The sequence below is a fragment of the Molossus molossus genome, unplaced genomic scaffold, assembly GCF_014108415.1.
Source record: "Molossus molossus isolate mMolMol1 unplaced genomic scaffold, mMolMol1.p scaffold_m16_p_2, whole genome shotgun sequence".
NCBI classification, from domain to species: domain Eukaryota; kingdom Metazoa; phylum Chordata; class Mammalia; order Chiroptera; family Molossidae; genus Molossus; species Molossus molossus.
The window spans coordinates 41,330,620-41,474,798 of record NW_023425355.1 but is presented as its reverse complement, the minus strand read 5'-3'; the positions used below and the strand labels follow the sequence as shown (position 1 = coordinate 41,474,798).

The 144,179-nt window shown below is 39.4% G+C and overlaps 1 protein-coding gene and 1 pseudogene across 1 annotated transcript; one reads left to right on the top strand and one right to left on the bottom strand.

Annotated features, from left to right (window-relative positions):
• Window positions 1–14,745: 14,745 nt before the first annotated feature.
• On the bottom strand, window positions 14,746–15,616 carry LOC118636521 (annotated as a pseudogene).
• Window positions 15,617–33,250: 17,634 nt separating this feature from the next.
• AMOT (angiomotin) lies at window positions 33,251–106,484 on the top strand. The gene is made up of 14 exons (XM_036270807.1): window positions 33,251–33,617; window positions 41,536–41,613; window positions 48,035–48,183; window positions 50,370–51,303; window positions 57,830–58,349; window positions 62,437–62,581; window positions 63,410–63,502; window positions 74,804–74,949; window positions 90,248–90,397; window positions 91,136–91,326; window positions 99,456–99,578; window positions 100,239–100,471; window positions 101,582–102,241; window positions 102,751–106,484. Exons 4-14 carry the CDS (start codon window positions 50,432–50,434, stop codon window positions 102,846–102,848), a joined length of 3,231 nt encoding a protein of 1,076 aa, XP_036126700.1. The 5' UTR covers window positions 33,251–33,617; window positions 41,536–41,613; window positions 48,035–48,183; window positions 50,370–50,431; the 3' UTR covers window positions 102,849–106,484.
• The last annotated feature ends 37,695 nt before the right edge of the window (window positions 106,485–144,179 follow it).

Sequence of the window (144,179 nt, the reverse complement as noted above, 5' to 3'; positions counted from 1 at the left end):
TGTTCTTGTTAATCTTTACCTCAGCATATTTTTCCATTGTTTTTTTTTGTTTGTTTGTTTGTTTTGTTTTTTAGAGAGAGAGCAAAACATCGATGTGAGAGACACACATCGATTGGTTGCCTCCTGCATGTGGCCCAACTGGGGCCAGAAATCAAACCTGCAACCAGGTATATGCCCTTGAGCTGGAATCAGTCCCATGACTCTTCAGTCCATGGGCCAATGTTCTAACTACTGAGCAAAATGGCTAGGGCCACAATTTAATTTTTTTAATTAGATTTTTTAAAAATTAAAATAAGTAAATTAAAAATGTTTCTCTCCCTTCTTCTTTTCCTTCTTAGAAGATATGTTTCCCTTTTGTCTCCCAATCAACTCATTTTCCATAATGCTACTAGAATGTCAAATCTGACCACGACACTCCCCATTAACTACTATAGGATAAAATGCAGTCTTCAGTCTGACATGAAAGTCTCATCACTTAAAGTCCCTGACTAGCCCCATCTCCTAACACCATCCTGTTTTGTATTTCTGGTCAATTCATACAAAATTCTCTTGTTTTTCCAACCATGTGGTATTTAATAACTTCTTATCTCTGCCTAAAAAGCCTTCTCAGAATCCCTTATCTACCTGAGAAACACTTCATTCTTCAAGACTCGGCTTAGTGTCTGCTCTGTGGAGCTTTCTTTGACACTCCCTGTCTAAGACCAAACAGAACATTGCCTCTTTTTTGCCCCCACTCTACTTAGTACAGCACTCTATCACTACAGGTAGCACACTGCACTGCAACATTTTGATTATATGTCTGTGTCCCTTACTAGACTGGGAGGACCTCAAAGACTCATTTATGATGTATCACCAGAGTTTAGAGCACAGTGCCTACTACATAGAAATTGATTAATACATTTTTGAGTGAGTGAATGAATATAGAAAATTGGAAGCACAGATCTGTTCATTTTTATCCCCATTTCCACCACTACTATCAATTAAAATTCTTTTTGAAAAATCCTTAGACTCTGTTTTGTCAGGGCACCATTCAGACCAAAACCTGATGATGGAAAATAAAAGGGGTGACCAGCCTCAAATGCCTGAAATCTCTGTCTTCCTTCTTTCCTCTTGCCCCTAAAAAACCACATCAGTCTTGGAGGCAAGAATGTTTCCCTTTCACACTGACTGAGTGATAAAGAATTCAAAATTAAGGAAGGGGGCAGCAATAGAGAGGAGCCACTGAGGAAAGAACATGTTATTCTGATCTTCCTATGTTGGAATTGACTTTATTTTTCATAGAAGTACTATTGTATATGTGTATAAACTACTTTACTTCAAGTACATTATGGGTTAAGTAACCTTGGGTGGACTGGTTTGGGAATATGCCCATAATGTATAACATTGTTTATATGGAAAAATTGTTTCTGAGGTCAAAAAATAAATAAATAAATAAATAAACCTTTAGAACTTAACTTTGAGACTTCCTGAATTCCTTTTGGAAGTACAGTGAGTATCTCAGTGGGAATCTAGAGATATATGAAAATGAAGAGTTTTAATCAAGGGAAAAGTGATCATGGCTATATCTAACTGCAACAGGGCAGGTATTGTGACTATATTAAACTGATCTTATTCTGCAGTTCTGAAAATACACATTATTGCAACTAGTATTATATTCTATAACAAGATAATTGAAATAACGTGGAAAAATGCGTGTTCTTTCTAACCTAGTCTCATAAAGTTTCATCATCTGATATAACCTATGTGTGTCACACACAATGCCTGCAACTTTGCTTCAGGACACAAACAGCCTGTAAAAGTGACGCACCCTTTCTGAAGCACTTTCACAGCAAAATATTCAGACTATGAAAATGACTTACTGACTTACATTTTGTCATCAGGGTAAAATATTCCCTGAAATAAAAGTCTTCTGTGTAGGGACCCTCTGTGCATAAACAGATGCATTTGAAAGCCCATATGACCTAAATGGTTATTTCTGGCCATTCCCCTTCCCACATCCAAATGTTTGTGATATATCACTGTGAAGTTGAAGGCTGCAAGGCAATATGCATGATTTGACAGAAAACAGTTCATTTACTGACACTACACAGAAGAGTTGAAGAAAGAGGCTTTCTTCTTAAAAAAAATAGCAGCAAAAATCTAAAATTGCTTTAAAGAATCACCATTCTCTTGTTGGAAAAAAACAAAAATGGATATCTGTCAAATACCAATAACCATCTGTCAATCACACCCCAACCCCACCCCTTTGTGTTTTTAAGAGCTTGTCTTCTTATTGTAAAACTAGCTTTTAACTATTCCAAAGCAACAGAATTATATTGCTGCTATGTGTGAATGAAATGTGTGACAGGTTGTTTGGATTGTAATTCCAAGGCCCCAGTTATGTATGACCCTACCAGTGAACACATTCTTCTCATTCAATAGAGCCTTGTGTCTACATAATGTCAAACAAAGCGTAGAGCACTAAACAAAAATGAGCTGATTGAGTAACCTGTGGAGTGTCTCCGGTTGTGCCTACACCATAGGTTGGCAACTTGAAATTATTCTGAGAAGCACAGTCAGGCCTAACCCACAGCAACACTGAAGTTGTGGAATTGTCTGGGGTACCCTTTCACATTCCCTCTGGATACACAGTATTGAATAAGTAGAACACATTCACTTACTAAATATTTAAATGAATGAACCTTAAGAAAAATCTCTCATGTCTTTGTGATACGGACTAAAGTCACATGATATCTTTTTTCATAATTTAACCACCTGTTTCATACTTATTTAAAAGAATCACCTACTCAGACATATAATATTTTCTTAAATGTTGCCAAGGACATTTTAGGCAAATTAAGGGGATTTCTCTAGTTGTCTACTGACTCGACAAGGCTGAATTCAAAGAAATGTATATATTAAGGGTGAGGCCTATGGAGGTGGAAGGGGTAAGCAATAAACTGAAGTGTTCAGGGAAGGTGACGGAAGATATGGGCCTTGGGCCCTGCTTTTTAAGGGGGATAAACATGACCTCCCTACTTCTGCTTCTCTCTGTCTCTGAATCTATGTTTTCATTATTCCTTCCAATCTTAAAACAATATGTGCACCCAGTCATTGTCCAAGTTTAACCTTCCTGCTTTCCTATGAACACTTCTAGCACTTATTGTCACATTTAGTATGGACAACTCTACTGACTAATAAAGCCAGTGCCATGGATTGATGGCTTGTCAAAAGAACTGAATTATAATCTACGTGAAGAGAGGGGTCTTGATTTCTACTTATTAAAATAGCTATACAATGTTTCTCTCACAGTTCTAGCTAGATGTTTTAACTTGCTTTTTCTTTTTCTTTTTTTGCTTACCAGCATGTACTGGACCTTCTAACTGGTAAAACAACAAAATATGACTCTGCCTTCCCTAAGATTTTATCATCAACCTGTTTCTCTTCTTACTATGTTTTTCCCTCAGGTGATATTATTCAACCTCAGGATTTCAGCGATCAACTATGAAGATGGTTTGTAAGTGGTCATCTTCAGCCCAGTTTTTGCCTCAGGATCCCAGTCCTACCTCTCAATAGTGATTGATGACTTAGATAACCTGCTGTCACCTCAAACGTAGCCTAAGAACAAAATCCTCTTGTACATTCCAAACTGACTTTTGCTCCCTGACAAACAGATTTCTACTAATGGGACATGAATTTAGTTTATTTCAACAAATATTAATTAGGTACTTACCATGAACAAGACAATGAGCCCAGAAAACATGCTGGAATCTTTAAACCTTCCTTCTAAATCTCCCCTCATTCTCTGTCTTCAGTCTATCCTGAAGCTCATTAAGTTCTTCCTTTGAAATGTCATCCATATCCCCTTTATCCTTTTAGTCACCCAGAACCCATGGTCTTAAGCTTGCTTTATAATAGCCATCTACTTGATCTCCATACTAGTATCTCCTTCCTCCACTACAGTGTTTCTCAAACTTTGATGCACATTAGGAATAACTGAGGATCTTTTTAAAATCCCAAGGCCCGGGCAATATTTCATACCATTAAATCAGAACTTCTGGGGTTAGAACCAGGGCATCAGTATTTTGTAAGGCCCCCAGTTGGTTTTAATGTGCATCCAAGTTGTGAATTAATACTTATTCTATTCTACTCACTACTGCCAGGACTTCTACAAACACTGATTTGATTCTGTAACATACAGGTTCAAAACTTTTTTTTATTGTTGAAAGAACTACAGATGTCCCCCATTCCACCTTCTTCTGCCCCCCTGGACCCCAGACCTTCACCACGTTACTCTCTGTGTCCATTGGTTATACATATATGTGTGTAAGTTTTTCTGTTTATCTCTTCCCACCTCCCCAACCCTCTTCCCTCTGAGGTTTATCAGTCTGTTCCCTACTGCTTCTATGGCTCTGGATCTGTTTTGTTTATCAGTTTATTTTGTTCTTTGGAATCCACGAATAAGCGAGTTCATGTGATACTTGTCTTTCTCTGACTGGCTTATTTTGCTTAGCATAACACTCTCCAGGTCCCTCCATGTCATCTCAAGGGATAAGAAATATTTCTTTCTTACAGCTGCATAGTATTCCATGGTGTATATATGTACCACAGCTTTTTTATGCACTTATTTATTGATGGACACTTGGGCTGTTTCCAGATTTTAGCTATTGTAAATAGTGCTGCAATGAACATGGGGGTACATATATTCTTTCTGATTGGTGTTTTGGGATTCTTAGGGTATATTCCAAGAAGTGGGATAGCTGGGTCAAACAGAAGATTATAAGGAGTCTTGAAGTTGGTCAATGGAGGCTTAATTAAAAGTGTAAGTCTCCACTGACCAACTTCAAGGCTCCATACAATCTGACTCAATTCTCTCTTGAAACCTATGCCTTCCCACTTTCATGACAATCTGCTGTAATGCCTTTTCTTTGCCTATCCAAATTTTAGTCAACCTTCAAAGTCCAGTTCATCCAAAATGAAGCTTTCTCTATGGAATCCAGATCACAGTGATTGTCTAACCTCTGGGCACCTATGGCAATTTTAGCCTATATAGTCATTTCCTAAGCATTATCTTGTACTGGAGTAATATTTTCTCTTTGTATATTTAATTTTTTTAATTAGTTTTTAAATCCTGAGGATATAGTCTATATGTAGCACACATGCCCACTTTACTTATATAGAGGTATGAACATTATATTTATTCAATAAATATATTAATTGGTTTATGTTCATCCAACCATAAAGAATGTCTCAATCAGATGGGATTGTTTTACACACCTCCTGAGTATAACTACGTCATGTAGATATTCTTTACAGAATAAACCCAAGGGAGGCTATTAACAATTCAATGTTTCCTGTTCATGTGGGAGGGCTAATTCTATTTATTAAAGAAGGACAGAAACATTGTTCCTTTAACTGATTCTCCTTTTTGGTTCCCCAGGGCCTAAGTCTATAATCTTCAGTGGAACCGGAGCAGGAGAAAACCACTGGGTTAGAAAGTCAGGCTGACAACAAAGATTTCTACATTCAAAAATGTTGAAATGAGCCATTTGTAACTGGAGGTCACTGTAGTATAGTGTAAAAATCACTAGATCTGGTGTCAGAGGAGCTGGATTTAAATCCTAGCTCTGTCACATAATTGTCCTATGACTTTACCCAAATCACTGGGCCTATATGGACATCAGTTACTCCATTAGTAAAATGGAATTCGTAATAAATAACATAGTGTTTGGAATTATTAAATAAGAAAATATATGTAACTATCTCTTGAACATAGTAGGCACCCAATAAATGTTACCATATTTGAATAATAACCCAAAAGCATGTTGCTTGCTTATTTAGCATAAAATACAAATATTTTAACAAAAGGGAGGCATCCAGTTCCCCAATAAATGTTTCATACATTTAAAAAATAGTTTTTATTTTAAAAATAATTTCAAATTTAGAAAAGTTGTAAGAATAAAATGGCACAAATGATGCATCAGATAAAGGGTTAATTTCCAAAATATATAAAGTGCTCATACAACTCAAGAAAAGAAAGAAAAAGAACTCAATTAAAAAATGGGCAGAGGAGCTAAATAGACACCTCTCCAAACAGGCAGGACATACAAATGGCTAAGAGACATATGAAGAAATGCTCAACAGCACTAATTATCAGAGAGATGTAAATTAAAGCAACTATGAGGTATCACCTCACTCCTGTCAGAATGGCCACCAACAAATCATTAAACAAGTGTTGGCGAAGGTGTGGAGAAAAGGGGACTCTGGTGCACTGCTGGTGGGAATGCAGACTGGTGCAGCCACTATGGAAAACAATATGATGTTACCTCAAAAAGTTAAAAATTAAACTTCCATTTGATGAAGTGATCCCACTTCTAGGAATATACCCTAAGAAGCCTGAAACACCAATCAGATAGAATATATGCACCCCTATGTTCATAGCAGCACTATTTACAATAGCTAAGATCTGGAAACAGCCCAAGTGTCCATCAATAGACGAATGGATTAAAAAACTGTGCTACATGTACACAATGGAATGCTATGCAGCTGTAAGAAAGAAAGATCTCTTATCCTTTGAGATGGCATGGAAGGACCTGAAGAGTATTATGCTAAGCAAAACAAGCCAAGCCGAGAAAGACAAATATCACATGATCTCACTTATTTGTGGAATATAATGAACTAAACAAACTGCTGAACAAAATTAACCTAGAGACATGGAAGTGGGGTATAGGCTGACAAGTCTCAGAGGAGGGGGGTTTGTGGGAGAAGAGATAAACCACAAAACTTACATGCATATATACATGACCAATGAACATAGACAACAAAGCTGGGGATGGGGGTGGAGGGGAGGAGAGCGTCAATGGGGGAAAAATGAGAAACATTTGTAACAAAAACAAATTAATAAATAAAAAAAATTTAAAAAATAATAAAATGGCACATAAAACATCCACATACTTTTTACCCATAGCCACCTATTTTTAGTATTTTATCCCATTTTCTTTTATGTAACTATAAAATCTATCTATATTCCTAAACCACTTGAGAGGAAGATGCATACATCATGACCTTTTACCCTAAATTATTTGGTGTATAGTTCCCAGGTATACAAATATTCTCTGTCTTTTTTTTTTATCCTCACCCGAGGACATTTTTCCATTTTTTGTTCAGATAGAGCGGGAGGGAGAGAGAGGAAGAGAGAGAGAGAGAAACATCGATGTGAAAGGAACACATCGAGTGGCTGCCACCCGCATGACCAACCAGGGCTGGGGACAAACTGCAACCGAGGTCCGTGCCCTTAGCGGGAACGGAACCCGGGTCTCTCTGTACCGCAGGCCGACGCTCCAACAGCTGAGCCAAACCGGCCAGGGCTACAAATATTCTCTTACATGCTAGAGTACCATTAACAACTTCAGTGATTTAAAATTGGTACAATGTTTTATACAATCTATTATTTGTTTTCTAGTTTTGTCAATTAACACAATAATGTCCTCTATAGCATATTGTCCCCCTCCCATACAGGACCCAATCTAAGATTTTATTAGTAGTCATTGTCTCTTTAGCCTCAAGTAATCTGGAAGATTTCTACAGCTCTTCTTTATTTTTTACAACATTGGATGTTCCATAAATTTTATTTTATTTTATTTTTTTATTTACCAAGCAGAATGCTTTTATTTATTTATTTATTTAATTTTATTTTTGTTACAGATGTTTCTCCTTTTTTACCCCATTGACACCCTCCTCCCCGTCCCCCCTGCCCCGTCCCCAGCTTTGTTGTCCATGCCCATTGTTCATGCATACATGTATATAAATTCTGTGGTTTATCTCTTCCCTCCTCCCTCCCCTCTTCTGGGAATTGTCAGTCTGTACCCTACTTCCATGTTTCTGGGTCTACCCTGTTCCTCAGACTGTTATGTGCATTATATTCCATAAATAAGTCAGATCATGTGGTATTTGTCTTTTTCTGCTTGGCTTGTTTCACTTAGGATAATACTTTCTAGGTCCCTCCATGTCATTTTAGAATTAAAATGGAGTACTTTCACAAAGTATAGCTGTTAAGAACACAGGCCCTGAGAGTCTAAGCTTTGCCACCAATTAGCTGAACAACCTTATGCAAGTTACTTAACATCTCTAGGTCTCAGCTTCCTCACATGAAAACTAGAGTTGATACTAATACTTCTTAAGGTTGTTGTGAGGATTAAATGAATCGATGCACATACAATACACTGAATAGCACCTAGCATATTATAACTTCTCAGTAATGTTAGATATATCAATTTTTCCATGATCCCAGTGCCAAATCAAATGTATATAAATGTACTGAGTACCTCTGACTTGCAAGATATTTTACTAAGGCCAAATCACATTTACCTCACTATTTACAGAATCATAGAATATTGTACTTCAAAAGTCCTTAAAGATCATTGTTTTTAATTTTTCTCTGTATCACAGACCCTTTAGAATCTGGTAAACTCTATGAAACTATCATCTTACCAGGAGAAAACAACACCACTAGTGAGCTTAAAGGTGGCTCCCTAAAAGTATGTTCATGTTCTAATCCCCAGAACCAGTGAACATGACATTTTTAAAAAGTGTTTTTGCAGCTGTAATTAAATTAAGGATTTTGAGATAAAGAAATCATCCTGGATTATCCCAATGGGCCCTAAATTAAATGACAAGTATTCTTATAAGAAACACAAAGGACATGGGAGAAGAGGAGGTAATGTGAAGATGGAGGTAGAGATATAGCCAAAAGTCAAGGAATGCTGCATGCCACTAGAAGATGGAAGAGGCAAGAAATGGAATCTCCCCAAGAGACTTTGGAGGGAACATGGCCCTATTTAAATTTTGATTCCAGACTTCTGGCCTTTGGAACTGTGAGAAAATAAACTTCTGTTGTTTTAAGTCACCAAGTTTGGGATAATGTGTTACATCAATGACAGTAAACTAACAGAAACACACAATCTTGTAGATTTCAGTTAGTCTGTGAAACCCAGGTTGAGAAACACTGCTCTTATCCTTTTTTATTTACCCATCAGGAACCAGGGATTTAGGTAGGACCCAAAGCAAGGTATTGAACTAGGAGGAGGGAGGGCTGAATGTGACGACCCGAAGACCCTGATGTGGGATAGGATACAAAAGAATCTCAAGGAACATAACCATGATAGCTGGGCCTACAAATCAAGGGGTAAGACTGGAACTTTTTCTGTGTACTTCATCAGCATCTCAGTTTTTCTTGCTTCCTCAAGAGTCCTCCTTTCCTTACTCCCAATATTTGCAAACTACAGAAAATAAATATATGGTCACATTGAAAGAATTTGAACAAAGAACACTTAAAAAAAAGTAAGCAAACCTAACACAATGGGGATGGGCATACCATTTGTCCAGGTAAATTAAGATATTAAAAACATAGCCATTCAAAATAGATTGTACATATATTTTCCTTTAATAAAAGAATATTAGGCAGAGAAAGTAGAAGCTTGGCCATAGCTAGGTTAGGAGAAAGATTATATTCTCCAAACATAGCAACAAGGAAATGTTTTTTAGGGATTTAGGCTTGTTTGGACGCTGTTGTGTGTTGAATTGTGTCTGCAAAAAGATATGTTTTTTTTTTTTTTGTAAACATACCCTTAGAAATAGGGTCTTTGCAGATGTAATCAATTTAAAATGAGGTCATTAGAGTGGGCCCTAATCTGATATGACAGTCTTTCTTATAAGAAGATAAGAAAGAGAGAGAGACACAAGAGGAAAACACTATGTGAATTCACAGAAACACACAGAAGTAAGATGGCCATGTGAAGACAAAGGCAGAAATTAGAGTTATATTACCAGAAGTGAAGGAATACCTGTGGATACTAGAAGCTATAAAGAGCAAGGAAAGATCCTTCCCTAGAAACTTCAGTCAGTGTGGCTCTGTCAACACTTGGATTTTGGACTTCTGGCCTTCAGAAATGTGAGAGATATGTTTCTGTTCTTTTCAGCCATCCAGTTTGTGGCACTTTATTAAGGCAGCCCTAGAAAATTAATACATGCCTTTATTTGGGTACCCATGAGACATTTACTGAATAACTACTATGTGCCAGACACTATGCCAGGCACTGGGGAACAGAAATAAGACAACCCTATTATTGTGTTAAAGCAGACTTCATGTTTCTGTGATAGACCAGGCCATTACTTATGCTGTGACGTGGCAAAACATTTTTTTTTTTTTTTTTTTTTTTTGCCTAATTTGCTTGTGCATGTAGAGTATGTGGGGTTTTTTTTATTATTTTCTTCTTCTTCTTTTTCTTTTTTAATTTCTTTATTAATTTTTTAATTAATTAAATAATTTATTTTTGTTGTTACACATGTTTCTCCTTTTCCCCCACTGATTCCCCCCTCCCCCCCACCCTGTCCCCAGATTTGTTGTCCATGTCCATGTTCATGCATACATGCATATAAGTTCTGTGGTTTATCTCTCCCCCACCACCCCCTCTTCTGGGGATTGTCATTCTGTACTCCAAGTTCCACATCTCTGGGACTACCCCTTGCCTCAGACTGTTATGTTCATTATATTCCACAAATAAGTGAGATCATATGATACTTGTCTTTCTCCATTTGGCTTGTTTCGCTTAGGAGACACTTTCCACGTCCCTCCATGTCATCTAAAAGAATAAGAAAGAGATCTTTCTTTCTTACAGCTGCATAGTACTCCATTGTGTATATGTACCACTGCTTTTTTATTCATTCGTCTACTGATGGACATTTGGGCTATTTCCAGATCTTAGCTATTGTAAATAGTGATGCTACAAACATGGGGGTACATATATTCTTTCTGATTGGTGTTTCAGGCTTCCTAGGGTATATTCCTAGAAGTGGGATCACTGGGTCAAATGGAAGTTCAATTTTTAATTTTTTGAGCTAACACCATATTGTTTTCCATAGTGGCTGCACCAGTCTGCATTCCCACCAGAAGTGTACTAGAGTCCCCTTTTCTCCACACCCTCGCCAACACTTGTTGTTTGATGATTTGTTGATGGTGGCCATTCTGACAGGTGTGAGGTGATACTTTATAATTGTGTTAATTTGCATCTCTCTGATGATTAGTGATGTTGAGCATTTCTTCATATGTCTCTTAGCCATTTTTATGTCCTGTTTGGAGAGGTGTCTTTTTAGTTCCTCTGCCCATTTTTTAATTGGGTTCTTTGTGTTCCTTTTGTTCAGTTGTATGAACACTCTATATATAATGGAAATTAGCCTCTTATCTGATACATCATATGCAATTATGCTCTCCCATACAGTGGGTTGTCTTTCCATTTTGATGATTTTCTCTTTTGCTATGCAGAAGCTTTTAAGTTTGATGTAGTCCCATGTGTTCATTTTCTTCTTTGTTTCTGTTGCCTTAGGTGATGTATCAGTGAAAATTCTGCTGCGTATGATATCTGAAATTTTGTTGCCTACATTTTCTTCTAGGATTTTTATGGATTCATGAGTCACATTTAAGTCTTTTATCCATTTTGAGTTTATTCTTGTGTATGGTAAGTTGATGATCTAGTTTCATTTTTTTGCATGTAGCTGTCCAATTTTCCCAACACCATTTATTAAAGAGGCTGTCTTTACTCCACTGTATGCTCTTGCCACCTTTGTCAAATATTAATTGAGCATATTGCCTTGGGTCTATTTCTGGGTTCTCTTTTCTGTTCCACTGGTCTATATGCCTGTTCTTGTGCCAGTACCAGACTGTTTCGATTATAGTGGCTTTGTAGTATAACCTGAAATCTGGTAATGTGATCCCTCTGACTTTGTTCTTCTGTTGCAACATTGCTGTGGCTATTCAAGGTGTTTTTTGGTTCCATATAAACTTTTGAAGTATTTTCCCTAGTTCTGTGAAGTATGTCATTGATATTTTGAAGGTGATTGCATTGAATCTATAGATTGCTTTGGGTAGTATGGACATTTTAACGATGTTAATTCTTCCAATCCATGAACAAGGTATGTGCTTCCACTTTTTTATAACTCCCTCTATTTCTTTTTTTTAGTGACCTGTAGCTTTTCTGTGAATAGGTCCTTTATTTCTTTGGTTAAGTTTATTCCTAGGTATCTTAATTTTTTTTGCCATGATGGTAAATGGGATTGTTTTTTTAGTTTCTCTTTTCGTGAGTTCATCATTGCTGTATAAGAATACCGTCAATTACTTGATGTTAATTTTGTATCCTGCTACTTTTTCAAATTCATTTATTAAGTCTAGTAAATTTTTGATGGAGTCTTTGAGGTTTTCTACATATAGCATCATATCATCTATGAATAATGACAGTTTCACTTCCACCTTTCCAATTTGGATCCCGTTTATTTTTTTCTTCCTGTCTGATTGCTGTGGCTAAGACTACCAGTACTATGTGAAATAAGAGTGGTGAATGTGGCCATCCTTGTCTTGTTCCTGTTTTTAAGGGAAATGCTTTTAGTTGTTGCCCATTGAGTATGATGTTGGCTGTATGTCTTTCATATATGGCTTTTATTATGTCGAGATATGATCCCTCTATTCCCAGATTGCTGAGCGTTTTTATCAGAAATGGGTGCTGGATTTTGTCGAATGATTTTTCAGCATCTATTGATATGATCATGTGGTTTTTACCTTTCATTCTGTTTATGTGGTGTATCACATTTATTGATTTGTGAATATTATATCAACCTTGCATCCCTGGGATGAATCCCACTTGATCATGGCAAATAATTTTTTTTATATATCGCTGGATTTGATTTGCTAGTATTTTGTTCAGGATTTTGGCATCTATGATCATCAGGGATATTGGCCTGTAGTTTTCTTTCTTTGTAGTGTCTTTTACTTATTTTGGAATTAGAATTATGCTGGCCTCATCAAACAAGTTTGGAAGTCTTCCTTATTCTTGAATTTTTTGAAATATTTTGAGGAGAATGAATATTAGTTCTTCTTTGAACGTTCAGTAAAATTCCACCTTGAAGCCACCTGGGTTTGGGCTTTTGTTTGCTGGAAGAGTCTTGGTTACATCTTCAATTTCTTTTCTTGTTATTGGTCTGTTCAAGTTTTCTATCTCTTCCTGGTTCAGTTTTGGGAGACTGTGTTTCTAGAAATCTGTTCATTTTGCTTAGATTGTCCAATTTGTTGCCGTATATTTGTTCATAATATTTGTTAACAATCTTTTGTATTTCTGTGGTGTCAGTTATTATTTCTCCTCTTTCATTTCTGATTTTGTGTATTTGTGTTCTCTCTCTTTGTTTCTTGGTGAGCATGTAAGTGTTTTAAAGCCCAAATTTATCCTGGTATTTCTGACAATTCCTTCTATCCAGGACACAGTCATTCATACAGCTCACTCCCTTTTTGGGTGGCCAAGGGAAAAGGGGAATGTTTCTAAGAATGATCTCATTTTGTTTTCCGTCCATATATTTCCTAATTAATCCATATTCTGAATGGCATTTCTTCTGCTCTAAAATGAGGAGCTCCTCACATACTTTATGAAACACTATGCAGGGAACACACTAAAGCACTGTTTCATTCACCCAAATTAATAAAATACACAGTTCATTTTATGTCACAGTATGAGGTCTTCACCTCAGGATTTACGTTGAGTGTGAAAAGAAAATGCATATCAAATGCCAAATAAATGTCAACCTTAGTAAAAGAGCCTAGGCTTTACCTCTTGGACCTTGCTGCCACCATGATAAACCCTTGGGTAATTGATGAACTAGGTAGTATTTGTCTTTATTTCACTCCCATATTTATGATTGGAGACCCCATTTGATATCATGTTTCATCTTCTCCCCTCTGCCTAACCCCAGTAAGGTGCCCTTAGTTGTATACTTGTCACATTCTTGGTTTGGCTCACTGTGGTGACTTTGCGTGCAAAGGTACTAACTGATAAGGTATCAGCATAAGGTATGACCCCCTCAGAGAATTTATGTATATATTACACATTCAATTTTATTGTAACAAAGCAACTTGTACACTTTTAATGTTTAAAACTGAGTATCATCTTTTCTTTCCAGTGAAACAAAAAGAAAATTTAAAAATAAACAGGAACAAAATTACAATAGAGAAATGTCCATTCCAAATAAGATCCTACAGGTTCTGCTGATTCTCCCATCGAGTGGCAGGGCTCAAGTCATCTTAGGAGAGAATTTTAAAACTGTCATCTTAAACTGCAGTCATGTCCATTAAACATCACAATTAAACATGCCAAAGGAGAAGCCATGTTATTAAAATGCCCACTTAACCCACCCAAATGTCTCAAACCCACCCTTTGCTGACCTTCTATAACCCCCCCTTTTTAAAGTTTTTTTTTCCTTTTTTAAACAAGAGAAAGTAGACAGATACATGTTGGTAAATACTAACTGTCCATATTCACATAGAGACACAGTGTAATCTCTGAGCCCGATATTCAGAGAAAGGAGGAAAAAAGCTAGAATTCTATGCACTACTAAACAGGGGCCTAGCACCCTCCAGCTTCCAGCAGCGCTAAGGGAGCAGAAGGTTTTTCTTTTTTCCCACAGAGCACGGTGGTGTTGATTCCATAAAGTTTCTTGAGACAAGAAGGGATAAAAATGAATTTGGAGAAGAAAGGGGCAGAGATTCTTTTCCCACTGTATTCTGCTCAAAGTACACCCCCCCCCCAAATAAGGTAAGAACCATGGTATAAAGGAAAGAAAAGATACCTCAAAAACAGGGTGACTGAGCACAAGAGGGGGAGAAGAAGAGATGGCAACTTGCTCCCAGACACTGGAGAAAATTTAAAAAGGTTGGAATCCATCAGTGTTCCATTAGTCATCTTCCTCTCCTTCCTCCCCCTCATCATCATCTTCATCTTCTTCACCTTCATCCTCATCACCTTCTTCATCAATATCTTCCAACCTTTCCTCCTCCTCCTCCTCCTCATCATCATCATCATCTTCCTCTCCTTCCCCTTCTTCATTATCCATGTCAGGAACCAAGTAGTACTGCAATGGATTTGGCCAAACATCATCTTTGATGACTTCTTCTAATTCATCTGCACCTGCATCAAAATGGTCAGTAAACCAGATAAAGAAGCTCTCTGGTTTCTCATGCTGTCCCTTCCTGCTGGCTTTATTCTGTGTTTGACTTGAACGTTTCATCAAATCCTTTCCAGATTCCCATTTGATTTCAATGGACTTTGAAGATGGATCACCACTCTCATTCAGATGAAATTCTTTGGAGATAACTTTATTTTCGAAGTAAGAATCTTCATCAAAATAAAAATCTATTCTGTAACCTGATTTAATATCTTCAAATTATGTCACTTCAACTCTTGTCAAATAATGCAGCACCTCTTCATCTTCTTCCCCAAGCAGTGCAGACACTTGTGGATGGTTGACAAATGTTGTTACCCCAAAATTTGGGATTTTGGCCATCAATTCTGACCTCTTCTGATAAAAATGGTTGGTGAAGTGTGTTATATTTCTGTTCTACTTTCCAAATCTCCTCACTGGCTTGTTCATTAAGCCTGTCTATTTCATTTTCTACTTCATCAATATGTTCAATTGCTTCTTGCTGTTCTTTTTCTCCCTTTGGCAATTCCTGAGGGGTTGACTTCTTCTCTGGCTTGGGGGCAGGAGGCAGTCACAGTTTCTTCATTTGAGCTGGCAGGGAAGACTGGTGTTTGGGGGCCATGCTATGAGGAGAGTCGGAGAATGAGACGAAAGGTAAGTTCCATGATGGGAAGAAGCTTTGAGAACTGAGAATATTCTATTTTTAAAGAAGGATATCTTAGAGATCACAATCCCTGAAAACCAAAAGAAATATAGCTCTAGTAAAAAACTGGCATGCAGCGAATAAATCCTTTGGGGCAGGGATCCTGTACCCTGTCATATTAATTTATTCAGTTCCAAAGGACATATATGGAGCATGTACTATTTGCCTGATCATGTCCGACATTTTATTTTACTCACTCAGCTCATTGCATACTTTCAACAACCTCATGAAGTAGATATTGACATCTTAATTTTAAGGAAAATGAAATTGAGGAACCGAATTGAAGTGACTTCCCATGGTCACAGAGCAGTAAAGTGTAAAAGTTAGAACTAGTTCCCGATGTCTGTCTGCCTCCCAGTCCAATACTCTTTCTTCTGTACCACATTGCCTCATTAAACACATTATAAATCAAAGAAATGCCTCCTATCTACAAGATTCTGCTTTGAGCCTTATGGGATGGTGCGGAAATGAGAACAGCATGCCCATGCCCTCTAAGAACTTGAATATATTTCCTTCAAACCACATTATGTAGTCAGTGCCTCAAGGCTAGCCCTTCATCCCTAGACTATCTCATAGATTTTCTTACAAAGGTCTAAGGAACTCTCATTCAGAGAGTCACTCAGGGTTAGGGAGAAAAGTGAGAGGTGGCTAATGATGCTTTTATTCAGATGCTTCTTTGTAACCAAAAGTCTGAAAATCTTCCATCTAAAAGCACTATTTCTCCCTGGGTAAGCAGTATCCTCCTATTAATCTGCAGGGTCCTGTTAAGCTCCTGCCTCCCAAAAGTCAGCTGACTCTACTAAATAGGTTGTACTTTTTCTGTTGAAATACAAATTCCTATATCATCAAGACTTGTTGTCCCCAAGGGTGGGCTGTTTTTGTGGTACCTTGAGTATGACTGTTTCTCTGCTCATAGCATGCCTTAATGCTCCACATACCAACATATCCGCCCTGCCCCCATATTTTCAATCCTCTGTCACCATCATGCTTTCCCTGCTCTGTACCTACCAAACCTGCTCTCCAGAAAGGATCAGGTCTCAAGGTTTTACATATTATATGAATATGTTCAAATGCATTCATTCATCCATTCCTGTAACAAATGCTCTGAAGGATGTACTATAATCAGACATCATTAATAGAAAAAAGACATGAACACTTTCCCTTAAAGAACTCATTTTCTAGTGGGAAAAATTGACAGATCTTAACAACATAGTAGTGTATTATTAATATTATATTCAAAGCATGACCATAGAATCATTTAAGACAGGGGAACATCAAATTCACACTAGGAGAATTGAGGAACTAAGCTGAGTCTCCGAGAATAAAGTATTAAACAAATAAACAAAGAAGAGGTTAAGGATTTCCAGAGAGAGAGAGAGAGAGAGAAATGAAAGAGAGAGAGAGGTTTGTAGGTGTCTCCTGTGACTCTGGCTTGGGTAAGTAGGCAATAAGGTAAATGGTGGTGTCATTCATGGAGATGGATAATACAGGAGGAGACAGATGAAAAGCATGGGTAAGAATGGAGGCAGATGATATGTTTGATTTTTATACATGTTAATTTTTAGATGTCTATGTAATATTCAGGGGATTTCAGCAAGCAGGTTGATACATGGATCCTATAAGGACTGTGGCAGGTGGTATTGATTTTGAAATCATCAGTCAACATGTCCCCTTGGTTTTCTGTGAGATCATAAAACGTCTTGGCTTCTGAATCCTCAACAGCATGTGACAGAGACATTTTTATTGGGAAAAAACTTCCATATATCCTTGAAACACTTTCGTGGTCTTGGTCACTGGCTGACCTTGCCCTCCCAGCTTAGTCTAGCTACTCTTGACCCAGGATAAGTGTGTGGAATTTGGTTGTGAAATATGATGTATGTAATAATTAAGGTATTTTTCAGGGAGTGGTGAAAGACACAATAAATTCAAACTTGGTACCTGCCAGTCTTGTTCCCTCACTAAATATAATTTATGCATCAATGAGAATAGGATAGAATAAATAAGAGGCTGTATATTCCTGGCTTTGGCCTTCTTTGTTCTTAATGCTTTGTAATATCTGTCTGACCTCTAGTTTATACACCCTCCAAATCATTCTGTACCACCACTAGATTACTCTTCATAAAGCACCACTTTCATCAGTCTCCCAAGCCTCCCCCACAAAAAGGTTCTGATTATTCTAGTTGTCATTCAAGTTCCTCAAAACTTGGTCCTACCATACCGTCAAATAAAGGTTGCTGCCACCAATCCAATACCAACAGGAATCACCAATCTGGGGTACAGTAAAAGTAGAGACTTTATTAAGGAGAACAGATTGTAAACCAGGACAATACAGCCTTCAGTGGAAACTGAAAGTGTGCTCCCAAAGAAAAAAGGGAGGTCTGCTTATATAGAGGAAGTGCCTGCCCTGATCTATGATTGGTCTACTTTTATGCAAATGAAGAATCAAAATTTGCACAGTTTGATTAGTGAAAGTAACACTGTCCTCATTTATTGAAATTGCACATACTGATTGGTCCCTGTGGAGCTGCTCTGATTGATTGTAAAGATGCAAATGAAGATATAGCTGCACAGCTCCTATTGGATGGAGCAGTGATCAGTCCTTTGGTAGAAATACAATCCACGAACTCCTTTATAAAGATAGATTCAGCCAGCAGGAACATTTTGCAGGAGGCTTGGCAACCCAGTCTGTGACTTTCTCCTGAAATGCAACATGAATAAGAGGCCCCCTGAAAACACTGGCTGCTGGACTCTGATTATAAATTTGGGCCCAATTAACCACAGGAGTCCTTTTTGACAAGTATATTCCTTCTACAGGTCAACATTAATTACATAGCTGAACTGAACTTTTCTTAGCCTCTACACAAACTGTCTACTCACATGTACTGAAAATAAACTAGAGTTTTTCAGGTTGTAAACCTGAGTGATGTATTTATTCCATGAGCTTGGAATGTCCTCTACTAACTTGTCTACATACAGTCATTCAAGGAATTGTTATTGAACACATATTATATACCTTCTTTGCCAATCGAAGTTCATACGGTTCTTTTCCTTATTATAACAAGCATGGTTACAGTGACCATATATTCAGAATAAAATGACAGTTTGACAAAAATATGTGTGCTATGGGACAATCAGGAAAGACTATTTAAAATTGAGGTTATTCCCTCATCTGAGATGTATTAGAGAACTCCTGGTATAGTTATTTTAGCATTTGTCCCTCCAGCTACACTGGAGATTTTGGAGGCCAAATTCAAGTTTAGATTTCTTTGTACCCCACATAGCACCAATCACATGCTAGATATCTAATAGTTGTTCAGTAATTATTTGTGTTTGGACTAACTGCTGATGTTCTTTGAGTCTGACAACACTCTTTAGGTGTGCCCACCTTCAGTAACTATGAAGGTATTGCACAAGGAAAACCCATGAGTAAGATTAAATTCCTACAAAAACAAATACATTTTAACAGAGGAGATTAGCCCTTTTGCTGAGTAAGTTGAGCTCTAGTAAACTGATCCTGCCTTCTCCAAAGAGCTATGGAAATAAATGACCTGGTGGGTGAAACAATTATCTCCCTTTGCAGGGGTATTTTAAGTGTCTCCATGGTTAGTCCTCCACAAAAATATTCCCATATTTAACATCTGTTCTGTCTTCAAATTACCTTTGGCTTTTTTCTAAGATGGTCGAAATAAACAAGGATCTTTCATTTTCCAAGTGTCCACTAAAGTCAAAGGGATATTAATTTGAGGCAGGAGGGAAGGGGGCTGGGAGCTGGTGTCACCAAAGGAAGTTAGTTTATTCCCTGGAAAAGAAATGAAATGTGAGTTCATGAGGTGCAACAGAAACCTTTTAAATGCATCACAGCTAGACTAGAAATTGAATGTAAGAGATAGATGAGATGGTAAAATGTGGCAATAAATAAGTCAGAAATCTCCTGTAACTTGGGAGAGAAGAAGATAAGGTTAAAATTGCTTCAAACTATGTGTTGATGCCCTTTTTGGTTTGGCTCAGCAGTTAGAGCATCAACCTGTGGTCCGGAGAGACCCGGGTTCAGTTCCCACTAAGGGCAGGTGCCTCCGTTGCAGTTTGTCCTGGGACCTGGTTGGGTGGTGCGGGAGGCAGCCATTTGTGTCCCTTTCACGTGGATGTTTCTCTCTCTCCCTCTATTCCTCTTTCTCCCTCCCACTCTATCTGAACAAAAAATGGAAAAATGTCCTTGGGTAAGGATTAAAAAAAACAAAAAGAAAAAACAAAACTATGTTTTGGAACATTGTAGGAATTAACAAACGTTTTGTGTAAAGGGCCAGATAGTAAATACTTCAGGCTTTGCAAGCTACAAACTTAGTCTCAGTTACATATTCTCCTTTTTTCTTTTAACAACTCTTTAAAAATGCAACAACAAAAAATTCCTAGTAGCAGTTTGTTCATCCTTGCTCTAGAAGATGGTGTGTGTGTGAATTTCAATTTGATTTTGACTTGAAGAATACTTATTGTGGTAAAATCAACTCTGCAGAATCTGAGGGTGCAAACCCTCTAGGAAAAATGTGAAGAGGATTTTGAAACCTGAGGAAAAACTAAACCCAAGACTAATTAACCAGGGATCATCAGCCTGCAAATAAGACAACTACTCCCAGCATGAAGAACTAGCTGGAGGAAGGGGCCAGGTTTAAGTGAACATAAGGGTCTGTGTAAAAGCTATTCAAAGTGAAAAAATAACTGAGGATTGTGATTTGAGCAGGGCATTGAGCATCTGATCAAATTGAAGCTGGGGAACTCCCCCAGTAGCTTTCAGAGCAGACCCAAATGCAATCTGGAAGCTGGGGTCAAGGAGAGGCAAACCCTCAGTTTTTTGTTTTATGATTATTTTATTTATTTATTTATTTATTTATTTATTTATTTATTTACCACAAAGGCAGTTGGAAAGTCCTGGGGTTTTTATCAAGCAGCCAAGACTGCACTTTGGTAATAAGTAAAATCTCTACAAAATGTAACTTATCTGCCTAGGATCAGTCTAAAATACATTGTGGGGTAGACCCTTAAGGATGTAAAGAAATTATGCCTGAAAAATTGGAGTCTGGGGATCCTGAGAGTTGTAATGCAAGAGAGGAAGAATTTAGAAATGTTCCCCTTTCCCTTCCCCCACAGGAACCACTTTTCCATAGGGAGGGGAAAGAAGTCCTGAAGGTAGAAACTACAGAGTATCTAAAAAGCATCTGATAAATATGCTTTTGAGAAACCAAAGGAGAGATTCCTCTGATGCTGGCTGAGCATACCTGAGGGCAATAAGCCTTAAACTTAGATCAACTTGTCACCAAGATAGGAAGAACAATGCTTTCCCTCACCCCCTCACCCACTACTGGGTGGGTAGAGCCTTTAAGACTGAGTAAGTGCTTGGTGCCTAATTGAGAGGAGAAAGTGTTAAGTGTGAGTGGTAACCACTGCTAACCAAAGGTCTCCTAAAAAAACATATATTTCAGTTTCCAAGGTGTTTTCACAAACATTGTTTTATCTGAAGCTCACAACAAGCCAGTATGGTTTTAAAATTGGAGAGATTTTTCTCTCTATTTTTACAAATAAATAAATTGAGGGTCAGAAGGGTTCAAGACTTATCCAAGTTTTCACAGCTTGTAAGTAGCAGCGCCACACTCAAATCTCTCAAGATTCCAAACCCAATGATATTTTTATATTACTGCCAATGTTCTTAGTGAGAAACACCAAGGTGGGAAATCGATGGCAAAGAAGTATATCCCTGGGAGAGGTGACTCAATTGGGAGCTGGAGAGGGTGGGGCAGAAATGAATTAGATGTTGAGAATGGTAGTTGTGAAAAAGAAACTTAAGGCTTTTAGAAGGCTGGGAATCAAAAAGCTTTTAAATTGAAGCAGTTCTGAATCCAGAATCTGTGTTCCAAGGCAACAGGGTGATGAGTTTTTTAAATGTTCAGGATAACCTGAGAAAACAATAAGATGGGGTTAGGATGGTTTCAAAGGGTTTCCACCTTGGGCAGAAAGATACACCAGAGTAATGAGTTTACCTTCTCAGTTTATCACAGATGCTGAGAAAAACTACTTTGACTTTGGATTTAAACACAAAGTAGGACAGGGGATTGAAAAGGATTATAAATGACTGATTTACACAAAACCTATGTCATGAAATACATGCTTCTTTCACACAACAAATATTTCCTGAGCACCCACTGTGTGCCATATGCTAGGTGTTGGGACAGGACAGCAAATAAGACACTGTCTGTGACTTAAGGGAAACCTAAAATCTGGTTGGGAATCCAGAGAATAAATAATGACAAATAATATGATTAGGAATCTAAAGAATAAATAATGACCAAGTAATGTGATAAGTAATCTAATAGAGATAGGAACTAGGATGAGAACTGAAACCTAGGGAAAGGAGGAAGAAAAAGTGAGGGTGCTGCTAGCCCACAATATACCATGTTTTCCTAACACCTGATCAATGCCTGCCTCCCTCCACTGGAAATGTGACACCTTATGAAATGAACTGCATAAATTGTGAAATAAGTCATTGTTCTATTATTCTGTAATAAGATAAAAACTCATTTTTTAAAAATCAAGCTAGAACTATGAACCATAAAGAACTATAAGCACATTCCCTTTCTTGCCCCCTTCAAACAATATGCTTCTAGAAAGGGGGCTACGGGACTAGAGGGGTGGGACATTGAACTTATGTTAAAAGTTTGGCTGGTTAATGTCACCTGGGTAGGCGCATGCCAGGAATGGTTGTAGGAGAATGTCATGATCACAGATTCATGCTCTTTGATCTCCTGGAGATAATGAAGGAAGAAAGTTTATCCAAATGGAGGTTAAACCTATTGGTCAGGGCCACTCTGGGCTAAATTTTGCTGCAGATAGAACTGCTACTGAGGAAACCATAGTAAAAAAAAATTGCCACCTAGGATGAAAAAACTCATACAAGCCATTTGCTCTTACTGTTTTACAAGAACTTTGTTCAAGTCATCTATTATCTCTTGTTCAGTAATTATCTGTCTTCACCTGAGTTTTTTTCTTTGTTTCTTTTTAGCAACCCTTTACATAGAAATTTGAGCATGTATGAAAATTACCTGGCTTCATAAATGGTAATTGCTTTGATAAAATCTACTACTACTGCTACTAATTATTATTATTATTATTATTATTATTATTATAAATAGATACTATTTATTAAATACCTACCATGTTCCAGGACTGTGTGGACAGCATTACAAATCCTCAAATATCTTTAAATGTTTACCCACCATTCCCACATCTTTCCAAAATGTAAGCTCCATAAAAGCGGGGATTTTGCCTATTTTGTTCACCAATGTATCCCAAGTGCTTAGAATAGTGTTGAACACATAGTGAGTACTCAACATGTTTGTTCAACCAAGAAATTTTAAAATTGAGACTTGAGAGTTTAAGTGATTTATCCAAGGTCACATAACTAGTGGAATGTGGGGATCTTATCCCAGGTCTACCTGAATGAGAAATCTGTGTTTCTTCAACTATACTAAGCTACCTTTTAGTACATTGATTTCTTTTTTTACAGTTCTGAATGGGGTACAGGAAACAACATCATCCATAAAGTTATGTGGAACCATCTTCTTGCCATTGAAGGCACTGAGCCAGCCAGTCACACTTTAATTGATGTACTCATACTGCTCATGCCTTCACTGTCTTTCTTCTGATCTCACTCATTTGCTAGGTACCAAATAAACATACCACCTTCTGCTTAAACAGTTCACACTCACATTTCCTCACCACACTTTAAAACTCCCTGTTATATAGGAAAATGAAGGAACTGGGAAACAGAAGGATGTGGTTGACACTTCTGATAACAGCTCCCCACTCTAGGATTTTATTAACATTCTGAAAACTGTCAGCAGTCAAGAGTTACAAGGAACCCTAAAGATTATATCTAGTTCAATACTCCCACCAAGGGCAGGAATAACTATAAAAACTACTAACTCTGGCCATCCCATGGATATCCCTAAAGAAGTAGGCAAGAAGGTGCCAGGCATTCACAATACTATAGGATAAGCCTGAAGCTTCTTCCTCAGCCAATAATTTTCTATATCAGGAGTCAAATTTTAACTTACCTATAAAATAATTTAAATATAATTTTCATATTAAAAACACTTCTGATGTAGTTTATCATAAAGAATATGCAATTCACATGAGTGTTTAAAGAAAAACATGAGACTGGGATAGAGGTTACGAATCAGGGAATATCTGCCTGAAGAAGTGACATTTAAGCTAAGGCCTGAGAAATAAGATTGAGTCAACAAGGTAAAGAGTGGGGAAACAGTGGAGAGCAGGGGGGTATGTGTAGTGTCACAGGCAGAAAAAATAATATATGCAAGTGTTCTAAGATAGGGGAAAGTGTGGGATTCGAAGAGCTAGAGGCATGAATATCCCAGGCCCACACTCCACAGTGACAATGTTCTATTATCCCATGATCTGTTTATCACCTCCTAAGAGTTCCTATTTTTGCGTACATCCTGCCAAAACACTGTGAAAATCTTGGGCAGGAGTAGGGGGAGGAGGTTCAACAGCCTGGGATTGAGATGTTTACATATGCTTCAGTACCACCCCAATTTCTTTAGCCAAAACCAGGAAGCCAGGGTCACATAGCTGTCATTGCTTAAGGATTTCCAATACTTTTACTAAAACCATTTAGTAATTTAGATTAGAAACTGCTTGGTATAAAAAAGTAAACTTTAGTCGGTCCATTGCAAAAAATATTAAAAATTACAATATCAGCTAATATTTGTATATGGCTGTTGTTTTATCTCCACCACCACTACCCTGTAAAATAGGTGCTGTTATTAGTTATTTTACAAATGAGAAAACTGGCTCCAAATGTGCCCAAAGTCACATAGCTAGTGAACAACAGAACAAAGACTGTGACACTAGGTGTTTTGGTGCTAAAACACCATTAGCTGTGTACCACATTGCACTGCTGAGCAGGCTTAGTAGGGAAGAGTAATTCCCAGGGCCTTGATCCCTATAGGCCACTAAGAAAAATCTATTGTCCTACCCCCCTAGAATTCCCTAAAAAAAAACTGGAGGGACAGAAAGAAATAAACTGTTAAGTGACTACTAAGTACCAGGCATCATGATAAGGCCTCTACATGCCACTTCATTTAATCCTCACAACAGCCCCTCATGCAGGAGAAATTATTATTCAAACTTTACAGAGGAGGGAACTGTGCCCCAGGGTGGTTAAGTAATTTGCCTCATTGGTAAGTACTGGAGCTGCAACCTGAATCTAGGCTTGAGTGACTCCAAAAGTCTATACCATTTCCATCAGAGCACACCAAAGATGGTTTAATATTTAACACTTCCCAGGTTACATATTTGCACTTTTACAAGGGCCTTTCCTGTGTAAATATCACAGGACCATGGCAGACCTGAAGAGAAGGCTGATTGGGGTCTGCAAAGTGGTCTTTAAAATCACACAAGAATGGCATTGACCTACATTCTGCCTGTAGTTCCTGAAGTTGGGCAGCGTGCCAGAGAAGAAAATTCTCTACTCCAGTCACAGTCTTCTTCTCCAATTGGGATAACAACTCTCAGACACTTTGGCAACTATAGAAACAGAGAGAACACAAAATCAATCAAGAGTTTATTTGCAAAGGGTAATGTTGGAGCTTGGACTTACTTTCAGTTCTGAAAAATTTGTACATTTAGAGTTACTGCATCAGGACTTTGATTTCTCTCTGACTAGCTTTCAGTGATTTGTTTTTTATCTTTGAATAAATAACATTTTCCCTCTCATCCCACCACCATTTAGAGTTCCTCAGTCTCCCTACCTCCCTCTTGCTCCAGCTAATCTAGGACTTTGCAAACAAACCCTACTGAGAAGTATGGCCAGTCTGGCCCTTTCCAGAAACTCAAGCTGCTGAAGGAGATATGGTATTTAGTTAAGCTGAAGTGAAGCCCTGCATAAATCATAAAGAGGCAAACCCAGGTTACTCAGACAGGACCCTAGGAGGTGCTTGGGGAATAGGCTTGCAGGCAGCTTTATTTTCTTACAGCCAATTTATTTCCAAAATGCTGGAGCCCACAAATACCCCAGGAGTAACTTGGCTCCCAAATGCTGCAGCAAGGTCTTGGCCTTGGAGCACAGTTCTGGTGCTGTTTCCTGAATTCCCACATTACCGTTTTCCACACATGGATCAGGCTTCAAACTTCCTGTGTCTGGACCGTGTCTGTGTGCATGGAAAGGGTGGAAAGGGGGGAGGAGGATCTAAAAGGAAGAGCATTTACCTCAATGTTTGTATTGCATATGTGTCCCTTTGTTCTGTTCACATTCAGGTACAGCTACTATTTTCTGATTAGCTGGCTTCTGCATGAGCAGGACTAGTATCCTCCTGAATAAATAGGAGACTGAATTCAGGAGGTGTCCTAGAGAAGGTTGCCTTTTAGATATATTTGTAGGGTGTTTTGTTTTTTTTTTGTGGGGGGGAGTTATGTAAAGCCATAAATTCTTAGGATTTATTTTCTCTAATATATGTGCTTGCCTCTGCTTTTCCTTCTAAATGCATTTAAATGATCTAGTTGTTCACCAGGCAATTAGAGGAAGATGTACTCATTTCACACTCCACACTTGACTTGGTGAGTGGGTGAGAATGTCACTTAATATGAAGCACCATAGTTTTGTGGTCTTTTCTTCTAGAAGAACTTAGCCAGGGATAAACTGTGAGCTGTGTTCTCCTTTCTACTTTCCTGTATATTGGGCAACAATATTGCATGCATAGGACAAACCTTTTAAATTAAAACATTTATTAGTTGCTAAAATTAAGAATCAGGAGATTTTACATTAAAGCATTTAATTTCTGGTTTCTCTTGAAAAATTAGAAGTCCTAGTTACATTGGACCTACATTTCCCATAGTGTTGACCATGAGAAAACTGCCTCCTTTACATAGGTCCTGCCTTCTTGGCACCTTCCATCATTGGTTTTGCCTCCTGACTCTAAGCCTGAGGGTTGTTACCTTTATTTTTATTGTGGTAAAATTTACCATTAGAAATCATTTTAAGTGTATAATTCAGTGCATTAACTACATGTAAAATGTTGTACAACTATCACTACTATTTCCAGAACTTTATCATCATCCCAAACAGAAACTGTGCTCATTAAATAATTTTCCATTCTGCCCTCCCCTCAAACCTTCATAACCAATACGCTACTTTCTGTCTCTATGAATTTGCCTATTCTAGGTCCCTCATACAAGTAGAATCATATAATATTTGTCCTTTTGCATCTGGCTTCTTTATTTAGCATACATTTTTTAAGGGAGAGTGATATTTTTAATGCACAGACATTGATTTTTATTGCATGTTAAAGGAGGAGTTGTGTTTAATTGAAAAAATAAATAAAAGAAAGCCATACAAGATAGGTAATTGGGAATGGAGACTCTAAACGTCTAAGCTTAAAATGATTATTATATTCATTATCAATATATGTAGGTGCTTAATGGACTTAGGCAACCCAGTGTCTTTACACAGGTGTTTTACAGTTAGTGGTTAAATCTCCTGGTATCCCACAGAGGCTTCTCCATATTTTACAGTCATCGAGATATGAAGACACAGGGGTGCTCTGGGTATTAGTTAAATGTGTGTGGCATTCTCTGCTGTATAAACTCACTCTCTAGAAATAGTTTTCGCTTCCTGCTTTCAACTTCCATAGCTTTTACTGTCAATCCCAGTCACTTACCACTTAACATATGATTGTCAGTTGTCTTTTTTTTTGTATACAACCTTGAAGGCAGGAGCCAAGTCTCATCCTTCTTTGTTTTTTCAGTCTTGTCCATAATAGCAACTCGATCAATGTTTGTTGATGTTGGCCTCCCCCCCCCTTCCTTTTAAATAGAGCTGGCAAAGCATAGCTTTGAATTCAAACTCAGTTTAAACAAACTGAAGGATTTTCAAGGTAAAAACAAAAGGAAGTTTTGAGTAGCAGGAGACAAGGTACACCTAAGATACTTAGAGACCTGGGTAAAGCCTAGGTGCCAAAAAACCTGTTGTTTGCCACAAGCTAAGAAGTGACTCACACACAACCTGATCCACCATTCATTACAGATCCGCTCATTCTATTCCATAAAAATTTGAAGTTTAGCAGAGAAGAGTAATTCCCAAGGCAGGGTTTGAGGAGGGGGTGCTAAAGGAATTAAGTGTTTTAGGATTTTCCATTGTATTAAGGCCCCTTAGCAGTGGGGAAGACAAGATGGAAAAGTCTTTTCAGGGCAACTTCAAGGCTGGGGACAGGCATCCTACAAATAGGCCTTTGCTACTAGGATTTGCTTCCCAGCATATTCTGCAATGGCAAAAGATGGGAAATGGGCAAAATAACCTCTCAATAAGGCAATGAGAAAAATAATTTTGGCACACCTATGCAATGGAACACTAAGCTATCATGACAAAGAATGAGGTAAAGTAAATTTTACTGAGATTGAAGGATATTTGAAAGACACAATATATTTTGAAGATTACACACAGACATAGAGAGAAAGTGGGAAAATGACTATGAGAATGGAATGGTAGAAAGGAACTCTTTACTCCTTTTAGTAGAGTTTTAATTATACCATGTCCATAATTTTTTTTCTTTTATCATTTTAACAGCATTGTTAATTTTAAAAATATTATGTTGCCTTTGTGAACATTAATAGTCTGCAGCATATACCCACACTGCCTAGCTCTGCTGCTGTCCACCCACCCCCTTCCCTAATAACAAGGCAGAAATAATCTTGTTTTTAATCTTTACCTGAGGATATTTTTTTCTTTGAGTTTTAGAGGGAAAGGAAGGGAGGGAGGGGGGAAGAGAGAGAGAAAGAAAAATATCAATGTGAGAGAGAAACATCAATTGGTTGCCTCCCGCACACGCCCAATCCAGGATCTAATTCACAACCCAGGTATCTGCCCTTGACCATGACCCTTGACCCTTCGCTACATAGGCAGAGGCTCCAACCAGTAAGTCACACCGGCCAAGGTAGGAATACTCTTTTTTTGTAGCCTTATTTTATTTTATATTTTATTGTTGACACTATTACATATGTCCCCATTTTCCTCACTTCTACCCAGCCCCTGTCCCCCTTCCCCCTGGCCATCACCACACTGTTGTCTGTTTTTATGGATTGTGTCTATATGTTCTTTGGTTAATCCCTTCACCTTCTTTCACCCAGTCACCCCCTTCACCCTCCCCTCTGACAGCTGTCAGTCTGTTTCCTGTGCCCATGCCTCTGGTTCCATTTTGTTTGTCAGTTTATTTTGTTCATTACATTCCACATATACATGAGATTATATGGCATTTGTCTGTCTCTGACTGGTTTGTTTCACTTAGCATAATATTCTCCAGGTCCATCTATGCTGTCACAAAAGGTAAGATTTCCTTCTTTTTTATTGCCCCGTGGCATTCCAGTGTGTATATGTACCACACCTTTTAATCCACTTATCTACTGATGTACACTTGGGCTGTTTGCAAATCTTGACTATTGTAAATAAAGCTGCTATGAACATAGGGGTACATATATTCTTTCAAACTGGTGTTTTGGGATTCTTAGGATATATTTCCAAGGTGGGATCACTGGGTCAAAAGGCAGTTAGTTCCATTTTTTAAACATTTTTTAGGAAACTCCATACTGTTTTCCACAGTGGCTGCACCAGTCTGCATTCCCACCAACGGTGCACAAGGGTTCCTTTTTCTTTATATTCTTGCCAGCACTTGTTGTTTGTTGATTTATTGATGGTACCCATTCTGGCAGGTGTGAGGTGATAGCTCATTATGGTTTTAATTTACATCATTGAGGACTTTTGTATATGTCTACTGGCCATCTGTATATACTCTCCGGAAAAGTCCTTTGCCCATTTTTAAAACTTTTTTTAAATTTTAAATCCTCACTGAAGAATATTTTTTCTTTATCTTCAAACAGGGAGTGGGGGACAGGGGGAAAGAGAGAGAGAGAGAGAGAGAGAGAGAGAGAGAGAGAGACAGAGACAGAGACAGAGACAGAGACAGAGAGACAGAGAACTGTGAAAGAAACACATTAACTGGCTGCCTCCCACACGACCCAACCAGGGCCAGGAACTGAACCCCAACCGAGAAACGTGCCCTTGACTGGAATCGAACCCAAGACTCTTTGGTTTGTGAGTCAAGGCTCGGACTGCTGAGCCAAACCGGCCAGGGCCCTTTACCCGTGTTTTGATTGGATTGTCTTACTAGTGTCGAGCTGTGTAAATTCTTTTTTTTTTTTTTTCCTCACCTGAGGACATTTTTCCATTTTTTGTTCAGGTAGAGTGGGAGGGAGAGAGAGGAACAGAGAGAGAGAGAGAAACATCGATGTGTAAGGAACACATCGAGTGGCTGCCACTCGCACGACCAACCAGGGCCGGGGACAAACTGCAACCGAGGTACGTGCCCTTAGCGGGAACCAAACCCGGGTCTCTCTGGACCGCAGGCAGACGCTCTAACCGCTGAGCCAAACCGGCCAGGGCTGTGTAAATTCTTTATATATTTTGGAGATTAACCCCTTATCAGATGTATCATTGGTAAATAGGTTCTCCCATGCAGTGGGTTCCCTTTTCATTTTGTTGATGGTTTCTTTTGCTGTGCAGAAGCTTTTTATATTGATGTAATTTCATTTTTTATTTTTTCCTGTATTTCTCTTGTCCTAGGTGACATGTCAGCAAACATTGCTGTGAGAGATGTTTGAGATTTTACTGCCTATGTTTTCTTTTAAGATTTTTTGGTTTTGCAACTTACATTTATGTCTCTTATCCAGTTTGAGTTTATTCTTGTGTGTGGTGTAAGTTGGTGTACTAGTTTCATTTTTTTTTTTTTTTGCATGTACCTGTCCAATTTTTCCAACACCATTGTCATGACGAGTGTCTTTTCCCTGTTGTATGGTCTTGCCTCCTTTGTCAAATGTTAATTAACCATATAGGTGTGGGTTCATTTCTGAGCTCTCTGTTCTGTTCCATTGATCTATATTCCAGGCTGTTTTGATTACAATGGCCTTTTAGATTAGTTTGATATAAGGTATTGTGATACCTCCAACTTTGTTCTTCTTTCTCAAGACTGCTGAGGCTATTTGGAGTCTTTTTTGGTTTCATGTAAAGTTTTGGAATATTTGTTCTAGATCTGTGAAATATGCCATTGGGAGTATGGATATTTTAGTGATGTTACTTCTTCAATCCATGAACAGGGTACATACTTCCACTTATTTGCATCTTCCTCAATAAGGCAAGGATAATCTTCTCTTTATTCACAAACCAAGTGTCTCCATGTCTTTAACACTCAAAATCTCACCTTGCCCATGAAAAATCATATGAATAACTTCACTTCACACATATGCAAAATCATACCAAGAATACATTTTGCTCATGTTTCTGCTTCGGAATCTTTCAGCAGCCCTAGCAGAGTGCTTTGCACACTGAGGCCAATTACAAAACATGGCATGACCTACTACTTTTCCCACACTCAGTAATATTCTGACACCTTGCTCACTGTGAAACAGTGTTTCCTAAGAGCACATTTTCTCTTGCTTGCCTTGATCCATGGCCCTTCACAAAGCTCCCATTAGAGAGGCTTGACTTAGATGTCAATTTTTCATTCACATTAGTTCATTATAATAGCTTTGTGTTGTCAAGGCCTTTACATTTAGACTTGCCTCTTCCTTCTAACATCTTCTAAGGAGTATGGATCTGTAGAGAATGGTGGTTTCCATGGTAAATGTTCTCTCATATTTGTTTTCTCAAGTTCACTTCTGATATACACAGCATGATTTCCTTTTTCAGTACCAGTACCACAATAGATTTAGGTTGTGGCGCCACTGTAGAACTGTTTAAAAAAGAAATCTCACCCACCCTGGTTAGAAAAGGGATAATTTATTATTCTAACTGCAGGGAGCCAACTTCCTATCCACCCTGAAAACTGCAGGAAAAGAGTTGAATTTAAAAATATAGTCACAAAATCTACACACCTTGCATGTAAATGCTTTAACAGATGAGCAAAATATTTGATTCTCAAACACATGTGAGACTCTCCACCACGTGACATACACAAGTAGAAACACATATATGTGTGAGGTGCTTTGTTGTTTACAGGGTTTTCACACAGAATTCATTTTATTTTCATATACCAGTGCCATTAAGTTAATAGAGTATATCTTATAGCCTTTATTTACATAGGAAAATTAAGGTTCAGAGATGTTAAGTGACTTAAAAATCACACAACTAGCTGATAAGTGCTAGAGCTAGATGAGTTATTCCTTTAGCTCCAAATTCCATGTTATTCTGCTTCTCCTACATTATTTCTTTGTGCTTTCATTTACCAGATGTAAAATGGTAGATTTTCAGTGCCCCAGGATGTTGTTCTTAACCCTGTGTTCTGAAGGAGTATCAGTTTTTCGCTGCTGGGAAATGTGAATGCCACATTGACACTTCACGTACTTTGCCACTTCACGGCCTAATGAATGAAAGGGAGAAAAAGTTACTTATTCCCAGACAGCTGGACCAGCTCCATAAAGGTGTACTGGAGCTGGCAGACAAGTGTCTCATCTGTGTCTTCTCAGTAGCTGGGGGAGAACCTAGAGTTAGACAATAGCCTCTTGTTTAGTTTTATACATTTTGAGGGCGGGTGGGACAAAAAGATCGGATCGACGGCGTAAATGACCAATCGCAAGCTAATCCTAGGCCAGGATTCACCAACGGGTAGCTGCAAAAGAATGGTGGGTGTAACTTACATTTCTCTGCCCGCTTCACCTAGGTCGGCCTTCCCGACCCGCCCAAGAGGCGGAGGTTCCGCAAAGCGCCGCCCCCGCCGCCCCCGCCGCCCCCGCCGCCCCCGCCGCCCCCGCCGCCCCCGCCGCCCCCGCCGCCCCCGCCGCCCCCGCCACTCCCGCCACTAGAGAGGCACGCTACGGGGAGGGGGGCAGGGACGTGGGGTGGTAGGAGGTAGGGGACTGCTAGGGAAAGCGTAGGAAGAAAAGAGGGTGTTTCGCAGAGCTGAGACCTGGTTGGGGGTCTGCTGGTAATAGGTAGCAAGCGAACGAGTGGAACGCCGTTCCTGCATTATTTTAAGTAGTCCTTGCGAGAAGCTGCTTTTCAACATTTCTATTTTTTTTCTTCTTCCTCTTGCTGTGGGGCGGGGAGCTGTACTGGATCTCCCAAGCGACTCTGCTCTGCTGTTACCATAAATTATTATTGTAGTATTTGCAAAACCCTTTCCTTCCTTCCAGCCAGTCCTTGCATAGACTCTTAGGAATACTGTGACTGAATTGTGCCACGTTAGTGGGAGAACGTAAGCGAGGGCCCCCAGTTCTGGCCTGAGGGGCTGGACCCCGCAGTTCAATTGTTTGAAACTTCCACGCCCCCTGGTCCCGCCTCTCTTCCGCCTTCCCCGCCTCCCCACCCCCGCCCTCCGCTCCAGGGTCCAGGCCGACTTCCCCCCTTTTTTCCCCGCCCTCTACTCCACCCCCCTCCCTAGTCCACCCTCCTGGGCGGTCCTACCGCTCACCACAAGAAGAAAAGCCACCCATTCGTTCCTCTCTCCTACCTCTCATCCTTTGCCCAGGAGCTACCTTCATTGCAGTCACGCCCCTTCCTTCCGAGGAAATTTCTGACTGCCCAAACTGGTAGACCCCTGATTTATTCCTCCATCTCCTCTCTCTTTCGCTTCATTTTCTCTTAGACCTCTCCACCACAACCACCAGTCTGTCTCGCCTCCGACCATCCGCTGCTCCACCCTCCGGCCCGGTATCCTGCCTGCCCACTGCCACCAAGGAGAACCCGGAGGGAGAAGCGAAGAGGGGAGCAGCCGGGAGTTGGGGCTTCCCCCCTGCCCATCCCTGGCTTTTGGCCCGGGACCGAAGCCACTTGAAGGAGCAGAGAGTCGTCACCTTATCTTCATTGCCTTCAGGGGTAGGAGACGCCTGGTTAATTTTCGCGGGGAAATGGGGCAGGATCCATGGTAGCATGAACTTGAGCGTGCCCTCGGTGTGAGTAGATTCACATGCGTGTGGGAATACCCATGTGTTCTACTCTCTTTGCAGCTGGCCATGAGTTTTCCGAGATGCGCAGCAAGTTAAATTGGTTAAAAAGTGTGTGCTCCTTTCCCATCCTATGGAGATGCTAGTGGGTACCACAACTTGATAGTACTTTTACTTCCTTGCCTCCTGGGGTCCTTGTAGGTAGGTCTCTAGTTAATTAAACACAAAAGAAATTAAAGACCTGAGGGAACTTAAGGTCTACATTTAGCTCAGCAAAAAACTCCGTGCTTATCTCAGATTGCTAAATGCATTCCTCCTAAATGCTTAGGGTTGGGGTGGGGGCTCACACTCCCATCCCCTGGGGGCCATGAATTCCTGAAGTGTTAAAGTCTGGCAGTAATCTAAAATGATACAGTAGTGTGTGTCAGTGTGTGTGTGTGTGTGTGTGTGTGTGTGTGTGTGTGTGTTGGTGAGGAGTTGCCCCTTTTCTGCTTTATATATGTTAGTGATTAGTTTTGTGGGATCATTCTGATGTCTTGAGGGTCCCAAGCCTGGGTCACTGCATGTCGGTGCTTCAACGGTAAGGTGGAATTACCCGTATATGAAAATGAAGAGAAGGAAAAGTGAGATGGAAAGTGACAATCTTTGTAGGCTGTGAACAATTCCTGGTAAATTACCACTAATAATAGTGTAATAATTATTTGCAGCAAGGGACTAAATACAATAAAATGAGAGAGGAAGAGGAAAGTTTGCAAGAAACAGCATGTCTGATCTCTAGCATGTATTTTAGAAAGAATTTTATGACACCTTGGAGTGTCTAATTTAGTTCTTCTTCCTCCCCCTTACCCCAACAAAGAGTGGAACTTGGGAGGCATTTTTAAACTTTTTTGAATACAACACCCTTCTTCCATTCAGAGAGGAAGATAGTCACCATAATCTTCAATAATAGAGGGCTAAGGTTATTTAAGTCTCTTTGAACCAGGCTTGTGAATACTCCTTTCTCAGGCCAGCCTTTGTGAAGCCTTCTCAGTTAGACCTTTCAGCACCCTCATTTAGTAGCTAAGAATAGTTTGAGATACCATTTGCGATACCGGATAAATCTTTACCCATCTCCCACCTATCTCCAACAGGGCAAGCATGGCAAACTTACAATAATGGTGGTGTTCGAAGACCTATTATCAGTATGTCCCCAACCCATTGCTTATTTGGGAACAAATTATTGACATATTTAAAATAATTTTGTTGGTTGATTTTAATGGGAAAAAAGAAAACAGGAAGGGAGAGAAGGAACCTTACAGGGTGACCATTTTAAAGGCTATCGTGTTTCAGATCAGCTAGGAGGGAAAAGTTGGCCTGCCCAAACTACATTTTATAACTAGCCTGGGATATTTTAATAGCCAGGTGGTTGTAGAGTAGTTGCATCTATTTACAGATGATAACTCAGGTTCCAGCTATTCTGTATGGCTTTATTCGGTGTCATTTACAGACACTTTCTGGCACTACATCATATTTAATATTAAGCTAGTTCATTCTTTGGAAAAGTCTGGGTCTGTAAAATTGAAAGTGTTTTTCCTAACTTCATAGTCCAGATATGAAGTAAACCTCTGACCATGCTTGTATGTAGAGTAACATTTATGTGAAAATTATGGATCTGTTCATCTATTTGAAAGTTTTTAGAAGGGAATTTAAAAAAATCATATTCAATGCTCTTTTGGATTTGGAAATTGAAATCTCATTTCTGGTTTATGAAGTAGGATTTATTAGACGAATGCACAACCAAAACATTTTGTGGAGTTGCGTTATCTGAAGTTTTATAAAGAACAAATAAGACTTTCTAGAATGCCTTAATAACAGTCTATTCAGAAAGTAGAGGGATGGATGCTATGACCTTGGGGTCCCATTGAGTGCCAGAATTCTAAGTGGGTACATCTGCTTCTGTGCCCTAAGAGTTCTCCTGGGGCCTGTGCCTTTTTTTAAAGGGTGTCTTTGTAATTAAGCAACCCTTCTCCCCATCCCCCTTTCTTCCTTTGATCCAACTTTTTAAGGCTTTTTTCCCATTTGGAGACAAGAGAAGTTTCTCACACTCTTCTACTCCCCTTTTAAGGTTTCTTTTTCTTTCCCCCCTAAAAAGTCCCCCAATATCCTCAGGATGGTTAGAAGTTGTTTTGTTTTGTTGTTGCGGGGCTACCAATGAGGATGAGTAGAGGATACATTCCCTCTTTGGAAATGCTTGTGACCAGGTAGCTTCCTCCATGGAGACTAAGCATTTGGAATGCATGAGAACAATCTATTCTTAGGGACTGTCTGGAAGAAATTGTCCTTTGCACCCATTAAGCCCAGCTTAAAACCACTGACGGGGGGGGGGGGGGGGGGAGGGCGGGGGAGGTATGTGTGGTCGGGGCCAAGTCTTTTAAGATGGTAAATGGGTAAATGTTCCCAAATTTCCTATTACATCACCTCTTACCCCCATGGATTCAGTGAGTTTGGAGATCTACTTGACAAGTTAATTATCTTGGAACTAAACCAATTTGTTTGGAATTGTGCTCCATTGATTTCCTGTCCCTAGGAATTTTTGTTGCTGGTTTACTATGACATGTTGTCTTTAGTCTTGCTTACTTCTTCATTCTTTGCTGTCTTTTGTAGACTTTGGTTCAAAATTTAGGGTCCCACCCCAAAGTCAAAGGTTAGAATTTAGTCCCCGGTATGAAGAGGGCATTAAACAGGCTGTTCATACTGCATTACTCTGCTCCGTGGTGGGTTTTGGATGCCGTTTAACCCAGAGAAAGGAGAGGAGTTACCCCTTTCATTCACAACACTCAAAATCTGGACTGAAAAAAGGAAATTAGGAGGTCATTTGCTTCATAAAAGAATCCACTATAGGTTTTTTTGAAAGAACTAGCTTTCCTAGTTAGTGCCTTTGAACTATTACTTGATATATAAAAATTCACTATAACTGAGCCTTCTCAGAAATATATTTATTGCAGAAAGGATGATATTAGAATTTTGTTGTAATGATTATTGCTTGAATTAAGTGACGCCATTAGTTGGTCTTTGAAATCTTTTTCTTGTATGGGATGGAGTTAATTGTCTAAATCATTTTGGCTTGTACTAATGCTGGCCACGTTTAGCCTTAGCCTACAACTACTTGTAGAAGGGAGTTAGTATGACTTTGTGGAAATAAATCAGACTTCACAGATTTTGATAATTGTAAGGATGGGACCCACTACACCATATAGGTGAAATATTTTAATTCCAGTTATTGTATTTGAATATCTTAAGGACACAGAAAATTGCTTCAGGTAAATAACAGCAACTTAGGCTTTTTTAGTGAGCTTATTATTGAGAAGGACCTGAGCTCTTGGCCCACCCTTGGCAAATTTTATCTTCTGTAAATTGTGAGGGTTCAACAGGGTGAGTTTGAGAACCAGTTCTCAAAAGTTTATGGTTCTCTTCCTAAGCCTCGGTTTCTAGTGTGAATACGAATGATTCCTATTAGAATGGGGTGCAACAGTATGCAATATAATCATGTAGTCATCTGAATAATTTGAAAAAGTCTGCAAGGATATAGCAAAGTAAATGCATTCTGTTTTGTATTTTAACAATGTATCTAATTAAAGAGCTAAGATCCTGCCCAAAACTATGTCAAGAATCCCATCTGAACAGATCACCTGCTTTCATTTTTTTCTGGTTCCTTTCAGTCTTTGTTTCTCAACTTACATGAATTTTACATAGTTAGAATCATAAAAATGTCCACTGTTGCTTTTAAATAAGTGCCCACCTAAGATTTATCTTTATAAACCTCTGTAGGAGAATGAAGCCAGAATCTGAATTTACGTGAAGAATTGCATACGTTTGTTTCTTGAATGCCAGGAGAGACTAGGTGTGATATAGGGGTGTTCATGTATCTAGAAAGGCTGTTATTTCTACTCCCTTGACGTCCTGTTACCCCTCCATCATTCATTTTAAGCAAAAAGAAACGGAGGGTTCACTGTTTTGTCTAAATCATTAGCAATGATCCTCAAATCATGATATCCCATCAGGAGGGTACAAATTTGTGTAGACTATGAGATATTCCAAATGAGAAAGGAAAAGCAAGAAAGTACAAACGTTTTGTTTTATAGCTTTGAAAATAATGCATTTAAATTAGACTAAAATAGTAAGGAAACCAAGGATTTTAGACAATTAAATATAAGATATGTAGGTGTAGTAAGATAACCCACACATAATGTTTTTTTGTTTGTTTGTTTTGACACCTTCAACATATAGAGTAAGTTCAGTTACAGCATTCTTTAATTTTCCTTTGATGGCAAAGTTATAATATAAGTATAATCTTCAATTTTGGATGGACTCATTCCTGGAAACCAATGGATCATCATAAACTAGATTAAATTTCTTTAACTAGAATATGAATGTGAAGTATGGATTTTTAGTACTTAATACCAAGTTTAGTACAGGGACTTTTTTTTTTATGATATGTATTCATGGGGAAAATGCAAATGGGTATATTTGCTAAATCTCCTAAGGTAATTTTTGAAAATCTTTGATTTATCACTGTCCTTCACATTCGTAAAGTCATTTTCACTATTGTCCCCACTCCATGGAATACCATGAGACTGTGTGACATGAATCTAGGATCCGAGTTTCTCTGCCCAACCCTCTCTGACTTGCCATGTGACCAAGGGTAAATAAATTAGCTGCTCTGAGCTTCAGTTACCCTTCTGGGAAGCAAGGATATTAATACTTCACAGAAATGTTTAGGCATGCTTCATATTGGGCACAGGCTTTGAGGTCATTGAATGAAAGGTGTTTGCATGATGGCAGAGCAGGCTTATTATAGGGTCCTGAGCATGTGTTGATGTTTAATAAGCTCTGCTCTCATGCAGTGTCCTTTGCTTCATTGCTTTATTTACTATAATTGATTGTACCATCATTTGTATTATTAACCCTATTGGTTCTTAAAATAATTAAACATTTTCATTCTGTGTGGTAAGTTGAAGTTCTAGTAAGAGGACACTTAGCACCTCCCAGGATGATGAAAATAGCTTCAAAAAGAGACTTTAGTCCAGCTAGTGTGGCTCAGTGGTTGAGTGTTGACCCATGCATCAAGAGGTCGCCGATTCGTTTCCTGGACAAGACACATGCCCAGGTTGTGGGCCCGATCCCCAGTGTGGGGCATGTAGGAGGTGGTCAATCGATGTTCTCTGTCATCGATGTTTCTATCTCTCTCTCCCTCTTACTTCCTCTTTTTCTAAAATCAATAAAGGGAAAAAAGATGAAAAAGAGACATTAGTTAGAATGTACCATAGAGTTTGGTGAGTTCTTCAAAGCTGTTCAGAAGATTAAAAGAGAAAGCAAATTTCTGTGTGTCTATCTGTTTGTGAGTGTGTGTCTCTGTGTGTGTGTTTTAAAGGAGAAAGTTTTGAGTAATATTTGCTTGTGACACATACAGATGATAGCCAGTAACTGAAACCCAGCCATTGTAGTGTTTTATACACAGCTGGTTTTTATTAATGATGGAATATTTATGCTTGCTGTACAATTCATGGCTCATTTCCATGTGTATGTCAGGACTTAAATACCCCCAAAAGCAACATTAAGATAACATTAAATATAAATGTGGCCAAGCTGTAAAGTGTGTGTTTTTATGAGGGGGGGTTGTGTCTCTTATTTTTATTGATATTGCTTCAGATAACAATAATTGCCCCCCAACTTTAGGCACTGATGCCGATCTTTTTTTTTCCTTTATATAACCCATAGCAAACTTTACATTTTGATCCTTTTGATATGGACAAATGATCTCTCCTCTTTTCATAATGCAGATGAAACTGATGTATGTGTTTTTTAAGAGCATATTTTCCCTGCACATGCTTCTCATTATCCGAGAGGCCTGGACTCAATCAGTAAAGGAGCAGAGAAACCACATAATTGAAAGGAGAAGGACGGTGGTGCATACTTGGAATATTTGTGGGAAGGGGATTGCTGACATCAGAAAATTTAGTGGCCCGAGTGTTAACAGCATTGAAGAGAAATAAGCTTTCTGTGTTTCTGTGCATTGAGACTTATTTTTAAGGGGATAAGAATATGTGCCAGGTTTGACATCCTTTTATGAAGTTGCCCTGGAAACTTTGATGAAGGTTATAGAATACGTAATTCAATTAAAACCTTCCCCATTAGGAATCTAATTAGCTTATTAACCATTTGGGTTGTTTTCAAGGGGCATGGGTTTGCATTGAATTAATGATACTTTTTTCATGTGATAGGAAACTAAGATAAAAATCATAGATGAGAAAATTATTTAGATTGCCTATATTGAAGAAATCTAATTTTCTCCTTATTACATTTGGTTTTTCAATTCAGATTTTTGTTTCACTCTGTTTATATACAGTGATCATATTTTAGTTTAGTAGCTAGCTTTACTTTCTGGATCATTGGCTGTAAACCAATACTTATTAATCTGAGTTTCCCATATTAATTGTAGAAATATGACAAATAACAATAAACCATTTTATTAAGGTAACATTTGTTTTGTTTTGTTTTGTTCTACAATTAGTTTATCCTTGCTGTGTGTGTGTATTTGGGAGAGGAAAATTGTTTTTTTTAAAAGCAAACAATTTTTGGAGCTAGGAAAATTTTGATGACCTCCCCCTTTACCCCCAAGAGCATTCTGTCTGCCTCAGGCTCTCAGTTAGGCTTCCATTAGGCAATGTGATGATTTTTCTGACCTGGTACTTTTTGTGACTAGGCTAGCAGTTGTGTCCCTTGGCAGCCTGAAGGAGAATGTTTATGATCGGAATTGGAGTGCAGGATTTCCTAGCACGTTTTTTCTTCTGTATTCTTCCTCTTTAAAGAGAATGAATACTTGCTCTTGAGGTTTCAGGGCCATTTGAAATAGAATAAGTGCTCAGTAGCTAAATAGGTAATGTGGGTCTGCTGTGGTGCTCCTTTTCCCCATAACTAGTAGAGGACAATCATTCTGTACATATATAGGATTGGGCAAAAGTAGGTTTAGAATTGTTTGCATGGAAAATAATACAATTCATAAATTATAATACAAGAATAAACTCTGATTCGAGTGCTCACAACTATAAACCTACTTTTGCCCCACCCTGTATTCCCTGAAGCATATGCCTGCACTAAAGTTTTAGAGAGTGAGCAAGTTGGCTGGATTATATGATTTGTAGTTTAATTGATTTTACCCTAGTCCTTCCTGGGAAGGTAGGGTCTAGATTTAGTTTTGCAATGGCAACTCAGTCAGGACATGTTCTTGGGGCTTGCAAGTCAATGTGAGGAGGAGGGGCTAACTCTGGGGAGTGACTCAGGCTCTTTGGTATGAAGATATGAAATGCTGGCTCATGTCCATGCACCTGCTGGATGCCACACCTGTAGTCAGCATCTGAGCCCTACTCAGACACAAAAACCAGACTGAAGGCAGATGGGGCTCCTTTCAAAAGGAGTAAAACAAAACAGGGAGCTCCCAATTATGTTAGTGGAGCACCACTGCAAATTATATTTAGCCATTCCAGTATTGGTAAGGGGAAATGTCTTACATATTTTCTTGTAGGTGCAGTGCAGTAGCTTGCCCAAGATACTGTTGGAGTCCCGAGGGAATCTGCTTTCCTAGTGAATTTCTCTTGTGAACTGTCCTCTTAAAAACTGGAGAGTCAGTTCTGTAGAGTTCTAGTAACACAGCACAGGCCAGGAAGTCACAAGACCTGGGTTCTTATCCCGGCCCCACCAGTGAGCCACAGTAAAACCTTGGTCAAATTAGTTATCATTAGCAATCTGTCCTGAACTTAAGCTTCTGCAGTTGTAAAATAGAATTAATCACATCTGCCTTTATTTACTCACAGAGCTGCTGAGAAGGACAAATAAGGTAACAGAAGTGAAAGAGCTTTTGTCTTCTTAGAAGAAAGACTGAGAAACTAAAGGTAATAGTATTATTGTTATTGCTATTCTATGTCTTTCTTTCCTTTTTTTCTCTTTCTGTTGCCTCTAGCAAAGTCTTTGGGAAGTTATTTACTCAGAATACAATTATTAAGCATATTTTATGTACCAATTATTATTTTAGGTGTTAGGAATGACACAGAAGAAAAGCTTGCACTCAGCCTGTGCCCTCTAAGGTCTTGCAGTTTAACAACTTCAATTTCTAGCTCAACCTATTAAGTGATTTCTGCCTGAGTACTTAGAAGCTTAAAGGATAAGAATTAACTTCTTTTTTCCTCTCTGCATTGCAACTGGTGACCTCCATTCCTGGAGCACTGTATTCCAAGGTCTAGATTGAAGGTATAAGGGGAATCGGGGCAGAGCCATAGGTAAATAAAGGTATTTCTCTCTCACGCTCATGTTTGCAAAGTACCTGACCCTTGATCACTTTTTTCAGGGTTTCATCTTTGGTTCCAGTCTACTCCTACTCTGTATGGTCTAGCCCACTCTTTGACCTTAGCTGTTATCCATATGCTAATGACACCCAAGATATATCTCAACTTATCTTTGATTTCTCTCCTTCCAACTTCCCCAACTTCAAGTCGGTTATTAGATTCCATGTCTCCTACTCAGCTCATAGATCTCTTCCTCTGGGAAGCTTTGCTCAGGTGGCTCAGAGGTTTTTGCTGCATCCTCGATGTTGCCAGAGCTATCTGTTCACATCTCTGGTTTCCTGTTGGATTGTGCCCCACTGCTTGACTGGGAGGACTGGGCTCTATTTTATTTCTCTTTTTTTTCCATTCACCCTAGGACCTTCACAGTGTCTGGCTATAGTAAAGTGTTTAATAAATGTTTGTGGAAAATATGGTATGATAAGTGCTCTATTAGACTTATGTACAAAGTCCCGTAGAAACCCTGAGGAGAGAGAATTTATTTTCCCGATTGAGCAGAATTGGAAGCAGGGGAAAGATCGAGAAAGATTAGGACAGAATCTTCAAGGAGAAGGTGGAAAGCACTGTCCTTTTCTGAGAATTCTCACTAAACAGTCCAGGAAAGAAATGCCTGTTGTGTCTGCTCCTGCCAAGGCATCTCTGGCCTATTTCCTTCCCTGCTTTAGGACTGGATGACTTTTATGGTTGAGTCTGCAAATAAACCTCTGTCTATAACACATTGGCCATTTAAGACAGATGCCACTTAGCCATATAATATTAAACACGCTGAGCTTAAATGTGCCACCTTAACTGTGGCTGAAAATTGAGGTACACAGGTACATTGGTTATATATGTTTAGTTCTGTGTAGCACAGTATCCTGTAAAATATACTGAAAACTAACCAATTTAATTTTGAGAATTTAGCACGTTGGGTCACTGGAACTGAATGTCTTCAAGCTGACTGTCAGATCGTTCCAAGGGCAAAAAATGAAACATGATATAAACCATTACAGGCCATGAACCTGTTCTCACCCACCTGATGCTTTTACTAATTAGCTTCTTGACTGGGTGGCAATTTGGGACAAGTGCATACAAGCTGGATTCACAAGGGAATCCACATTCCACTCTGCCATTTTGAAAGCCACTGGGATACTACACTGCTTCTCTTGGCTTCTCTCTCTCCCAGGAGTCCTGCTCTGCCCTGGTGGAAAAATGGGAGCAGGATAACTTTTCATTAAATGAAGAAGAGATTTCATGGGGCTTTGATGTTTTGCTAGTTTTATTTTTTCAGTGGGTTGTCTAAAAACATTCATGCTCCTTGGCCTATTAATTTTACTTTGGGGATTTATTCTATCATTAGAAAACAATCCCAAATATTGAAATAAGGCTAAATCACAAAGATGTTTTTATAACACTATTTAGACTACAAAAAATTGGAAGCAATTTAAATGTCTGAATAATTGGAAAATGGGTAAGTGAATCTTGATACACATTTAATGGACTATTACATAGTCATTGCAGTGTTTGTATGAAGTCTATGCCACAACATTGAGAAAGTACTTATAATAAAGTGAAATGTAGGATCCAAAATGATATGTACATTCATATTTTATTGCTTTGTAAAAATATAAATACACAAAGGAAAAAAACTAAAGGAAATATTCTGTAATGTTAGCAATGTTTGGGTTGAGTTGCTTGGATTATGAGTGATTTTTTTTGTTATAAATATTTGCATGGTGTGCTTATATTACTTGTAAAATAAGTAAAAATAAAAGTGAGTAGTATGCCACTGAAGAAATGATATTGGTAACGTAGACAGTTTCTAGGAATATTTTTACACTTTTCTTAGTTTATGCTCAATCTGATTTTGTGGACTGCTTATACTGTTTCTGAGGCAAGAAGAAATGGGATGTGATCTATTTATTCCTTCCTTGGAATGGGTGTGTATGGAGCGAGATGGAGGGGTGGTGGCAACAATATTTTTCTTGTTACCCAGTATTTCACTGCTCATGTACATTTTAGGGTTAACCACTTTTGTTTGTTGCCTATTAACATGTTCAACTTAATGGCTCTATAGTACAGAAAAGTAAAACTGGGACCAAATTGACCACACCTTTGAGTTGCCATCTCAGAAACAGATAACTGACACTGATCCTCAGTAAGATTTGGAAATGCTAAGGTCTTACTGTGGTTCTTAAAATAAATGTCCAACTTAATCTAGATTGAGGTAGAGGTAGGAGCAAAGAGGTAGGGCTGACTCAAAGCCTTTTTCTTAAGCTAATGCTAGACTTAAGTAACAGTAAGTACCAAGCTGTGATGTTGACAAGCCCTAGAACATGGGCCTGGAAACATTGATCAGTGGAGGTTCCTGTTACTCTCTGACCTATCTGCATGTCTTGGCCTAGAGAGGAGAAATTGTGTAAGGTCCTTCCACCAGACTTCTAACTAAACACATCCCTTCAACCTGTTTGGATACCACCCCCCCAACCCCCCATTATCATTTTACTTCCAATGGAATTGAAAAATTGATGGTAACATTAAACCCCATTCATAGTCTTATAAAACTAGAATCAATTCAATTTAGTAAATATTTATTAAGCATCTTCTATGTGTAAACTAACATGCTAGATAATATATTTTAGTAGGAGCACTTTCCCCTTGGAGTAATAAAACCTGTATTCTGGCCCTGGCTCTGACCCCTTTTAAGCTCTGGCATCTTCATCTATAAAAAGAGAGGGTTGGATCACTGGATGGTCTCCCAAAAGTGTTTCTTGTTCTCACATTCACTGATTGAAGAACCTCTGCACACAGACTGCTGCAAATAAAGTTTTTAAAAAATCAACCCTACTTTATAAAATTGCTGCAGCCTTCTAGAAAAAAAGCCACTTTGAAATTATAATATTAATATCTAACTTTTACTGAGCCTTTACTTTGTACCAGGCTGTATTTATACTTTACATGGATTAACTCCCTTCAGCTTTATAAAACCATCTGAGGTATGAGCACCTTTATTCCTATTTTACAGATGATGAAATTTGAGACTTGGGGAAGTCAAGAAACATGTATGAGGTCAGTTAGTAAGCCATAGATCCAGAATTTGAACTTAGACAGAGTAACTCGAGGCCCAGGCTCTTAGCCATGGTGTTTATACTGTCTGCCCATTACCCATTGAAAGTTTAGGTACAACCTGCAAAGGGACCATTGTTTCTTACCTCCCAAAGGAAATGAACTAGTATCCTGAGTTGCAAGACTGTTGGGAAAGATGTTCCCTAGGACACTTCAGAACATAATATGGACCAACCTGAGAAGACATGAGAGAATTCAGTAGGCTGTTTTGTCTCTCTCTCTCTTTGTGTGTGTGTGTGTGTGTGTGTGTGTGTGTGTGTGTGTGTGTGAGAGAGAGAGAGAGAGAGAGAGAGAGAGAGAGAGAGGGGCTTATGCGCAAGTACGTGCATGCAGATATAGGGAAAACTTTGAATTGGCAATTGGCTTATTTCCATTTAGCTGGAAGTAAAATTGTATCAACAAGTTGACCAAGATTTAGCAGAGAAACAGGTTTCCTAGACTTAAATTCGTCATCATGGTTGGTGGAGTGAGGGGTGGGGGCAGAACAGGAAGAGGAGATAGAAAGGACAAAGAGAAGATCTTATAGATATATTTCAAAATTTATTTGAAGGGTGAGAATTTGGCCACCTTGTCATGTTGATTTTCTGGGACTTAGGTTGGGAAACATCTGGGCTCTTGCTAATGTGTTTTGGCTCAACCTCCCAGGTGTACTGGGAGAGGCCAATGACTGCAAATGGAGTAAGAATTTAGCTTGGCCTTGGTAACCTGTTGTTATTACAGACAAGTTGAATATATAGATTCAAATTGCATTTTAAAAGAGAGAACCACGGATATCCTTTCTTCTCCTATCAAATATCCTCAGGGACAGTCTGTTTGTTCAGCAGAAACAAGGTTATTTTATTGATTGAAGATGATGTCAGACCCCTGGCAGTTGGGGTGATTAAAGCTGTGGGCAGATTAAAGGTTGCAGAGTTCAGACTATTTTAGTTCTTGCACATGAGACAAGGAATATTTTCCTTTCCTTTCTCTAATAAATAAATGGAGTAGTGTTTTCCTTTCTATGTGACTCTTAATATGTAGATGAACATAAGTTCTTTAAGAAACAATCAACAAACTGAAGAGAAATCAGCAAAGCTTTTTTCTTAGGCTGAGTTCCTTTCTCTTTTAAACAGAAACAAAAAAGGCCAGGGGGTGGGGGAATTGGGAGAGACAATCTGTGTCCTGTTGACTTAAAATTATTTGGGTTTTGAAAAGGATATGGAAAAGAGGACAGAATTAAGGGAAGAGAGTACGGCTTTAAACAAAGTTTTTTGTTGTTGTTGTTTTTTGTTTGTTTGTTTTGTGTGTGTGTGTGTGAGGAGCAGGGCATTAGGAGCAAGATTGGCATGAAGAATATAAATAATACTGGCAAAGAATTGTGTGGTGGTTTCTCTGCAGGGGTTCAAGTTTAAAAGCCTTGGACTGTTTTCTGCATGTTTCAATTAAAAAAAAAAAAAAAAAAAAAAAGGGCAACTGTTTTGTTCAGAACTGGACAATAGAAGCACAGTGGTTATTTACCATAACTCTGTTAATAGTCCATCTATGATTTCAGTTAGAAGTTGTTCCTCTGAAATTAGGGGAGACACCCCAAAATAATTACTTTGCAGATTGGAGATGGTTTTGTTTTTTATTGTGATTACACATTGGGTCGAAACAAGATGAAGAGGCAAATTTCCATGTTTGCTCACTCTATATCTGTTCCTTTTATTTTGGCAACATTGCAAGGAAATAATGTTAAATTAATCACTATGAGGTTTAGAGGATTTTTTAAAAACTTGGATGCTTTGGACATGCTCCTAAAATACAGAGATGCTTGTGTGCTTCCTTTGCATTGCCTTCCTCCACAAATGGTGTCTCTCTTGTAGATTAAAGCCTTTCCTTTAAGTAATATGAGTGAGTCATGACTAAGCCAAGACAGAAAATAAGAATGTGGACCATGTGCATATCATCTGAACACAAACTCTTTTGTTTGATAACCATTTTGGTTGGACCTGCAGTTCCTTTCTGAGGGTCAAAGAAGTAATTAGATACGAGGTCTATCTGAAAACCATATCTGGTGGGCGTTTGCAGCTAGTCTCTATTGTGTGAGTCTAGTCTTTTTGGTTTCGGAGTTAGTGGGGCTATGGAAGTGCTGAGAAAGCAAGTGGATGCATCTTTTTGAAGAAGAAGGGCTGCTGCTATGCATTGAGAAAGGCAATTGTCTTTGCTGTTCCAGGAAGAATAGATGGGCTATCCATCAGATTGTAAGCTCTGTGAGGGCAGGAACTATATGTTGTGTGTCTTTTGTATTCCTCAATGTTTAGCATGAGGCTGAAAAATGTGTGGAATAGCCAATATGCAACAAATACTTAAGGACTTGGTTAAAAAGGAGCTTAGGTTTGCTTCTGCCCATCTGAAGCTATAGCAGTTGAATCAGGAGCCCCACTGAGCATTTATTCTTTGACCCAAATCCTACATTCTGATGACTGCCTTTTCTTCTGGGGCAGTAGGCCTCAGTCACCTGCCCTACTACTGATAACATTTTAAAGGTAGCACGCTAAAGGTGACAGTGGTTATGGCTTCTGTCATTACCCATTGTTCCAACTCAGAATTGAAGCAGAGGCTTTTTGGGGCTGTGAGGCTAGAGCAGAGCAATTTTTTTTTTTTTTTTGTAGTCTCAGAGCTGGATATTTCTATCTTATGGAGACTAGCCGATCTCCTGAACACACTGCTGATAGTGAGGTTTGTTTTTCTCCTGGTGGAAATGGATTCTGCTACTCATATAAAAGGCAAACATATGGGAGGACAAGTCATTCCCTTGGAAGGACTGGTTTGGCTAACTGTTGCCCATTGGTGGCAAAATAGAAACGACGTTTTTATTTCTCCTCCCTCCCCTTCCTGAACATTTCAGAGTGACCACTGGTTGGACTCTTGGCGGCGCTTAACCTGAACCTGAGTGTTAGGGGAGAGGGAATCTGCCGTTGCGGTTTCTGGAGCTGCTCATAAGCAAGAATTCCCTATCCTGATCAAGGCTTTAAGCCTAAAAGAAAGCAGAAATAGGTATGGATCATCGATATGTATGTATGCCTGTGTATTTGTGTGTCAAGCCTGAGTGCGTGCAGAGTGGGGTGGGTGTGAAATGGGAGGGGGTGGTGTACTTACTCTTCAGGGTCTGGGGTAGCTAAATGTCTGGATTTCCCTGCCTTGCAGTAGGGGTTTATAAGTGATTTTCTTGTAACCATACATATTCTTGTTTCTATTTTTTGAGAAAGTAAAAGAGATTTGGTAGTCATCTTTCTAGTGTTAGGCACCAAAAGAGACATATATGTTATACTTCTCAACCTATCAGAAAATCTCAATCTGACTGCTTAAATAGAGGAGTCCCAGCGGGTCACTGGGAGGGAGGGAAAGGAAACTTGAGGACAGGTTGCTCAGCCTCTTCCCCAAAAATACGATTAGTGAGGTTTTTCGTTTTGTTTTGTTTTGTTTGTTTTTTTTTATCCTCACCTGAGTACATTTTTGCATTTATCTTCAGATACAGCGGGAGGGAGAGAGGGAGGGAGGGAGAGAGAGAAATATTGATGTGAGAGAGACACATCGACTGGCTGCCACCCACACGACCTCAACCAGGGCCGGAAAACTGCAGGGCTGGCCGAGAAACTGCAACTGAGGTATGTGCCCTTAGCGGGAACTAAATGCGGGACTCTCTGGTCCGTGGGCCGACGACGCTCTAACTGCTGAGCCAAACCAGCCAGGTCTGATTAGTGAGGTTTAAAAAGGAGCTTTGAAAGATTAACTATTATACAATAATTGAAAACCAAGTAGCAGTAATCATGCAAGAAGTGTGAAAGGAGAGAAGATGACCTTTCTCTATTTACCATACGTATCTTTTTGGTCATTCCCTGTACAACTATAAGAAAAGGGGTCATGTTTCCACAGAGACTAGAGGCTATTTAATATAGAAAGCAGAGCCTTGTATCCAGGATTCCAGAGTTCTCATCTAGGAACCCAAAGGTGGGTTAAGTTGACATTTATTGTAACTTTTTGTGTGATATCATGTTCATTATCCAACACTACTTAAGATCCTTAGAGTGAGTTTCAGTATTGGACATTAATATTAAATTGCAGTACATAACATGAGAGACAGATTCTGTCCAAAGACTTTTTGAACCTGTAATGAGTTTGTATGTACTACTCTCCTGTGCAGAGGGAGAGACAGACTGAGAGGTCACCTATACTATTTTTTAGGTGAGGGAACAGAAGACAAGAAAAGAGGAATCAATTGTTTAGGTTACTCTGTAAAACCATGGCATGCTTAGAATTTGAGTTTTGAGTTGTCTTATTATTGATAACCTGTTTCACTCTATCCATACTACTTACGTAAGAAAAATAGTGGGGGAGTTATTATAATTATACCCTTTCCAGAAGGATGACCTTTTTATTTTTAAATTTCTAAATGCTGTCAGAGGCCCACTTCGAATGAAAGAGCGTTTTCCCTTTAAGTTCCTCCTACCCAATAACAACAACAGCAAAATCTCAAAGACAATTCCTGGATGGCTGAAACAGAAACTTTGTCAATAACAATTATCCCAAGACCTTTTCTTATTAAGCCAGGGAGCATCCAAAATGGACAATACCAGAAGGAATTCTTTTTTAAAAAAATACGTTTCAGAGTTTTATGAGATTACAGAAAATGATTTGCATTGAGCAGGGATCATTTCTATCTGGTGCAAGCCAAGTTCTTTTTTACCGTTTATTTATTTTACTTATTATTTAACATTTTATAACTCTCTTCACATGCTGAACTGCTTTACAGATTCTGTCCATGGGGTAACTTCTCTCCACTATCCCGCGCTCACTGCCACAGCTATAAGAGTTGGATTTTTTTTATTTAAATAGAATACAAAAGAGATGAACTTTGTAAGCAAGGACCTAGGAAAATTGCCCTCTGATCACCCTACTTGACTGCTCCAGGTTTGCTCAGTCCTCTTAGGAGTTAAGTCAAGATTAAATATTTAACCCTTGCTAAAAGTGAAAGAGGAAACAGAGAGCTCTTATGCCTCCAAGTTCCTCGTCATATCAATGCTAGAGTCAGGAGTCATCAAAAATTAATCTGTTGATTCTAGAATAAATTCTCTACTTTGTATCTGCAGTGGAATCCTCACCCCCAAATATCCATTTTTCCCCCTTTAGAGGAATAAGTTATCCATCAACTGGGTGTTAAGCTTCCTGTTTCCCATTCCTAGGTCAAGGGCAGCCCAGGTGCCCAATTTCTCTCTCTCTTCACAAGGCACCACCAGCAATAGAGATGAGAAATTCTGAAGAACAGCCAAGTGGAGGAACCACGGTGTTGCAGCGTCTGCTACAAGAGCAGCTTCGCTATGGCAATCCTAATGAGAATCGCAACCTGCTTGCCATACACCAGCAAGCCACAGGGAATGTCCCTCCTTTCCCCAGTGGCAGTGGGAACCCAGGTCCTCAGAATGATGTATTGAGTCCCCAAGACCACCACCAACAGCTTGTGGCACATGCTGCTAGACAAGAACCCCAGGGGCAGGAAATCCAGTCAGAAAATATCATCATGGAGAAGCAGCTTTCCCCTCGAATGCAAAATAATGAAGAACTCCCAACCTATGAAGAAGCCAAAGTGCAGTCCCAGTACTTTCGGGGCCAACAGCATGCCAGTGTTGGAGCTGCCTTCTATGTCACTGGAGTCACCAACCAGAAGATGAGAACTGAGGGACGCCCATCAGTTCAGCGGCTCAATCCTGGGAAGATGCACCAGGATGAAGGACTCAGAGACCTTAAACAAGGACATGTCCGCTCTTTGAGTGAACGACTAATGCAGATGTCATTGGCCACCAGTGGAGTTAAGGCCCATCCACCTGTTACCAGCACTCCCCTTTCCCTACCACAACCTAATGACCTCTACAAGAATCCCACAAATTCCAGTGAATTCTACAAGGCCCAAGGGCCACCTCCCAGCCAGCATAGCCTGAAGGGCATGGAACACCGAGGCCCCCCACCAGAGTATCCTTTCAAGGGCATGCCACCCCAGTCTGTAGTGTGCAAGCCCCAAGAGCCAGGGCACTTCTATAGTGAGCATCGTCTGAACCAGCCAGGGAGAACAGAGGGGCAACTGATGAGGTATCAGCATCCCCCTGAGTATGGAGCAGCCAGGTAAGAGAGTTCCCTTTCTATAACTTTCTGATCTCCTCCCCAACCAGTTTCTGCTGTGTGTTAGGAATCTTAAGGGAAGGAATGGGCAAGTGTTTGGTATAACAGACTCTGCAATGCATGGCTGGTCCCTGACTTAGTAAATTTCCTGCCAACCTGAATTTCTAGTGATAATTAGCGGTGTATTAACATTCCCTGGTGAACTTTATAGGTTGATTATGGCCTCAACTGCCTAGTGGGTGAACAGGAGCACAAGTCTTGATTTCAGTAGCTATTCGCTGTCCTGTCTCCTAGGATATTGAAAGAAGGGTCAGTGTTCTATCTTGTGAGTTTTAAGCCCTTCCTTTAGGAATGGAAGAAAATTATCTTGGATTTTAATTAATCTGGAATATCCTATCACTTCCACTTATTCCTCTCTGAAAAACTCTCATCATATGTTTTTGTGGACACATCTTTCTGCAGAATTACTGTGATTCTTTTGGACACTACACAAACACTGAAATATTATTGTGGGGCAAATATATATGTGCTTATTCAGAATGTAGTTTATTAAGTCTGGATTGCTTCATCTTCTTTAGAGACTTTGTTAGTTGCTTGTTGTGTGTGTGTGCATGTGTGTGTGTGTGTGTGTTTTCCCAATCCTCACTCGAGAGAGAAACATCAACGTGAGAGGGACACATCAACGGGTTGCCTCCCTCACAACTCTGACCAGGGCCGGGGACTAACTGCAACTGAGGTATGTGCCCTTGACCGGAATCTAACCCATGACTCTTTGGTCCTTCGGCCAGCACTCTCACCACTGAGCCAAACCGGCCAGGGTGCTTGTTGTGTTTTTAAACATCTAATTTAAATTCACATTATATTATATAGAAGTTCTGGTCAGAGGCTAAAATGTAGAAGGCAGCATACACCCATGACTTCTGTACCACCTACTATTAAAATCAGGAATACTGTTCCATATATTCAGTTTTTCCTAAATATACAGGTGGACAAAAGTAGGTTCATAGTTGTGAGTATTTGAAACACAGAGTTTATTCTTGTATTATTGTTTATTTATTACTGTATTATTTATTTGTATTACAACTATATACCTACTTTTGCCCACCTGTGTGTACTTCTGATTTATTCAAGGGCTCTTTGTATCAACCAGACCTATGATTCCATTATTCGGTTCATTGTTCCTATTGTTACTATTGGGACCATATCTCAGATTCTCTGATTAGTCATATTTCAGCATATGAGGCAGAGGGAAGGTTTCAACTGTGGAAGCTATGTGGTATTCTTGCCCTGTTGCCATGGGTAATTTTGGGTGGCCATGTGCTTTGAAGTACCTGGACCTAGGGTGACCTTTTTCATAGGGGGCCCCCAGACTAGGCCTGTGATCTCTCTGACGTCTAACTCTTTGCCTCCTGTCTCCTTCTCACACCTTTGGGAAAAAGCCTCTTGGCTTGAAGTTCTTCATTGGGTGACTCAGGAGACAAGGCAATCAGGGGATGGAGTAGAGGTAAGGTAAGAGAATACACCTGGCATCTCCTGGTTTCATTATTTTCCCCTTCCAGGTCCATTTTTAGCCAGAAACTATTCACTTTGTGCTCCACCCCTAACTTTGCCAGTTTAGGATTTTTTTCATTAACTCCTCTGCGCAGCTTTCAAAGGGTAGGAGCCTAGGTTCTGATAAGTGGCTTGGGGCAGGAAATGGGATAACAGACAGGGCCCTTCCGGTTTAAATGACATCAAGAGCCCAATTCCCATCTGCCCAATGAAATGGAAGACCCAGGGAGGGGTTGGTCTGTTGGACTGCTTAGCTTAGTGAAAATCCATCTAAGCCAGCAAAATGTCAATGAAGCTGGGTTTTTTTCTTTTACTTTTCATTAGTATGGAATAGCCTGTGGGACTCCCTACCTTATGTGGATGGGCTTATGTCTGTTGCCTTGTGGGAGGGGAGTGTGTTGGCTGGAGTGTGGAGCAGAATCCAAAGCCCCCACTCAGCACATGGCCCGCCTTCTTCCCAGGAAAGCTATTTTCAGAACTCATTCACCAGTATTGTTCATGATCTGAAATGGCTCCCACAATGTTTGAAACTAGATGGAAAAGTCCTTTGATCTGCCTAAATAAATTATAAGGAACCCAAACATGGATTTTTTTTCTTCCTATACTGATTAAACCACCAGAGAAATTTAGCTGCATCTGTTTTACAGGAAGATACTTGTATTTTCTCATCCCTCCTACATTATCTGTAGTTCTATCTTCCTGTCCTCAAAAGCAGTAGAGCTGATGCTAATTACACTCTCTTGAGCAGTATTTTAATATACAGATTTGCTCTAACATTTTTTCTTTTTCTGTGTGGGAGAGGAACAAAGTGCTTGATATGTTCTATGAATAATGAAACTTAAAAGGTGCTGTGTGTGACGTTTGGGTCAGCATCAGAAGAATTCTGGCCATAAACTTTTTGCAGGGCATGGGACAAGGGAGTGGCGCCTATTGACAAACTACTGGCAAGGGGTGGTAGTTGAATTGCTTTCCTGAAGTGTATGCTTTTAAGTGGCGACACATATGTCCTCCTTATTTGCTTTAACAATTTGTGAGTACCTTTCCAAAAGTAACTGCTGCTAACACCAAACAATTAGAAGACTAAATTCCTAGTTCTTGATCCACACATTACAGATAGGGATGCAAAGCAAGCTCTTTGAATAAATTGCTGTTCAAAAAACTTTGTTTGCCTTTCAAGGTGCAGTGAAATGCTAGAGATTTGCTGCTAAAATGAACAAAATGTTATAAACAATCTTTTTATTACTTCATCTTCCCTATGCCCTCCTCCCCACTTAAAAAATAAATATCCTGAATGCCCAGAACTCCAGATGGGAAATAAAGCCAAACTATGTGAAGAATTAAAAATATTCTGAATCTTTGTCTTTTTAAGTGCTGAGCCTTTTCTGCATTCGGGGTTTATACAATTATCAACTGCTTTTAAAAATTAAATCTTTTCTGTTTGTAAAGCAGCCACCTCCTTTCAATTGTTGAAATCATGCCCAGATCTGAGGTTTCTTGAAATCCTTGTTTAGTGGAATCTAAGGGTAACCTAACTCTGTAGTTCAGAGCAGAGCTGGTTGTGCAAGAGAAACAATCAAGAATTTTCAGCCCTCTCCAGGATTCACACATTCACCATAACAGAGCTTGGGAAAGGCATCATTTCTGTGGGGAGAATAAATTGGGTTCCAGGCTGTTGGTGGCACACCTGCTGTGGTGAGAGTGAGTGTGTGGGCTTGCACACCTGTTGGCCAGGAGTATGTAGTATATGTGTGTGGGGTGGGTGGGTGTGTGGCTGGGGAGGGCAGGGGCTTCCAGTCACTGAGGTAGCAAGGTAGGTGGAAGTGGTATGTCAGCTCAATGGACCAGTGTTTGCTTTTCCTTTGTGTCTTCGCAAGCTGTCTGTCTCTGGGAGGGAGTTTTCCCCACTTTGAGGGCATGCTGATTTTGGCCATTGGTCTCCGTCCTGCATATATGCCCTTTCCCCTTTTCCACAGAGCACTAGGAACCCAGGTTGTCTTAGGAGGGAGCAGAATGAATGGAGGGAAGGGGCAGGGATGCAGGTCAGGGCTTCCATGGAATCATGTGATTCTCTTGTCTGCTGACAGTGTGTTCCTGGTTAATATGTCAGTGGGCAGCGATTCATGTTCTGTGCTGGCGAGTGTGCCGCTTACCCAACTGCCACTTTTATTATTGTTCTTCCTTTTTTTATTTAATCTGAAATTTATTTTTGCTTCCTTTGACATCCCCCCCCAGCTCTTTCCTGCCCCTGTCATTTTTCAGTCCCCTCCTCTCAGTGGGAAATTCACAAGAGTGTTAATACTGTCCTGCTTTTCTTATGGTGGGTGGATGCTGGAGCCCAGATGGAGTTCCTTGGCTGGAGAGCTTTCTCTCTCTTTGTGACTGCCCAAGCCTTATTTCATGTTTGCAAACCTGCCAGGGACAGACTGCCTTGGTTTTCCCAACATCACGGTGCACTGACATCTGCTTCCTTTTCCAGCTTGGTGAACCTGAGGGGCACCTGCCTTGTCTCTCCTTATCTTTTGGGCAGCGCCCAGAATCATGACCAGGGCCACTGCAGTCCTGTGCTTATTTGACTCTGGTGACCTCTTTTCACAGACCTTGTTGTCATCTCCTTCCTAAGGTCCCCAGGAGGCCATGAGCTATTCAGGGCATGGAGGAACCTTGCAGCCTGTATCCAGGAGGGAGACCAGTGGCCAGTCTGTTTCTAGGAGGAGACTGGGTTGCTGATGGTGCCCAGAGGAGCTGGGAGGAGGAAGCCCAGTTCAGAACTGAGCATTCAGTCTTTAAAAGAGAACACATTCCAGGCCTTGGGTTTCCAAATTCCGACAATGAGGATGAAGGTTAATATGGTCGTTTTCCCCTTAAATTTTGAGAGCTGGTTTGAAGAACATGAAATCTAAGCCCCTCTTTTCTACCCAGGATATCCAAAAGCCTCAATAAATCCCAGGACATTAAATTTAACCCTAGGGATGGAGATATATATATATATATATATCTTTTACTCAAAGAAGAAGAAGAGTACATAGCAATTTTACCTCTGAGGAAATTGAAGGTCAATAATATTGAAAATGGAGGAAGACTCTTCCCCAAATAAGTTTGTAAATATCTCCCAGGATTTTGATTGGAGGAGTGCTTTGAGCTCGTGGAAAGAAAGGTTATGTAAAGGTAGTAACTTTCCAGTTGTAATAATGAGAATCATGTAAATTATTTTATCCACAAATATTTTGCATGCCCTCTTCAATTGTCAGTAATTGTTTATAGTGACATATGTATGAAATTGGAAGAATGTGGGTACACCAGATGGGGCTGAGAGTCCCAAACTAGGGCTTGAGCAGGTTTGAGGGCTCTGATGACCATCCAGGTAATTAGGTACCCATGAGCAAGTGTTTGCAATAATTTTGTAGCAGTAAAAATCCCTAATGGTGAGATTTTAAGGCTGTACAAATGAACAGTAATGGTAACTGGAGTATGAATGGGAGGGATATGCTTTAGCATCTGGAATACCAGTTAAAAGTTAATTGCTCCTGGTGATTTGTCCCAGTTTTACCATGAATTTTATGCAATTTAGTGCAAAGATTAAATGGATATCCCGTAAGTAAAATCACTAACAGGGTCAATTTATCTCACTGGGAGGTAGATAAGAGACTCTTTGTAATTCCTACTGAGCTCTAAAATGAGAAGAGCCCAGTATTTTTGTAATTAATTTGCATCCTCAGAAATGAAACAGGCTCTTGCTGATAAAGTAACTTGAGCAGTATTATAGAGCTAGTAAGCAGTAGAAAAGGTCTCTAAACTCTGTTGGGATCCAAATCTCATGCTCCTAGCCACCTGTCTTCCCTGGATTGAGAAATATCAACTGTAGAACAAGCATCCACAGGATGTGAGAGTATATGAGGTTCACTGAGCATGGGCTGGGGGTGGGGTGTATAAGCTTTTTGTCGTTAGTGTATATTGACAGATATTCTTCCTGGTAGTGGTGATGATGGAAGTGATCCATTCACATATTCTGATTGTTTCTCTTAATGGCCAGCAGTACCTTAATGGTTTTAGGTATAAAAATGGGAGAACCACATTAAACAATGTACCAAATTACTCTTTCTGGAACTTTCTGTAAACAATAGGCTGAGAATCTGAACAACAGTGTGAGGATAGAGGCTGGAAATGGAAATTGGGAAACAAAGGTTCTACCCTGGCACTATCACTAACTCACTCTGCAATATTTGGCATATTGCTTCCCTTTTCTGAACCTCAGTTTCTCTCTCTGTCCAATGATAGAGTTGGGCTTAAATTATTTCACTGAGGCCTTTCCAGTCCTTGCATTTTATGATTCAGTACATCAAAAATCCTATAATTCTTTTGCTTATAATCCCCTCCAAGCCATGGTATTATTACTACTAATAGGCATCAGTCAGTTATTAATAAATGTAATCAATAAAAATTATTTGGTTTATCTAAGAAATTATCTATATATCCTCAAGTAATTTTTTGTGGATATATGTATTATCAAAGAGAGTTGCAGATAACAAGATGAGGGGTGGTTTTAATTGCTGTTCACTGTTTTCTTCTGTGCAAATGGAACATATTTTCTAAATTTGACTCTTCATGTGTGCTAGACCACATATAGAATGTCAGAAAAGATTTAGTTTAAAATGAGGTGAAAAATTACCTTGTAGAAGACATTTAAAATGCTTTGACTTGAGCACCTAGTGTAAAGGCATTCATCACTTTAATTTTCACAAAGTGATCTTTGAGATCATCTGGTTTGATCCTCCATGAGATGACATTTCTGTCAGACAGTTGCAGAACGTCAGGCCTAGAAAGGGTATTTGCAGAGATTCCATAGTCTAACACTACCTCCTCCTTATGTTGCAAGTGTCCTGAGGGGTACTGGAAACTTCCTCATCTCACTTTCTTGTGTCCTTCTCCCCAAGTACCTTGAGAGGGAGCTTAACTTTAGCATGCCCTCCATGTTTTACAGGCCAACACAGGACCTCTCATTGCCGTTGTCGGCCAGGAACTCTCAGCCTCACAGCCCTACTTCTTCCCTCACATCTGGGGGGTCCTTGCCCTTGCTGCAGTCTCCATCATCCACTAGATTATCTACTGCTCAACATCCATTGGTCCCAAACCAAGGAGACCACTCAGCTCACCTACCTAGGCCGCAGCAACATTTCCTTCCTAATCAGGCTCACCAGGGTGATCATTACCGTCTCACCCAGTCAGGCCTAAGTCAGCAGCAGCAGCAGCAGCAGCAGCAGCAGCAGCAGCAACACCACCACCACCATCACCACCACCAGCAGCAGCAGCAGCAGCCAGGAGAAGCCTATTCAGCTATGCCTAGGGCTCAGCAGTCTTCTGCGTCTTATCAGCCAATGCCAGCAGACCCTTTTGCCATTGTTTCCAGAGCCCAGCAGATGGTTGAGATCCTCTCAGATGAAAACCGGAACTTGCGGCAGGAGTTGGAAGGATGCTATGAGAAGGTGGCAAGACTACAGAAGGTGAGGCCCCCATGTTGGGATATTAGAGTCTCCATTAAATCTTGTATGTTTCATATTGATGTAAAAGTCTCCATTTGTGGGTGCCTGCATGGCTTATGGGCAAGGCTTCAGGATTCTTATATCTGAAGGTTTGATATGGATCAAACTTTGGAAAAGCCCTCTATCTTTCTTTCTAGGAGCAGTAACATTTTTAAAATCCTTACCCAAGGATATTTTTCTGTTTTTCTTCAGATAGAGTGGGAGGGAGGAGGGAGAGAGAGACATCGATGTGAGAGACACATCAACTGGTTGCCTCCCAAACGACCTCAACTAGGGCTGAGGATGAACCACAACTGAAGTATGAGCCCTTGACTGGGGTTGAAACCGTGACTCATCGGTCCATGGGCCAATGCTCTAACCACTGAGCAAAATCAGCCAGGGCAGAGAGATAACATTTTATAGTTATGTGAGGAGGAAAGAAACATATTTATACAGTTTTCCCAGGTATTAGAGCCTTAAGAAAACTTGATTATTTGAGAATTCCAGTAAGTAGAGACACTTCTTCATAAACTCAAGAACACTGATAATGTCTGTGTAGGTGAAGGGCCTGCCAACATAAAGACTTTTGTCTTGTTTATATTTTCCTAAATACTGAATTTGAATACTAAATATAAAATCATAGTTTCTAGAAAAATCTTGCCACTGAATTTAGATCCGCCCTGCCTTCTTCTGCAAAGGGCTTACAGCACTTTTCCAAGTGGTAGTTCCCATGGTAACTCTTTTTCAACACCCTCTTCTTTATTCTCCTTTTTGCTTTGGTTCTTCCCTGCAGCTCAAATTCAACATCTGCTCTCTCTCTGGTGTGTGTGGAGGGGTGCAGGATGGGCTTAGCACCACAGCTGGGTGACAGGTGACAGCCCTAGGCTGAAGAAGTAGAAAAAGGAATGTATGTCCCCAGTTCACATTCTTCCCTTGGCCCCTCCTGTCTCCTGCTGCTGGGACTTGAGCTCTTGAGTGCTCTAAGCTAGGAACCTTAGCTCTTGGCTTCCAGTGGCTGTTAGTGAATAGGGTTATGCTTTTGGCAGCCTCTTTGCAGCTTTTGTCACTGTAGAGCTCATGTGGTTTGATCTCCCGACAATGCAAACTGTTCTGGGAGGTGAGGGTGAAGATGGGGGAGGGAAGAGAGGTTGCCTGGTATTGTTCTACAAGTCTGTCCTTAGGAGACACCTGCAAGTGGAAATTTCAGGGGCCTGAATGAAGCTGAGAATTTGTAAACACCAAATATTAGTGCTAAAGGAGAGAGGTGGACTTACTATAGCTGAGTATTTTTATGTAGTAAAAACGTTTCTCACCAGTGTTCCCAGATCAGGATGGGGGTGGTTGGGGTTAAGTGAGAATTGTTTATTGCTGACTTTGCCTCCGATTTAAAAAATTTCCCCTTAATTATTTAATGATGTCCCCTATCACATTAGTTCACAAAATTGATCATATTTACACACTAGAGGCAAACTGGCCCAGTTTGGCTCATTAGGATTAACAGTTTATATCCTTCCCCAAACTCTCTATTCAGGGTGGCCCCAGCCACATCTTTGATTCAATAACCAAAGGATAGACCCAGATCTTCTATATTCCCTCTTTGCCAAAGGATCCATGGTGAATTTTTTTGAGGGGGAGGGTGGGTGACAAGAAGAGGAGTAGAATAGGATTTGTGTTGTTTGTTCCCAAGTATGGGGAAAGATGCCTCAAATGAGTGTAATCGGCACAGCCTGAGTGTTGAGGGAAATGAAGGCCAACCCAATGCTGCAGTGGATAAGAGGCACAGGTGAGGTATAAGAGGAAAAGGAAAGTGGGGAGAATGAGGTAGATACCAGCTGGTGCTAGAACAAATAAGGAGGCCCAAGGTTTATGAGGGGTATAAGTAGACAGAATAAGTCTGGAAACTCACTCCCCCTCCCTCTCCCCTGCTACCACCATTACGCAGACCAAACTAGTGGATATGCCCTTCTGTAACTTCTTTTCCTGGAAGGTTCTGTTTACGGGTATACAACTTGCCCTTTTGGAGAGTCCAGTATCTGCACAGGAGGGTGGGGAAAGAATTGGTACAAGAACTTGAAATAGTACTCTGAACAACTTGAGTAGAGGGACTGCCTTCCAGGTGTGGCATTCTGTGGAGAACTGGAAAACCTTGTATTCTAAAGGCTGCCAAGAGCAGACCAACACCAAGCTGCTCTTTCATATGGAAATGTTTATTTTCTCTACCCAGCACTTGAATTTCACGCAGAAGCTTTATCAGACTCAAGCCTTGCAGATCATGTCTCTAAATGCCATTCACCAGTTTTCCCCTTCTATGCTGCTATCTTGGTGCCATCTGCAAGGAGAAAAACATTCTCAAGTCTGCTCTTTTCTTTGGTGTAAGCTTCATTTGTTTGCAGGCAGTCCTGCATCAGGCATAATTTTGGAGCTGGGGCAGGTGGAATCTGAGTTGTTTGGTAACCCCACCTTTCCTCCAGGCTCCCAGCCTGATATTTTTACCCATAAAGCCCCCTGTGCTCTGTTAAGGAGGATAGTGGAAAACTGAAAGGGAGTGCAGAATGTTTGCAAGAATAAAATTTAATTTGGAAAGTGCTTAATAAACCATGGGCTTTATTTGTCTTATTCAAATTATATGCAAATATCTCTGTGGTTATATGTGCAATGAAGCTATATTGGTTACAGAAAGACTCTGGAGTCTAATTTCTTTCTTTTTTTTTCTGTTTTGGGCTGATTCAGAGCAAAACCCGTTCCCTTTGATGTTTTGTGTTGTTGTTTTTCCCGTTTTACAAGATTTGCAGGAGTGTCATAAAACACAACTCTTGTTAAAAAATCTGCTGGTTTCCCACTGACTATGGGATAAAGTCCAAATGCCTGTTCTTAAAGCCCTTTTATGATCCTACTCGAGTCTGTCTTTGCAGCCACATCAGCTTCCCTCTGTGTACCCCGCAGTGTCCAGCCAAACAGGACTACTGGTCATTCTGGGAATGCATTTGCAAACTCAGAATAGAATACCCTTCCACTCACCTGTGCTCATTGAAATCTGATCTGGCTTTTAGGATCTGACTCTAAATGCCACCTCCTCCCTGAAATTGTCCTCCTGTTCCCTCATTCTCAACCAGGAATAATCTCTTCCTTCCCTGTACTTAATAAGACCATTCTTAATGATGTCTCTTTTACTATATTATTTTACTTGATTGATTCAAAAGCTCCTTGAGGTCAGTGATAATGTCCTCACTCATATTTACACATCCCATAGTCTCTTAAAGAGTTTTTGTAAATATTTGGCCCTTGGTAAATATTTGTTAAATTGAACTGAACTATCGCATGAGTCTGAGGCTTAGAGTTTTTACAGATTGCTTCTGCCACTAACTTAATGTTGGAAAAGGCAATTGAACTCTTCTCTCTGCTAAAATGGGGAGAGGTATCTTTGTGAAGGCAGGTATCAGGGGGAATCGAAATAAACATGTGAAAGCTGTTTGAGCACTCTAATGGTTTTTTTTGTTTTGTTTTGTTTTAATCCTCACCTGAGGACATTTTTCCATTTTTTGTTGAGATAGAGTGGGAGGGAGAGAGAGGAAGAGAAAGAGAGAGAGAAACATCAACGTGAAAGGGACACATCGAGTGGCTGCCACCCACACAACCCTACTAGGGCCGGGGACAAACTGCAACCGAGGTACGTGCCCTTAGCGGTAACCGAACCCAGGTCTCTCTGGAACGCAGGCTGACGTGTTTGAGCACTCTAGAATAACATTATCTACATATTATATACATTATTATTTTGAAAATTAAGAAATTGCTACTCAGATATGAAAATCATTTATAACTATAATTATGAAATTTATTCTCTCCTACTTTCTCTGAAGGTAGAAACTGTCCTGAGCTAGTGAGATAATTACTAAGCTTAAGGTTGAATTTAGAAATCCTTCTGGGAAACTTTTCTTATCTGTGTTATGCCTCTTGGCCATCTAAAAAGCCTTGGGAGAAGCTGTCATTAAGGGTTTGCATGTCTGTTTTCAGATCATCTTTCCCATCAAGCTTCAACCATCCCCACTATCTCTCTTTTTTCTCTTTTCAGGTGGAGACAGAAATCCACCGTGTCTCAGAAGCATATGAGAACCTTGTGAAGTCATCCTCCAAAAGAGAAGCCCTGGAGAAAGCCATGAGAAACAAACTTGAGGGGGAGATTCGAAGGATGCATGACTTCAACAGGGATCTGAGAGGTGAGGGAATCACTTCTGAAGCATCAGCCAAAATGAAGGAAAGGGATATGGAACATACATTGAGGATCTTAGGTTTGTTCAGCCCACTAGTATGATTAGTAAATTGCAGAGCATAGAACAGGTCAGGTTTTGTGACTGCAACAGTACTTGGTGCCAAACTTGCTTTATCAAAGTAGGATGAGCTGATGTTTCTTTCGATCAGATGGTACCCATCCTGGGACTCCTGGACCTACCTGGCTCAACCCCACAATCTGTGCTGCCTTTCTTCCTTTATAGGTTTTGACAGTTCAAGCTTGAAATAGTGATATCCTCCACTGTTTCCAGGACTCCCTCCTTGTATTTTTACTTAACATGATAATATTGAAGATGGAGAGAAATAACCACTTTCAACACCTTCAAACTGATAACCTTGTTTTCTGTCATTGGATTTAAGTTAGCTATAAAATGAGGGAACTGAACTAGCTGCTACCTATGGTCCCCTTCAGGCTTTGACATTACATGATTTTAAAGACTTTATAATAATTTTGATGTTTTTTCCCCAGGTGAATGAAAGATATGTATTCAGAGATAGATTCCTTTGTTGGAATTTAGAATTCTGCATTTAGGTTTTATCAGTGTGGAGTGCAAGTCTTAAGTACTCAGCTCCTCTTTCCCTGCGATGGTCTAGTTTTAGTTGGGGATCTACATTTGCAAACCTATGTCTGTGCCACCTATTTTTATGTAACAAGAAGTAGGCTTGTTTTCCCCAAGATTGGTATTGAGAGGGCCAACAGCATGTGCATGGAAGTTTGTTTGTGGGGCTCTGTTGATTGTGTCTGAATTTCACAGAACGTCTGGATACTGCCAACAAACAGCTTGCAGAGAAGGAATATGAGGGGACAGAGGATACCAGAAAAACCATCTCTCAGCTCTTTGCAAAAAGTAAGTATGAAAGCTTTAGCAACAGGTAATAACGTGTGGATGGGAATGAGGTGTGAAAAAAGGTACCACACAGTTCTGTTTAGCCTAGAAAAGTCAGGGCAGAGTGAATATCATCTAGGAAGTATTTTTTCCTGTTTAAGTATGAAGTTGGGAGAATTTGTTCTTCTCTTTCTAGGCCAAGAAGACTGCTTGCTACAACCTCTAGTGATACCCACATGGCTCTTTCTGTATTAAACCAGGAAAGTCACTGGAAATCCCTGCTTTTATCATAACTAGCTGAAAGGGACCTTAGTAACCATAGGGTACTTTAATATTGACAGGATTTGTTGTTGAAGGCTCAATATGCTTGCTCTGGTAGAGATGGGATTAGTTTGCAGGATTGATGATTAGTGTTTACAATACCTAACCTGCTCCTGGGGCTCCCTTAGTTAAAACACCTTGCATTATCATATCATTATACCTTTGTGGACTACAAGGGTAGCAAGAGGGAGCTTGATTATTGAGTTGGAGGGTACCAGGGAGGGCAGAGCTATGTCTTCCTTATAATAGTGTTTCCTTTGTCTGGAAATACTCCCAAGACCAGGATAATGAATTAATCCTCTTCTTTATCCATCCCTAATGGACTCCACCCAGCTAGACAATGCCTTATTCTTTGCATTTGCCACAATAAAACCAGTACTAAAAACTACACTGTGGATTGAGTCCATAGGGAGAATGAGTTCTGGGGAAACATGAACTACCCCCACTTCTGCAGATGTCCTTAGTTGGTGTCCCCTACCCCCAACCTCCCTTAGTATAGCTCCCAGCTGGAGTAGTGCATGGTGGGACTTGACAGGCCCCACTTTTGCTGGGCCTACACATGACCCTTTCAATTCATTCTATGCAGCTTCCAGTCAGCTTTTACAAGTGTGTTTGATCTCCACTTGCAATGTCACCCTCCCTTAATGGTTTCTCTGTTGTGCTCTGGCTTCAGAACTGGGACTTTTTCTTCCTCATTTCCCTGAACCTCCTGTTCCTTTGTCAGTATATCTTAGAGGAAGGAATGCAGTTTTTCTGGTGTCATCAGTGCCTAGTGTAAATTGTTGTGAAGTTGCTTTTCTGGTGTCACGGTTACTCTGGGAGCTAGTTCACTGGTGGAAAGGGTGGCAACTTTTCAGGAAAAAACAACAACAAAACAAAACATAAAAATGTATGGTTCCTTGCCCTACTTCTGCTAGTTGGTACTCCTCTCTATGTGGAGTTGATATTTCAGATATCTTAGTAGCTCTGCTACTGAATTATAAAATGTGGTAATTTAGCAGATCAAACTGTACTAACAGTAGAGTGAGAGACACTGTTAAACGGGTCTAGAAGGCAGGGAAAAGGAGATGACTTATGGTCCTTTAATTTATTTGCCTTTGGGCTTTGCTTTTGGTTTGAACTGTGGCAGGAGCCAAGAAGGCCCTTTTGAAAAGACTCTTTGCAGAACATGCTCAATCTACCATGTAGAGCCCAAACCAACTGGACCCTAAGAGAAGGCAGTCTGATACACTAGCAAGAGTTTAGAACAACTTGGCCTTAAGTATTGTCTCTACTACTTATTATACCAATTGTTGGACCTTGTGCAAGTTACTCAATTCCTCTAAGAATAAGGCCTTCCTCATATGGTTGTTCTGAGGATTAAGTTGGTACAATACTTGGTATACAATAAGTATTCAACAAATGTCCATTCCTTTCCAAGGTACATATACATAGATATGTAAAGTCATAGTGGGAAGGAAGGTGAGGCTGCCCTATTAAAGAGTCTGCTACAAACTTAAGTTTAAGGTCTCGAGAGGAAGAGTACCTCCAGATGAGAATCAAAACTGCTCATTTGAGTTTCTGGTACAAGGTATGCCTTAGTTAGAAGAGGAGGGACCTAGAAGGGCATGGAGACTAACAACATGTGTCATCATCTATAGATCCAAAGCAATTATCGATTGATCTCAGTTAAAAAATAATGCTAGGGAGTAAAGGGTGGGATTTGAGGATTTATGCATTTTATAAAACACGATTTTTAGATTGATTTAATATACTTCCATCAGGAAACATAGGGGAAATCTGGGGCATGAGGCTGCTTCAAATGTTCTTTTTTGCCAATACAAGAACATTTAAGAGATAAAATTGAGGAGACAAGCCTACTTGTTCTACTGATGTGTGTGTGTGTGTGTGTTCTTTGTGCAGCACTTCTCACAACAGTTTTATCTTTAATTTATTAATTTTTGTTACAAATGTTTCCCCTTTTTTCCTCATTGATTCCCCCTACTCCATCCCTCCCCACCCTGTCCTCAGCTTTGTTGTCTATGTCCATTGTTCATGCGTACATGCATATAAGATCTGTGGTTTTTCTCCCCCCACAACCCCTTCTTCTGGGTTTGTCAGTCTGTACCCCATTTCCACGCCTCTGGGACTACCCCATTCTTCAGTCTGTTATGTTCATTATATTCCACAAATAAGTGAGATCATATGATACTTGTCTATCTCTGTTTGACTTCTTTCGCTCAGGATAATACTTCCACGTCCCTCCATGTTGTCTCAAAGGATAAGACATCTTTCTTTCTTACAGCTGCATAGTACTCCATTACGTATATGTACCACAGCTTTTTAATCCATTACTCTACTGATGGACATTGGAGCTGTTTCCAGATCTTAGCTATTGTAAATAGTGCAGCTATGAACATAAGGGTACATATACTCTTTCTGATTGGTGTTTTAGGTTTCTCAGGGTATATTCCTAGAAGTGGGATCACTGGGTCAAGTGGCAGTTCAATTTTTAATTTTTGGAGGCAACACCATATTGTTTTACATAGTGACTGTACCAGTATGCATTCCCACCAGCAGTGTACTAGAGTCCCCTTTTCTCCACACCCTCACCAACACTTGTTGTTTGATGATTTGATGATGGCGGCCATTCTGACAGGTGTGAGGTGATACCTCATTGTTGTTTTAATTTGCATCTCTTTGATGATTAGTGATGTTGAGCATTTCTTCATATGCCTGTTAGCCATTAGTATGTCCTGTTTGGAGAGGTGTCTATTTAATCCCTCTGCCCATTTTTTAAATTGGGTTCTTTGTTTTCTTTTTGTGGAGTTGTATGAGCACTCTATATATATTGGAAATTAATCCCTTATCTGATATATCATTGGCAGTTATGCACTCCCATACATTGGGTTGCCTTTTCATTTTGATGACTGTATCTTTTGCTGTGCAGAAGCTTTTGAGTTTGATGTAGTCCCATGTGTTCATTTTCTCCTTTATTTATTTTGCCTTAGGTGATGTATCAGTGAAAACTGCAGCGTATGATATCTGAAATTTAGTTGCCTACATTTTCTTCTATGATTATATTGGATTTAAGAGTCACATTTAAGTCTTTTATCCATTTTGAGTTTATTCTTGTGTATGGTGTAAGTTGATGGTCTAGTTTCATTATTTTGCATGTAGCAGTCCAATTTTCCCAGCACCATTTATTTATTTATTTATTTATTATGAATTTTTATTTATTTTTTTGTTACAGATATTTTACCTTTTTACCCCATTGGCACCCCCCACCCCACCCCCCCTCCACCCTGTCCCCGGCTTAGTTGTCCATGTCCATTGGTCATGCATACATGCATATAAGTTCTGTGGTTTATCTCTTCCCACCCCCCCACCCCCATCCCCTCTTCTGAGGGATGTCAGTCTGTGCCCTATTTCCATGTGTCTGGGTCTACTGTATTCCTCAGACTGTTATGTTCATTATATTCCATATATAAGTGAGATCATGTGGTATTTGTCTTTTTCTGCTTGGCTTCTTTCACTTAGGATAATACTTTCCAGGTCCCTCCATGTCATCTCAAAGGATAAGAGATCTTTCTTTCTTACCGCTGCATAGTACTCCATTGTGTATATGTACCAAAGCTTTTTTATCCATTCGTCTACTGATGGACACTTGGGCTGTTTCCAGATCTTAGCTATTGTAAATAGTGCTGCTATGAACATGGGGGTACATATATTCTTCCTGATTGGTGTTTCAGGCTTCTTAAGGTATATTCCCAGCAGTGTGATCACTGGGTCAAATGGAAGTTCAATTTTTAATTTTTTGAGGTAGCACCATATTGTTTTCCATAGCGGCTGCACCAGTCTGCATTCCCACCAGCAGTGTATTAGAGTCCCCTTTTCCCCACACCCTCGCCAACACTTGTTGTTTGATGATTTGTTGATGGCGGCCATTCTGACAGGTGTGAGGTGATACCTCATTGTTGTTTTAATTTGCATCTCTCTGATGATTAGTGATGTTGAGCATTTTTTCATATGTCTCTTGGCCATTTGTATGTCCTGTTTGGAGAGGTGTCTATTCAGCTCCTCTGCCCATTTTTTAATTGGGTTCTTTGTCTTCCTTTTGTGGAGTTGTATGAGCACTCTATATATATTGGAAATTAACCCCTTATCTGATACATCATTGGCAATGATGTTCTCCCATACAGTGGGTTGCCTTTCCATTTTGATGATTGTTTCTTTTGCTGTGCAGAAGCTTTTTAGTTTGATATAGTCCCATGTGTTCACTTTTTCCTTTGTTTCTGTTGCCTTAGGTGATGTATCAGTGAAAATTCTGCTCCGTATGATGTCCGAAATTTTGTTGCCTACATTTTCTTCTAGAATTTTTATGGATTCACGGGTCACATTTAAGTCTTTTATCCATTTCAAGTTTATTTTTGTGTATGGTGTAAGTTGATGGTCTAGTTTCATTTTTTTGCATGTAGCTGTCCAATTTTCCCAACACCATTTATTAAAGAGGCTGTCTTTACTCCACTGTATGCTCTTGCCACCTTTGTCAAATATTAATTGAGCGTATTGCCTTGGGTCCATTTCTGGGTTTTCAGTTCTGTTCCACTGGTCTATATGCCTGTTCTTGTGCCAGTACCAGGCTGTTTTGGTTACAGTCGCTTTGTAGTATAACCTGATATCTGGTATTGTGATCCCACCTACTTTGTTCTTCTTTTTCAAGATTCCAGCACCATTTATTAAAGAACCTGTCCTTACTCCACTGTGTGCTCTTGCCACCTTTGTCAAATATTAATTGAGCATATTGCCTTGGGTCCATTTCTGGGTTCTCTGTTCTGTTCCACTGCTCTATATGCCTGTTCTTGTGCCAGTTCCAGGCTGTTTTGAATACAGTGGCTTTGTAGTATAACCTGATATCTGGTAATGTGATGCCTTCAACTTTGTTCTTTTTTTTCAAGATTGATATGGCTGTTAGAAGTTTTTTTTTTGTTTTGTTTTTTTCCTCACCCGAGGATATTTTTCCATTTTTTGTACAGATAGAGTGGGAGGGAGAGAGAGGAAGGGAGAGAGAGAGAGAGAAACATCGACGTGAAGGGACACATCGAGTGGCTGCCACCCGCACGACCAACCAGGGCTGGGGACAAACTGCAACCGAAGTACATGCCCTTAGCGGGAACCGAACCCGGGTATCTCCGGACCGCAGGCCGACGCTCTAACCGCTGAGCCAAACCGGCCAGGGCTAGAAGTATTTTTGATTCCATACGAACTTTTGAAGTATTTGTTCTAGTTCTGTGAAGTATGTCGTTGGTATTTTGATGGGGATTGCATTGAATCTGTAGATTGCTTTGGGTAGTATGGACATTTTTTTTTTTTTAAATATTTTTTTCAGATAGAGTGGGAGGGAGAGAGAGAGAGAGAGGGAGAGAGAGAGAGAGAGAGAGAGAGACATCAACGTGAAAGGGACACATCGAGTGGTTGCCACCCTCACCACCCAACCAGGGCCGGGGACAAACAGCAACCGAGATATGTGCCCTCAGCGGGAACCGAACCTGGGTGTCTCTGGACCGCAGACTGACGCTCTAACTGCTGAGCCAAACCGGCCAGGGCTGGACATTTTAATAATGTTAATTCTTCCAATCAATGAACAATGTATGTGCTTCCACTTTTTTATATCTTACTCTATTTTTTTTTTTCAATGGCCTGTAGTTTTCTGCGAATAGGTCCTTTATTTCTTTGGTTAAGTTTATTCCTTGGTATCATAAGTTTTTTTTTTTTTTTTGCCACGATGGTAAATGAGATTATTTTTTTTTAGTTTCTCTTTCTGTGAGTTCATCCTTGGTGTATAAGAATCCTATCGATTTCTTCATGATAATTTTGTATACTACTACTTTGCCAAATTCATTTATTAAGTCTAGTAAATTTTTGATGGAATCTTTGAGGTTTTCTATGTATAGTATCATGTCATCTGCGAATAATGACAGTTTCACTTCCTCCTTTCCAATTTGGATCTTTTTTTTTTTTTTTTTTTTTTTTACCTGTCTGATTGCTGTGGCTAAGACTTCCAGTACTATGTTAAATAAGAGTGGTGAAAGTGGGCATCTTTGTCTTGTTCCTGTTCTTAAAGGAAATGCTTTTCATTTTTGCCCCTGGAGTATGACGTTGGCTGTAGGTCTTTCATATATGACCTTTATTATGTTGAGATATGATCTCTCTCTATTCCCAGATTGCTGAGCGTTTTTATCAGAAATGGGTGCTGGATTTTGTCGAATGCTTTTTTAGCGTCTATTGATATGATCATATGATTTTTACCTTTCATTCTGTTTATGTGGTGTATCACTTTTATTGATTTACGAATATTGTATCAGCCTTGCATTCCTGAGATGAATCCCCCTTACTCATGGTGAATAATTTTTTTTGATGTATTACTGGATTCAATTTGCTTGTATTTTGTTCAGGATTTTGACAGCTATGTTCATCAGGGATATCGGCCTGTAGTTTTCTATCTTTGTACTGTCTTTTTCTGGTTTTGTAATTAGAATTATGCTGGCCTCATAAAACAAGTTTGGAAGTCTTCGTTCTTCTTGAATTTTTTGAAATGATTTGAGGAGAATGGGTATGGATTCTTCTTTGAATGTTCGGTAAAATTCCCCCACGAAGCTCTCCGGGCCTGGGCTTTTGTTTGCTGGGAGAGACTTGATTACATCTTCAATTTATTTTGTTGTTACTGGTCTGTTCAAGTTTTCTATCTATTCCTGGTTCAGGTTTGGGAGACTGTGTTTCTTGAAATTTGTCCATTTCACTTAGATTTTCAAATTTGCTGCCATATAATTGTACATATTTGGTCAAAATTATTTGTATTTCTGTGGTGTCAGTTATTGTTTCTCCTCTTTCATTTCTGATTTTGTGTATTCGTGTTCTCTCTCTTTGTTTATTGATGTGTCTAGCTAAGGGTCCATCAATCTTGTTTATCTTTGCAAAGAACCACCTCTTTGTTTCATTGGTCTTTGAATTGTTTTTTTTTTTTGGTCTCCATGTCATTTATTTCTGCTCTGATCTTTACTATTTCCTTCCTTCTAGTTGCTTTGGGGTTTTCTTTCTAGTTCTTGAAGTTGTGAGGTTAGATAGTGTATTAGAAATTTTTCTTGCTTCTTGAGGTAGGCCTGTAGTGCTATGAACTTCCCTCTCAGAACTGCTTTCATTGCATCCCATAGATTTTGTGTTGTTGTGTGTTCATTTTCATTGGTTTCCAGGAAGTTTTTAACCCCTGATCTTCATGGTAACCCATTTATTGCTCAATAACATGCTGTTTAGCCTTCATGTTCTCAAATGTGTTTGCATGTTCTTGTTGGAATTGATTTCTAGATTCATGCCATTGTGATCTGAGAAAATGCTTAATATGATTTCAATCTTCTTGAACTTCTAGAGTCCTAGTTTGTGCCCTAACATGTCATCTATCTTTGACAATTTCCCATGTGCACTTTAGAAGAATGTGAATTCTGCAGTTTTGGGGTGTAATTCTCTGTAGATATCTATTAAATCCATTTGATCTAGCGCTGCATTTAGAGTCTGTGTTTCCTTGTTAAATTTTTTGTCTAGAAGATCTGTTCAGTGAAGTCTGTGGGGTATTGAAGTCCCCTGCTATGACTGTATTGCTGTTGATGTCTCCTTTGAAGTCCTCCAAAACATTTTTACTATATGTTGTTGCTCCTCTATGGGGTGCATATAGGTTTACCAAGGTTATATCTTCCTGTTGGATAGATCCTTTCAATAATATGTAGTGGCCTCCTTTGTCTCTAGTTATGGTCTTCATTTTGAAATCTACTTTATCAGATATGAGTATTGCTACACCAGTTTTTTTTTTTCTTCCATTTGCTTGGAATATTTTCCTCTATCCCTTTACTTTCAAACTATGTGAGTCTTTTGTTGTGAGGTAGGTTTCTTGTAAACAACATATATGTGGGTGACACTTTCTTATCCCATCAGCTACTCTGTGTCTTTTTATTGGAGCATTCAAACCATTTACATTTAAGGTGATAGTTGATATGTACTTATTTATTGCCATTTTTGTTTAGTGTGGTTTTATTTTTCTTCCTATTTCTTCTACTTATTACAGCAGTCCTTTTGGCATATCGAGTGGTGCTGGTTTGGTGTTAATATATTCCCTTAGCCTTTTTTTTTGTCTAGAATGCTCTTTATTTGACCTTCTATTTTGAATGGTAGCTTTTCTGGATAGAGTACTCTTGGATTCAGATCCATGTTTTTCATGACCTTGATTACTTCATACCACTCCCTTCTGGCCTGTAGTTTTGAGAAGTCAGCTGAGAGCCTTATGGGGTTTCCTTTGTAGGTAATCTGTTGCTTATCTCTTGCTGCCTTTAAGATTCTCTCTTTGTCTTTAATTTTTGGCATTTTAATTACTATGTGTTTTGGTGTGGGCCTGTTTGGGTTCTTCTTCCTTGGGGCTCTCTGTGCTTCTTGAACTTGAATGCCTTCTTCCCTCACCAAATTAGGAAAGTTTTCTGTCAGTATTTTTTTCAAATAAAATCTCTAACCCTTGCCCATTTTCTTCCTTTTCAGGGACTCCTATGATGGGAATGTTATTATGTTTCCAGTTGTCTCACAGTTCTCTTAAGCTGTCTTTCTGTTTTTTAATTGTTTTTTTTCCTTGTGGTTTTCTGATTGGTTGATTTTTTCTACCCTGTCTTCTAATTCACTGATCCGGTCCTCAGCTTCTTCTACTCTGCTTGTTAGTCCTTCCAATGTGTTCTTCATTCCTGCTATGTCACTCTTTTCCACTTGGTTGGTTTTCATTGTTTCTATATCTCTACTCATGATGCTGATGTCCTAACTCACGCTGTTGAGCTTCCTCAAGATCATGGCTTTGAACTCTTCCTCTGATCATTCGCTTAGCTGCATTTTATTGACCTCATCTTCAATAGAGTTGTCTTTTTCTTTCATTTGTGATTTGATTCTTTATTTCACCATTTTGGCTATCTCAGTGGATTTTGGAACCTGCTAAGTTTTCCCTGTGGATGTTGGTGTTCTGCTCTTTGTGGCTTCCTTTACTGGGTTTGGATGAGCCTGCGTGAGCACACTTTAAACACCACTCTCAAGTCTTACTTTTCAAGATTTGCTAGCCCAGGAAAGGTTCAGTTATCCTCTACCTTTTTCCTGGTGGCTAGTAGTCTCAGTTACTCAGTGCCTTGGAATGTAGCCATGAATTTGTGCATAAGAGGATTTCCAGAGGTTGGGATAGATGCTCATTAGTAATGATCCTCAATTTGCATTTCTTTGCCTCACCTGGGAAAGGCTGAATCTCCGGGGGGGGGGTGCTGTTTCCCACTGCTCAGGAAAGGAGCACACTCCCCACCATCCTTTGTGGCCACAACCCAGCAAACACTCTGAGCGCCCTCCAAATCACAGGTGTCCCCACAGAGTTCCAGCCCAGTCTGCCCTCCCTCTGCTGTAGCCCCCAGGTGAGTGGGCGTGGCTATTTTCGTGCTCTGTCTCTGCTCTCTGAGCTGTGGCGCAGACTTGGTCTTTATTCCCCAAGGGTGCTGCTCACAGCTAAGACTGCAGCTGTCTCTCGGCTCCCAGCCTGCCACCCTCTCATGCCTCTGCAGATCCTACCAGTTTCCCTGATTATATGGTCCTGTCCTGCTGAATTTTTGTTGCTTTTTTTCTGATTTGTTTTTATTTTACTTGTAATTCCCGTTTGGTCCTGGAGATTGTCTTTGTAGCTTCTATTCACTCCACCTCCATTTTCACATCTTCTATGCCTATCTTGTGCACAGCTGGGTAGCACAGGCCTTTCTGGTGCCCCTGTACCCTTTGGGTCCCGTGGGTAACTGGACAGCACAGTCCCTTTGGGGACCTGGCCTCATGCCTATGTTATGGGCTGCTGGGTAGCACAGGCCTCTCTGGTGCTTCAGCACCCCTCAGGTCCCACCAGTAACTGAATGGCACAGTCCCTGCTAGGTGACACAGGCCTCTCTGGTGCTTTAGCACCCCACAGGTCCCATGGGTAACTAGAGAGCACATTTCCTGCTGGGTCACACAGTCCTCCCTGGTGCCCTTGCACCTTGCAGCTCCTGAGAGCAGGTAGCTGGATAGCAGCAGTCTCTCTGGGGCTAGGGCTTCCCACTGCTCTTGTGGGCTACTGGACCACACAGGCCTCTGTGGAATCCCATGTCCCACTGCTGGCAGCTGGGGAGTGCTGCTGCCCAGTGGGGCTCAACTCCTGCTCAGCTTTTTCTGTAGTTTTTGGGGATGGGTCTCCGCTGCTGGTCTGTGCTTCTGTTGCCTGGGGATGGATGTCTGCTCCCCAGCCTCTGTTGCTGGGGTTATATCTCGACTCTGATCAGGTTGCTACTATGGGTGATGGTACTGGGCTCCGGGCTGTCTGCAGCTTCTGCAACCAGCACCTTGGGAGCTCCAGTACTGTGCACTGGTCTGTGTTGACACAGTGTCCACTGTCTGATGGTGTCAGGTGTGCTGGTGGGCTCAGGTTTCTGGGCTCTAGCCTCTTCTACTACCTCCTCCTAAGGAAGACCTGGGATCTTCCAAAATGATGGGAGTTCCCCAGGATTCAGGGAGAAGCTCCCTGAGGGGCCACTTACAGTGGTAGCTGGCTTATCCATTCCACAGCACAGGAACTTTCTGCTCCATGGCTCTGCACTGCTCGGGTTTGGTTGTCCACCTTCACGTCCACTCACACTCTCACACACTCACCCTCCCTCTGGTCCGGCCCGCCTCCATCTTAGATTCTGGGATCTCATCACAGTTTTTATATCTACTATCTCATTGCTTCTGTTCAGCAACCATTGTTAAGTGACTGTTCTTAACATACACAGTAAGCTAGTGATAGAGCCAATGTTAGAGTCCAGATCTTGGTTTCCTGTTTCATTTAGCTGTGTGTTAGAACACTGTAATGTTTAGCAATGGATATGATTGACAGTTGTGCTCCGGTAAGGTTTTGAGCCAGCTTTAGAATGGCAGTGTTGATATTTCATGTCCTTATAGATAAGGAAAGCCTGCGGGAGAAGGAGAAGCTTGAAGCTGAGCTGGCCACTGCCCGTTCTACCAATGAGGACCAAAGGCGACACATCGAAATCCGCGACCAGGCCCTGAGTAACGCCCAGGCCAAGGTCGTAAAGCTGGAGGAAGAGGTATGTTTAATTTCCTCAGGTAGCCTGAGGGTGGAAGAGTTGGGAAATCAATCCACTGGGGGCTCTCCATTTTGTTGAACTGGCAGTTGCACAGTCCTCCAACAAAAATGTACCATCTGCTACTTCTAGTTACAGCTGTGCTCATATGTGTGGCTTTTGATTTCTTTTCTCTGCAAGTTTCTTCCTTTGGCTCTAGAATAGAAAATCATCAAGGTCAAGGAGCAATTTCTATTTACTCATTCATATAATGAGCTAACGTCTTCCCCCGTAAGTTCTTACTATGTACCTTAGCTCTGCCTTAGGCCTATGGAATGAGTGGAAATATATATTCTTTCCATTACAAGGTTTTATTTTGGAAAGGTTAGAAAATGATTTCAGTTAATTTAAAGCACTCCAAGAATCTTAAAATCAGAATGGTCCTTGTCTCCCCATGCTCAGTGGGATGTTAGTCCCCTCAGTTAAAAAATGAATCTTGATGACTCTGCCTCTTGTTGTTGGACTTATTTTGCAAACTGATTTTAGATAAAAGCAATCTGAGATTGGAGTCTCAGACAAGATGAGATCCAGGGACAGTTTACATTTTATGACAGGCCAGAAGTTGTATCCTTGATCTTACTGTCTAGGTTTCTGGCATGTTAGGTATGTGGTGGGGTGAAGTTGTCAGTTGTTTGTGTGCAAGGATGGAGCCTTCCAAGTGCAAGGGCCCCAAAGCTACTAAGCATATGATTAATATGTATATGATTACTCTTCATGTAGATGTTACTGGATTTCAACATTAAGCTGGGTTTGTGTGAAATAGAGAGAGCTTTTCTGCTGGCTTGTCATTAATTGATCTTGGATGTCAGTTTTCATTGTATTGAGTACTGCTAACCCTTAGATGTTTTGCACTTCAGGGAATTGGTGTGTTCCAGCAAAAAAAAAAAAAAGTGCTAAAGTATAACTTGGTAAAGAAAATTTCATGTCGCACTGATTTATCTATCTTAAAATTTGAATTGCTTAAGACAAAAAGTAACCCCCATTAAAACAAGTTGAAAGCTTTATAAACTTGAGACCAAAATGTTTAAAGAACAAGCCTTCACTTGACCTTCTGGCTATTTTATGTGAGGTATCTTTCCTACCTTCACTCATTGCTTGTTCCTCTCTTTCTCATTAAAAATGGTTCTAGTTCCTAGAGATCTGACTTACAGGTATACTTTGCTTCCTTTTCTGGGTATTAAAATACTTGTTGGAGCTCAGTTGTGGGTTTATACTTTTTTAGTAGGTAATACCATCTAACCCATGAAGTCCTTTAACCTGAATTGCTTAATTGTTAAACTTCAGGTTATATAAAATTAGTCTCATGTCCTGCTTCATGAGTTGTCCACATCAGAAATACCACTAAGATACTTAATTGTAAATGAAGAATACTTATTTATTCCTGGTGTCCAAGTCTAAGGAGCTTAGCACACCATTGAGCCTTTTACTATACCTCATATATACCCATCCTCCCTCTTTTTGCAAGGAAATCACAGAGTAAATCACAGGATGAGGACATGACTGTATTCTTTTAGAGAAAGGAATACTGAGAGATCCGCTGAGAATAAGTAGCTTGCTGGTGGTCACATGGCAAGTCTTGGGTAAAGCCAGGAATAAAACTGGAATCTCATGACTCTTCATTCCCTAGACCCTGCTGTCTTTCTCCCTGTCTGAGTCATGCTTTGGTTCGACGTTCAAAAAGAAAATGTGGGCACTTGTTCAGATTTAGTAACCTTTGCATTTTTATTTTAAAAAATTTCTTTACCCATTGGGTCCCTCTTTTTCAACACACTATGAGCAGCTTATTGAGACTGCTCTGAGGTTAGGGTATACAAAACAACCTTGCTCTGCCCCTCTAAGAAGGGCTCCCATCTAGCTGGAGATAAATGGGGACAAAGACTCTGCAACCATCTTGGTTTATGGTGTCTGAGGGCTCAGTGGTAACTGCTTATTAATTATGAAAGTAATATATAAGTTTGGAGAGGATGTCAATGTATAGTTCCCACTGGGCAGCCCTCACTGAAACAGTTATCTGAAATACATACATTTTTTTTAATTTTTTTATTTATTTTTTTGTTACAGATGTTTTTTTTTTTTTACCCCATTGGCACCCTCCTCCCCACCCTGCCCTCTCCCCTTCCCTGGCTTTGTTGTCCATGTCCATTGGTCATGCATACCTGCATATAAGTTCTGTGGTTTAGCTCCTCCCACCCCCAACCCCCTCTTCTGAGGGATATCAGTCTGTGCCCTACATGAAATACATACATTTCTGCTTTCAAATTTCTGAGGCTTTTCTGAGCATTTGTTCCAGGGACTTTTAGGTGTTTTCCAAGGGCCCTACCCCCAATTATATAGATTTAAAATTTATAATTTTTTTAAAATATGTTTTTATTGATTTTTTTTAGAGAGACAGGAAGGGAGAGAGAGAGAGAGAGAGAGAAACATTGATGTGAGAGAGAAACATTTATTGGCTGCCTCCTACATGCCCCTTCTTGGGGATTGAGCCAACAACCCTGGCATGTGTCCTGACTCAGAATCGGACCAGGACCTCTCAGTCCATGGGATGACACTCAATCTACTTAGCCACACCGGCTGGGCTACATTTTAAAATTTAAAGGAGAATTCCTAAATATTGGCCTAGAATTGATTGATGGCATCTAGTGGCCAGATATCTCAAATGAGCTCATCAGTTACTGTTAAAATTTTAGTCCTCAGCTAACCTGTACTTTCTCATGGAGTCTAGTAAAATTCTGAGTTGCTGGAGATGGAACATTTGATGGGGAAAGCAGGCTGGGATCCTTCTCCCCAACAGAATCCAGACACAGAGGCCATGTAATGTATTCTAGAGTCTCAAGTCAGATCACCTCTAGCACATAGAGAGGCTTGAAATCACGTCTCAAGGAAAATATACTGGTTCTTATTTTCCCATTTGTTTTAGCAGTCTATCAGAGCAAGGCCTGCTCATAGGTGGTGTTAGTCCTGTCTGCTCTGTAATATGCAAAGGAAAGCATCTTTTTCCCTTACCCTCAAACACAAGAATTGATCATTGAAATTTTGCTTTTCTGCTGTGACTCAACCCCCATTAGGCCTTGTTCTTCCTGGGGTAAAATTTTTAAGTATGGAACATTAGGGAGGTTTGTAAGGTGAATAGGTAGGTCTGGAACTAATCTAGTAAGGAGTCTTTATTATGATTCCTTAACAAAATTAGTAAACATTTCTAAGTCAAGAAGAGTATTGTGAGTAGAAAATATATCCCTCTCTCTGAGATGGCTCAAGTAAGGTAATGTTTGAAGTTAGAGGGATATGTCAGATGCCTGCCTATGTCTCATATAAACAAATAATTTTTTTTATTGCTTACAAATGGCTGCATGAATTTTCCTTAGATGTTCTCCCAAAGAAAACCCCTTTAGTGTACTTAGAAAATGAGAAGTAGGGACATTTACCCAAATTAAGCCTTTTGTCTAGTAAATATTTTGTTAGCCTACTAAGTACAAGGTCGTTCAAGTAACTGTTTTGCACTTCATCAAGATGGTCACGTCATTATATATGTCAAACCATTATATCATACACCTGAAACTAATACACGTTATATGTCAATTATATCTCAATTTAAAAAAGATTATCAGGGAAATATTATGACTAATTTAATGGTCTGAGGACCCTTGCATACATTTATGCATCTTTCATATATTTATGTATTTTTCTTTTTGCAGTCAAGTCTTTTTGTTTTTTAATTAATTTACTTATTTTTGTTACAGATGTTTCTCCTTTTTTCCCAACTGATTCCCCCTTCCCCTCCCTCCTCACCCTGTCCCCACCCTTGTTGTCCATGTCCATTGTTCATACATACATGCATATAAGTTCTGTGGTTTATCTCTCCCTCCCACCCCCTCTTCAGGGGATTGTCAGTCTGCACCCCAATTCCACGTCTCTGGGACTATCCCGTTCCTCAGACTCTTATGTTCACTATATTTCACAAGTAAGTGAAATCATGTGATATTTGTCTTTCTCTGCTTGGCTTGTTTCGCTTAGGATAATACTTTCCAGGTCCCTCAATGTCTTCTCAAAGGATAAGAGATCTTTCTTTCTTACAGCTGCATAATACTCCATTGTGTATATGTACCACAGCTTTTTTATCCATTCATCTACTGATGGACACTTGGGCTGTTTCCAGATCTTAGCAATCGTAAATAGTGCTGCTATGAACATAGGGGTACATATATTCTTTCTGAAAGGTGGCAAGAGCATACAGTGGAATAAAGACAGCCTCTTTTACAAATGGTGTTGGGAAAATTGGACCGCTATATGCAGAAAAATAAAACTAAACCATCAACTTACACCATACACAAAAATAAACTCAAAATGGATTAAAGACTTAAATATGACTCAGGAATCCATAAAAATCCTAGAATAAACTGTAGGCAACAAAATTTCAGACATCATACACTGCAGAATTTTCACGGATACATCACCTAAGGCAACAGAAACAAAGGAGAAAATAAACACATGGGACTACATCAAACTCAAAAGTTTCTACACAGCAAAAGATACAATAATCAAAATGGAAAGGCAACCCACTGTATGGGATAGCATAATTACCAATGATACATCAGATAAGGGGTTAATTTCAAAAACATATAGAGTGCTCATACAACTCTACAAAAGGAAGACAAAGAACCCAATTAGAAAATGGGCAGCCCTGGCCGGTTTGGCTCAGCGGTTAGAGCGTCCGCCTGCGGTCTGGAGAAAATGGGCAGAGGATCTAAATAGACACCTCTCCAAACATACAAATGGCTAAGAGACATATGAAAAAATGGTCAACATCAGTAATCATCAGAGTGATGCAAATTAAAACAATAATGAGGTATCACCTCACACCTGTCAGAATGGCTGCCATCTACAAATCATCAAACAAGTGTTGGCGAGGCTGTGGAGAAAAGGGGACTCTAGTACACTGCTGGTGGGAATGCATACTGGTGCAGCCTCTATGTAAAACAATATGGTGTTACCTCAAAAAATTAAAAAATGAACTTCTATTTGACCCAGTGATTCCACTTCTAGGAATATACCTTATGTATTTTTCTTTATGAAGTCATCATTTAGATGCTTTTCCTGAAATCCATTCCATCTTTCAAATCCCATTAAGTCTCTCGCCCATGATACACTATTCTCTGTGTTCTAAGCTCTTCACAAAAATGGTACCTCAGGCTTACAGAGAACTTTCTCCCTTAATCACAACTTCTTCTTCGAAGTTCAGCACAGATTCTCTCATGGATCCTACTCTTCTGACACGGAGAGAGGTATCTTGCCAGGAAGGGGATAGCACTCTAGCTAAAGAGCAGACCTTTTCTTTTTGTGAGTCACTACGATCCATAGGTCTTCAGCTTATGCATCACGCCGCCAGCTGAGGCAACTGGTGCCTTTCCATCCTTGCCCTTATCTTTCCGGACACGTAGGTCCTATTGAAGTGGAGGCTCATTAAACTCCAAGTCAAAAGAACTTTGTGTCCTACAGCAACCGTGGTATTTTCCCATTCAAAGAGACCTTTCCCTGCCCCCACTAATTTGACCTAAATGGAGAGTTTCGACAGATGCCTGGCATATTCACTCACAAGGCTCAAGGCAGACCAGGCTTCTGGCTGGCCTGCTGTCTTATGATCCAGAGTTGAGCCACCACTTGGGTAATTGTTTTAGGGATGATGGGAAAAAGGCCTTGGCAAGATCAAAGAGGGACGATGCAGTGGGTGGGCTGCTTACTGAGCAAAGTGCACAGGAAGGAACAGAGTGGAATGTGGGAGAGCTGGCAGAAAGATCCAGTGAGTCTTGTTCTTTAGCTTTAGGCAAAAATTATAGCCACAGAGATTCAGGAAAAAGGGGCCCAAGTGTTAACCTTTTCTGAACTACAGTGGCTGGTGATGATTTAGAAATCACAGTGATAATTCTTAGTGGCAATGCATTTTCCAGAGCCTTTTGCCACTCCACTCAATTCTCCAAACTAAATTCATATTGTTTCACTACATTTCCACCATTAACTATATATGGCTAGTTTTCTATTATTTCTAGATTCCTTGCCACTTATTTGATTTAACTTTTTTTGTTTGTTTGTTTTAGAGATGTATAATTGTCTGCTATCATACCTATCCACATAGTACCACAACTAGTCTCCTTGTTTTTTAATATTAAAGGAAGATGTTTTAGGCATAGATATTTATATGGCTAATCCAAAATACTCTTCAAACAATAATATTTTGTTGATGTAGGTAAGACTCACACAATAGTTTTTGGTTTTTAACAGCATAATCTTTTTTAAAATTTATTTTTGTTACAGATGTTTCTCCTTTTCCCCCACATTGACACCCTCCTTCCCACACCCCACCCCCAGCATTGTTGTCTATGTCCATCGGTTACACATACATGCATATAAGTTCTTCAGTTTATCTCATCCCTCCCACCCCCTCACCCCCACCCTTCTCCTCTGAGGTTTGTATACAATACTTTTGTTGGATTATAAATGTGGATAGAAGAGCTGAGGGTGTGAATTGCATATGTATTTAGAGTGTTATAGGAATTCAGATAAAGTATATATCCACTATGAATCTTCCAGAATGATCTGATGACTTTTTGAATTATTCGAAGGATACTTCATCTAAGCATGACATTTCCCATATTCATGGCAGCATATTTTCTTTGAAATAGATGTTGCTCCATCTAATATGTTAAGAAATTATGTCCCCACCCCAGAGAGAGATGGATTGACATCTCAGAGTTTGATTTTCTCAGTTTTTCCCAATTACTTTGGCTTTTGAAATTCACAGATTTGAAGCCCCATGTATTTTTCTTTAGTCTCTTTAGCAGAATGAGCTTCATTCCCATGGTAGCAAGTTTCTAGAGATGGTTTCTACTCTTTAATTATTTTAATATCCACCAGTAGACCACAGTCTCTTGGCAATGGACAGAGGCAGCTTCTAATACCAGGGTAGTGTTTCCAAATTGCTTCAGAGGGAACTCTTACTTGTAGCCAGGGACTTCTGGATAAGGCTAAATCAAGTCAAACAGAAATCATTGAAAGTGCATGGAGTTGCATAAAGAAGAGGAGCAAAGAAAACACACTTCACTTGTGACATTTGTAATACAGTATATGTTTGGAGTTGTAGGCAATAGATGGGATAATGAAAATCAGACATAATGAAAGATGTTCTCTGTGGCACTGGACTAAGTTCTGTATTATTAGTCTCAGTGTCCGTTAACCAATGGAATGTTCGTATATGTTGGTGTTCATCTAGTTAGTAATAATAGTGCACTCCTTCTACCTATCCATCTATACATTCCTTTATGATTTATTAAGACTTAATTTTCTAGAGCATTTGTAGGTCCACAGCAAAATTAAGAGGAAGGTACAGAGATTTTTCATATTCCCACTGCCACCCACACACATGCTTAGCCTCACATTATCAACATCCTCCATCAGAGTGGTACATTTGTTACAATTGATGAACCTATTTGACTCATCATGATCACCCAAAATTTATAGTTTACATTATGGTTTATTCTTGGACTTGTACGTTCTATGGGTTTGCATAAATACAGGTGTGGGCAAAAGTACATTTATAGTTGTTTGTATGGAAAATAATACAATAACTAACAAATAATACAAGAATAAGTGGTGTTTTGCATACTCACAACTACAAACCTATTTTTGCCCACATGTGTATATCATGACATATATCCATCAGTATGGTATCATACATAGTATTTCACTACCCGAACAAGCCTCTGTATTTTACCTATTTATTTCTACCCCCAATATATTTTTAAACATTTAGAAAATATTTCCAAATATATTATTGTGCCCCACTCTATAAATCTTTTAAGTTTTATCTTCTTTAGACAGATTAGGAAATTAAAGTGTGCACAGATTATACAGTTAGTGATAAATCTAGTAGAAAACCTAAATCTCTTAATTGTAAAATATCTCACCCTATGGCCAAGAGACATATGAAGAAATGCTCAACATCACTAATCATCAGAGAGATGCAAATTAAAACAACAATGAGGTATCACCTCACACCTGTCAGAATGGCCGCCATCAACAAATCATCAAACAACAAGTGTTGGCGAAGGTGTGAAGAAAAGGGGACTCTAGTACACTGCTGGTGGGAATGCAGACTGGTGCAGCCACTATGGAAAACAATATGGTGTTACCTCAAAAAATTAAAGATTGAATTGCCATTTGACCCAGTGATCCCACTTCTAGGAATATACCCTAAGAAGCCTGAAACACCAATCAGAAAGAATATATGTACACCCATGTTCATAGCAGCACTATTTACAATAGCTAAGATCTGGAAGCAGACCAAGTGTCCATCAGTAGACGAATGGATAAAAAAGCTGTGGTACATATACCCAATGGAGTACTATGCAGCTGTAAGAAAGAAAGATCTCTTATCCTTTGAGATGACATGGAAGGACCTGGAAAGTATTATCCTAAGCAAAACAAGCCAAGCAGAGAAAGACAAATATCATATGATCTCACATATGTAGAATGTAATGAACATAACAGTCTGAGAAACAGGGTAGTCCCAGAAATGTGGCAGTAGGGAACAGACTGACAATCCCCAGAAGAGGAGGTTGGGGGGAGTGATAAACCACAGAACTTATATGCATGTATGCATAACTAATGGACATGGACAACAAAGTTGGGGACGGAGTGGGGAGGGAGGGGGAGGAGGATGTCAACGGGGGAAAAAAAGAGAAACATCTGTAACAAAAATTAATTAATTAATTAAAATAATAAAATAAAATATCTCACCCTATGCTTTGTCCACCAGTGAATAAATGGAAAAGGTTAATTATTAAATCACTTCCTTGAAAAATTACTGAGACAAATGGGTAGGTTTGGGGGCCCTAGAAATAATTTTTTATATAGCCATCCTTTAAATAATAAATTTGAAAGACATCCAAGAGTTGTTGGAAGGAGGGAAGAGATGCCATCACATGGTATTCATTTGCAGGGATCAGATTTTCCTGAGTCAGAAGCGGGTTAAGAGATCTGCCAAATGCTTGGGAATGGGTTCAAATTGTTTTAGATGTGCAATGGAAAAGTATGATTGATTGAACTCAATAGTATTTGTTCTATTCTTCAATAGGTTGCTTTCCTGATATTCTTTGTCCCAGTTTTCCCCTTTTAAAACTTATCTCTTAATAGGAATTATTTGAAACCGTTATCTTCACTTGCGAAGCAAAGTCAATACATTTAACAATGTGTGTGTTTATTGTTTGTTTATTTGCAGTTAGCTAAGCAATGCTATGCTCATAGTTGTTTTTGTATTTGATAGTTATTTAATATTAACTGGTCACCAAGAGTATAGTGAGCAGAGAATTAGAACTAGAACCTAAGAGATATATAAAGGAAAATAGAATGACCCTGGCCTTAAGTGGCTTATAGGATACTGCCCTCCAATGGAGTAGGGACTTTGTCTTGCTTTCCATTGGATCACTACTACTTTCAGATGTAAAGTAAGGCCTGGCATGTGATAAGCATTCAGTAAATATCTGTTGAATGAATGAATGAATGAATTAATTAATTAATTAATTAATTAATTAATATATACATGAATTAAATCTTATAAAATGATTGCTAACAGAGTACACATTATGTATGAAAAGCATAATCAGGAAGAGCAACAATCAGGGTCAGGTAGGATTATTTAAGGAAGAACTCCTGGAGAATTTATTGATGAAAGTTGAAGAAATTATCAGACTGGTACAAAGGTTGATCGTTTACATTATAGGCCTGGTCAAATTTTAAGGCAGTAGCAGCCTAGAATATTGGTAAAGGCATTTTCAAGAGCCATACTTAGGCTGTTAATACTTAATTTAAGAGTAGACTGTGGGTGAATCAAAAAGCATTGAGTAGTTTGAGATACAGATGAGAGAGAAGGCCTCCTGTCTAAAGAAGTGAGAAAAGAGGTATAAAAGTACCTTGAATATAGAAGGTACCTAATCGATACTACTTGAGTAGGTTGATTGTGTTCTTAAATAAGGCAATTTCATAATGTACTACTTGGGAATTCTGTTATAGCAACTGTATATGGGATGGATTGTGTGTGTGTGTACATGTGTGTTTGTGTGTAGAAAGGAGAAGGAAACTGAAAGTAAGAAGATATATTAGGTTATTATAATAAATCAGTTGCAAAAAGAGGATAAACTGTAGACTATAAAAATATAAGGAAATGAAAGAATGTGAGAGTTATTAGTTAGAATTAAGACATAGTCATAGATGGGACATGGTAGACAAAGGAAAGCGAGAAGAATAGTAATTCCAAAATTTTGAGAATGGAAAAATAGGATAAGTAATGATAATGACTGAACTATCCAAAGGACAGCATTTTGGGGGAAGATGAAAGTAGTCTGACACATACTAAGTGTCAGAGTGAAAAATCTTGTACTCAGCTAGAGGTCTGTGATGAAAGAGAGCATGATAGCCTTAAAAATAGGAATACACATAGCTGTTGAAAGTGCAGCATGGCCCAGCCTGTGTGTGGCTCAGTGGTTGAGTGTTGACCCATGCATCAAGAGGTTGCTGGTTCGATTCCCATTCAGGGCACATGCCCAGGTTGTGGACCCGATTCCTAGTGGGTGACATGCAGGAGGTGGCCAATTGATGTTCTCTCTGATCAATGTTTCTTTTTTTTTCTTTTTTTCAATTTTTATTTTATTTTTTTCCCAATTTTTATTTATTTTTGTTACAGATGTTTCTCCTCCCCCCACCAGATACCCTCCTCCCCATCTCGACCCCCACCCTCCACCCCCAGCATTGTTTATTTTTTAAAATTTATTTATTTTTGTTACAGATGTTTCTCCTTTTCCCCCCACTAATTTCCCCCTCCCCCTCTATCCCCGCCCTGTCCTCAGCTTTGTTGTCCATGTCCATTGTTCATGCACACATGCATGGAAGTTCTGTGGTTTATCTCTCCTTCACCACCCCATCTTCTGGAGATTGTCAGTCTGTACCCCACTTCCATGTCTCTGGGCCTACCCCATTCTTCAGACTGTTATGTTCATTATATTCCACAAATAAGTGAGATCAACACCAATCAGAAAGAATATATGTATCCCCATGTTCATAACAGCACTATTTACAATAGCTAAGATCTGGAAACAGTCAAAGTGTCCATCAGTAGACGAATGGATGAAAAAGCAGTGGTACATATACACAGTGGAGTACAATGCAGCTGTAAGAAAGATCTCTTATCCTTTGAGATGACATGGAGGGACCTGAAAGTATTATCCTAAGCGAAACAAGCCAAACAAAGACAAGTATCACCTCATCAATGTTTCTATCTTTCTCTCCCTCTCCTTACCTCTCTCTCTAAAATCAATAAAGAAAAATAAAATAAAAAAAAATAAAGTGCAGCATGAAGGAGATCTCCAGTAATGCTGAGGGGTTGAACAAAGTTTTTCAAGCTCAGTATTGTTGACATTTGATGCCAGATAATTCTTTGGTTGTAGTGGTAGAGGAGGTGCCCTGTGTGCTGTGAGATGTTTAGCAGTATCCCTGGCTTCTACCCATGTGATGCTAGTAACAACCTACCCCCAACTATAACAACCAAAACTGTCTCCACACATTGCTAAATGTTTCCTGGAAGTAAAATCACCCCAGATAAGAACCACTGGTATAGAGGCAAAAGAATAAAACTACCATAGATTGGCCCTTTGGGGTATAGCAGAAGGTGGGGAATGAGTTTGGAAGGGAAGGTGGGTCTAAATAATTAAGACAGAAAGAGTGATTTAAGGAACCACATTAGGAAACAGTTAGGAAAATCAAGGTAAAGGGGGCTTTGACAAGTTTTTGAAAAGTGGCATTTGGTAAGAAAACTTAAATAGATGGAATGATTTCCCCCATTTACTGACTATCTGGGGGGAATTTGGTTTAAATGATGGATTTACCTGGCTTCTTCTAGGGACCTATGGGTACTTGTCTCTAGACCTGAGTCCCTACCTTGCTTGGCTTTGGAAACTTTTCAAGTGAACTTTTACTTCCCTGAACACTGAAAACATAGAAAAATAAATCATCTGAAATCTTGTGGAGATTATACACATTCATGTTCCGTCTCTTTCATGCATGTACATACACAAAAACTAAGGCAGGACTTTTTTTTTTTTTAATCTTCAAGAGTGTGTCAGTAAAGAATTCTAGGATCTCATTTTTCCTTAGACTTCTTATTCATTGGTCAGCGTTGACGGTGAAAAGGGGAAGCTTAGAGACATAAAATATTTGTGAATTAAAAGTCTATTAGAGAACTTCTTCGATCATCAGTCTATCCCAGTGCTGTTTTAACTTCTTAAAACCTAGTGCACAAGGTGTTCTCACGAGTCAGAATGCTAGATCTGATGGCAGTAAGGGATGAAATACCATGGGGTCCTCAGGAATCTTAAATTATGTAACCATGCTGAAATGCTGAAGTGTCAAGTGTGAAAAAATGATGGAACGAGGTAAGATGAGAGGCCCATTCTCTAGGGACAATAGACAACATTCTTTTCGAGAAATGAAGTTTTATGTGAAATGCCAGTATATAAAACATGTATCAGAGGAACCATTTGATACAAACTCACCCACCATAGTGGCCTCTGAAGCACTCCACAACACACTAGGACTCTGGAACACAGTTTGAAAGCTCCAGGGGCTGGCACTTTATCTGTAAAGGACCAGAGAGTAAATATTTTTAGTTTTGTGGGCCATACAGTTTCTTTTGCAACTACAACTGGTCAACTCTGCCATTATTGCAGGAAGGCAGCTATAGCCAATACATAAGTGAATGGGCATGGCTGGATTTGGCTCATTGCTGACCATTTCAGTTTGCTGACTTCTAAACCCCCCCTCATTTTTTTTTTTTTTTTTTTTACAAATGGAATTCTGAGACTGAAAACAGGTAAGCAAATTACCGTTAAGAGTAGAGCTAGGCCCTGGCTGGTTTGGCTCAGCGGTTGGAGCGTTGGCCTGTGGACCAGAGAGTCCCAGGTTTGGTTCCCGCTAGGAGCACATACCAATGAATGAATAAATAAATAAATAAATAAATAAATAAATAAGTAAAATAAAGAGTAGAGCTAGGACTAGAATTCATGTCTCCTGATTACCTTGTTCCTTTCCCTTTTATTTTGCTGTCAAATAAAAATTTGATATGTATCTGTGTGTGTGTGTGTGTGTGTAAGCATACATTTTGTATATATGGTGTGGTTTGCGTTCCACCTAAGGGTCTTTAAACAATACCTCCAACCATAGGTAAAGTATTTATTTCTCCTAAAGTGGAGGTGCCCCTAAATCATGTCATTTTGAAAGAATAAGGGATCCTGGCAGTTACTCATTAATTGGTTTTAATTGTATCACCAATGAAGGGCCTTGCCCTATAAAGATATCTGAAGCTGTATTTCATGAGGCCTAATGTTATATGCCTAAATTTACATACTAGTGAGTGAGAAGGCCAAGATTTAGACTTGGACCACCTAAGGCCAGAGCTCATGACCTTTACCTTTTTATTATATTACCTCTTTCATTATTTACCTAAGAAGTAACCACTGACATTTCTGAAGGCATTGGAAGGTGAAGTTGAGAGTCCGGAATATCCCACTTACTGATCTAACATTTCAGAAGCCCAGCACAGGAGATGAGTTTATAGAGAAGAGACAGAAAGAAGGGATTTATCATGATGGAGGTAAAAGTGAACCATGTAACATCTGGGATAGTGGAGGATTTAATAAATCATATAGACTTGTGTTCCTTTCTACATATTGATGAGATCTAGAAAATAGAGAATCTAACTTAGAAGATAGTTGACTTTGTTGATTGCATTTATACGGTCTTGCATTGGTAGCATCCAAGAGTTGTCTTTTTCTATCCTTACTTATTTAGAGATTAGGCATTTACTAGATGATCATAGTGTTTATGAGTGAGCTACACTCTTTCTCTTTTAAAAGGAGGTAGAAGAATTATGCCAGCAACAGAGGTCCTTGTACCTTGTGGGAAATCATTCCAGTGGCAAAGAAAGCGTAATGGGATTATTCTTAGCCTGCTTTGTGGAAGTTTTCTGATCTGCATGCCTATCTTCAGCCAACTCAGAAAACTCTGCTTCTTTACTGTTTTTCGCTTTCAGAGGGGTGGCTCAGCAACAGAAATTGCTGAGGATACTTTTGGTAAGATATTGAGATTTACTTCCTGAAGAAAGGCAGAGCATGGAGAAATTCACCTGACCCTGGGCTGTTTATTATTCAGCTCTCTGAGTTTACATTGCAGTACTTTACCATCAAGGCAAGAACTGCATGCTATCTAACTTTAATTGTGTTTAAGTATAACTGCTGTAAACCCCAGTAATTATAGTTAACATTCTCTACATTAACATTGCACTGCTCCCCTAGGGTTTTCAGAGTGATTCACAAATAAATGCATTCAACTTTGAAAAGCCAATGAGGATTATAGAACCCAAAAGGTGAAGGATAGAGGATATTTCCTGCTATCCAATTATTCAAAATTTAGTAAATAGGAAGGCAGAGGCATCCACGGCCTCAGGGTCTTCATTTCCCTAGTCAGTGTGGTCACAAATAAATAGTCATATATCCAAGGAAAGGAAAGTTTAAGCTTATTGAGAAAAAGAGAATGATGCTTTTTGTTTGTTGGTTTGTTTTATTTCTTAGGTAAAAGTCTAATGTATAAAATCATCTAGATTTATAATTCACCTCATCTAGTTTATAATGTTAGATTGAACTAGGCCCTAAATTGGAATTGAACTTTCTCCAGACCTGTGATATGTTTTGGCTCAATGACTGAAAAAAGAAAATAGTATTAATAACATGGTCAAAAGGAAATTCATGAATTCATCTAAACTGTAACTGTTTCAACAAATTTCCAAACCTTTGAGCTACCTAGGCAGACAGTTTCAATGTAAGAGGTTACCCACTCTACCAGTGCCCATACGCATTTAGCTGGGGCCAAGGCAGCATAACCTGACATAGATCCTACTGATGAAAATAGTTTGGTGAAGATATAGAGATGGAGAAGGAGGAAGAGATAAAATACGGGCTCCTAATTTTTATCCCTTGTCACAATTCTCTGTATGATAAATAAAAGTCAGCCTGCTATTCATCATGAACAATCTTCTCCCAATTCACTCTTTTCTAGAGCTGGACTGGAAGAGATCTAAACAGAGGGCGGGTTTTGGGGGCGGGATGCATAACTGATCTTATTATTCTTTCTCTTTCTATTTTGCAACTGTTTCAACCTGGGTTTTCAGCTGAAAAAGAAGCAGGTGTATGTAGACAAGGTGGAGAAGATGCAACAGGCCCTTGTACAACTCCAAGCAGCATGTGAAAAACGTGAGCAGCTGGAGCACCGTCTCCGGACACGACTGGAGAGAGAACTGGAATCCCTCAGAATTCAACAGGTTTGGAGAACTTAAAGAAAATGAATATTTTTGATTGCTTATTTTTCCCTTGGTGTTTGACATGAAGACAAAATCATATACTCACCTTTAGGATTTTGCCCCACCTGACCTTACTCCAGAGTGCCTCCTAATTGTAAAGGGGAAGCCTGCTTACTTAGCTTCCTATTACAGCAAAATCCTTAATGCCTATTATCTTGCATCTTCTATTTTTTAAATAACCCATAGAAACAGTAGAGCCAACAACAAGTGAAGATGTTATATAAGTAGACTCCTAATCATTATATAATTGGAAATGGTCTTTAGAATATCTGACCATACTCATTTTTTACATGAAAGAAAATTAAGACCTAGAAAAAGTTGCATGACTCACTGAAAGTCAAACAAGTTAGGAACATGGTAAAAACCAAAACCTACATTTTTAATTCCCATTTTAATCGTGTACCATGCAGGCAGTCAGGGATGGTGGTCTGTAAAACAGTTATCTATTTTCTGAGCAGCATGACAATTTGGCATGGCACACTCCTTTCCTGATCAAGGGAGTCTCATATTCAAGCCCAGGATAGATGGTCTTGTGGCCTTAGTAGGAAATCTGAATTCCCTTTTTCTTCAGAATCAGAATTCAAACTGGTATGGCTTGGGTAGTAATCCTTTCCAAATATTAGAGACTCTTCAAATGGGACTTGGCCACCACATTTCTTTTCCTACCAATCTGAGTGGTCTTGGCATCTCCCCCAATAGCGCCAGGGCAACTCTCAGCCCACCAACATTTCGGAATACAATGCTGCTGCACTGATGGAACTCCTTCGTGAAAAGGAGGAAAGGATCCTGGCCCTGGAAGCTGATATGACTAAGTGGGAACAAAAGTATTTAGAGGAGAACGTGATGAGACATTTTGCTCTGGATGCTGCTGCCACTGTAGCTGCTCAGAGGTAAATACTTGGCTGGTAGAGTTACTCCTTGAAGGGCATGGGGCTGGGGAAGGGGAGAACAGAAAGGTGACTAATTAATAGATTTTCCACTGTGTCCTTTTTTCTTCTGTAATGTTCTTTTTTCTCCTTAGTTTCTGCTTAACTGTGTTTTCTTTCATCTGGTTATGCAGGGACTGAATGACTGTAGGGGCAGAGGGTCAAGGATTTAAAAATAAAAGTTACTTATAAACTTATTGGAATCATAGTTCAGCTTTCCTTAGGAGCCACAACAATCACAGATGGGATCAAATGAACATGTGCACACTACTTTGCCAGAGCCACAGTTTCTTTCAGCCAAATATGTAGGTTTCTTTGTTTAGCCCCTGAACTGGAGTGAAAGGCTCTCTCCAGAGAAATGCCACTCAGAAACTAAATGTCATTCAGGAGTGCCTGCTGCCATTTGATAGTTCTGGCTCGTCCAAGGTATGCCAAAGGCTATGACATGAATCCATCCTTGCCCTTTAAGAAGGTCTATATTTGAAGGCTACATTCTGTGTTTACATGAGTCCATCACATGTAAGTAGTCACATTCTATTTGATAATGAAAAGAAAGTAGCAGGAGGATTTTAAAAAATATTTTTGCTTATTTGTTCCCCTTTTCACATTATGAACATTAATTATTGATCTTTGGAGGAAACATTGTTCTTATCCAGTTTGGCTCTCTGCTATTCATAATCATCATTTGGAAAAGAATGAAACAGTGACAAAAACTAAATTCAAATCCTGAGATGACATTTGTTGTAGAGATAGAGACAGAGCCTTGGTCTAGAGTTGGGTATTCGAGGTGGGCTATAGGATATTGCACCCAGCTCGGACTCTGTCCAGAAAGTTATTAAGAACCACAGTGTTGTTTTCAACATTCTCATAAACATAGTGAGCTGGAAGAGTCTGGAAGTGACTTGCCGGACTTTGAGCTGGAATGTGTGCGTGGAGGGGGTAGTTGATACATTTAGTTTTGAGTCTTTCTTCTGCCAAATTAGAGGGAGGTCAGTGCTTAAGAGTTGGACTTGTGGTTTGTAAGCCTATTTCCAATTCTCCAGGAAGATATCCTGCATTTCTCTGCCTGCCTCCAGATGTCCCCTATAAACCTTAAATAGATTAAAATCGCCTATGTCTTGATTTGGAGTTTCTCATGGGCTTAAGTTTAACTGTTATTATTTTTCCGAGAACAGGGTGCTTAGTACATGTAAGTGTGGTGATGGGTGTACAGAAACTCCAGCTGTGCTACAAGATGGTCAAGAGGTTTGTAGGTAGATTAGAAGCAGAATTAATTCTAGTTTTAGCTCCTTGCTCCTAAGAAAACACCTGTGCCCAACATTTGTTCAGAATTTATTCAGGAAACTTTAACACTGAAAAAGAGATGCAAGGTAACTTTGTTGTCTTTTGGGGCAGAAACTTAGAAAGATATGGCTCATGAAGATATGCAGTGTGACAAAATGTTGGAAAGTCAGGGTTCTTGGTACTGGGAATGGCACTGCTGAAACTGACTTCAGAATAAGACTCCAGGAAAGTGAGGAAGTTGTCACTGGGATCTGGTATGAAGAAACGACCTTTCTACCTTCCTGGAAAATTTTGAGTATTAGGGGAAACTCCTTTCAAATGGATTTCTTTCCAGAATCTGTTGGCTCCTACAATGTAGATTTAATTTAAATCAAATTACTTTAAATCACCAGGTAGAAAGTTGTCACTGTTTTCAGTAAAATGTGTATGCTTATTATTTAATATGATAAAAAGCAGCCAGTTCCCTCCTAGTAGGAACACCTTATGATAGTTCCTCAGGCAAATGTTCCATATCTGGACTGTGTGCCTTTTGCATGGCTATTAATCCAACCCACGGGAGAGATTGGGAGATTGAATTCAAATTGCTGTTAAAAGAGAAAATTGGGCTAAGTGATTCCTTCAGACCGTTCAGTTTCTAGCATTATACTATGTTTACAAAGATAGTGCCCCTTAATGCTGTGCCACAGAAAGTGTTTTCCTTCTCTTCCTTTATTTCTTTAGAAGACTTCAAATTTGGAAGGTAACATTTAAAAAAACTTGATTTCATAACCTGTGGGCTCTTCTGCCTTCCCTTCTAACATCTACTACTCTTTTCTGCCCAATGGTTTCACTGTCCCCCCTCCACGATCTAAATATAGATATTGTCCAAGGTCTTCTCTCTGTCTCTTTTTTGTCTTAAAAGTTTTATACAGTAGTCTATTTTCTTCCAAATAAATATAAGTGCCCTGGCCCTGGCCGGTTTGGCTCAGCGGTTAAAGCAGCAGCCTGCGGTCCCGAGAGACCCGGGTTCGGTTCCCGCTAAGGGCATGTACCTTGGTTGCAGTTTGTCCCCGGCCCTGGTTGGTCGTGCGGGTGGCAGCCACTCGATGTGTCCCTTTCACATCATTGTTTCTCTCTCTCTCCCTCCCTCCTACTCTATCTGAACAAAAAGTGTCCTCGGGTGAGGATAAAAAAAAATAAAAATAAAAATAAATAAATAAATATAAGTGCCCTGGATATTGGCTGCAGATGGAAAGTGTCAAAAATATATTTCAGGAAGGAAAGAAAAAAAGGAAGGCAGGAGAAAGGAAGAATGAAAGAAATAATGAGGTGATTCTAACTCTACAATTGAAATTCTGAAATCTAGTGCCCCATTTTAATGGCCTGTTTGTTTTTTACATATTCTGCTAGTACTGCAAACTTAATATATTCTCATCATAATAGTCCCTAGGCAAATAACAGGTTGCACAATTAAGGCATGTTTTTGGATGGTATTAATGGTGGTTGTAGAATTGTTTTCAATTAATGTATAACTTACATATTAAAGATCACCTTTTTAAGTTTTTGGTTTGATGAATGTTAGTAATTGTATACACTTTTGTGGCCACCACCACAATCATGATAGTGGGCACATTCTAAAGTGTCTTTGTTCCCCTTTAACTTGATCCCTTCCTCCCATGCCTACCCCCCAGAGAACTAATCTGCATTTTGTCATTATAATTTTGCTTTTTCTGGAATGTTACATAAAAGGAGCCATATAGTATGTACTCTTTGCGTGACTTCTTTCACTCAGTATAATTATTTTAAGATTCAACCAAGTTGATACATGTATCAATGGTTTATCCCTTTTTATTGCTGAGTAGTGTTCCATGGTATGGATTTACCACAGTTGTTTATCCATTCATTTGATAATGGATATTTGGATTGTTTCCAGTATTTGACCTTTGTGAATAATAAAATATATATTTATATATATTTTGTAATAGTTTTATTGAAATTTTAGAGAGAACAAGAGAAAGAAACATCGATGTGAGAGAGGAACATTGATCGGCTGCCTCCTGCACACCCCCTACTGGAGACAGCCTGCAACCCGGGCACGTGCCCTAACCGGGAATCAAACTGGGACCTCTCAGTCTGTGGGATGACACTCAATCCACTGAGCCACACCAGCTGGGAAAAATACATATTTTTAACAAAAGAAAAGACAATTATCTTTTTTCAGGTCATACGACATATTAGGTGATCTTTTATACAACTTCCAGCACTTTGCTTCTATGAAGCACCTCTTGTCAAAGGGAAAGATATCAATGCAAGGAGTCACATTGAGTATTTACTGTATAAAGTACTCTTCAAAGCACCGTAAAATTATTTCTCATCCGAACAATAATTCTTTCAGGTAAGTACTATTATCCAGTCTACGGATATAGAATCTGAGGCACAGTTTAGTTTAGTGTGCCCAAGGTCACACACAGCTATTAAGAGGCAGAAGAACCAGAATTTAAATCTACATTTTTTTGTTTGTTAATCCTAAACTGAGGATATTTTCCTTTGATTTTTAGAGAGCTTGGAAGGGAGAGAGGGAAAGGGAGAGAGAGAGAGAGAAACATCTATGTGAGAGAGACACATCTATCAGTTGCCTCCCACACACACCCTGATTGGGGCCGGGGATCAAGCCTGCAACCTAGGTGCGTGCCATTGACTGGGAATCGGATCTAAGACCCTTTAGTTTGAGGGTCAATGCTCTAACCACTGAGCACACTGGCAAAGGCTAAATCTACATTTTTGACCCATTAACCACTATACTCCCAAATATCATGATTTAAAAGATGATGAAATAGAGATCATTACCTGTTCAAGGGTTACTATTTGAGGCTCATTATGTACTCACTTAAAAATACTGTAAATAACCCTGTCTTGTGTGGCTCAGTTGATTGGAGCATCATCCCATGCACTAAAGGGTCTCAGGTTCGATTCCTGGTCAGGGTACACACCCAGGTTGTGGGTTTGATCCCCAGCTGGGATGTATAATGGACAACTGATTGATGTTTCTTTCTAATATTGATGTTTGTTTCTATCTCCTTCTCCCTTTCTCTCTAAAATCAATAAAAACATATTATTGGGTAAGGATTCAAAATATTATAAATAATCACAATAATAGGGCCTATATTACAACTCCATATTATTGTGTCCCAAGAGATTCCTTTCTAGATGCTTAATATAGATGAGGAAAATTATTACCAAGTAGGTGTTCAATTCTAGAAGAATCAAGTTGTCAGTGCAGATTTTTAGCTGCAGCTCACAAACAGTGAATTTATTTCTGAAGAGCAGCAAAAAGGATACAAAGATAAAACAGTATCAACCATGTAATTTATAAGTTTACATTTATTAAATCAGGTTGTTACCTTTCTCAGAATGTGCAAGTTTCATTTTTATTTTGGGCAAAGTAAATCTGGGAACGAAGAAAGAAAGGGAAAGCAGGAGATAGAAGCTGGTCTTACACATGTAATTGTATATCTACCTTTTCTTCATTGTAGGCCTTTCTCAGTTTCCATCCTTAGCTTTCTTTTCATTCTACATTGTCTTAGTTGTCTTGTTCTGTACTATAGCTTTAAGTAGTAACTCTGACATCTCTGAAACTAAAGTTAGAAATTTCAACAACTTGTTGGATAGTATTATATGGCTATTTCTAAGATACTTGAACTCCAATGTACCTAAAATCAAGACCCATTATATATTTTTTTTTTTGAAAAAAAATCTCTCCTTGGTTTCCTACCTCAGAAGATTAGGGGTATGCCATCTCTTCTAGTCATTTGAATTAGAAACAACAAAGTTTTCATTCATTCTTCCCTCACTCAAACACACAAATTTCAGCAGTCTCCAAGTTCTAGCAATTCTGTCTTCTATAGTCTGTTTCTATTTCCCTTGTCACTTCACTAGTTCCTGTTTTTATTATCTATTGCTGGAATTACTACTATATAATCTTTCTGACTGGTCTACTTGTTTCTAGTATTGTTGCTTTTCTAATGACTCCATCACCTTTCTGCAAGAAATAATGCTGTCATCCTAACACACAGCTGGGATCATTGCATTCCCCTCTGAAAACGCTAATTATTTTTAGTGCCTACTGGAGTAAAGTCCAAACTTATTTCTGTAATTGTTAATTATTAACTCTTTTTATTTCTCCTTACAAGTTTCCTGCAGTCAGGAACTAGTCTTATCCATGTCTAGCCACTCTCAAGCCTCCTAGTAACTTCAAATGCATCACTGTACTCATGGTTGAGTTTACATAGTAAATAACCAAAAGGATGTTACCTATACAAAAAGATAGACTTGAAGTTTAAAAGACCATTTGATGTTTTAATTAGGTGGTCATGGGTGACATTCTAGAAAGCAATGTAAGTAATGTGATGGGGATAATTTTGTTGGAGAAAGAAAGAAGAGGGAAGATGAATGGAGGGATAGCTGCCAGAAACTGTTTACATAAGAATTGGAGATGGGGAATGGCAAATTCAGGGATATATAGTTTGGGATTTGTAAGTTGTGTTTCAAACTCAGCATCTCTCTACCGATATGCTTAAGAATCATCTCACATTGGAAGTTAAGAGGTCATGTTGCTCCTTCAAACACTGTGCTTGCTTGCTTTTGCCTAAACCATTGGCTTAGTAGCCCATCTTCCAGAAAGAAGATTGATTTTGAAGGCCATCCTGGCAACTCTGTAGGAATTCACTAAGTGCCCCACATTTTCAGGCTCCATTCCTGAGGAGCTCACAGTGTCCATATTAATTAGCTGGCAGGGCTCTGCATCTCCCAAATGGTCTTTTATGCAATGAATGTAGCTGTAAGCCAGCACTGGCTCCCCCAGTGACAAACCATATGCTAAAGTTCCCAGTGTCCATAGATACCATGCACTTTTTAGAAAGGTCTGGCTCTGAAGCCTCAGCCATTACATTGGAACTCTGTACTGCAGGAAATGCTTCCAGGATTATACCAAGAGTTGGAATTTCTTCAAGTCATACTCTTGAATGTTATACTCCTTCTACCTATACTTTTCTCTCTTAATAATAGATGACCCTGTTGAGTATTTTTACTGTGTCTGGCACTATATATTTTACACACATACTTCAATATTATCCCCTAAAGATCCCATGAAATATAGGTACAATTATTATTTGCATTTTGCATACAAGGAGACTGAGACTTAGAGCAGTTAACTGACTTCCTGAGCTCATAGAGTTTGTTAGTAACAGTGTACTTGGGAAGGCTGAGACTTAACTCTGGTGTGATCTATAGTCAGAGCCCATATCTCTCAACACTATATAATGCCATTTCTTCTTGGGTACTTTGGAACACAGGGACCATTCCAAGTAGGACTTCAAGCAAGTTAACTGCACTAGAATAAGTGTAGATGTCTGAGATGCTAAAATATTTTGAATTTAGGAAATGATGAGAGCCATTGTAGTCTTTCCTCTTATTGCTCTCCAGTCATTTTCCTATTCAAAGAAATTGTTTTAGCCTTACATATAAGTCACAAGTGATTTGGGAAACAGTATTTTTGCAGAAGCACACCAAAATTTTCCAACTTTAATACGAACTTCCTGCCTTTTCATTCCACTGTCCCTTACTCCCATTTGCCCTGGTCACAATCTCTAAACTAAGAGAACATAGCTAACTGCCAGCAGAAAATATGCCTGGAGTTCTCCTACAGGTCTGTGTTCTCATAGGAAATATAATGAAGCAGTGCCAGTTCATTGTTTTCCCAGCCTATTGTCTGATTTCCTTTAAGAGCAATATACTTACATCAATATTCTTCCTAATCTCTTTTCTTTCCCTCCAAGTTATTCAAATAAGTTATTCAAGATCTGTTTTCTTCATTCCCTTTCCTATTTTTTCTACCAATAGTTGTAAATGAACTAAAGATGCAATGACCTCACTTATTAACAGAATACAGGATTCTCTTGTTTTTGACTTGTGCTAATTAGACATAAGCCTTGCCTATGGGCTAGACTGTCTTCTTTTTCTCCTTCTCTCTCTCTCTCTCTCTCTCTCTCTCTCTCTCACACACACACACACACACACACACACACACTCACTCTTATCAATTAGTCTTTGAGTTAATGACCTGAGAAACTTTCAGATGGAACATGATGGTCCCTCATGCAGTTGAGGCTCTGGCAAGAGAACAGTCACTTAGTTGGGGGAGACTCAATGGTTTGGAACCAGAATGTTTCAGATGCACGTTAGATAGGAATCATGTGGCACTAACTCAAAGGCCCTGTTTCTCACTCAGCTCACATGCCCAACCTATTGACATGTCTACAGTTTGTTTCTAGCACTTCAGAGCAGTTAATGCTATTAATCCGTAGCAATAGTCGTTTAGTACATTTTCTGACTTCATTCAAAATATAGCTTTATTCATTTTATGACTGTCATGAAAATAAAATGGAAATGCATAATATCTTACATGTAATATAAATAATATAAAACGGAAATATAGATATCCTCCTAGTGTTGGCCATAATCTAAAAACCAGAAGGTTTTGGAAAGATGTCAGCTTAGTTTTGAAGGCAAAACCTGTGCACACTTCTCACAGAATCTCTCACTGACTTTTGCAGCTACTTCCAGGCCTCTTCTAGCTCTGAAAGCTAGAGTTTCTTATCTTTGAAGCTCTTATCAGTTAAGTCACTCAGAAGCTAATCATTCCTAATAAGTTTGTTTCAGTTTAGGTCTTTCCCAGAAATGTCTCTTTCCTAGCAATATCTTTGACTTAGGAAGGAGGTAGGATTTTTTATTTTGCTGCCCTCTCATTATCACTACTGCCATTTTCTTCCCAGGGACACAACAGTCATCAGCCACTCTCCTAACACCAGCTATGATACAGCTCTAGAAGCTCGAATCCAGAAGGAGGAGGAAGAAATCTTGATGGCCAACAAGCGTTGCCTTGATATGGAGGGGAGGTAAAATGTTTATCTGGACCCTGGTGGATCTGAGAAATTGGTATAGAGAGCAGATAGATCAGTAGGGAAGGGCAAGCATCTTCATTCACAACTGGGAAACCTGATAATGTAGCCTCCCCCACCCCTACATTCTTGCCAGCTTGTTACTTAACATTTGAGATGCTTTCCCCATTGGCCTTGGTATTTGCTTTCCATCTGACTTCTGCCAGAACTAACCTGTTGGTATTTGTACTCTGGGGTATTCTTTCTAGTACTGCCCCTCAACCTTGTTATACTGAAGAGTGCTCAGTAAAAGAACATCCACTCATGCTGTACCTGATGTCTCTTATAAACTCATAATCATTTACTTATTACCTGAAAGTTTTGACCCATTTATAGAAGTTCTCATCTTCTTACTGGTTTCATTTATGTTGACTCAGATTCTTTTCACCAATATTTTACTTTGGCTTCCTAAAATTTAAGCAGCAACTCCATCTATTTGGTTGGGTATACAAAAAGTCATTTAAAAAAGTAGAACACTGTTCCTGTTTTATAACTCAGAAATAACTAGACCACCCCTTAGTCAAAAAGATAATGGGAGTTCAAGTCCATGTAGGCAATAAGATCAGAACCTGGAGATGACAACAAGGTCTTTATATGTTCTTTGTCTTTGGCTCCTAGGATCAAGACCCTCCATGCCCAGATTATTGAGAAGGATGCCATGATCAAAGTACTCCAACAGCGTTCCCGGAAGGAGCCTAGTAAGACAGAGCAGCTGTCATCCATGCGGCCAGCAAAGTCTCTGATGTCCATTTCCAATGCTGGATCAGGCTTGCTCTCTCACTCTTCCACCCTGACTGGCACCCCCATTATGGAAGAGAAGCGGGATGACAAGAGCTGGAAGGGGAGCTTAGGTAATGACAATAAATAAGGAAGATTAAAATGCCATGTTTAAAGAGAGGCTTGTCTTAGATATGTGCCCACAGAGCAAGGAAAATGAGTGATGATCCAGATTCTAGAGAGGAAGACATAGCAGGTTGGGTCCTCCTGAGAGGCTAGCTGCATATCAGGAGTTCCTCCGCACTGTGAGGTCTCACCAAGAGGACATTGATTGAAGCCATGGCTTTAGAATATAAGAACCCTGAGTTCTGTTTGGGTGGAAAGGGAAGTAACTTGTTTCCTCTAAAAATTCTCAGATTTGGCCTTTGCCATGTGGGACCTTTTGTCTGTGTTCAAAACCGATGTAGCCTTCATGCCATTAAAAATTTCAACATTCCAGCTTTTTCTGTTTTCTTTTTTTCTCATAAAATTCGAGGACTCAGAGTTCCAGTTAAGTTAAATGAAGCTGGGTGGCAGGCTTTTGTGACCAGAATGAGAATAGAATGTACTTTTTCATTTCTTCCCTGTCCAATCCTTCCCTTCTAATCAAAACCCCAGAAGTATTTGGAATATCATGAGGCACATTGTTAGAGCCTGAGGAAGCAAGCTGTGATATTTTAATTTTAGCTCTTTTTGTTGCTTCTGATACCTTTCTTGGTTCTCTGATGCTTGCAGTGTCCGTCAGGTAGAGTAGGCACTTTGGGGACCACGGTCATGATTAGAACCTTAGATCACACAATTATTATCACACTCATCTGTGAGCACAAACTTCTTCCACTGATCCTTTCCAGCTATCTAGTAATGGATGGTGTTGGAACCAAGTAGAAACATTCTGATAACTTGGCAGAAATCAATGACCATTGGAAAAATAAATAAAAACACACATCCAGGACACTTAAAGGTTTAATACGATGTGCTGGGGCTTGGACAATGAGAACCAGAAAGGATCTACCAAGTCTGAAAGAAACTTTTAGCCTTGATGGGAGGTACCTGACAAACTGATTTCTGGATTCTCATGAGGACAAAGTAAAGAATTTAGATCCATTCATATTTTCCTGATCTTCCTCCAAAGAAGAAGAGATAATGAGATGTCTGTATTTGAATAAAGTATAGTTTTCTAACCTCTTTCCCTCATTTCTTTGTAGGTATTCTCCTGGGTGGAGACTACCGTGCAGAGTCTGTCCCTTCTACACCCTCACCAGTGCCGCCCTCGACTCCCCTGCTCTCAGCTCACTCTAAGACAGGCAGCCGAGACTGCAGCACTCAAACAGAACGGGGAACTGAACCAAACAAAACTGCAGCTGTCACTCCAATCTCTATTCCTGCTACAGTTGCTCCTGCCACTGCTGCTGCCAATGCTGTTACCAACACTACCACCATGGTAGCTGCTGCTCCAGGGGCTCTTGCTGCTGCTGCTGCTGCTGTCCCGTCTCCAGCAGCTACTGCTGCTGCTGCTCTTGCTGCTGCTGTTTCTCCAGCTGCTGCTGTTCAGATTCCAGCTGCTGCCTCTGCTGTTGCTGCTAGTGTTGTTGCTCCTGCTGCTGTTGCTGCTGTTCAGGTTGCTCCGGCTGCTCCAGCTCCGGTTCCAGCTCCAGCTCCAACTCTGGTTCCAGCTCCAGCAGCAGGTCAGGTTTCTGCTCTAGCTCAGACTCAGGCACCAACTCTATCTCCAGCTGCAGCTGCCACTCCCGCTCCAGCTCAAACTCCAACTTTGGCTCAGGCTGAGACTCCTGCAAATCCATCTGCCACTTCTGGAACACGGAGTTTGTCTATACCAAATTTGACCTGTAATCCAGATAAGACAGGTAATAATGCTCTGTCAGGTTTTTTTTTTTTTTGTAATCTTTATTTTGTAATCTTTATTGTTGAAAGTATTACAGATGTCCCCCCTTTGTTCCCCCATTGACCCCCTCCTTCCCACTCCCACCCTCTTCTTGCCTTCTTCACACTGTTTTCTGTGCCTACCAGGTAGCCTTTGGTTCTGCCCTTAATTACAGATTTGTTTGTTGGTGCCTGGTCATTTGGGCACAACTGGTCATTTGGAAAGAGGTTTTTTACATTCTAAAGAGGATTAATCATAAGAAATAAGGGCAGAGAGTCTGCAAACAATTTATCTGACACCTGGATGGGAACAGGGATGAGATGAGGCCTTTCCACCAGTAGAAGTAAATAAGTGCTCAGGTGAACAAGGCAGCGTGGCAAGCAAGTCTCGCTTGACCATTGGCTTCATAGGGACTTTAAAAGCTGTCTATTTCTAGAAATTTGCGTTTTTACACTGTCCCTAAGTGTTTTCTAATCCTTTATTTCTATTTAGATGGTCCTGTTTTCCACTCTAATACTCTGGAAAGAAAAGCTGCTGTTCAGATCCTGGGACAAGAGCCTGATGCAGAAATGGTGGAATATCTAATCTAAACAGCCTAATCAAGAGCTGCAATTTATCAGCAAGAATGCTTTTAATCATTTTCCCCTTTTGTTGTTCTTATTTTGAGGGTGAGGACAAGGGTTTGGGGGACTGTTTTTTAAAGGGACTTTTTATTGAGACATTATAGAACTTACTTAATGCCATATGAACTCCAGTCTATTTTGGTACACTTAGAGTACCTCTAAAGACAAATTAATCAGAATGCACCCTAAAGGTTATTGTTTGGATTTATACAAATACTGGGACTGTTAATAGCTGGATATTCACCAATGTTTTTAATGTGCTTAAATTTGTTTAACATCTCCATATTTTGGATAATTTCTATTGAAGAGTACAGTATGTTTGGAAGATAGTATGTAAAAGGTAGTTCAGAAGTGGGAAGCCAGAAAGAATTTGCATGTGTGCTGTTTTGTTGGGTTACCAACTAGGCAGCATCCAGAGAGAGCTATTGTCTTGGGCTCATGAAATAGAATAGTTTTTGGAGCCATGTAAACTGGAGGAAAGGTAGGGAGTATTGAGGTGTGGAAGGGTGCTGGAGCTAATTTTCCCTTCCAATTTTCCAGCTACCCTGTGCCAGGGAATTGTTTTTATCTTCATTTCAGTGGTGCTTTGGAAGTTGATTCTTTTGGTTCTCTCTTGGAGGTTCATACATTCATATATATACTCTGGAGTAATTTATGCATTTGGTAATTAATATATTGCTTTCAGTTGCTAGGAGAGTAAATTAGCTGAAACTTCCTCTTAGAGAGTTATACCATCAGAGGGCTTGACAGAGAGTTGCGTGAGGTGCTTGCTGAATGTAGACCTTTGTGGTCTATCTAGCCATGACAGCTCGCTTGCCTTTCCTGAGACCAATCTGCTTAGTGTCTATTTCTTCTTCAGCACAGATTCACTGGCTGTGTCACCAGTTTCAAATTGCCAATCATTTGCACAATGAGGAAACATTTTTGGTGACAGGTTGAACGCTTTGAATTTCTGGTAACTATTTTGAAATAACTTACTTTGTTTTCCCAAATTCTTACATGTATTTGACTATCACCTCCAAGGAAATAGCATCAGAAGCCAAAAGTACTATGCTGCAGTTGGGGGAGAGATAGGCTGCAACAATGTCTGCAGCTACTTCATCTCATTGCCAGTGACTTCATCTTGGAATACTTTTGGAGAACAGCAGGAAATGCACATGTGAGCAGGGACCAAGGAGGCCATGGCTCTAAGCTTTGCCTAAGTGCTGTCTCCAGGAACACAGAAGGGCTGCCTATTGCCACAGGTCCCTGCTCTGTGTCATTTATCTACCCTTCATTAAGATGATAAATCCACAGTCAGTGTCATTAATAGCAATTTTCAGGGGTTTGGGGGGAGGTAAGGGGAATAGGGTCTTATGTAAGGGTAAGGGGTAAGGGGTAGAGGTTTGGGGATACGTTAGTTAGAAATCAGATTAATAGAAGAGTAGACCTGATATATTACATTGTGAGACATAGTGGCTGGAAGAAACTTTAACAATACAATAGCCCTACCCCGTCATTTTAGTGATGAGGAATCTGAGACCTGGAGAGTTTAAGTGACTTTTTCAAGATCAGGCAGCAGAGCTTTCCACTCTGCCAAATACCATGCTTATTTGGGAAACCCTTATATACAAAAGTCCCATTTTAAGAAAAGGTATCTTCATAGTCCAGGGCATATGTATTTTGTAAAATATCCCTGGCTTGCATAGATTGTCCAGGGTTCTGAGTTCTTGTCTTGCCTCTCCTGCAGTACCTTTTGCAAGGGCTTCTCTTTCTGATTCTGATTTCAGTATGGAGCCACATGGAACATCCACCCTAAAATACCAACCTCACTTCTCTTGCTATAAGACCAGTTTTCTTGTGGTGTTATTTTACAGGGTTCCTCTGCAAGTATAGGAATGGCCTATTTAACAGTATTCTTGTGTCATTCCTAATTACCTTCTAAAGGAATTATTTTATGTGTGGGGATGAGATGAGAGGGAAAGTAATGTGATTTTTCAGCCAGTCTTGACATTTTTAATAATGAAGTATTATCCTACACATTAGTCCTCAGTTATTAAGTGAATCCCAAATAGAAATTTAAAGTGCAGTTGTATTAATAGTCATTCATACTACCCTTTAGTCATAGGAGGAAAAATCTCAAATAATAAAAGCAACAGTAGCAAACTTCAGGACTGCTACTTTCTATATAAATAAATAAAAAGAAAAAGTAAACCTTTTATTTACTCCTTTCATGGTTATAACATATTGCCAGCATTTTTGCTAGCTCTGGGAGCCATGGCTTTAATTAAATTCTGTAAGGTGACACATGTCATACATTCCATACTGTGTGGCAGCCATCTCTTCAGGCTCATGTATTTTTGGGAAAGGAGGAAGTTCTTAGCTAAGTATTATTTTGAACTTTCCACAACATTTCTGCCCTCCTGCACACCAGTGGGGTTCCCTTTTGGCTTAGTTTTTAATCCCAGGTAATTTGCTAAGATAAATTGTTCATCTAAGAGATGGAAGAAGTCCATGTCAGTGTATTATGTTTACGAAGATAAGCCTTTTCAGATGATCTTTAATAGGTATAATTTTAAAAAATTCAAGTTTATGAGCGAAATCTCAAGGTAGCCACCTTTTCTCAATTGTGTCGATGTAACACTTGTGGGATCTTTCTGGAGTCCCATCTATCTATGCATTTTACTGGCACCTCAGAACAGGAGGGTGACCTTGTTGTCTTAAGTTGTAGTGCATGGTGGTCTCTGGGGACCTTCTAAGTCACTTGTATTTCAATGTCCCATGTACAGAAGAATCTCATTAGAACAATCTTTACTTGATATAAAATTCTTATTAATGATTTTTATTAAATAAAAGTAGCTTGAACTTTCTTATAAAATCATGTATCTGATTATTGTTTTAATGAAGGATTTGCTTTCAGTGCTGCATTTGAGCTTTAGGATGAGAGGATGGCAGGAACCTGAAATATCTGCCATCATCTACCATAGGAAATATACTAAGAGACACATCACATTCTCTTTTTCTTGTTACACAGTTGGGTGTGTACAAAAATTGGAAAATGAACAAACTTATTGTGCAAACTACTTTTTATGAAGAGCCTAAACACTAATAATATGGCAACTTAAAGTGTATACATATGCACTAACTTTTATTATATTCTCATGTCTTGTTATCTCAATTGCTCATTCACATATGGAATTTGTTACTTAAAATGTGCGCATTCTTACTGAACATGTTTTCAAAGGAAAGTATTGGCTATGGGCTAATTACCACTAATTTCAGCCTGGCATGATCCTTGAAATATATCTTCCAAGTGCCATCCATCATCAGTAGGACCAGTGTCGGGATTTTTTTTTCTTTTTCTGGTAGCAACGATGGGTTATATAAAGCCATCAAACCTCCTTCTGGCCTCCTTTGTGATTAATGGCATATGTTTGTAAAATGGATAGCTGGGGTTGGCAGATGGCTAGAGAAAAAATCACCTTTGGTTTGAAATGTATGTGGCCCCATAATGATTAAGACACCATTCTGTAATCAACTGAGCTAGTTCCAATAAAATTATGCAGGTTTGAATCCACGCTGTGCCTATCTTTTCTCTGACAATAAAGTTAGCTATTTTAAAATATAGTGCTGTGTGGAAAATGCTTTGGTGTTTACCTGACAGATGTTTTCTTTGAGCTTGTACCAGTGATTACTTTCAATTCAATATGCACTGAAATTGCCTTTCAAGGGTAGTATGCAGCAGAATTTGCATTTGCTTCAAGTATGGAATGTGATTATAAAGTATTAAGACAACACCACTGGCTGCATTGGTCTCTTTATATATAATATATGCTGCCTGAATATATAAAGAAACCAATGCAGCCAATGGTGTTGTTTTAATACTTTAGGCAGCATATATTAAAAGCATTGCATCTTTTTATCTCCTGGTTTAAAGGGATAAAATGATGGTCACCCAAAACAGAAAATTCATCATTTGGTTAGCACTTTGGAAGGTCTCTCGATATTCTTGTTCTTATGCCAATTCATCAGTTTTGGTTGAGGGAGCTTGTTATTAAAAGCAAATCAGTACCACAAACAAGTTGGCTCTTTTTACTGAAAATGTTAAAGTTGCCTTTACACTCTCCTCCTTATGCCTCCTTGTTATCACTGAGTCCCAATCTGACTGGGAGATAAGATCCCCACAGGGTTGGAAAGAACACTAACAGGCTTGATGGGTGTTGCAAAATAAATGGGGACAGTGTATAGAATTCATTCCAAATTTTATTTTGTATTAAGTTGGGCTGCATTCCTCTCCATACTTATGACGAGTGCTTTGAAAATTATATGTGTGCAAACCCACTCCTCTTTTTCAGGACAAAGAAGATGGTCTTAAGTTAACCACACCTTACAAAGTTTTGTGAAGCATTCCTTTCAGATACATATTGCGCCCAGTTCTTAATGAACAAAAATTTGTGGAAGAATAACCAAATGTTCCTTCAAAAGATCACTCTGTAGGAGTCTTTCTACGTATAATCCAGTATTAACTGATCTGATTATTGTGTGGTATTTCATCTCCCTTCCTGTAGGCCTACCCTACTGTGGTAAGTGATTTGCACAGTCTATGAGTTACACAGTTGCAGAAAATAACACCTCCTGCTTCCCACCTTCTCTACCTCTATCTTATCCTACAAGAAGGTTTTTATTGGAGGAAAGTTTAATTGATTTGGTCTTAGAATATTTTCTATATTTATTATCAATCACCCTGGTACTTGAGTGAAGACCCCTTGAATGACTTAGTTTCCAAAAAGAAAAATGTTCTCCACAACCTCAGGATCTCATACCATTTCACAGGTACTCATTCCACAGATATACAAACTGGCCAAGCCTGGGGTATTTATTTTGGCTCCCATTTTTTCATTTGCTTTTCCTCGAACAATGGTTTCAGGCATGGGTGAGTTGTTGAATAACTACACATTACATGTTGTCATGATGCAAAAGGCCCTGAAGTTTAAAAAAATACAGTCCAGCTCTGGCAGGTTGCTCAGTGGTTAGAGCATTGGCCCGTGGACCAAAGAGTCTTGGGTTTGATTCTGGTCAAGGGCACACACCTTGGTTGCAGTTTGGTCCCTGGCCCTGGTCAGGGTCGTGTGGGAGGCAACGGTGTGTCTCTCTCACATCGATGTCTCTCTCTCTCCCTCCCTCCCTCCCTCCCTTCCTCCCACTCTATCTGAAGATAAATGGAAAAGTATCCTTGGGTAAGGATTTTAAAAAAAGATATAGTCCATGATTCTAGTTTATTAGAGAAAACTGCACACACATACATGCACATCCACACATTTAAAATTAACTGTGATATATGAAATGGAAAAAGTTTGAACAAGAACAAATGCAAAGAAGGGAATGATTATTGGTGTGGCATAGACTATGGGGGGGGGTGCTGAGTTGAACTTTGAAAGATGTGTAGGTGTTAAAATGGTTAACTAGGGGATGGGGAAGAACATTCCTTGCAGAAGTAATAATATGTGCAAAGGCAGTCTCATTATGTCAGACCTGCAATAAAATGAAGACTATGTTTCCAAGATCAAAGGCCCTAGAGAACTACTCTAAATTTTTAACATCCTCTTAATGGAAACTTACAAACTCACTCAGGTAGTAGAGTGTACTTGTCCAAAAGTAAGTCAAAAGAACATGGAGTTCTAATCCTAAATTGGCCTCTAAGCAGACGTTTACCTCTAAACAAGTCCCTTATGATCTGAGAGGTTTTATCAATAAAAAGAAAGTAAATACCTATCCCTGTGGACCTCATGGAAAGGTGACAAGAGAGCTTCACAAAATGAGAATATAAAAAGATGCCGGTCAAAACAATGCACTAAATCTATAAAGATGAAATTGTTTCTTTAACTTTTTATTAAATAAAACTTCAAACATACACAATAACAGAATAGTGTAAGGTACTTCCATGTGTCCATCTGAATTTCAAAAGTTATTATCAATTTATCAATGCTTGACCAATCTTGCTTCATTTATCACCACTACCCATCCACTCTCTATCATTTTGAAGCACATCCCAGACATCATAGCATTTCATCCAGAAATATTTCAGTATTCATAAATGTAAGTTTTATTTATAATGATAAATTTGAAGTGCTACTCCTGGAACCAAAATATATAACCCACCATCCAAACAGAATGATAGCATGTTTGTGCTCTGGTGCTTACAAATATTTTTTTTTTTTTTAAAAATCCACCACACTCCTGCCTTAAACCAAAACCTACTGTCTCATATATGGAGGGGTTCATTGTTCTACAATCTACATATCAAAGGGGAAGATATTTTATTTAAAGGCTCTGTAGTGCAGTCTCTAAGCTATTTTTCCTCCCCCATTTGGTTATTTAACTCTTTTTTGTTTTCTCTCATCAACTTATTTGGTCACTATCTCAAACTTTTGGCCCTTGAATCAGAGTTGTCCACTCCAGGCCCGCATGACCCAATCAGCATCCTGGCCTATCAAGTTCCTTGAGCTCTCCAACTCCACTGACCTCCACATCCACTCCAGTTCAGCCTGTTGTTCTCATGGCTAACCCAGACCTAGTTATTATGTAGAACTGTTCTACCATGGAAATCAAATATACCAGTACCCCACTGTCTGGGCACAGTCTCCCATTTTTCCAGTTCTCTTACTGTGACCCTATTTTCCTTTTGACTTCTAGTCTCTTAATGCCCTGTTTCCCCCTAGGCTTTTAGCCCTGACCTACCTGATCTGACCTCATGTTTAAATACCTGAACTCTCAAATCACTCATATCCTCAACCATTCATCACAAATCAGAAACTCATGAGTTATCCTTGACACCTCCCTTTCCCTTATAGTCAATCCATTACTGATCTTAACAAAATAAATTGCAAAACCCATTCACTACTTTCCAACTCTATAGTCAACCACCAATTTTAAGCTAACATTATCTTTAACCTAAACTATTTCAATAACTCATTCACCTAACTTGATCTGCCCTTAACTTGTTTTAGGATTTTACTATATTTATTCAGCAGCAAATATAATTAATATCATATCATTCTCCTGCTTAAAATCTTTCAAAAGCTTCCCATTGCAATGAGAATAAAATGGGACCACAAGGGGTAAAACAACTAACACAAAGTTTGATAGTTGTGGGTTTGAAACTAAAAACCCAGATATTTTGGACTTTTCTTACAGTAGAATCATTATTATGCTTTGTTCTTTTTTTTTTTTTTTCCGTATGCTTACAAGATGCTATTGCTATGACATCACTATTTTGTCTGTTATTAAGCTAGAACAGTACTTCTTGAAATCCTATCTAAACTATCTGTATTGAAATCACCTCAGGTATTTATAAAATATGCACTCCCTTACCTTACCCCTACAGAAGCTTATCCTGTAGTTCTAGGGTAAACCCCAGAAACCTGCATTCTATCAAGATTCCCAGGAGTTTTGATGCAGTTTATCCAGAGACTACTAGTCAGTTGAGAAACACTGACTAAGGATTTTTTGGCATTTATCTTACTTCTTGTCTCCTCTTACTCCCCCTGCTATCACACACACTCTTACTTCAGTAGGCAGCCATTTTATTTTCATTAACCGTTAGTACTTACAGTGAAATAACTGGTCATTCATTCTCCCCATATAAAACTTTTTTTTTCTCATCTAGATATGACTCTTAAGTGGTTGGATTTACCGCTCTGATTAAACAAGACATGTTGGTTACTTTTGTTATTGGTTTACATAGTTTATAGTCCTTGAGACAACCAAAGCCATATTTATGATCTTGGCCAGCTCATTTAGCTCCAATGACTGTTCTGTAATATGAGGTCACTGAATTATGATGGCTAATATCCCTTCTGGGTTTTTACATTATTTGATTCCATGATACTGAATATGATCTCTGAGGTCAGGAATTCTCTCATATGGATATAAAATGGGCTATGTGACACAGATAAAAGATATTTAAAAATCTGAATATACTGAAAATATTCTACAAGCCTAAGATCTATTTATCAAGCTTCAATTACCCCCCACTGGTTCTGCCCACGCTTGACATTTTATTCTCCTGTCTCAGCTATACCTACTCCATTCTCCCACTACACATGCTATTTCCCTAAAAAGACATATCGACAAGAATAAATGTCTCCCAAAATATGAGGAGATCAAAATAGAGGGAAGGGAGGACAGTTAATATTTCTTTTAAAACGTGAGTCTTTGATCATTTGCATTTATCCAGTTGTATGGGACTGAGTGGCACAAACAATGGAGGGTAAAAGGAAAAAAAGCAATGCATGTATCATGTTGCAGTAAATGGCCAAAGAAAAATGGCAGTCACTGAGCCACTGTGATACGCATAGTACTAACTAGAGCTAGGAAAGGGTAAATAAAATTTTTGCAACCTGCTATGTGTTAAAAATTACTTGTGTGTCAAACACATAACATATGTATTCTTCCACAAAACCAAATTTAAACGATCCAAAAATCAAAATACATGTGTTTTTTAAAATTTTAGTTTTTCTCTTACATCAAGAGGCAGATCCACATCTTGTGAGTCTTGAAGTCCTGACAATTTGGAAGTCTCTCTTTATGAAAAAGATTTGTTTTTAATTATGAATACACAACCAGATATTAAACTATTAATTTAGAATTTAGAGATCACATGTAATTACAAATTTTGAAATGTTAACAAACACATGAAAATAAAAAAGAGACTGTATTTTTGTTAATTAACTGTCCTACACATCCCCATAGTACCTTTTTTCTACACATTTGGTTTTTTTAATTAATTATTTTATTTTTGTTACAGATGTTTCTCCTTTTCCCCCCACTGATTACCCCCTCCTCGCTCTCTCCCCAGCTTTTTGTCCATGTCCATTGTTCATGCATACATGCATATAAGTTCTGTGGTTTATCTCTCCTCCACCACACCTTCTTCTGGGGATTTTAAGTCTGTACCCACTTCCACGTCTCTGGGAATACCCCATTCCTCAGACTGTTATGTTTATTATATTACACAAAAAAAGTGAGATCATATGGTACCTGTCTTTCTCTGTTTGGCTTGTTTCGCTTAGGATAATACTTTCCAGGTCCCTCCATGCCGTCTCAAAGGATAAGAGATCTTTCTTTTTTGCAGCTGCATAGTACTCCATTGTGTATATGTACCACTGCTTTTTAATCCATTCGACTATTGATGGACATTTGGGCTGTTTCCAGATCTTAGCTATTGTAAATAGTGCTGCTACAAACATGGGGGTACATATATTCTTTCTGATTGGTGTTTCAGGCTTCTTAGGGTATATTTCCAGAAATGGGATCACTAGGTCAAATGACAATTCAATTTTTAATTTTTTGAGGTAACACTATATTGTTTTCCATAGTGGCTGCACCAGTCTGTATTCCCACCAGCAGTGTACTAGAGTTCCCTTTTCTCCACACCCTCGCCAATACTTGTTGTTTGACGATGTGATGGCGGCCATTCTGACAGGTGTGAGGTGATACCTCATTGTTGTTTTAATTTGCATCTCTCTGATGATTAGTGATGTTGAGCATTTCTTCATATGTCTCAGCCCTTTGTATGTCCGTTCTGGAGAGGTGTCTATTCAGGTCCTCTGCCCCCATTTTTTATTTGAGTTCTTTGTCTTCCTTTAGTTGAGTTGTATGAGCAAAATATATATATTGAAAATTAACCCCTTATTCGATATATCATTGGCAATTATGCTCTCCCATATAGTGGGTCACCTTTCCATTTTGATGATTATATCTTTTGCTGTGCAGAAGCTTTTGAGTTTGATGTAGTCCCATGCGTTCATTTTCTCCTTTGTTTCTGTTGCCTTAGGTGATGTATCAGTGAAAATTCTGCTGCGTATGATGTCTGAAATTTTGTTGCCTACATTTTCTTCTAAGATTTTTATGGATTCATGAGTCACAGTTAAGTCTTTTATCCATTTTGAATTTATTAATGTGTAGGGTGTAAGTTGATGGTGTAGTTTCATTTTTTTGCATGTAGGTGTCCAGTTTTCACAACAACATTTGTAAAAGAGCTGTCTTTACTCCACTGTATGCTCTTGCTACCTTTGTTAAATATTAATTGAGCATATTGCCTTGGGTATGTTTCTGGGATCTTCGTTCTGTTCCATTGGTCTATATGCATGTTCTTGTGCCAGTACCAGGCTGTTTTAATTACAGTCGCTTTGTAGTATAACCTGAAATCTGGTAATGTGATCCCTCCAACTTTGTTCTTCTTTTTCAAGATTGCTGTGGCTATTTGAGGTCTTTTTTACTTTTGAAGTATTTGTTCTAGTTCTGTGAAGTATGTCGTTGGTATTTTGTTTTTGTTGTTTTTTCACTTTGTTATTTTGTTTTAAATCTTTATTGTTCTGTGTATTACAGATGTTCCTCATTTTTCCCCCATTGACCCGCTCCTCCCCACTCCCGCCCTCCTCCCACCTTTTCCCATACTATTGTCTGTGTCCATTGGTTATACATATAAGTCCTTTGGTTTATTTCTTCCCACCCCCCAACCCTTTCCCCTTTGAGGTTTGTCAGTCTAGCAATTAATTTGTACTTCTTAATCCCCTCATCTGTTTCACCATTTTCCCCAACTCCCCTCCCATCGTGCAACCAACAAAATGTTCTCAGTATCTATGAGGATGTTTCTGTTCATTTTGTTTGTAGATTCCATTGTCGATAGATATGGATTCATTGCCATTTTGTTTGTTCATATTTTTTTATCTTTTTCTTCAAAAAGACCCTTCATCATTTCATATAATAACAGTTTGGTGTTGATAAACTCCTTTAACTTTTTCTTGTCTGGAAAACTCTTTATATGGCCATCGATTCTGAATGACAGCTTTGCAGGATAGAGTAATCTTGGCTGTAGGTTCTTGCTTTTCATCACTCTAAATATTTCCTGCCACTCCCTTCTGGCCTGCAAAGTTGCTTTTGAGAAATCAGCTAACAGCCTTATGGGAAGTCCCTTGTAGGTAACTAACTGCTTTTCTCTTGCTGCTTTTAAGATTCTCTCTTTGTCTTGAACCCTTTGCATTTTGATGATAATATGCCTTGTTGTGGGCCTCTTGGGGTTCATCTTGTTTGGGACTCTCTGTGCTTCCTGGACTTGTATGTCTGTTTCCTTCACCAAGTTAAGGAATTTTTCTGCCATTATTGTTTCAAATCGGTTTTTGATTTCTTGTTCTCCCTCTTCTCCTTCTGGCACCCCCAAGATGCGAATGTTGGCACGCTTGAAGTTGTCCCAGAGGCTCCTTACACTATCCTCATTTTTTTTTGTATTCGTTTTTCTTTTTGCTGTTCTGATTGGGCGTTTTTTGCTTCCTTATATTCCAAATTGATGGTTTGCTTCTTGGATTTACGTACTCTACTATTGAATCTGTGTAAATTATTCTTTATTTCAGTTAATGCCTCCTTCATTTCTGACTGTGCATCCATCATTTCTGACTGGTCCTTTTTTATGCTCTTGAGGCCCTCACTAAGTTCACTGTGCATTCTTATAAGCAGTATTTTGAACTCAGAATCTGTTAGGTTTCTTATTTCCATTTCGCTTAGTTCTTTTCTTGGGGTTTTGTTCTGTTCTTTCATTTGGGTCCTGTTTCTTTGTCTCCTCATTTTGGCTGCCTCCTTGTGTTTGTTTCTGTGTATTACATAACAAGAGGTGTGGGGCTATCTGAGATCAGATGCTGCTTGTTTGAAAGAATATAAGAAAACCTGAAGCAAGATCCAAGACAGGCCAATCCTATGGTTAAGCAACTGGCAACAGCTTGGGTGGGCCTAAAAATTGGGTGGGGCCTCAGGGAATCTCCAGGGTGGGGCAACCAGTGTGAGCCAGGCTGCTGGAGTCCCAGATATGGCGACTCTCTGCTGCCCCAGGGAAGGGCTCAGCAAGGGAACAAATGCCTCCAACAGCATGTTTGTCCCAGACAAAGCCCCCTCTCCAGCCCTCACTCCAGTGCCAAACAGCTCAGTTCTTCCCTATATGTCTCTGGTGCCCATCCAGCTGCCTCCCCTCCAAGCTTAGAGGAAGTGAGTCCGATAAGTCGGTGTGTGGACCCTTTAAGAAGCTGCCTGGAGCTCCAGCCACATCAGCATCACTGAGCCTCAGTTCCTGCTGGTTTTTCCAGCCAGAAGTTATGGGGACTTCTCTTCCTGGCACTGGAACCCTGAGCAAGGCGTCTGGTGTGGGACAGGGACTCCTTGGTCCTCAGGGAGGACCTTCCCAGCCTAGGTGTCCTCCTGATTTTTATCCTTTGCACGTGGGTGTGGGACCAGCCCATGTGCCTCCGCCCCTCCTACCAGTCTCGATGTGGCTGCTGCTTTAATTCCATAGTTGTAGGACTTCCATTCAGCTTGATTTCAGGTGGTTTTGAATGATGGTTGTTCTGTAGTTTAGTTGTAACTTTGATATGGTTGTGGGAGGATGTGATACCGCTTTTAGCTATGCTACCATCTTGACCGGAAGTCCTGTCGTTGGTATCTTGACGGGGATTGGATTGAATCTATAGATTGCTTTGTGTAGTATAGACATTTTAACAAAGTTAATTCTTCCGATTCATGAACAAGGTATATGCTTCCACTTTTTTATATCTTCCTCTATTTCTTTTTTTAATGTTCTGTAGTTTTCTGCAAATAGATCCTTTATTTCTTTGGTTAAGTTTATTCCTAGGTATCTTAATTTGTTTTGCTGCAATGGTAAACGGTACTGTTTACTTAATTTCTCTTTCTGTGAGTTCATCATTGGTGTATAAGAATGCCATCGATTTCTTGGCATTAATTTTGTATCCTGCTACTTTGCCAAATTCATTTATTAAGTCTAGTAAATTTTTGATGGAGTCTTTGGGGTATTCTACGTTTAGTATCATGTCATCTGCGAATAATGACAGTTTCAATTCCTCCTTTCCAATTTGGATCCCTTTTATTTTTTCTTCCTGTCTGTGGCTACGACTTCCAGTACTATGTTAAATAAGAGTGGCAAAAATGGGCATCCTTGCCTTGCTCCTGTTCTTAAGGGAAATACTTTTAATTTTTGCCCATTGAGTATGATGTTGGATGTAGGTCTTTCATATATGGCCTTTACTATGTTTAGATATGATCTCTCTATTCCCACAATGCTGAACATTTTTATGAGAAATGGATGCTGGATTTTGTCGAAGGCTTTTTCAGCATCTATTGATATGATCATGTGGTTTTCATTCTTCATTTTGTTTATGTGGTGTATCATGTTTATTGATTTGCATATATTGTACCAGCCTTGCATCCCTAGGATGAATCCCACTTGGTCATGGTGAATATTTTTTTTTGATGTATTGCTGGATCTGATTTGCTAGTATTTTGTTCTGGATTTTTGGGTCTATGTTCATCAGGGATATTGGCCTGTAGTTATCTTTCTTTGTAATGTCTTTTTCTGGTTTTGGAATTAGAATTATGCTGGCCTCATAAAACGAGTTTGGAAGTCTTTTTTCTTAAATTTTTTGAAATAATTTGAGGAGAATGGGTGTTAGTTCTTTTTTGAATGTTTGGTAAAACTCCCCCATGAAGCCATTCAAGCCTGGGCTTTTGTTTGCTGGGAGAGTCTTGATTACGTCTTCAATTTTCTTAGTTGTTATTGGTCTGTTCAAGTTTTCTATCTCTTCCCACTTCAGTTTTGGGAGTCTGTGTGCTTCTAGAAATTTGTCCATTTTGCTTAGATTGTCGAATTTGTTGCCATATAATTGTTCATAGTAGTTATTAAATAATCTTATGTATTTCTGTGGTATCAATTGTTAGTTTTCCTCTTTTATTGCTGATTTTCTGTATTTGGGTTCTCTCTTATTGTTTCTTGGTAAGTCTAGATAAGGGTCCATCAATCTTATTTATCTTTTTGAAAAACCAGCTCTTTGTTTCATTGATTTTTTAAATTGTTTTTTTTTTTTTTTTTTGGTCTCTATATCATTTATTTCTGCTCTGATCTTTACTATTTTCTTCCTTGTACTTGCTCTAGGGTTTTCTTTTTGTTTGCTTTCTCGTTCTTTAAGTGGTGAGGTTAGGAGTTCTATTAGAGATTTTTCTTGCTTCTTGAGGTAGACCTGTAGTGCTATGAATTTCCCTCTCAGAACTGCTTTCACTATATCCTATAGGTTTTGTGGTGGTGTGTGCTCATTTTCATTAGACTCCAGGAAGTTTTTAATTTCTTCCTTGATCCCCTCATTGACCCATTCGTTGTGTAATTACATGCTATTTAGCTTCCATGTGTTCAAATGTCTTTGCATGTTCTTGTTGCAATTGATTTCTGGTTTCATGCCTTTGTGATCTGAGAAGATGCTTGATATGATTTCAATCGTCTTAAACTTGTAGAGACTTAGTTGGTGCCCTAACAGAATGTCCAATGTGCACTTGAGAGGAAAGTGAGTTCTGTAGTTTTGGGGTGTAGTTCTCTGTAGATATCTATTAAATCCATTTGGTCTAGTGCTTCATTTAGAGTCTGCTTTATTGCTAATTTTTAGTTTAGAGGATCTATCCAGTGATGTCAGCAGGGTGTTGAAGTCCCCTGCTATGATTGCATTGCTATGGATTTCTCCTTTGAAGTCTTCCAGAGGATTTTTAATATATTTTGGTGCTCCTACATTGGGTGCATATATGTTTATCAAGGTTATATGTTCCTGTTGGATAGATCCTTTCAATATTATGTAGTGGCCTTCTTTGTCTCTAGTTTTGGTCTTCATTTTGCAATCTATTTTATCAGATATCAGTGTTGCTACCACAGCTTTTTTTTCTTTTCCATTTGCTTGGAAGATTTTTTTTCCATCCCTTCACTTTCAACCTGTGTGAGTCTTTTGTGAAATGGGTCTCTTTTAAACAACATATAGATGAGTCATGCTTTCTTATTCAATCAGCAACTCGGTGTATTTTTACCAAAACATTCAATCCATTTACATTTAAGGTGATTATTGATATGTGTTTGTGTATTGCCATTTTTCTTTAATGTGGCTATATATATTTTTTTATTTCTCCTGCTAATTACAGCAGTCCTTTTAATATTTCTTGCAGTGCTCGTTTAGTGGTAATATATTCCCTTAGCCTTTTTTTTTTTTTTTTTTTTTTTTGGTCTGGGAAGCTCTTTATTTGATCTTCTATTTTGAATGATAGCCTTGCTGGGTAGAGTTGTCTTGGATTCAGATCCTTGTTTTTCATGTCCTTGTTTACCTCATGCCATTTTCTTCTGGCCTGTAGTATTTTTGTTGATATGTCAGCTAGTTTCCTTTGTAAGTAACCTGTTGCTTATCTCTTGCTGCTTTTAGGATTCTCTCTTTGTCTTTAAATTTTGACATTTTGATTACTATGTGTCTGGGTGTGGGCCTGTTTGGGTTCTTCTTACTTGGGGCTCTCTGTGCTTCTTGAACTTGAATGCCTTTTTTCTTCACCAAATTAGGGAAGTTTTCTGTCACTATTTCTTCAAACATATTCTCTAACCCTTGCTGATTTTCTTCTTCTTCGGGGATTCCTTTGATGCAAATGTTATTATGTTTCCAGTTGTCCCACAGTTATTTTAAGCTGTCTTTCTGTTTTTTAATTGTTTTATCCTTTTTGTTTTCTGATTGGTTGATTTTTTTCTACCCAATCTTCTAATTCACTGATTTGGTCCTCAGCCTCCTGTACTCTGCTGTTTAGACCTTCCCATGTGTTCTTTATTTCTGATATGTGATTCTTCATTTCTTCTTGGTAGCTTTTAATTTCCAACTGGTTGAGTTTCAACATTTCGATGTCTTTACTCATGGTGCTCATGTCCTTACACATGCTGTTGAGCTTTCTCAAGATTATGACTCTGAATTCTAGTTCTGTTAACTTGCTTAACTGTACCTCATTTATCTCCTCTTCAGTAGATGTCTCTTGTTCTTTCATTTGGCTTTTGTTTCTGTGTTTCACCATTTTGGCTATGACAGTGGGTTTGGAGCCTGCCAAATTTTCCCTGTGGCTGTTGGTGTTCTGCTGTTTGTGGCTCCCTCTCCTGGGTTTGGATGAGCCAGGGAGGACCCACGTTACACACTACTGTCAAGTCTTACTTTTTTGGTTAAAGTTGGTAGCCCTGGGAATGGTACAGTTATCCTCTAGCTTTTTTCCTGGAGGCTATCAGTAGTGGTTACCTAAAGAACCTTGGCTTCTTACTTGATTGAAAAACTCCCTCAGGTGCTCAGTGTAAGAGGATTTCCTGAGGGTGGGCAGGTGCTGGTTGTTAATGGGCCTCAATTAGCCCTTCAGTGGCCACCAGGTGGGGTTGAATCTCTGAGAGAGAGGCACCACCTATCCCCTGAGCCTTGGGAAGAAGTAAGATGACCACCATCCTGCATGGCTGCAACTCAGCAAAAGCTCTGATCGCCATCTAAATCCCGAGTGTCTCCACACAGTTCCAGTCCAGTCTGCCCTCCCTCTGCCCGAGGCCAAGGTAAGTGGCTGCTGCTATTATATCCTCGGTCTTGGCTCTGTGCTGTGGAACCAACTTGGAGTTTAACCCAAGGGCACTGCTCCCAGCTAAGGCCACTGCTCACAGCTTAGGCCACTGCTCACAAGTAAGGCCGCTGCCAACCGTGGGCTCCCAGCCCTCCTCTCGCATCTCCCCAAGCCTACCAGGATTGAGTCAGTGACCCTGGTTATGTGGTCCTCCAATATCCTTTTCTGTTGCCTTTTCCTGATGATTTGTCTTCATTTTTGTTGTAATTCCAGTTTGGTCCTGGAGATGGTCTGTGTAGCTTCCATTCACTCTGCCGCCATTTTGACAATCTCTCTACCCATTTGGCTTTATATTTGTATTTACTTCTTTATATGGCAAAGGCTTTTTGCTATTTTCTGTCAGGGATATAGGACAATAATTTAGTTTTTACACTAACCTCGCTTATTAAAATGTATTTTTCTTATTGATCTTTGGAAAGCTAGAGCAAGTAACTTCACACAAATGAAGTAAAATTGATACCTATAGAAATTATTCAGGCTTGTGCTCTACAAACATAAGAATTTTGATAATTAATATTTTATGCAATTCCCATCAAAGAATAAATAAAGTATATGCATAGATGGATATATTTGTGTTATTATGTATTATTGAGTATATTATTAACAGAAGAAAACTTTGTGTGTAGGCATTAGGGAGAACTGAATACTCTGCATACCATTTTGCACATCAGATTATTGAAGGAATTTTGTACTGATTGGCTTCTGGACCCATACATTTCAAACCTTATTTCAGTACCCACACACTTTCAGTGCCAAGTGCCATAAGACACATTCATATAGTGATAAGACCTCTGGCTTTGCACATTTGTATAGCCATGTTGAATAAACCAGCAAAGCAGGTGGTAGGAGTATTTTTATTTCTTTACCAAAGCAGTTTAGCAATTATTTGTCTGTACACAGAACTGACTACAAACCACATAGATATATGTCACAAAACACAAACTAAATATATATCCTTTTTTATTGTTGAAAGTTTCACAGATGTCACCCCTTTTTTCTTCCATTGACCTCCTCCTCCCCACTCCACCTAGATCCTGATTTCCCCAATCTATTGTCTGTGTCTATTGACTGTGCATATATGCATATATGTTCTTTGGTTTATCTCTTCCCAACTCCCCCATGCCTCTTCCCTCAGAGGTTTGACAGTTCATTTCTTACCTCCGTGTCTCTGGATCTATTTTGATTGACAGCTTATTTTATTCATGATATCCCATAAATAAATGAGATCATGTGGTACTTTTCTTTCTGTGACTGGATTATTTCACTCAGCATAGTACTGTCCAGGACCATCCATGCGGTCTCAAAGGGTAAGAGATCTTTCTTTCTTACAGCTGCACAGTATTCCATTGCATAAATGTACCACGGCTACTTCTATCCACTCATTTACTGTGGACACTTGGTTTTTTTCCAGATGTTAGTGAGTATTAATACTGGCTGTTATGAATATAGGGGTACATATATTCTTTCTGATTCATGTTTCAGGCGTCTTAGGATATATTCCTACAAGTGGAATCACTAGGTCAAATGGCAATACAATTTCAATTTTTTGAGGAAACACCATGTTTTCCTTAGTGGCTGCACCAGTCTGAATTCCAACATGAAAAAAAAAAAGGGCACCCTTTTCTCCACATCCTCTTCAGCATTGTTGTTTGAGGATTTGTTGATGGCGGCCATTTTGGAAGATGTAAGGTGATATCTCAGAGTCATTTTAATTTGCATCTCTCTGATGGTTAAAGATGTTGAGCATTTTTTCATATATCTGCTGGCCATTTGTATGTCCTGTTAAAAGAAGTGTCTATTCAGGTCCTCTGTGCATTTTTTATTTTATTTATTTTTATTTTTTAAATTAATTAATTTATTTTTGTTACAAATGTTTCTCCTTTTTCACTCACTGATTCCCCGTCCTGTCCCCATCTCTGTTGTCTATGTGCATTGTTCATGCATATATGCATATAAGTTCTGTGGTTTATCTCTCCCCCACCACCACCTCATGTGGGGATTGTCAGTCTGTACCCCACTTCCACGTCTCAGGGACTACCCCATTTCTCACACTGTTATGTTCATTATATTCCACAAATAAGTGAGATCATATGATACTTGTCTTTTTCTGCATGGCTTGTTTTGCTTAGTATAATACTTTCCAGGTCCCTCCATGACATCTCAAAGAATAAGAGATCTATCTTTCTTGCAGCTGCATATTATGCTATTGTGTATATGTATCACAGAATTTTTATCCATCTGTCTACTGATGGACACTTTGCCTGTTTCCAGATCGTAGCGATTGTAAATAGTGCTGCTACCAAAATGGGGGTACATATATTCTTTCTGATTGGTGTATCAGAATTCTTAGGGTATATTCCTAGAAATGGGATCTCTGGATCAAAAGGCAGCTTAATTTTTTTTTTTTTTTGAGGTAACACCATATTGTTTTCAATAGTGGCTGCACCATTCTACATTCCCACCAGCAGTGTACTACAGTTCCCTTTACTCCACACCATTGCCAACACTTGTTGTTTGATGATTTGTTGATGGTGGCCATTCTGACACGTGTGAGGAGATACTTCACTGTTGTTTTAATTTGCATCTCTCTGATGATTAGTGATGTTAAGCATTGCTTCATATGTCCCTTATCCATTTGTATGTGCTGTTTGGAGAGGTGTTTATTTAGCTCTTCTGCCCATTTTTCAATTGGGTTCTTTATCTTCCTTTTTTTTGAGTTGTATGAGCACTCTATATATTTTGGAAATTAACCCTTATCTGATGTATCATTGGTAATTATGCTAGACCATACAGTGGGTTGCCTTACCATTTTGGTGTTTGTTTCTTTTGCTGTGCAGAAGCTTTTTAGTATAACGTAGTCCCATGTGTTCATTTTCCCCTTTGTTTCTGTTGCTTTAGGTGACGTGTCAATAAAAATTCTGCTGCATATGATGTCTGAAATTTTGTTACCTACATTTTCTTCTAGGATTTTTATGGATCCTTGAGTCACATTTAAGGCATTTATTTATATTGACTTTATTCTTGTGTATAATGTAAGTTCATGGTGTGATTTCATTTCTTTTCTTTTTTCTTTTTTTCTTTTTTTGCATGTAGCTCTCCGAATTTCCCAAAACCATTTATTAAATAGGCTGTCTTTACTCCACTGTATGCTCTTCCCACCTTTGCCAAATATTAATTGATCATATTGCCTTGGGTCCATTTCTGGGTTCTCTGTTCTGTTCCACTGGTCTATATGTCTGTTCTTGTGCCAGTACCAGGCTCTTTTGATTACAGTGGCTTTGTAGTATAACCTGAAATCTGGTAATGTGATCCCTCTAACTTTGTTCTTCTTTTTCAAGATTGCTGTGGCTATTCGGGGTCATTTTTACTTCCCTATGAACTTTTGAAGTATTTGTTCCATTTCTGTGAAATATGTCGTTGGTATTTTGATGGGGATTGCATTGAATCTATAAATTGCTTTGGGTAATATGGACATTTTGATGATGTTAATTCTTCCAATCCATGAACAAGGTATGTGCTTTCACTTTTTTATATCTTTATTTCTTTTTTCAATGACCTGTAGTTTTCTGTGAATATGTCCTTCATATCTTTGGTTAAGTTTTTTACCAGGTATCTTAAATTTTTTTTACTCTGATGGTAAATGGGATTGTTTTATTTATTTATTTATTTATTTATTTATTTATTTATTTATTTTATTTTATTTTATTTTTTTATCCTCACCCGAGGACATTTTTCCATTTTTTTGTTCAGGTAGAGTGGGAAGGAGAGAGAGGAACACAGAGAGAGAGAGAAACATCGATGTGAAAGGAACACATCGAGTGGCTGCCACCCGCACAACCAACCAGGGCCAGGGACAAACTGCAACCGAGGTACATGCCCTTAGCGGGAACCAAACCCGGGTCTCTCAGGACCGCAGGCCGACGCTCTAACCGCTGAGCCAAACCGGCCAGGGCTGGGATTGTTTTTTTTTAGTTTTTTCGTCTGTGATTTCATCATTGGTGTACAAGAACACGTCAATTTCTTTTTATTTTTTATTGATTAATTTTTGTTACAGATGATTCTCCTTTTTCCCCCACTGATTCCCCCTCCCCCTCCCCTCCCTGCCCCTTCCCCAGATTGTTGTCCATGTCCACTGTTCATGCATACATGCGTATAAGTTCTGTGGTTCACCCCTCCCCCACCTCCCCACTCCTTAGGGGATTGTCAGTCTGTACCCCGCTTCCGCATCTCTGGGACTACCCCATTCCTCAAACTGTTATGTTCATTATATTCCACAAATCAGAGAGATCATATGAAATTTGTCTTTCTCTGTTTGGCTTGTTTCACTTAGGATGATACTTTCCAGGTCTCTCCATGTCGTCTCAAAGGATAAGAGATCTTTCTTTCTTACCGCTGCGTAGTACTCCATTGTGTATATGTACCACAGCTTTTTGATCCATTTGTCTACTGATGGGCACTTGGGCTGTTTCCAGATCTTAGCGATTGTAAATAGTGCTGCTACAAAGATGGGGGTACATATATTCTTTCTTATTGGTGTTTTATGCTTCTTAGGGTATATTCCTAGAAGTGGGATCACAGGGTCAAATGGAAGATCAATTTTTAATTTTTTGAGGTGACACGCTATTGTTTTCCATGGTGGCTACACCAGTCTGCATTCCCACCAGCAGTGTACTAGAGTCCCCTTTTCTCCACACCCTCGCCAACACCTGTTGTTTGATGATTTGTTGATGGCGGCCATTCTGACAGATGTGAGGTGATACCTCATTGTTGTTTTGATTTGCATCTCTCTGATGATTAGTGATGATGAGCATTTCTTCATATTTCTCTTAGCCATTTGTATGTCCTGTTTGGAGAGGTGTCTATTTAGTTCCTCTGCCCATTTTTTAATTGGATTCTTTGTCTTCCTTTTGTGGAATTGTATGAGCACTCTATATGTATTGGAAATTAACCCCTTATCTGATATATCATTGGTAATTATACTCTCCCATACAGTGGGTAGCCTTTCCGTTTTGATGACTCTATGTTTCGCTGTGCAGAAGCTTTTGAGTTTGATGTAGTCCCATGTGTTCATTTTCTCCTTTGTTTCTATTGCCTTAGGTGATGTGTCAGTAAAAATTAGCTGCGTATGATGTCTGAGATTTTGTTGCCCACAGTCTCCTCTAGGATTTTTATGGATTCATGAGTTACATTTAAGTCTTTTATCCACTTTGAGTTTATTCTTGTGTATGGTGTAAGTTGATGGTCTAGTTTCATTTTTCTGCAAGTAGCTGTCCAATTTTCCCAGCACCATTTATTAAAGAGGCTGTCCTTACTTCACTGTATGCTCTTGCCACCTTTGTCAAATATTAATTCAGCAAATTGCCTTGGGTCCATTTCTTGGTTCCTGTATTCTGTTCCACTGGTCTATATGCCTGTTCTTGTGCCAGTACCAGGCTGTTTTGATTATGGTGGCTTTGCAGTATAACCTGAAATCTGGTATTGTGATCCTCCAACTTTGTTCTACCTTTTCAAGATTGCTGTGGCTATTTGAGGCCTTTTTTGGTTCCATATGAACTTTTGAAGTAATTGTTCTAATTCTGTGAAGTATGCCATTGGTATTTTGATGGGGATTGCGTTGAATCTATATATTGCTTTGGGTAATATGGACATTTTAATGATGTTAATTCTCCCAATCCATGAACAGGGTATGTGCTTCCACTTTTTTGTCTTGCTCTATTTCTTTTTTCAAAGACCTGTAGTTTTCTGCGAATAGGTCCTTTATTTCTTTGGTTAAGTTTATTCCTAGGTATCTTAATTTTTTTGCCGCAATGGTAAATGGGATTGTTTGCTTAGTTTCTCTTTCTGGGAGTTCATCATTGGTGTATAAGAATGCCATCGATTTCTTGACGTTAATTTTGTATCCTGCTACTTTGCCAAATTCATTTATTAAGTCTAGTAAGCTTTTGGTGGAGTCTTTGGGGTTTTCTATGTACAGTATCATGTCATCTGCAAATAATGACAATTTCACTTCCTCCTTTCCAATTTGGATCCCTTTTATTTTTTTTTCCTGTCTGATTGCTGTGGCTAAGACTTACAGTACTATGTTAAATAGGAGTGGTGAAAGTGGGCATCCTTGCCTGTTCCTGTTCTTAAGGGAAATGCTTTTAGTTTTTGCCCATTGAGTATGATGTTGGCTGTAGGTCTTTCATATATGGCCTTTATTATGTCTAGTTATGATCCCTCTATTCCCACACTGCTGAGCGTTTTTATCAGAAATGGATGCTGTATTTTGTCGAAGGCTTTTTCAGCATCTATTGATATTATCATGTGGTTTTTATTCTTCATTTTATTTATGTGGTGTATCACATTTATGGATTTGTGAATATTGTACCAGCCTTGCATTCCTGGGATGAATCCCACTTGGTCATGGTGGATAATTTTTCTGGTGTATTGCTGGATTCGATTTGCTAGTATTTTGTTCAGGATTTTGGCATCTATGTTCATCAGGGATATTGGCCTGTAGTTTTCTTTCTTTGTTGTGTCTTTTTCTGGTTTTGGAATTAGAATTATGCTGGCTTCATAAAACGAGTTTGGAAGTCTTCGTTCTTCTTGAATTTTTTGAAATAGTTTGAGGAGAATGGGTATTAGTTCTTCTTTGAATGTTCGGTAAAACTTCCCCGTGAAGCCATCCGAGCCTGGGCTTTTGTTTGCTGGAAGAGTCTTGATTACATCTTCAATTTATTCTGTAGGTATTGTTCTGTTCAAGTTTTCTATCTCTTCTGAGTTCAGTTTTTGGAGACTATGTGTTTCTAGAAATTTGTCCATTTTGCTTAGATTGTCGAATTTGTTGCCATATAATTGTTCATAATATTTGTTAATGATTCTTTGTATTTCTGTGGTGTCAGTTATTATTTCTCCTCTTTCATTTCTGATTTTGTGTATTTGGGCTCTCTCTCTTTGTTTCTTGGTGAATCTAGCTAAGGGTCCATCAATCTTGTTTATCGTTTCAAAGAACCATCCCTTTGTTTCATTGATCCTATGATTTTTTTTTTTTTTTTGGTCTTCATGTCATTTATTTCTTCTGTGATCTTTACTATTTCCTTCCTTCTACTTGCTCTGGGTTTTTTTGTTTGTTTCTTTGTTTGCTTGCTTTCTAGTTCTTGAATTTGTGAGGTTAATTAGTCTATTAGAGATTTTTCTTGCTTCTTGAGGTAGGCCTGTATTGCTATGAATTTCCCTCTCAAAACTGCTTTCACTGCATTCCATTTTGTATTGTTGTTTGTTCACTTTCATTGGTTTCCAGGAAGATTTTCATTTCTTCCTTGATCTCCATGGTATCCCATTCATGGTTCAGTAACATGCTATTTAGCCTCCATGTGTTGAAATGTCTTTGCATGTTCTTGTTGCAATTGATTTCTAGTTGCATGCCATTGTGATCTGAGAGGATACTTGATATGAGTTCAATCTTCTTGAACTTGTAGAGACTTAGTTTGTGCACTAACATGTGGTCTGTCTTTGAGAATGTCCCATGTGCACTTGAGTAGAATGTGAATTTTGTAGATTTGGGTTGTAATTCTCTGTAGATATCTGTTACATCCATTTGATCTTGTTCTTCATTTAGAGTCTGTGTTTCCTTGTTAATTTTTTGTTTAGAAAATCTATCCAGTGATGTCAGAGGGGTGTTGAAGTTCCCTGCTATGATTGCATTGCTGTTGATTTATCTTTTGAAGTCCTCTAGAAAATTTTGAGTATATGTTGGTGCTCCTATTTGGGTGCATATATGTTTACCAAGGTTATATCTTCTTGTTGGATAGATCTTTTCAATATTATGTAGTGGCCTTTTTTGTCTCTAGTTATGGCCTTCATTTTGAAAACTACTCTATCAGATATGAGTATTGCTACCCAAGCTTTTTTGTTTTGTTTTTGCTTTATGTTTGCTTGAAAGATTTTTTTCAATCCCTACAGTTTCAACCTATGTAAGTCTTTTGTTGTGTGGTAGGTCACTCGTAAACAACATGTATGTGAGTCTTGCTTTCTTATCCAGTCATCTACACTGTGTCTTTTTATCAGAGCATTCAAACCATTCACATTTAATTTGATAATTGATATGTACTTATTTATTGCCATTTTTTTTTAGTGTGGTTCTATTTTTCTTCCTATTTTTTCATTAATTACAGCAGTCCTATCAGCATATCTTCCAGTGTTGGTTTGATATTAATATATTCCCTTACCTTTTTTTTTTTTTTTTGTCTGGAAATCTCTTTATTTGACCTTCTATTTTGAATGACAGCCTTGCTGGATATAATAGTCATGGATCCAGATGCGTGTTTTTCATGACCTTGATTACTTCATGCCACTTCTTTCTGGCCTGTAGTGTTTCTGTTGAAATGTCAGCTGAGATCCTTATGGGGTTTCCTTTGTAGTTAACCTGTTGCTTATCACTTGTTGCATTTAGGTTTCTCCCTTTGTCTTTAATTTTTGGCCTTTTAATTACTATGTTTCTTGGTCTGGGCCTACTTGGGTTCTTCTTACTTAGGGCGCTCTGTGATTCTTGATCTTGAATGCCTTCTTTCCTCACCAAGATATGAAAGTTTTCTGTCACTATTTCTTCAAATATATTCTCTAACCCTTGCCCATTTTCTTCTTCTTTGGGGACTCCTATGATGAGATTGTTATTATGTTTACAGTTGTCCTGCAGTTTTCTTAAGCTATCTTCTTGTTTTTTAATTGCTTTTTCCTTTTGGTGTTCTGATTGGCTGATTTTTTCCTACCTTGTCTTCTAATTCACTGATCTGGTGCTCAGCTTCCTCTACTCTGCTTGTTACTCCTTCCAATGAGTTCTTAAGTTTTGTTATGTCATTCTTAATTGCCACTTGTTTGCTTTTCACTGTTTCTATATCTTTACTTATGGTGCTGATGTCCTTACTCATGGTGTTGAGCTTCCTTAAGATCATGGCTCTGTACTCTACCTCTGATAATTCACTTAAGTGCATTTCACTGATCTCATCATTTATCGAGTTCTCTTGTTCTTTCATTTTGGATTTGTTTATTTGTTTTACCTTTTTGGGTCTCAGTGGGTTTTGTAGCCTGCCAAATTTTCCCTTTGGGTGTTGGTGTTCTGCTGTTTCTGGCTCCCTCTACTGGGTTTGGATGAGCCTGGGTGGGTCCACGTTAGACACCACTGTCAAGTCTTACTTTCCTGGGTAGATTTACAATCCCAGGAAAGGTTCAGTTATCCTCTAGCTTTTCCCTGGTGGCTAGTAGTCTAAGTTACTCTGTGACTTGGAATGTAGCCCTGGTGTTCTGCAAAAGAGAATTCCCAGAGGGAGGGATACATGCTGTTTTTTAATAAGCCTCAATTGGCATTTCTTTGCCTCACCTTGGAAAGACTGAATCTTTTGTGGGTGGGGGACTGCTGCTTTTCCCCAGAGTTCTGCAAAGGAGCACAGTGGCCACCGTCATCTGTGGCCACAACTCAGCCAAAACTCTGAGTACCCTCCAAATCCCAGGTGTCCCCACAGAGTTACAGCCCAGTCTTCCTTCCCTCTTCCTTAGTCCCCAGGTGAGTGGTTGTGGCTATTTTAGCACTCTGTTTTGGCTCTCTGTGCTGTGGATTGGATTTGGCCTTCATTCCCCAAGGGCGCTGCTTATAGCTAAAACTGATGCTGTGAGTTGGCTCCCAGCCTTCCACCCTCTCACACCTTCGCAGATCTTACCAGTGTCTCTGGTTATATGGTTCTGTCCTGCTGCTTTTCTGTTGCTTTTTTCTGAGGATTTGTCTATATTTTAGTTGTAATTACCCTTTGTTCCTGGGAGATCGTCCAAGTAGCTTCCATTCACTCCACCTCCATTTTCACATCCTCTATGACTTTCTTGTGCACAGCTGGGTCACACAGGCCTCTCTGGTGACCTGCACCCTGTAGGTTCCATGGGTAACTGGATTGCACAGTCCTTTTGGGGACCTGGCTCTATGTCTATCTTATGGGCTGCTGGGTCACACAGTCCTTCAGCACCATGCAGGTCCCATGGGTAACTGGATGGCACAGTCCCTGCTGCGTCCACACGCCTCTGTGGTGTCCCCGCACCCTGCAGGTCCCACGGGCAGGCAGCTGGATCGCACCAGGCCCTCAAGGGCTCCAGCTTCCCTCAGTTATTGTGGGTTACTGCATCGCAGAGGCCACTGTGGTGCTCCAGCACTCCCCACGACCCACAGGCAGCTGGATCGCAGCAGTCCCTCTTGGTCTCTAGCTTCCTACTGCTCTTGTGAGCTGCTGGACCGCACAGGCCTCTGTGGAGCCCCAGGTCCCGACTCTGGTGGCTGGGGTGTACTGCTGCCCCATGGGGCTAAACTACTGCTCAGCTTTTGCTGTAGGTTTGGGGGATGGGTCTCAGCTGCTGGTCTGTGCTTCTGCTGCCTGTGAATGGATGTCTGCTCCAACCTCTTTTGCTGGGGGTATATCTAGACTCTAATCAGGCTGCTACTGCAAGGGATGGTGCTGGGCTCCCAGTGGTCCAAGGCTTCTGTGACCAGAACCTTGGGAGCTCCACCACTGTTGACACAGAATGTCCACTGGTCCAATGGTGCCAGGTGCACTGGTGGGTTCAGGTTGCTGGGTCTCATCCGCTCCCAATGCCTCCTCTCCTGGAAAACCTGGGATCTTCACCGCAGCACAGGTTGATGCATCTTGAAGGGCTGCTTACCAGAGAAGCCAGCTGCTCCCATCCACAGCACAGGAACCTTCTGGTCTGAGTCTCTGTACTGCAGGTCTTTGTTCATCCACCTTCACATGCACTCACACTCTCTCACAGACTAGCTCACTCTCTCACACACTCACTCTTCCTTTGGTTCTGCCCGCTGCCATCTTCCTCGTTGAGCATTATTCCATTATTTTATTTCAAAAAATTTTTGTCTTTATTGATTTTTAGAGAGAGACAGGAAGGGAGAGGGAGGGAGAGAGAGACAAAAATATTGATGAGAGAGAACATCGGTTGGCCGCCTCCTGCATGACCCCAACTGAGGATTGGGCCCACAACCTGGGCATGTGTCCTGATCTGGAATCAAACCAGTGACCTCTTGGTGTAGGGGTCAATGCTCAACCACTGAGCCACACTGGCCGGGCCCTCTGTCCATTTTTTAATCGGATTGTTTGTCTTCCTTTTGTTGAGTTATATAAGAACTCTATATTTTGGATATATATTATTATATATAATATAATATTAACCCCTCTATATACATTAACCCCTTATTTGATGTATCATTGGCAAATATGTTCTACCAGAGAGTGGATCCCTTCTTCATTTTCATGCTGATTTCTTTTGCCATGCCGAACCCTTTTAGTTTGATGTAGTCCCATGTGTTAACTAATTTTCCCTTTGTTTCTCTTGCCCTAGGCGATGCAGCAGTGAAAATTCTGCTGTGTGTGATGTTTGAGATATTGCTGCCTAAAGTTTCTTCTGGGATTTTGATGGTTTTCCATGTTAAATTTAAGTATTTTGTACATTTTGAGTTTATTCTTGTGTATGGTGTAAGTTGGTGGTCGAATTTTATTCTTTTTCATGTACCTGTCCAATTTTCCCAATACTATTTATTAAAGAGTCTCTCTTTTCTCCATTGTATGCCCTTGCCTCCTCTGTCAAATATTAATTGCATATAATGTCTTGGGTTTATTGCTGGGTTCTCTGTTTTCTCCTATTGATCTATATTCCTGTTCTTCTTCCAGTACCATGCTCTTTTGACTATGATTACTTTGTAGTATAACTTGATATCTGGTATTGTGATCCCTACAACTTTGTTCTTCTTTTTCAAGATTGCTGTGACTATTCTTTTTTTTTTTTTTTTCTTCATATAAACTTTTGGAATATTTTTCTAGATCTGTGAAATATGCCATTGGTACTTTAATAGGGATTGCTTTGACTCTGTAAATTGCCTTGGTTGTATGGACATTTTAATGATGTTTATTTTTTTCAATCCATGAACATGGTATATGTTAAAAAATATCTTCCTGTATTTCTTTTTTCAAGGCACTGTAGTTGTTCGTGAACAGATCTTTTACCTCCTTGTGTAAGTTTATATCTAGGTATCTTATTTTGTTGTTGTTGTCATTGTTGCTATGGTAAATGAGACTGTGTTTTTAGTTTCCTCTTCTGAGTGTTCATTATTGGTATATAAATATGCATGGAATTCTGGATGTTAATTTTGTACCCTGCTACTTTGAAAAATTTATGTATTAAATCAAGTAGATTATTTATGGAGTCTTTAAGGTTTTCTATGTACAATATCATGTCATCTGGGAATAATGACAGTTTCATTTCCTTTTTTTTATTTGGATGCCTTTATTTATTTTTTCTTGTCTACTCACAGTGGCTAAGATTTTCAGTACTATATTGAACAATAGTGGTGATAGTGGGCATCCCTGTGTTGTTTCTGTTCTTAAGGCAGAAGCTTTTAAATTTTGCCCATTAAGTATGATGTTGGCTGTAGGTTTTACATATATGGCCTTTATTATATTGAGATATGATCTCTCCATTCCCACTTTGCTGAGCATTTTTATCAGATATGAGTTCTAGATTTTTTAAATGCTTTTCAGCATCTATTAATATGATCATATAATTTTTGTCATTTATTTGGTTTATGTGGTGTATGACAATTATTGATTTGAGAACACTGTACCAGCCTTGCATCCCTGGGATGAATCACACTTGGTCATCGTGGGTAATTTTTTAAATATATTGCAGGATCTGATTTGTTCATATGTTGTTTAGGATTTTGTCACATATGTTCATCAGGGATTTTGGCCTGTAGTTTTCTTTTTTTGTAGTGCCTTTATCTGGTTTTGGAATTTGTATTATGCTGGCCTCATCAGAAGATCTTGGAAGTCTTTCTTCCTCTTGAATTTTTTGGAATAGTTTGAGGAGAATATGTGTTAGTTTTGAATGTTCAGTAAAATTCCTCTGTGAAGCCGTCCAGACATGCATTTTTGTTTGCTGGGAGTTTATTGATTACAACTCAATTTCCTTAGTTGTTATTGGTTTGTTCATGTTTTCTGACCCTTCCCAACAGTTTGGGAAGTCTGTGTGATTCTATGAGTTTGTCCATTTCAGCGAGGTTGTCCAATTTGTTGGCATATTATTGTTCATAGTATTTTCTAACAATCTTTTGTATTCTGGGGTGTCAGTTGTTGCCTCTCCTCTCTTATCTCTGATTTTTTTTTTTTTTTAATCTTCACCCGAGGACATATTTTGCACTTATCTTTAGATAGAGTGGGAGGGAGAGGGGAAGGAAGAGAGGAGACAGAAACATCAACATGAGAGAGACACATAGAGTGGCTGCCACTGACACTACCCCAACTGGGCTGGGAACAAAGTGCAACTGAGGTACGTGCCCTTAGCAGGAACCAAACTTGTTACTCTTTGGTCTGCAAGCCGATGCTCAAACTGGCCATGGCTCATCTCTGATTTTTTTTTTTTTTTTTTGGTTTCTCTCTTTGTTTCTTGGTGAGTCTGGCTGAAGGTTCATTAATCTTCTTTATGTTTTCAAAGAACCAGCTTTTGGGTTCATTGATCTTTTGAATTGTTCTTTTCTTTTCTTTTTTTTTTTTTTTTTTTTGTCTCTGTTGTTTATTTCCACCTCTGACCTTTATTATTTCCTTCCTTCTACTTGCTCTGAACATTTCTTTTTGTTTACTTTCTAGTTCTTTAAGTTTTAGGGTTTGATAGTCTATTAGAAGTTTTTCTTGTTTCTTGAGGTAGGCCTGTGGTGCTATAAACTTCCCTCTCAGAACTGCTTTCGCTGCATCCCATAAATTTTGTATTGTTGTGTGTTCATTTTCATTGCTGTCCAGGAAGTTTTTAATTTCTTCCTTTATCTCCTTGGCAACCCACTCACTGTATAATAACATGCTATGTGGCCTCCATGTGTTTGAATGTTTTTACTGTAATTAATTTCTGGTTTCATGCCATGTGATCTGAGAAGATGCTTGATATGATTTGAATCTTCTTGAATTTGTAGAGACTTAGTTTGTGTCCTAATATGTGGTTAATCTTTGAGAATGTCCTGTGTGCACTTGAGAATAATGTGAATTCTGCAGGTTTGGGGTGTAAATCTCTGTAAATAACTATTAAATCCATCTATTCTAGTGCATCTTTTTGGATCTTTGTTTTATTGTTAATTATTTATCTGGAGGCTCTATCCAGTGATGTCAGTGGGGTGTTGAAGTTCCCTGCTATGATTCTATTATTGTCAATTTCTCCCTTTAAGTCCTCCAGAAGTTTTAAAATATATTTTGTTGCTCTTATATTGGGTGCATATATGTTTACCAAGGTTATATCCTCCGGTTAGGTCTATCCTTTTACTATTATGTAGGGGCCTTCTATGTCTCTTGTTATGGACTTCATTTTGAAGTCTATTTGATTGCATATGAGTATTGCTACCCCACTTTATTTTTCTTTTCCATTAGCTTAGAATTTTCTTTTTCCATCCTTTAACTTTCAACCTGTGTGAGGCTTTTGTTCTTAGCTTGGAGAAAACACTTATATGGGTCATGTTTTCTTATCCACTCAGCTACTTTGTGTCTTTTGACTAAAGTATTTTATCTATTTACATTTAATGTTATTATTGGATACGTACTTTTTAAAAAGATTTTATTTATTTATTTTATTTTTTAATCCTCACCCGAGGACACTTCTCAATGTTTTGTTCAGATAGAGTGGGAGAGAGGGAGAGAGAAACATCGACGTGAAAGGGACACATCGAGTGGCCGCCACCCACATGACCCAACCAGGGCCAGGGACAAACTGCAACTGAGATACGTGCTTTCTGCAGGAACCAAACCCGGGTCTCTCTGGACTGCAGGTCGACACTCTAACTGCTAGGCCAAACCAGCCAAGGAAGGATAGTACTTATGTATTGCCATTTTTTATTTATTATGTCAATGTTTCTTTCTCCGTTCCTTCTGCTTATTACAGTAGTCCCTTTAACATTTTTACAATGATGACTTGGTGCTAATATATTCTCTTAGCCATTTGTTGTTGTTGTTCTGGGATGTTCTTCATTTCACCCTCTATTTTGAATGATAGTCTTACTGGACAGAGTGGTCTTAGATTCAGATCCTTGTTTTTCATTACCTTGAATAATCCATGCCATTCCCTTCTGGCCTGTAGTGTTTCTATGGAGAAATCAGTTGACAGCCTTATGGGGGCTCCTTTATAGGTAACCTGTTGCTTTTCTCTTGCTGCCTTTAAGATTCTCTCCTTGTCTTTAATTTTTCGCATTTTAATCATGGTGTGTCTTTGTGTGGGCCTCTTTGTGTTGTTCTTGCCAGGGACTCTCTGTGCTTTTTGAACTTGTACGCCTTTTTCCTCATCAAGTTAGGAAAGTTTTCTGTCACTATTTCTTCAAATAGATTCTGTAACCCTTGCTCATTTTCTTCTTCTTCTGGCACTCCTATGATGAGTTGTTGTTATGTTTCATATTGTTCCACAGCTTTCTTAAACTGTCCTTAAACTTTCTTAATTTTTTTTTTTTTTTTTTTGGTTCTCTGATTATGTGAATTTTTCCTACCCTGTCTTCTAATTCACTGATCTGATCCTCGGCTTCCTATAATCTGCTGGTTATTCACTCCATTGAGGTCTTTATTTCTGCTATGTCATTCTTCTTTTCTGCTTGGTTGTTTTTCATTTCCACCTAATTTATTTTCATTGTTTCTATATCTTTATTCATGCTGTTGGTCTTCCTCATAATCACTACTCTAAACTCTACATCTGAATTCTTGCTTGTCTCCATTTCATTTAACCTTTTTCTGTAGAATTCTCTTATTCTTTCATTTGAGATTTGTTTCTTTGTTTCACCATTTTGGCTGTCTGAACAGGGTTTGGATCCTGCCAAAATCTCCCTGTGTGTATTGATATTCCACAGATTGTGACTCTCTCTACTGCATTTGGATGAGTATGGAAAGGACCAAGCTGAATACTGTTAGCTCTAATTTCCATATTACTTCCCCCCCAAGCCTCTTAAATCTTTTACTTTCATATTGATGCCCCAAGCCTCTTATCATTTAACCTTGCCCTAAGCCTCTAATTCCAGGAAACCAAAACCCATCACTCCAGTCAGGAGGAATGGAATGACGGAACTACTCTAACCCACCCAAAACTGTAAACAGTCGCTTGACAAAAAAACAAGTCTCAGGAGACCCCAGCCCCGACCAATCAAGGATGACCACAACTCCTCGGCTGAACGACCACCCACCCCAGCCCTAAGTTTAAAAATCCTTAGTCTGGACTAGCCGGTTGCTATTTTCTCCTTAGAAGTAGCCTGGCAGGTCTTTCCCTCAATAAAGCTGCACTCTTCTGGTTACTCAGCACCACCTCATTCTTACAAACACCAATGTCTGGTTTTACTTTCCTGGGTAAGTTGCAGGTCAGGCAAAGATTCAAGTTCTGACAGTTAATGACCCTCAAGTTGCAGTTCTGGGCTAGGTATTGATTCCTTCTGTGGGAGGAGGTGTTAAATTCTAGTGGGTGGAACAGTTCTTCCCCCACCCCAGGCTATAGCTGCTTTGATGGAAGAAAAATGCTTGAGAATAATGGTTCCTACAATGTGGGTTAATGTCTCAGCACATGAACCCAGTCCTCATCCTTCACAGCTCAGTTCCCAGAGCCATGAAACCAAACAACCAAGAGCCAGGACCAAGGCTCAAAAACCTTCAGAGACCCGTTTCTGCCTAATTGCTGGTTTGTAGTTTCTGACAGTTAATGAGCCTCAGGTTGCGCTTCTCCTGGCCAGGCGAATTTAAATTCCAAAGGGTGAGGCAGTTTCTTCCCTCCCAGCTATAGATGCATGATAGGAGAACTCTGCTTGAGAAGAATTCTTCCTGCAGCATGGGCTCAGCACAGGAACTCAGACCTCAACCTTCACAGCTCAGTCCCCAGAACCACAAAACCCAACAACTGAGAGCCAGGTCCAAGGTTAAAAGCCTTCAGAGACTCATCTCTGCCTAATGGCTGGTTGGTAGTCTCTGGCAGTTAATGAGCCTCAGGTTGCACTTCTCCCAGCTGGGTGGGGTTAAATTCCACAGGGAGGGGCATTTGCTTTTCCCCTGGGCTAAAGCTGTTCTGATGGAAAATGACTGCCTGAGAAAAAAGGCTACTGAAGCATGGGGGAATGACTCAGCATAGGGCTCCTGATGAACTACTTCCCAGCTCTCTCCTCAGTGCCATAAACCCCAAAATCTCTTCACACAGCTCCAGTCCAGTCTACTCTCCCTTTGCTAGAGCCCAAGGTAAGTGTCTGGAGCTGTAATATAGTGTGCTGGCCCTTCAGAGATGTGCCAGTGTTCCCAGCATCTCTCCCTGCCAGACAGAACCTCTATTCTGGTGTTTATCACAGCCAAGTTTTATGTGGGCACTTTTCCCTGTTCTGCCACTCTGTGCTAGGGAGTTGGCTTGGGGTATAAACCCCCAATTTCTCAGAGGAACTTAGTATAGCTAAGAGGGCCCTCAGTTGCTGCCTAGGGGAGCCCAGCCAGCACTATAGCACTCTTTGCACCTCCTACCAGTCTCAATATGGGCTCCTCTTTGTGTCCCTGCTCTTCAGTTTTTTTGTTCCAGATAACTATTCTTTATTTTAGTTGTAATTCTAGTTTGGTCCTGGGAGACGGTCTGTGTAGCTTCCATTCACTCCACCATCATTTTTCTTCTCAATATATCTCCTATTGAACTTCCCCTTTGCTGGATCTCAAACATAAGAGGAAGTACAATAGAGAGACATCAGACTGAAAAGAGATAGCAGTTATAGTAAGCAAGGTTCTACAGAGAAACAATAATTATATATAATATAAGGGTAGTAGCTGGCAAGTCTGAAATATTGAGGTAGTATTGCTTTTACTCTGGAAAACCTCAATGTTTGGTCTATGACCTTCAACTGATGGGGTAGAGTCAACCCAGTCGATGAAGGATTATCTGCTTTACACAGAGTCTATTGATTTAAATGTTCATCACATCTAAAACACATCTCCACACTGATGTTTGACCAAGGAACTATGTACCATAGCCTAGCCAAATCGTCACATAAAGTTAGCAATCACAGTAGTCTTAACCAATTTTAAACAATAAGTTAAGCTATTCTATTTTCTTTAAAGTATGTTTTTATTTACTTTATAGAAAAAAGAAGGGAGAAGGAGAGAGAGATAGGAATATCAATGAGAGTGAAACATCAATCGGCTGCCTCCTGCTCGAACTGGTGACCTCCTGTAGCATGGGTGATAATCAACCAACTGACACACATTGCCCAGGATAAGCTATTCTATTTTGTAAATGTTATAGAAATATACTACCATGTGATCTCATCGGTAGGGACCCTTCCAGGGCATTGGAGTAGACAATGGGCACATACAATTCATAACTCACATCCAACCTATCAGCAAATCACATTAGTTTCACCTTCAAAATCTCAGAATCTAATCTCTTCCACTGTGTTCTATTAGTTTCACCTTCTGTTGTATCACCATCTCTTCCACAATTTATTGTCTGATTTGTATTTTTTATTCAGAGAGTTGATTATCTCATTATTTTTTAATTTTATGGAGGAATGTTTGAATACAATTTTAATCTATTCAGTGGCAATATTTTGTATAGTATTTGTTTTTGTTGCACTTTTCCACATTTTAAAAGATAGTATACTGGTCGGTGTGGCTCAGTTGGTTGGAGCATCATCCTGTGCACAGAAGGATGATGGGTTTAATTCCTAGACAGGGCACATACCCAGGTTGTGGGTTAGATCCTCAGTTGGTATGCATAAAGGAGGCAACCGATAATTTTTTCTTTCTTGCATTGGTGTGATACTTGTCTTTTTCTTATGGGCTTATTTTGCTTAGCTTAATACTCTCCAAGTCCATCCATGTTGTTCAAAAAGGTAAGTAAGTGGTCTTTCTTTCTTACAGCTGCATAACATTCCATTGTGTAAATGTACCACAGCGTTTTAATCCACTCATCTACTTATGGATACTTGGGCTGTTTCTAGATCTTAGCTATTGTAAATAGTGCTGGTATGAACATAAAAATGCATATACACTTTCTGAGTTGTGTTTCAGGCTTCTTAGGATATATTCCAAGAAGTGGAATTATGGGATCAAATTTTTAATTTTTTGAGGAAATACCATATTGTTTTTCATAGTGGCTGCACCAGTCTGCATTCGTACCAGCAGTGTACTAGAGTCCCCTTTTCTCCACACTCTCGCCAATACTTGTTTGAAGATTTGTTGATGGCCACCATTCTGGCAGATATGAGGTGATATCTCATAATCATTTTAATTTGCATCTCTCTGATGATTAGAGATGTTGAGCATTTTTTCATGTGTCTCCTGGCCATTTGTGTGACCTGTTTGGAGAAGTGTCTATTTCCTCTGCCCATTTTCTGATTGGATTGTTTGTCTTTTGTTGAGTTGTATGAGTACTCTATATATTTTGGATATTAACCCCTTATTCTATGTATCATTGTCAAATATCTTCTCCCAGAGAGTGGGTTCCCTTTTCCTTTTGATGCTGGTTTCTTTTGCCATGCAGACACTTTTTTTTTTTTTTTATCCTCAACCGAGGACATTTTCCATTTTTTGTACAGATAGAGTGGGAGGGAGAGAGAGGAAGAGAGAGAAACATCGATGTGAAAGGGACACATTGAGTGGCTGCTATCCACACGACCAACCAGAGCTGGGGACAAACTGCAACCGAGGTATGTGCCCTTAGTGGGAACCGAACCTGGGTCTCTCTAGACCGCAGGCCGACGCTCTAACCGCTGAGCCAAACTGGCCAGGGCGTTTTTTTTTTGTTTTTTTTTTTCTTTTTTTTATTATCCTCACCCGAGGACATTTTTCCATTTTTTGCACAGATAGAGTGGGAGGGAGAGAGAGGAAGAGAGAGAGAGAGAGAAATATCGACGTGAAAGGGACACATCGAGTGGCTGCACCGGCACGACCAACCAGGGCTGGGGACAAACTGCAACCGAGGTACATGCCCTTAGCGGGAACCGAACCTGGGTCTCTCCGGACCGCAGGCCGATGCTCTAACTGCTGAGCCAAACCGGCCAGGGCACCATGCAGACACTTTTTAATTTGAGGTAGTCCCATTCATTAATGTTTTCCTTGGTTTCTCTTGCCCTAGGCAATATATCAGTGAAAATTCCACTAAGTATAATGTCTAAGGTTTTACTGCCTACATATTCTAGGATTTTGATGGTTTCAGAAGTTACATTTAAGTCTTTTATCCATTCTGAGTTTAATCTTGTGTATGGTGTAAGTTGGTGGTCTAGTTTTACTTTTTGGAATGTAGTTGTCCCATTTTCCCAACATCATTTATTGAAGAGACTGTCTTTTCTCCATTGTATGCTCTTGCCTCCTTTGTTGAATATTAATTGTGCATACTGTCTTCGGTCAATTTCTGGGTTCTCTGTTCTGTTCCATTAATCTATATGCCTGTTCTTGTGCCAAAACCAGGCTGTTTTGGTTACAATGGCTTTGTAGTATAACTTGATATCTGGTATTGTGACGCCTCTAACTTTTTTTCTTATTTTTTCAAGATTGTTGTGGCTATTTGGGGTATTTTTTGCTTCCATATAAACTTTTGGAGTATTTGTTCTAGATCTCTGAGACATGTTGGTACTTTAATAGGGATTGCATTGAATCTGTAGATTGCTTTTAGTAGTATGGATATTTTAATGATGTTGATTTTTCCAATCTATGAACATGGAATATGTTTCCACCTTTTTATACTTCCTTTATTTCTTTTTTCACTGTCCTGTAGCTTTCTGAGGACAGGTCTTTTACTCCCTTGGTTGTTTATTCCTAGGTATTTTATTATATTCGATTGTAATGGTAAATAGGATTTTTTTAGTGTCCTTTTCTGAGTGTTCATTATTGGTGTATATGAATGCCATTGATTTCTGCATGTTAATTTTGTATTCTACTATTTTGCCAAATTCATTTATTAAATGTTGTATATTTTTTATCGAGTCTTTTGGATTTTCTATGTACAATAAAGATCTTCATATTTTTTATCATCTTTTTTTTTTTTTTTTTAAGGAAGACCCATCACTATTTTATATAATACTGGTTTGGTGGTGGTGTACTCCTTTAGCTTTTTCTTGTCTGTGAAGATCTTTATATGTCCATTGATTCTAAATGATAGCTTTGCAGGATAAAGTAATGTTGGCTGTATGTCCTTGCTTTTCATCACTTTGTATATTTTTTGCCACTCCTTTATAGTCTGCAAATTTCTTTGGAGAAATCAGCTGACAGTCTTATGAGAGCTCTCTTTTAGGTAACTAACTGCTTTATTTCCTTTTTTCCCCTTTATTGATTTGAGAGAGAGAGGAAGGGAGAGGGAGAGAGAGAGAAACATTGATGAAAGAGGACATTGATTGGCCACCTCCTGCATGCCCCCCACTGGAGATCAGGCCCACAACCTGGGCATGTGTCCTGACTGGGAATTGAACCAACGACCTCTTGGTGCATGGGTTAACGCTCAACCACTGAGACACACCGGCTGAGCTATTTCTTTTTCAAAAATATGCTTTTATTGATTTTTTTTCAGAGAGAGAAGAAGGGAAAGATAGATATAAACATCAATGTGAGAGAGAAACATCTATTGCCTGCTTCCTGCCTACCCCCTACTGGGGATCAAGCCCACAACCTGGTCATGTGCCCTGACCAGGAATTGAACCAGGACCTCTCAATCCATGGGATGATGCTCAATCCACTGAGCTACACCAGCCAGGATAACTGCTTTATTTCTTGCAGCTTTTAAGATTTTCTTTTTGTCTTTAATCTTTCGCATTTTGATTATGGTGTGTCTTGGTGTGGGCCTCTTCAGGTTCATCTTGTTTGGGACTCTCTGTGCTTCCTGGACTTGTATGTCTCTTTTCTTCACCAAGTTAGGGAGGTTTTCTGTCATTATTTTTTTTAAATATGTTTTCAATTTCTTGCTCTCTCTCTTCCCCTTCCAGCACTTCCATGATGCCAATGTTGGTACTATTGAAGTTGTTCCAGAGACTCCTTACTCTTTCTTTAATTTTTTAATTTGTTTTTTTTTTCGTTGTTCTGATTTGGTGTTTTTGGTTTCCCTATATTCCAAATTGATGGTTTGATTCTCAGTTTGACCTACTCTACAATCGTTTAACTGTAAATTATTCTTTATTTAATGTAGTGTATACTTCATTTGTGAATGATCCTTTTTTATGCTCTTGAGTTCCTCACTAAGTTCCTTGAACATCTTGTAACCAGTGTTTTGAACTCTGCATCTATTAGATTACTTATTGCCATTTTGATTAATTCTTTTCCTGGAGTTTTGTTTTTGTGTTTCATTTGGGACATTTTTTTTTTTTTTTTGTCTCCACATTTTGGCTGTCTCCCTGTGTTTGTTTCTATGTATTAGGTAGAATTGCTATATCTCTTCGGCTTGGTAGGGTTGACTATTATAGTAGGTGTCCTGTAGGGTCTAGTGGTAGACCCTTCCTGATCACTCTGGCTGGCCCTCGAGGTGCACCTTCTGTTATAATTGAGTCTTGATTGCTGTTGGCATGCCATTGAGATGGATTCATTCAGGCTGATCAACTGCAAGGACTGGCTGTGACTTCTGACCACCTTGGGGATCAACTGTGCTGAGTCCCACAACACAGAGCAAGATTTACTTCAGCAGTGTTCTGGTACCCACTGAGTGTATCCCTTTAATGTGTCACCTGTGGATGTGGTTGGATGGTGGTGCTTCAACATGGTCTGTAGCTCTTCACTGGATGTGCTGGCTCTGGGGCCTCCTGGGAGCCAGGCCACTAGGCATAAGCTCTAAAGTGATCTGCAGATGGCTGCACCTTTTACTAGGCTTGGAGGTGCCTAGGCAAGGCCAACCCGTAAACCAAGCTTGGCTACTGCTACTGCTGGGCCTGGGGCCACTTAGCAAGAGGTATGGGACTCACTGAGAACAGATACTGTGTTTTTTTTTTATTTTTTGAGAAATTTTAGGAAAATCTGAAGCATGAGCCCAATATAAGCCATTCCTATGTTAAAGCCACTGAAAACAGCTTGGGTGAGCCCAAAAATTGTGTGGAGTAGGTCCTCAGGGAATCACCAGATTGGGTGAAACTGTATGAACCAAGTTGCTGGAGTCCCAGATATGGTGTCGGTTAACTAGGCCCCTGGGGGATGGGCTCACCAAAGGAACAATGGCCTCCACCAGCACTTATTTCCAGAAGAAAATTGCCTCTCCAGGTCTCAAACCAATGCCAAATAACTCACTTCTTCTCCATAAGTTTCTGGTGTCTTTCAAGCTGCCTCCCTCACACTGGATCCCACAGGGTTTGAGTCTGAGTAAGTTTGTGCTCAGGCCCTTGAAGAAGATCTGCCTGGGACTCTAGAAGCCTCAGCCTCAGTTCCTGCTAGTTTTTACAGCCAGAAATTATGGGAACTTCTCTTCCTGGGACTGGAATCCTGAACTAGAGGGCCTGGTATGGGACTGGGACTCCTTGCTCCATGGGAAGGACCTTCATAGTCCAGGTATCCCTCCTGATTTTTATCCGCCACACATAGGTATGAGACCAGCCCATCCACACCTCCGCCCCTCCTACCAGTCTTGATGTGGCTTCTTTAATTTCATGGTTGCAGGACTTCCATTCAGCTCGATTTCGGGCAGTTTTGAATGATGGTTGTTCTGCAGTTTAGTTGTCATTTTAATGTTGTTGCGGGAGGCAGTGAGTACCACATTTACCTACACTACCATCTTGACTGGAAATACTCGGTTCCTTTTTATTACCCATCTTTGAATGGTTTGGATTATTTTGTCTCAGCTATTTGAAGGAGAGTACAGTGTAGGAAAGTATGCCAGAGTACTCTTCTTCCATGTGCCACCATCCCAAAACTATCCCCTGCAGGCAGAAAGATGGATATCTTACTGCAAAAATGGCTCCTCTGTGTGGTTCTTTGTCTAGTCCCACCTCATCAGCCTCTCTGAGCCAAACTTGTCCTGGACAACATGTAGACTAAAATTACTGCTATACCATCCCAATTCCTGGTCCTGTTGTTACAAACTAGAGAAATAGCTTTGACACCTCAGGATGTATCAGTTGCCTACAGGAAGTATATTTTTGTTGAAGCTTCCTAAGATCTCTTGTGCCCTTTCTACACTCTCAGTGCTTCATCTCTTCATGTCCCATAACTTCTTGCCATTCTTCCCCTATCTGAGATTCTTTGGGCAGCTGCAAGTTTATTTTTAAGTCTGTAAATTTTATTTGTTTAGTAGATAGAATGGAGCTTGTAGCCTTTTTTTAATCCCCTTGTTGTACTTGCATGATTTATAAGAAGTGAAAATAAAAATGCTGACTTATGCAGCCATTTTGATGTAAATTTGTTCATTATTATATCCTCACAGCATAGAATAGTGCCTAAAATAAAGTAGGTGTTCACTATTTTTTTTTTTTTTTTATAAATGAAGGATCAAACCAGCAAACTACATTCTTCACTTCTGTATCTCAACTATTGTGGTTGCTGGAGAAATATGAGTAGATTCGTGCTGCTACACATTCTAGAGGCTCCAATTTCAGCTGGGAACTTCTGTATATGCCTTTGGCCAGCTTCTTGTTTCCCCCAGAAAGTATTCCACACTTAACCCTCTTCTCACACAGCCTGTAAATATCTACCTCCCTCCCTCACAGAAGTTTCAACTCCTTTTCAACGTGAAAGCAGTTTTCAGTTGGCAACTTAAGATTCATATTAAAAATATACACCGATAGATAGAGCACTGCCTCTCACCAATAAATCATTTAGCTGTCTGTAAACAGCTGCTATTGCCATGTTGATGCTAACTTGCTCA

Excerpts from the sequence above, each read along its gene's own strand:
- AMOT (XM_036270807.1), top strand. The coding sequence starts at position 50,432 with ATGAGAAATTCTGAAGAACAGCCAAGTGGAGGAACCACGGTGTTGCAG. Across the intron at positions 62,582-63,409 it reads CTTCAACAGGGATCTGAGAG|AACGTCTGGATACTGCCAAC; the intron begins GTGAGGGAATCA and ends TGAATTTCACAG. Across the intron at positions 99,579-100,238 it reads TGCCTTGATATGGAGGGGAG|GATCAAGACCCTCCATGCCC; the intron begins GTAAAATGTTTA and ends TTTGGCTCCTAG.